The following is a 144,179-nucleotide window of genomic DNA, read 5'->3' on the forward strand; positions in this document are numbered from 1 at the left end:
AATTGAAAAAGCTCATTTTAAACTTTATATGGAGGTGCATGGGACCTAGAAGAATCAAAATGATGCTGAAAAAGAATAACAAAGATGAATAACTCAAATATCTGTGTGTAAGCTTTACAATAAAGCTACAATAATCAAAACGGTGTGGTATTGGTGTAAAACTGGACAAACTGATCAATGGGATAGATTCTAGAAAATAGACTAACATATGTATGGTAAATTTATTTTCAATGATAGTGCTAATTTAATCAGCAGGAAAAGGATAATCTATTCACCAAATAGTTGTTAGAACAATTGGATAGCCATACACAAAAAATAACCATAACCTTTACTTCACATTTCCATCATATAAAAAATTAGCTTGATTCTGCTGAGCAGTCAAGGGAGGAAGAATTAACTTGAAATGGATCATATATGCAAATATAAGAGCAAAAACTTAAAAATATCCAGAATAGAATACAAAACAAAACCATAGCGACCTTGGATTCAGCAAAGAGTTATTTTTGTTGTTGTGTTTCCTGTCTTTCTTTTTTTAGATATGGGGTCTTGCTGTGTTCTGTAGGCTGGGCTTGAACTCCTGGCCTCAAGTGATCCTCCCCACTCGGCCTCCCAAGTAGCTGCAGACTACAGGCATATGTCACCATACCCAGCTAGAATTTGTAAATATGACACAAAATGTATAAACTATAAAAAGAAAAATGAGAACAAGTGGATTTCATCAAAATTTAAAATTGTGCCCTGCAAAAGACAATGTTAAGAAAATTAAAAGGCAAGCCACATACTAGAAGAAATTATTTGAAAAAAGTGTCTTACAAAGAACTTCTATATGCAATACATAAAAAGCTTATGACTCAAAAATAAGAAGACAAACCATGTTTTTAATGGGCAAAAGATTTAAACAGATACTTAGCCAAATAAGGTATACAGATGGTAAATAAGCACATGAAAGGATGTTCAACATAGTTATTAGGGAATTACTAATTTAAACAATAAGACACCCCTACACACCCACTAGAATGGCTAAAAGTGAAAAGATTGACTACATCAAATGTTGGCAAGGATCTAGGGCAACTCTCACACACTGCTGTTAGGAATGTAAAATGTCACAACTACTTTGGAAAACAGTTCAACAGTTTCTTAAAAGGTTAAGCATACATTTGCCATATGACCCAGCCATTCCACTCTTAGATACTTATCTAATTAGGAGTAATGAAAGCTCATGTCTACACAAAAACTTGTACACAAATATTCTTAGTAGCTTTATTGATAATAACCACAAGCTGGGAACAACCCAAGTGCCCATTAACTATTAAATGGATAAACCAAATGTGGTTAATCCATGCCAAGTAATACTACTCAGTAATAAAAACAAAAAAAAAACTATTGATACAAAAGTATACGGATTAATTTTGAAATAATTGTCTGAGCTAAAGCAACCAGATACCCTCCCTGCCACCACCAAAAATGAGTATGTACCACATAATTTCATTTATATAAAATTTTAGAAAAGGCAAACTAATCCACAGTGAGAGAAAGCAGCTCAGTGATTACCTGGGATCAGGGCTGGATGGAGGGATTACAAAGGGGAATGAGGAAATTTGGGGGCATGATGGACATATTCATTATCATAATTGTGGTGAGGGTTTCACAGGTATATTGCATATGTCAACATTTATCAAATCTACACTTTAAACATCTGTAGTTTATGTATGTCAACTATACCTCAATTAACTTATAAAAAAGAACTATGAATTAGTCACTGACGTCAGGTAAAAATGAAAATAAATACGTGTGTCACACACAAAAATAAAAAATATTATATCTCATTGTCATGGATAATGAAGGAGACTAATTCTGCCTGTGAAAACTTCACGTCCTGCAGGACAGGAGCTCTGTGAGAGAGCAACTAGTGGTCTGGAAGACTGGAGGAAGCCAGAGCCCAGTGAGTGTATTAGAGAAATTCAAAAAAAAGAGGTCAGTTCAAGGAGGAGAAGGGACACCTCCTCTGAGAAGTAGGGAAGACCTTGGGGAAGAAGCAACATTTTTAATTTTTTTTTAAATTTTCATAGGGTTTTGGGGAACAGGTGGTATTTGGTTACATCAGTAAGTTCTTTAGTGGTGATTCGTGAGATTTTGGCCCACCCATCTCCTGAGCAGTATACACTGAACCCAATTTGTAGTCTTTTATCCCCAGAGTCAATTGTGTCATTCTTAGGTCTTTGCATCCTCATAACTTAGTTCTCACTTGTGAGTGAGAACATACGATGTTTGGTTTTCCATTCCTGAGTTACTTCACTCAGAATAATAGTCTCCAGTCTCATCCAGGTTGCTGTGAATGGCATAATTCATACCTTTTTATGGCTGAGTAGTATTCCATCGTATGTATATACCACAGTTTCTTTATCCACTTGTTGATTGATGGGCATTTGGGTAGGTTCCACATTTTTACAATTGCAAATTGTGCTGCTGTATACATGAGTGAGCAAGTATCTTTTTCGTATAATGACTTATTTTCCTCTGGATAGACACCCAGTAGTGGGATTGCTGGATCAAATGGTAGTTCTGCTTTTAGTTCTTTAAGGAAACTCCATACTGTTTTCCACAGTAGTTGTACCAGTTTATATTCCCACCAGCAGTGTAAACGTGTTCCCTTTTCACCGGATCCATGCCAATATCTATTATTTTTTGATTTTTTGATTACGGCTATTCTTGCAGGAGTAAGGTGGTATTGCATTGTGGTTTTCATTTGCATTTCCCTGATCATTAGTGATGTTGAGCATCTTTTCATGTTTGTTTGCCATTTGTATATCTTCTTTTGAGAATTGTCTATTCATGTCCTTAGCATGCATTTTGATGTGATTGTTTTTTTCTTGCTAATTTGTTTGAGTTCATTGTAGATTCTGGATATCAGTCCTTTGTTAGATGTATAGTTTGTGAAGATTTTCTCCCACTCTGTGGGTTGTCTGTTTACTCTGCTGACTGTTCCTTTTGCTGTGCAAAAGCTTTTTAGTTTATTAAGTCCTAGCTATTTAACTTTGTTTTTATTTCATTTGCTTTTGGGTTCTTGGTCATGAAATCCTTGCCTAAGTCAACGTCTAGAAGGGTTTTTTTGATGTTATCTTCTAGAATTTTTACAGTTTCCGGTCTTAGATTTAAGTCCTTAATCCACCTTGAGTTGATTTTTGTATAAGGTGAGAGATGAGGATCCATTTTCATTCTTCTATATGTGGTTTGCCAATTATCTCAGCACTATTTGTTGAATAGGGTGTCCTTTTCCCACTTTATGTTTTTGCTTGCTTTGTCGAAGATCAGTTGGCTGTAAGTACTTGGGTTTATTTCTGGGTTCTGTATTCTGTTCCATTGGTCTGTGTGCCTATTTTTATACCAGTACCATGATGTTTTGGTGACTATGGCCTTATGGTATAGTTTGAAATCAGGTAATGTGATGCCTCCAGATTTTTTCCTTTTGGTTAGTTTTGCTCTGGCTCTGTGGGCTCTCTTTTGGTTTCATATCAATTTTAGGATTGTTTTTCCAGTTCTGTGAAGAATGAGGGTGGAATTTTGATGGGAATTGCATTGAATTTGTAGATTGCTTTTGGCAGTATGGTCATTTTCACAATATCGATTCTACCCATCCATGAGCATGAGATGTGTTTCCATTTGTGTCATCTGTGGTTTCTTTCAGCAGTGTTTTGTAGTTTTCCTTGCAGAGGTCTTTCACCTCCTTGGTTAGGTATATTCCTAAGTATTTTAATTTTTTTGCAGCTATTGTAAAAGGAGTTGAGTTCTTGATTTGATTCTCAGCATGGTCACTGTTGGTGTATAGGAGAGCTACTGATTTGTGTACTTTAATTTTGTTTCTTGTGTGTGTGTGTGTGTATATTAATTTTGTATCCTGAAACTTTCCTAAATTCTTTTATCAGTCCTAGGAGCTTTTTGGAGGAGTCTTTAGTGTTTTCTAGGTATACAATCATATTATCAGCAAAGAGCAACAGTTTAACTTCCTCTTTATCAATTTGGATGCCCTTTATTTCTTTCTCTTGTCTGATTACTCTGACTAGTACTTCCAGTACTATGTCGAATAGAAGTGGTGAGAGTGGGCATCCTTGTCTTGTTCCGGTTCTCAGAGGGAATGCTTTCAACTTTTCCCCCTTCAGTATTATGTTGGCTATTGTTTGTCATAAATGGCTTTAATTACATTGAGGTATGTCCCTTGTATGAGAGTTTTAATCATAAAGGGATACTGGATTTTGTCAAATGCTTTTTCTGCATCTATTGACATGATAATGTGATTTTTGTTTTTAATTCTGTTTATGTGGTGTGTCACATTTATTGACTTTCATATGTTAAATCATCCCTGCATTTCTACATTTCTGCATTCCTGGTATGAAACCCACTTGATCACGGTGGATTATCTTTTTTACATGTTGCTGAATTTGGTTAGCTAGTATTTTGTTAAGGGTTTTTGCATTTATATTTATCAGGGATATTGGCCTATAGATTTCTTTTTTGGTTATGTCCTTTCCTGGTTTTGGTATTAGGGTAATATTGGGCTTTACAGAATGATTTAGAAAGGATTCCTGCTTTCTCTATCTTGTGGAATAGTGCCAATAGGATTGGTACCAATTCTTCTTTGAATGTCTGGTAGAATTCAGCTGTGAATCCATCTGGTCCTGGATTTTTTTTCTTGGTATTTTTTTTTAATTACCATTTCAATCTTGCTGCTTGTTAGTCATCTGTCCAGGGTACCTAATTTTTCTTGATTTAATATAGGAGGTTTGTATCTTTCCAGGAACTTATCCATCTCCTCTAGATTTTCTAGTTTATGTGCATAAAGGTGCTCATAGCAGCCTTGAATAATCTTTTGTATTTCTGTGGTGTCAGTTGTAATATTTCCCATTTCATTTCTAATGTAGCTTATTTGGATTTTCTTTCTTCTTTTCTTGGTTAATCTTGCTAATGGTGTATCAATTTTGTGTATCTTTTCAAATAACCAGCTTTTTGTTTCACTTATCTTGTGTATTTTTCTTCTTCCAATTTCATTTAGTTCAGCTCTGATCTTGATTATTTCCTTTCTTCTGCTGGGTTTGAGTTTTGTTTGTTCTTGTTTCTCTATTTCCTTGAGGTGTGACCTTTGATTGTCTACTTGTTCTCTTTCAGACTTTTTGATGGAGGCATTTAGGGCTATGAACTTTCCTCTTAGCACTGCCTTTGCCATATCCCAGAGGTTTTGATAGGTTGTGTCAGTATCGTCATTCAGTTCGAAGAATTTTTTAATTTCCATCTTGATTTCATTGTAGACCCAATGATCATTCAGGAGCAGATTATTTATTTATTTATTTATTCATTTACTTATTTATTATTTTTTGAGATGGAGTCTCGCTCTGTCACCCAGGCTGGAGTGCAGTGGTGTGATTTCAGCTCACTGCAACCCCTGCCTCCCAGGTTCAAGCAACTCTCCTGCCTCAGCCTCCCAAGTAGCTAGGTTTACAAGCATGGGCCACCACACCTGGCTAATTTTTGTATTTTTAGTAGAGATGGGGTTTCATCATGTTGGCCAGGCTGGTCTCAAACCCCTGACCTCAGGTGATCCAACCACCTTGGCCTCCCAAAGTGGTGGGATGACAGGCATGAACCACCATGCCCAGGCAGGAGCAGGTTATTTAATTTCCATGATTTTGCATGATTTTGAAGGTTCCTTTTGGAGTTGATTTCCAGTTTTATTGCACTGTGGTCTGAAAGAGTACTAGATATAATTTCAATTTTCTTAAATTTATTGAGACTTATTTTGTGGCCTATCATATGGTCTATCTTGGAGAAAGTTCCATGCACTGGTGAACAGAATGTATATTCTGTGGTTGTTGGGTAGAATGTTCTGTAAATATCTGTTAAGTCCATTTGTTCCAGGGTATAGTTTAAATTCACTGGTTCTTTGTTGACTTTCTGTCTTGATGACCTGTCTAGTGCTGTCAGTGGAGTATTGAAGTCCCCCATTATTATTGTGTTGCTATCTCATTTCTTAGGTCTTGTAGTAAATGTTTTATAAATTTGGGAGCTCCAGTGTTAGGTGCATATATATTTAGCATTATGATATTTTCCTGTTGGACAAGGCCTTTTATCATTATACAGTGTCTCTCTTTGTCTTTTTTAAATGTTGTTGCTTTAAAGTTTGTTTTATCTGATATAAGAATAGCTACTCCTGCTCGCTTTTGGTGACCATTTGCAAGGAATGTCTTTTTCTACCCCTTTAAGTTTATGTGAGTCCTTATGTGTTAGATGAGTCTCCTGAAGGCAGCAGATACTTGGTTGGTGAATTCTTTTCCATTCTTCAATTTTGTGTCTTTTAAGTGGAGCGTTTAGGCCACTTATATTCAAAGTTAGTATTGAGATGTGAAGTACTATTCCATTAATTGTGCTATTTGTTACCTGTATACCTTGTGGGTTTTTTATTGTATTTTTGTTTTATAGGTCCTGTGAGATTTATGCTTTAAACAGGTTCTGTTTCCAGGATTTGTTTCAAGATTTAGAGCTCCTTTTAGCAGCTCTTGTAGTGCTGGCTTGGTAGTGGTGCGTTCTCTCAGAATTTGTTTATCTGAAAAAAGACTGTATCTTTCCTTCATTTATGAAGCTTAGTTTTGCTGGATACAAAATTATTGGCTGATAATTGTTTTGTTTAAGGAGGCTGAAGATAGGGCCCCAATTCTTTCTAGCTTGTGGGGTTTCTGCTGAGAAATCTACTGTTAATCGGATAGGTTTTCTGGTACTTTTGACTCACAGCTCTTAAGATTCTTTCCTTCATCTTAACTTTAGATAACCTGATGACAATGTGCCTAGGTAATGACTTTTGCAATGAATTTCCCACGTGTTCTTTGAGCTTCTTGTATTTGGATGTCTAGGTCTCTAGCAAAGCTGGGGAAGTTTTCCTCAATTATTCCCCAAAATATGTTTTCCATTTATTCTTAGGTTTAGTCGTTTAACATTATTCCGGACTTCTTGGAGGCTTTGTTAATTTTCTCTTATTCTTTCTTCTTTGTCTTTGTTGGATTGGGTTAATTCAAAAACTTTGTCTTCAAGCTCTGAACTTCTTCCTTCTACTTGTTCAATTTTATTGCTGAGACTTTCCAGAGCATTTTGCATTTCTCTAAGTGCATCCATTATTTTCTGAAGTTTTGATTGCTTTTTATTTATGTTATCTCTTTCACTGAAGATTTCTCCCTCATTTCTTGTACCATTTTTTTGATTTCCTTAAATTGGACTTCACCTGCAAGCAAGGTACCTCCAAGCAAGGTGCCTTCTTGCTTAGCTTAATAACTGACCTTCTGAATTCTTTTTCAGGTAAATTGAAGATTTCATCTTGGTTTGGATCCATTGCTGGTGAGCTGGTGTGATTCTTTTGGGAGTGTTAAGGAACCTTGTTTTGTCATATTACCAGAATTGTTTTTCTGGTTCCTTCTCATTTGGGTAGGCTCTGTCAGAGGGAAGGTCTGGGGCTCAAGGCTGCTGTTCAGATTCTTTTGTCCCACAGGTTGTTCCCTTGATGTAATACTCTCCCCGTTTTCCTAGGGATGTGTTCCTGAGAGCTGAGCTGTAGTGATTGTTATCTCTTTTCTGGATCTAGCCACCCAGCAGGCCTACTAGGCTCTGGGCTGGTACTGGGGGTTGTCAGCACAGTCTTGTGATGTGAACCATTTGCAGATCTCTCAGCCATGGATACCAGCACAGTATTTGGGGTGTCTCCTGGGTCCTGCAGGAGCAATCTGCTTCCTTCAGAGGGTCCGTGAGTTCTCTCAGCTTTCTTGGTTTATTTCTGCAGTAGTTCTGAAGCAAAAGTTCACGATGCAAGTCTCCACTGCTCTGTCCATCTCTGTGGGAGCTGCAATCCAGATATGCACAAACACTTTCAAGAAGCAAGATTTAAAGCAATCCCTAAGAGATTTAAATAGGTTGGTAAAGAAGGGAATTTCTGGTAGACTGAGCTGGTTGAACAAATGCACAGATTTGGAAATATTTATAGGTGGTCTTGAAAAGCAGTATCCCTTCTTTCAGGTCTCTTAAGTTTTGCTCCATGGATATTCAGTTTGCAGTCATATTTCTAATATCAAGTAGAATCATGTATTTTTAAATGTGAGTCTATGTTTGAGTATCTTTATTCTTTGGAGGACACTAGTCTTTTTATAGGTACTGAAATGTTTATGCAACAAACAGTGTATGATCTTTTTATCTATCTGTAGGAACCTAGTCCCTCGGGAATTTCCTTTAAACTGAAGATGCTTTCAAGAGGGTTAAGTAGACTAGTGGTTTCTTTGGCTCTGAAGGTACACTTGTAGCTTCCCTCAGGTACTCAAAGAACTCTAATATAAAGTTTACTTTTTCAATTATATAAGAATTACATGTTCAAATAATATATTTACAATATATAGGAAGAAGAAAAAGTCTTTTAAATTCATGCCACACTAAGCAACAATCACTAATATTTGTGTGTTTACCTCTAGGATTTTAATGCACTTCTTAATATAGTGGTGATTAAAATACATAAACATTTTTGTGTTCTACTAAGATTATTTTTTATGTACATAAGGGTAATTAATTAGGTGACTAGGCTTATTTCCACTTTATATCTGGGGAATTACATATGCTCACATACACAGGATTTATCAGTGCATTATATCATTAAGAGATCATCACACACCACAATGAGCTATCATCTTTTTTATTTTTGTGTGTGATATATGTATTTATTTTAATTTTTTACCTGAGATCAGTCTCACATGGATGAGTGTCTAGATGGATAAAGGACAAAAATTAAAGCAGTGTTAGTTACAGACAGCATTTAATATTAAATTATTTAATAGTAACTACATTAATATGCTCGTCTAAAATCAGCCAATGGAGAGTTAAGCATTAGCAAGTCCTGTTTGGAGACTTAGCAAGAATTATCAGCTTCCTGATAGTCAACTTTCGGGTTGAAGAGGTTTTTCAATGGAAATGTGTGCATTTGATGAATGCTAATTACATGGTTCAAAATCTTCTGTAGCCAATCCGTCTGCAGCTGTTATCCAAGTTATTTCATAAATGTCTGAAACAGCTGTCAACATTCTGAGGGGAAGCTCTTCAATCAATGAATTGACAGAAATGCAATACTTAGATTTTTCTGAGCAGAAGGCAAGAGAACATAATATACATATCTTTAGTGATGTAGCCAGCAATGAAAGGGAACGATTGATACTGCCATTGTGTTTTAAAGTGTTGAAGAAAATGTTCATGCTCATGGGCATGGAAAAGATATTATAAGACTTGGATGGGAGACCCACAAAGTCAAATGGGGTGTTTAAGTGTCCTAAGGATACAAGCAAAGCAATCTTATTTTCCATCAATAAGAATGCTTCTAGTCGTGTATAGCAACATTGTAAATCATATTTTAATTAAAATTTTAGTACTTGTTGATGTTATTTGTTTATTGTCTCAATAAAGCATTTTTAACAGATGACATCTGGACATTTTGCTTAATTTCTCTCTCTCTCTTTTTTCTCTATAAAATTCTTTAGTAAATCTAATTGTCGAGAAAGGCACCAGACTGACAGCTCTGGAAAATGAAGCCTTTTATTCAGCTTCAGAATTAGTGTATTCAGGAAAGAACTGCCTTTATGCGGCTATTGGCCTCAATTTTGCACTAGAGAGACTACTTCTTAAAAGAGGGCTTAGGTTACTTTTATTCCTGATCTAGTATTTGCTTCTTGGTTAAGGTTGCAGCCTTAAGTGGAAAAATGAGCAACCATTAGGGCAATCCTTTCTGGATCCTCATGAATCAGAAATTACATTGAACCCACTATGTCATTCCATCTTCAAGTGATCCCAAAGTGATTCTTGAACCACCATGACCTACATAAAAGTAACCCAATATTTTCCTTGCGAGAATGGAAGAATACCTTATCTGCTCACATAAAATGTATGGCATGTGACAATATGCCTGGAATTATAATGTAAGGATAAATGTGCATGCAGAAATCATGAGCACTGTCATAAAAGAAAAATATAAAAAAATCTGAGCATCATATGTTGTGTAGCATGCTTATTGCCATCAGAGAAAAAAAGGCATAGAGCAGAGATTCCTATGCCCATTAGAATTACTTGGGAAACATTTAGAAATCCCAAAGCCCAAGTCACACCCCAGATCATTCAACTAGAATCTCTGGGCCTGGGACCACACATGTCTCTTTTCAACATGTGTCTTTTCAGCCTGTACATGTAGCCAATGTTGAGAAACTTTGGCATAGAGAACAGTCTCAATATTGATGACACTTGCAAAAAGATGTAGTTTCTTTCTTAAGATGGCTTTTGTTTATAATCTTGAAAACAAAACATTCTGCCCCTCGATACAATAACATGTTAATAGAAAAATATCTTGCTTTTGGCAAAAAAAAGTCATCCTTTTTTCCCCATTAATATATTACTTGGTGTTTATTGAAAAATTATTTAGCTGGTGCAGGGACAAGCTATTAAGAATTTTGTGGAGATTTACATAGAGAATATTTTATTGTTTTGAAATATGAAATAGGAGGTTGCGGTGAGCCAAGATCACACCACTGCACTCCAGCCTGGGTAACAGAGTGAGACTCTATCTCAAAAAAATAAATAAATAATTAAAAAATGAAAAAGAAAAAAGAAACAAAAATTTACTAGGGGCCAGGCTCAGTGGCTCATGCCGGCAATCCCAGTACTTTGGGAGGCCAAGGCGGGCATATTGCCTCAGCTCAGGAGTTCGAGACCAGCCTAGGCAACATGGTGAGACCCTGTCTCTACTAAAAATACAAAATATTAGCCAGGCATGATAGCTCATGCCTGTAGTCGCAGCTACTCAGGATGCTGAGGCAGGAGAATCACTTGAACCCAGGACGTGGAGGGTGCAGTGAGCTGGGATTGCACCACTATACTCTAGCCTGAGTGACAGAGCAAGATCCTGTCTCAAAAAAAAAAAAAACAAAAAGAATTCACTAGGGATTCAAAGGCAGATTTGAGCAAAAAGAAGAAAGAATAAGTGAACTTGAAGATGACACAATTGAAATTATTGAGTCTGAGCAACACGAAAAAAAAAGATTGAGGAAAACTGAACAGATTCTAAGGGCCCTGTGGGACATCTAGCAGACCAATATATGTATTGTGGGAGTCTAAAAGAAAAAGAGAATGCAGCAGAAAAATTATTCAAAGAAATAACGGATGAACTCTTCCTAAAGTTGACACTAATATAAATATTATATTTAGACATGAATATAAATATCCAAGAAACTTGGCAAACTCCAAATACATGAACAGAGACCCACACCAAGGCAAATTATAATCAACTATAGAAAGCCAAAGGCAAAGAGAATCTTGAAAGCAGCAAAAGAGAATCAATTTGTCACATATTAGTATCCTCAATAAGATGGTCAGCAGATTTCTCATTGGAAACTTTAGAGGTCAGAAATCAGTGGGCTGATATAGTCAAAGTGCTGAAATAAAGACTGCCAACACAATCCTATCTTTAACAAAAATGTCCTTCAAAAATGTGGGAGAAATTAAGAGATTTCCAGATAAACAAAAGTGAGGAGGTTGTAATCACTAGACCTGCCCTTCAAGAACTGCTAAAAGGACTACTGCAGGTTGAAATAAAGGACAGTAGACAGGAACTCAAAGCTGTATGAAGAAATAAAGATGTCAGTGAAGGTAAATACATGGGCAATTATAAAAGTTAGTGTTGTTGTAACACCAGTTTGTAACTCCACTTTTTGTTTTTGTACGTGATTTAAGGAACTAATACATATTTTTAAATTATTAGTATAAAAGTTAGTATAATTGTAAATTTGATTTGTAACTTCACACTTTGTTTTCTAAATAATTTAAGAGACTAATGCACAATAACACAATTATCAGTTTGTGTTTTTGAACACATAGTGTATAAAGATGTAATTTGTTACATCAATAACTATAAAAGGGTGGGGATTGAGCAGTTAAAGGAGCAGAGTTTTGTTATTGAAGTTAACCTGGTATAAATTCAAACTAGTGTATTATAGCTTTAGGATGTTAAATGTAATCTACATGGTAACCATAAGGAAAATATCTATAGAATATACAGAAAAGAAAATGAAAGGGCAATTAAAATGTTTCACCACAAAAAATCAATTAAAAACAAAAAAGACAGCAATCTGGGAAATGAGGAACAAAAGAATCTATAAGACATATAGAAAACAGGTTGGGTGCGGTGGCTCATGCCTGTAATCCCAGCACTTTGGGAAGGCTGAGGCAGGCGGATCACTTGAGGTCAGGAGTTTAAGACCAGCCTGGCCAACATGGTGAAACCCTGTCTCTACTAAAAAATACAAAAATTAACCAGATGTGGTGGCAGGCACATGTAATCCCAGCTACTCAGCAGACTGAGGCAGGAGAATCGCTTGAACCTGGGAGGCAGAGGTTTCAGTGAGCTGAGATCACACCACTGCACTCCAGCCTAAGTGACAGAGTGAGACTTTGTCTCAAAAAAAAAAGAAGAAAACAAATAAAAATGACAGAAGTCTCTCCTTATCAGTAACTACTTTGAATGTAAATGGATTAAACTCTCCAATCAAAAGATAGAGATTAGCAGAATACAGAAAAAAAAATAAAACAATCCAACTATATGCTGTTTACAAGAGACACTTTAACTCTACAGACACAAATAGATTGAAAGTGAAAGGCTGGAAAAAGATTTTTGATGCAAATAGTAACCACATAGCAGCATTATTCACCATAGCCCAAATGTGGAAGCAGCCCAAGTGTCCCTCAATAGATGAACAGATAAAAAATATGTGGCATATCCATACAATGGAATATTATTCAGCCCTAAAAAGGAAGGAAATTCTGAAACACGCTACAACATGGACGAACCTTGAGGACATCATGCTAAGCAAACTAAGCCAGTTTACTGTATGATTTCACTTGTATAAGTTTCCTTGAGTTGTCAAATTGAAAGAGACACAAAGTAGAATGATAGTCGCCAGGGACTGAGGGGAAAGGGGGAATGGTGAGTTATTGTTTAATGGGCTCAGAGTTTCAGTTTTGTAAAATAAAAAGAGTTCCAGGAGGAACGCTTGGAAGGTGATAATGGTTGCACAACAATATGAAAACACTTAATAGTACTAAATGTGCACTTCAAGATGAGTAAAGCGGTAAATTTTATGTTTTGTATATTTTACCACAATTTTTTAGAAAGATAAAATTAAAGAGACATCACTATCAAGCTGAGAGATAAATGGTTTATGTGGAGAGGATAATAAGCCAATCAGGGAAAATGGCAAGGAAATGATGGAATATCTCAGCAAATTGTTTTTCTTTCTAAATCCTCATTTACTCACTCTTGTTCTGAATTTGAAGAATAAACTTGATCCATCTGGCCAAAGGAACATTCCATGAAATGTGGATACCAATCCCTAGGGCAAATTAGTGTTTGTGGTGATGAAATTATTTCAAAAACTTTTAAAGGATTTTCTCATATTATTTAGAGTGCTTCAGATTTTCTCTGTGTGTGTGTGTGTGGGTGTGTGTGCGTGTGTGTGAAGAAATTAAGAACATCTAAGAAATTTAAGAGATTATTCTGTTTTCTCGACCCATCTAGCTTAATAACATTTTTGTTTTCTTTTGAAGTATTTAATTTTCACGATATGAATATTCTCTTTTTTGATGTTAAAATAACACCTTTCCATTGTTAACATGTGTTTTTAGTGTTTAAAACATGCAAGCCAGTGTATCCAAACTTAACAGTTTCTGGTATGTTTTAAATCTAATTAGATCATTGTGAGACTCAAGGTAAAATATGAAAAACATAAATATTGAATAATAAAAGTATGAATTTAGTTCTTAGTTACAAATCTAATTTTGACAAAAAATCTTACACAGTTGAAGTCTGTGAAATAAAACATGGAGCTGTGTATAATGTGCAAGAAATTCACTTTAATTCTTAAAGGTGCTGAACTTTGGGTACTTCAATTAAATAATCATTACAATACTTCATTTATAGAAATACACAGATGCTGGATCTGCATGCAAAATAAAATGGAGGTTTCTACACATATCTGAACAGAAAATAAAGCACCAATGAATTTTTTTTTTAGGAAAGGGAAAAAATTGGTTGTTCTTTATAAGTAAAAAATATGTAGGAAAAAAATCCTATTGTGAATATGGTCATAAGGGACCATTTGCCAAACAACTGGCACTTCTCCTTGTTTAGCCTTCACCTGGTATCTCAGAAACAAAGCTGAATCAAGGACTTGCTGCTCGAAACTGTCATTATGACCATTATAATCTGATTAAACATGTTGTGTTTGCCTTCCTTTGAGAGCTAAGGTACCATTTTCTAAGGTTAAAAGGAAGGCATCTTCTGTGGGGGTAAAAATATTCAATGATAATTTTCTGTGCAGTAAAAATAGAGATGAACCCATTAGACAACCACACACAGTCACTGTAACTTGGGGAAGCCAGTCCTTCCCCAAGTTAACTAAGCACCAAAATAAAGTTAACTTTCAGTATAGAGAAAGTGCACAAAAACACATAAATTCTCAAATTTATGTACATACACAAAAACACATACATACACAAAAACACATAAATTCTCAAATTATGTACAAATTGTATTGTACACATCCTGAAGTTAGAAAAAGGAAAGGAAATGATAAAATTATAAAAGATAATGTTTGGTTTGTGCAAAAGTTATTACGGTTTTTGCCATTGAAAGTAATGACAAAATATAATATAAATATATTTTGTCATAAATATCTATATGACACCAAAAAAATGGAAGAATATGAATGTTTACCACTGAAAGATGGTGGAGGTAGGAGAAAAAAGCAACTGATGTGTACACAGTCACTCATTCTACCAAGTGTTTATTGATTGCCTTGTATGCGCCAGGCATATTTTGGGTTGGGGATACAATATAAACAAAACAGACATGGATCCTGCCCTCAAAGCATTTGAAAAAGACTTCAAATTCCTCTCATCAAAACCATCTAGTAGACATTGAAGACCCCTCTGCAATATCCGCATTAAGTGGTTGTTTAAAAAAAACTGTGGATTAGCTTGCTCAACATCCATTCCAATTCATTCCTTCAAAAACATTTATGTTCCAGGTTCTAGGCACTGGGCACTGTTTGAAAAATTGTTAGGAATTACAGCAATGAGTAAAACAGTTTAAGAAAATAACTTTCCTACTATACAGTTAATGATGAAAAGTTAAAGACTCTCTTGCGAGCTAGAGTTCTAGACTTGATTTAATTTCTACTGATCAGAGACACTCACATGAGACTTGAATTTGGAACTGAATTAAGTAGGAATAGGTGCGCAGAGAATGAGGCATCCCTTGGCTGGTGCAGTTCATGGCAGAGGCCATGGCATTTCAGGGGCTAGAGGTGGTCCCAAAGTTCAGCTAAGGCTTGACCCAGCTTCCCTTACAATAATTTTATACGGTTAATACCTGGTATAAATTCCTTTCACTGAAACCAGTTAGAGCTCTTTCTGTTGCCTGCAACTGACCACAACGGATGTGCTGTTTCTGACCCAATGCTTGTGCCTACTGTTTAGCAGAAATCTCTCTCTGCTGCTAGGATGGTGTGCACCTAAAATACTGATGATTTTTTGTGTGATTACAACATACACAGGAAACAAAAGATGGCAAAAGCTACAATTCCATTGCTTTTTTAACATTCTCTCTTTCCAATAATGAGCCAAATGTGTATATATATGTATATTTTTAATCTAGGTGTTATGCTAATTTGTCCTATCAGTTTTAACTTCCCTGCTATAAACTGCATGAGCTTGTTGAATTTCTATATTGAACTCTAATTTTCACAACATAAACATTTTGCCCGACTGGATAAGAAGTTACAGAGAATATGAATATTGACAAGTGCATGCCCTGAGGTTAGCAATCTATATCTAAATAGTGCTGGACACATAATTTAGACGACAGGAAAACATGGATTTGCCATATAAACAAAAATATTTCTAAGCTTCAAAGGTCATTAAGAAGGTAATGCTAATAGCTTGGTTGGAAAACTGATATGCTTATTTCAGGAAGTCTGTATTTCCCAGGATAAAGTGTTCCTTTGAGTCTAAAGTCAAAATAACATCATGCAGGTGTTTACAATTTAATCACAGCAAACTCTGTTCATAAAGAGATGAGATAGTTCAATCACACACTAGGCTGTGATATGCTCATTGAAATTGGACACAATTTTAAATATCAGATATGATACTTGATTTTGGAAAACACTTGGAAAATGGGCCAAGAATGTTTCTCCAGTGGAAATAAGAAAGGTGGCATGCAAATGCTTAAGAATCTTTTAAGGTTACTGAAGAATAATTGTTAATCACATGATTTGATAAATTGAGACAGAAGATTCTACTTTGTAGGTACTATAAAATGGGATGGGTTAATTGCTTTCAGAGAGCATTTAGAAGTGGTTCTGCATAAGAGTGAAAAAATGAATTAGACAGTTTCTTTATTTTGATTTGCAACTCTATAAAACATTTAGGAAATAAAACCATCTTGAACGATTTGGCAGGAAGTAATGTTTTCCTTCTTGAACTCCCAACTTACTTGGTAAATTTTTTCATGACTATCATGGTCTTCCTACAATTATCATATTCATGTAAATATCTTTTCTTTTTTTATAAGCTAATAAGCCTCTCAAAGGCAGGTATCATCTTAACACCTAGATGATTCTTGACAACAGAGCCTTGCAAAGCACGTGCCACTAAATATTGGTTGACAAAGATAAAATCATCTTTGTGTAGATTAAATTATCACTTTAATTCCTAAAGTACCAAATTTCTACTTTCCAGCAGGGCAGGAAAGTCAGCAGGAATGCTGGGCAGGATTGTCCATGTCTCCAAATTGTGAAATATCCAGTTCCCCAGTTGGCCTTCCTGGAAGAATCCTGGGGGTCTTAGAGCCCCAGCACTCCGATCCCTCATTGAGTAGGCAAAGCCTCAACAATTCTGGGGTTCAAGTTTGCATCTGTCAAGTGTGCATGTGTTGAACTCATGATAGGCACTGTAGAAAGCAAGGCTGTCATGTGAACGTGGGAACACCATGGGTGCTGGGGACATGGTGAAGGGACATTGTGTGATCAATCATAGCATCAACGTTTAAATTTCACACACACCCCTAAAATACTGTTCAGGTCATAGAAACCATAGCTGAAGAGTTGCCAGATTTTCACTTCTAAAAAGCAACCTAGACAAATATAATCTCATGTCCTTACACAGGAGAAGACGAAGGTGATAACTGTGAGAACAGTGGGCAGAGTTAACCAGTGGGGCTTGGGTGCTGAAGTAGGATGACAAGTGAGCTGGGTGCCTGAAGAGAAGGGCTACATAGAGAAGAGGACATGGATGAAGGCGAGGATGAGGGGCTAGGACTAGGAGGTGCTTCAGCTTCCTTACGTCTAATGCAAGGGTACTAACAGTACCTTCCTCACAGGGACAGTGTTATGACTAACAGAGATAAAACCCTTAAGGTACTCAGTACAGTGCTCAATTAATGCCATTGAATTTATTTTTATTTTTATTTTTATTTTTATTTTTATTTTTATTTTTTTAGACTGAGTTTCACTCTTGTTGACCAGGCTGGAGTTCAATGTCGCAATCTCGGCTCACTACAACCTCCGCCTCCTGGGTTGAAGTGATTTTCCTGCCTCAGCCTCCTAAGTAGCTGGGATTACAGGAATGTACCACCACACCAGCTAATTTTGTATTTTTAGAAGAGAAGGTGTTTCACTTTGTTGGCCAGGCTGGTCTTCAACTCCTGACCTCAGGTGATCCACCCACCTCGGCCTCCCAAATTGCTGGGATTACAGACGTGAGCCACCATGCCTGGACACTGAATGTTATATAATGTTCTTGAAAATTTTTAATGTTATATATAATGTGTGTTGTTTATATGCACATATATGTATAATTTATGTTATTCTCTGTTGTATTTCTCAGAATTGCATCCAATGGTCTCTCTCAATCAATACTCTTTCTCTGATGGAGACACAAGAGATATGTCGCTCTTACCTTTGCTTCCTCAAAAGATCAAGAATGAGGCCAGGCGCAGTGGTTCACGCCTGTAATCCCAACACTTTGGGAGACCAAGGCAGGTGGATCACCTAAGGTCAGGAGTTTGAGACCAGCCTGGCCAACATGGCGAAATCCTATCTCTACCAAAAATAAAAAAAAAATAAAAAAAATAAAAAGATTAGATGGGCATGGTGGCGTGTGCCTGTAATCCCAGCTACTTGGGAGGCTGAAGCAGGAGAATTGCTTGAACCCTGGAGTTGGAGGTTGCAGCGAGCCAAGATCACACCACTGCACTCCAGACTGGGCGACAGAGCGAGGCTCCATCTAAAAATAAAAAAAATAAATTTAAAAAAAAGATTAAGAATGAAAATTGAATTGGCTGGGTGCGGTGGCTCACGCCTGTAATCCCAGCGCTTTGGGAGGCCGAGGTGGGCGGATCACCTGAGGTCAGGAGCTCCAGACCAGCCTGGCCAACATGGTGAAACCCAATCTCTACTACAAATACAAAAATTAGGCGGGCGAAGTGGTGGGTGCCTATAACCCCACCTACTTGGGAGGCTGAGGCAAGAGAATTGCTGAAACCCGGAAAGTGGAGGTTGCAGTGAGCCGAGATCATGCCATTGCACTCCAGCCTGGGCAACGAAAGTGAGACTCCCATCTCAAAAAAAAAAAAAAAAAAATGAAAATTACCCACTTCAGAATGTTTCTCACTTTTGGGATCTGAATCACCATCTTCTACTGAGTTATATTTTCAAGCTGCATCCACTTCTTAGGGACAATGTGATTTTTAAGTTGCCTCCCTGCTGTGTAATGTGGTACTTCCTCTCTTTTATGCTTGAAGCAGCCTCACTTGGGTTCTAGTTTTTGAAATTTTATTAAGTCTTATTTATTTTCACCATGCCCTTCATGATTTTATTGATTTTAGTTATATTCCTTATTCACGTTCATTTCTTTCATTCAGAAAGTCCTGGTATCCTGAATAAATCCAGTCTATAATCGTGGTCATTTAGTTCTCTTTTGCTAGATCTTCTTTACCTCTACTCTGTTCATCACAGGGGAGTCCCGCATTGACTCCAAATCCATGAGTGAAAGAGATGTCCATAACACCATAGAAATTGTCTACACACTATTATTTCAAATAGAGGAAGCACTCACAATCCCATCACCATTTCACAGCAACTACTTTCATTGTCTACATGCACTTTTAGGGGGCTTTTTGTTTGTTTGCTTTTTGAGATGGGATCCCACTATGTTGCCCAGGCTGCTTTCAAACCGCTGGGGTCAAGCCTTCTTAAGTAGCTGGAACTACAAATGCACACTACTGTGCCTGGCCTGCACTTTAAAAAATAATAATAATAACAAAGTCTATATAAAGTAATTACAAACATGGCCAAAGAAACACTGACCTTAAGCATATTGTCTCTGAACTTGGGTATGTTCGAAGTCATTTTCAATACACAGCCAGTGGTGTGATCAATTTACCTTTAGGTTTCATGTAAATTTGTTTTATTTTTGACAGCTAAACTTGGAGAAATGATGCTTCAAGCATCACAACAGCATGACTGACAGCTCTCTAAGTGTTGTATCTTTTATAGCAAACATAATTGACAGCTTATAGCTAAAGAGCTGCATATGTGTATGGATTTTGTCCACGCTGAGCACAGTGAAAAAAAATCAAAGAAGATACTTGCTCTATTTGTTATTTATTGAGATTCAATTAACATGGTAAAATATATGCATCTTGGGATAGATTTACTTGTAGGCTAGGACAGGTTCCATTTTGAATAGTATAGAAGCTTAATATATAGCAATTATATACTAAAATTATCTCTAATAAATACTTGTAAATTTCAGTGAAATTTACATTACTCATTTTCTTACCCCATATATATTTATTTAGCTGGGAGTGGTCTAAATCAGCGGTTCCCAACCTTTTTGGCACCAGGAACCAGTCTCATGGAAGACAATTTTTCCACCAATGGGGTTTGGGGAATGGTTTCAGGATGAAACTGTTCCACTTCAGATCATCAGGCGTTAGTTAGATTCTCATAAGGAGCACGCAACCCAGGTTCCTCGCATATGCAGTTCACAATAGGGTTCTTACTCCCATGAGAATCTAATGCCATCACTGATCTGATAGGAGGCAAAGCTCAGGCAGTAATAGTGGCTGGCTCATCTGCCACTGACCCCCTTCTGTGTGGCCCAATTTTTAATAGGCCATGGACCAGTACTAGTCCATGGCCCAGGGGTTGGGGACCCCCGGCCTAGATAATTAGAGACTTTTCAAGTTGTAGATTTAAATACCACTCAAGCTATCTTTTGTGGGTATCTTGCTGCGAGGATTGAGTTTAAAAATCTGGCCATTTTAAAAACAAGAATTCTGCAATTCCATTTCTAGGTATATACCCCAAAGAACAGAAAGCAGGGGCTTGAATAGATATTTGTATATCTATGTTCATAGCAGCACAATTTGTAATAGCCAAAAGGTGGAAACAACCCCAGTGACTATCAACAGATGAATGAGTAGACAAATGTGTATATCTATACAATGGAATATTACTCAGGCTTCAAAAGGAAGAAAATTCTGACAAATGCTACAACATGGATGAACCTTGGAAACATTGTGCTAAAAAGAACAAAGCTGGAGGCATCACATTACCTGACTTCAAACTACACTGTAAGGCTACAGTAACCAAAACAACATGGTACTGGTACAAAAACAGATACATAGACCAATGCAACAGAATAGAAAACCCGGAAATGAAACCACACACCTAAAATTATCTGATCTTCAACAAACCTGACAAAAATAAGCAATGGAGAAAGGAATCCCTATTCAAGAAATGGTTCTGGGATAACTGGCTAGCCACATGCAGAAGAACAAAATTGGACTCCTACCTTTCACCATATACAAAAATTAACTCAAGATGGATTAAAGATTTAAGTGTAAGACCTCAAACTATAAAAATCCTAGAAGAAAATCTAGGAAATACCATTTTGGACATTGGTCTTAGCTAAGAATTTATCTCTAAGTCCTCAAAAGTAATTGCACCAATGCAAAAATTGACAAGTAGGACCTAATTAAACTAAAGATCTTCTGTACAGCAAAATAAACTATCAACAGAGTAAACAGACAACTTACAGAATGGGTAAAATTTCCACAAATTGCACTTGACAAAGGACTAATATCCAAAATTTATAAGAAGCATAATTCAGCAAGCAAAAAACAAATAACCACATTAAAAAGTGGGCAAAAGCATAACAGGCACTTCCCAGAAGAAGACATACAACTGGTCAACAAATATATGAAATATATGAAAAAATGCTCAACATCACTAATCATCAGAGAAATGCAAATCAAAATGACGAGATACCATCTCATGCCAGTCAGAATGGCTATTATTAAAAACTCAAAAAATAATTGAGATGTTGGTGAGGCCGCAGAGAAAAGGGAATGCTTATAACCTGTTAATGGGAATGTAACTAACATTAGCCACTGTGGAAAGTAGTTTAGAGATTTCTCAAAGAACAAAAATAGAACCATAATCTGACCCAGCACTCCCATTACCGGGTATATGTCAAAAGGAAAAGAAATCATTCTACCAAAAAGACAGTATATTAATTGCAGTACTTTTTAGAATAGCAAAGAGGTGGAATCAATCTGGATGCCTGCCAACAGTGGAGGGATAAAGAAAATGTGGTACAAATACACCATGGAATACTATGCAGCCATAAAAGAAGAACAAAATCATGTCCTTTGCAGCACCATGGATGCAGCTGGAGGCCATTATCCTCAGTGAACTAACACAGAAACAGAATACCAAATACTTCATGTTCTCACCTATAAGTAGAAGCTAAATGTTGGGTACACATGGACATAAAGTTGGGGACAACAGACACTGGGGACTACTAGAGGGAGGAAAGTGGGAAGGGAGTAAGGACTGAAAAATTACCTATTAGTAACTATGCTCAGTGCCTGGGTGATGGGATTACTCATACCTCAGGCCTCAGCATCACATAATATATCCATATAACAAACCTGCACATGTACCCCCAGATCTAAATAAAAGTTGGAAAAAAATGGCAAAATGAAAAAAAATTATGCATAGTGAAACAAGTCAGATACAAAAGGACAAATATCATATATGATTCCACTTATATAAAGTACATAAAACAGTCAAACTCATAGAGACAGAAAGTAGAATGTTGGGTGTCAGGGGCTGGAGAAAGGAGTTTGGGGAGTTACTGTTTATTTATTATTTTATTATTGTTATTGTTTTTTTTTTTTGATATGGAGTCTTGCTCTGTTGCCCAGGCTGGAGTGTAGTGGCACGATTTCGGCTCACTGCAACCTCCACCTCCTGGGTTCAATCAATTCTCCTGCCTCAGCCTCCTGAGAAGCTGGGACTATAGGCATGTGCCACCATGCCCATCTAATTTTTGTATTTTTAGTAGAGATGGGGTTTCACCATGTTGGCCAGGCTGGTCTTGAACTCTTGACCTCAGGTTATCCACCCGCCTCGGCCTCCCAAAGTGCTGGGATTACAGGCCTGATCCACCATGCCCAGCCGGGAGTTAGTGTTTAATAGGTACAGAGTTGCAGTTTGGGAGAATGGAAAAATTCTGGAAATAGATGGTGGCAATGCTTCTAGAACAATGTGAAGGTACTTAATGCCACTGAATTGTATACTTAAAAATGGTTAAAATGGTAAATACTATGTTATATATTTTTATCACAGTAATAATAATAAAAAATCTATAGGAATCTGCCAGATGAACAAGATGGAAAAGAACATTGCCAGTGAATTAAATATAATGAAATCTGACCTATTAATAAATTAAATATTGTAGACTAAAACAAACAAACCAAAATAAGAATCCTGAATTATTCGAAGGGCTTTGTACTGGGTCTCACACCCAGAAACAATATGTTTTTACAGTGACCCAAAAATTTGCATTTCTAACAAGTTCCCAGGTATACAAGTTATCTATTGCTGCATAACAAATTGTCCCACATTTTAGAGGCTGACATGGTTCAGATCTGTGTCCCTGCCCAAATCTCATGTTGCATTGTAATCTCCAATGTTGGAAGTGGGCCTGGTAAACGGCGACTGGATCATGAGAGCAGATTTCTCACAAATGGTTTAGGACCACAAACTTGGTACTGTTCTCACAATAGTGAGTCAGTTCTCAGGAGATCTGGTGGTTTAAAAGTGTGTGGCATCTTCCTCCTCTCTGTCTTCCTGCTCTGGGTGTCTGTTCCACCTTCACCTTCTGCCATGATTCTCAGTTTTCTGAGGCCTCCCCAGAAGCCAAGCAAATGCCAGCATCATGCTTCCTGTACAACCTGAGGAACCATGAGCCAATTAAGCTTCTTTTCTTTATAAATTACTAAGTCTCAGGTATTTCTTTATAGCAATGCAAGAATAGCCTAATACAGTGGCTTAAAACAATGTTAATTATCTCACAGTTTCTGTGGTCCAAGTGCCTGAAATCAGTGGTTCTGGCTCAGGATCTCTCACAAGGTGGCAAGCAAGATGTTGACAGAGGCTGCAGTGACAGAAATCTGTGGCTTGGGGACCCACTTCCAAGATAGCTTATCGACATGGCTGTCAGCAAAAGGCTCGAATCCTCACTAGGCAGGCCTCTTGTAGGGCTGTCTTGGGCATGGCATCCGAGTTCTCCCAGAGTAGTTCCTTCAGCAGAGAAAGAGAGCAAGCAGGAAGCCACAGTACTTTTTGTGACTAGTATCCAAAGTTATACACCAAGACTTCTGCTTTCTTCTGTTTTTCAGAGACAGGTTGTTAAATTCAGCTCATGCTCAGGAAAAAAGTTTCTACCTTTTGAAGAGAGAAGTATCAAAGAAATTGGTGGACGTAAGAGTTAAAGACAGAGGAAAAGTGGCTCAACAGTCTTTTATTCTGGAGAATAAACCTGAGAGGGGCTTCTGGCCAGTTTTGGTCAGGAATACTCTCTCTCACAGACTAAATGTATTTAAGGGTTCAGGCAGAGAGCTTATCACAGGTTTGGAATGTTTCTGTGTGGAGGAGAAGTTTATTGTGGGGTTGGAATGTCTCTGGTCGGAGGGGAGGTTATCTTGGAGCTGACATCTCTCCGGCTGGAGGGGAGGTTATTTCAGGGCTGGCATGTCTCTGGTCGGGGAGGGGTTTATTTTAGGGTTGGAATGTTTCTGGTTGGAGATGTTATTTGTGGTTTATGGTCATGCTCACATTAGCTATTAGGCTGATGCCCTTTGGGTTGGATTTAGGTGGTTTTTGATCAAGTGGAACTTTAAAATGGCCGTGCTTGTCCAAGATGGCAATGATCCTGCTCTGTCAGTGGACTTTTAAAGCCCATACACTAGATGTATTCCTGAGTCTGCTGTAACAAAGTACCATACACTAAATGGTTTAAACAACAGAGATTTATTGTCTCACATTTCTAGAGGCTAGAGAGCCAAGATCAAGATGTCAACAGGATAGATTTCCCTTGAGGTCTGTAAGAGAGAATCTGTTCCAGGTCTCTTTCCCAGCTTATGGTAGCCTTGAGTGATTCTTGGCTTGAGGATGGCCATCTTTTTCCTGTATCTTCACATTGCTTTCCCTCTCTATGTGTTTGACTTTGTGCCCAAATTTCCTTTTTTGTAAGGACGTGTCCTATTGAATTAGGGCTCATTCTAATCACTCTATATAACATAATTATTTCTGTAAAGACCCTATGTCCAAGTAAAGTCACATTAGGAGGTATAGCAGGTGGGACTCTACCATCTTTTTGTTGGACACAGTTTAACCAGGTAATGCTGATGCTCCTGCTCTCGGAACCACCCTTTGAGAATCACTGGTCTAATCTAACTCCCTGATTGCACTGGTGAGAAATGTAGGGTTCCTCTAAGCTAAACGACATGCAAATGTCAGAATGATGCTGTGGCAGGGTCAGATGAGAACCCTGATTTCTTGGTCCACATTGAAGGCACTTTTCATAAACAACTCAGTGTTTGGTAATCTTTGACCCAATGTTCTCTGAAGATCTCACTTGTCTGTGGAAACCAGTAAGTCTTTGTGTTTTTTTTCTAAGCTTAGATTTTGTATTGATCCACAGAGTTCTGCAGCTCCAAGGACGCTTTTCAGGAATCCTGTAATGCAGGGCAGAGCAGAGGCACATCAATTTTTTGAGGACTACATCATTTAGCTATGCTCACTAGGTAGGAAGAGGGGAGGAGGATGGGGAAGAGGTGATAAAGGAGACAGGAATAAGGAAATGAGGTATGAGGAACACAGGAGAAATAAATTACATTTGTGCCAATTTACATTGGTGCCACAGCCTACCATACCTTTCAGTGTGAGTCAGAGAGAGATGGAAGGTGAAAAACAACTCTTCTTGTCAGAAGTATATAAAACAAGTATGTAGCATTTCAAGAATAATGGTAAGTTGCACACCTATGCATCCACCAGTCATCTAAAGATAAAAAACATTGGCACCTCCTGTACCCTTCTGGAGGCATTCTTCTCCCTTCTCCCAGAGGTATTTACTACCCTGAATTTTGTGTTTATCATTGTCTTGCTTTTCTTTACAGTTTTACTATGTAGGGATAAACCCTTAAACAATATCTTGCTTAGTTTTGCCTATTTTTTGAAAATGGAATCCTATTGTGGCTATGCAAATGTGACTTCCTATCTTTTGCTCTACCTCAACCATATTCATATGTATAGTTAAGGTTCATTCATTGCCATTGCTGTATGGTGCTCTTTTATCCATCCATCCTCCTATCAACAGACAAGTTATTTTTGTTGTTACCAAAAAAAAATGTTGCTATGAACATCCTAATACATGTCTCCTGATGCACTGTGCAAGACCTTCTGCAGGGTATATATCTAGGAATGTAATTGATGAGTTGCTGGGTGTGCTCATCTTGAGTAGGCTACTAATTACCTGGTTGATTTCATGAGAGCTGTACCAATTTACACTAGTATCAGCAGCATCTAATAGTTCCTGCTACCCAACATCTCAACAACACTTGGTGTTAGTACAACATTTTGATTTTCCTGATGTTCATTTAACAAGCTGACTTTAGAACAAAACCCTCACATTAGACATGACCCCACTATATTGGATTTTTAGGACCTAGGATTCCCGATGCCTACAATAGGTGCTCAATAAGTGAGAACAAAACGAAAAGAATCTAAGCTTTAGCCATTTGGTAAAGTACATTTTTTTTCTTTTCTTTTTTTTGTTTTGAGACAGAGTCTTGCTCTGTCGCCCAGGCTGGAGTGCAGTGGCGCAATCTCGGCTCTCTGCAACCTCCGCCTCCTGCGCTCAAGTGATTCTCCTGCCTCAGTCTCCTGAGAAGCTGGGATTACAAACACGTGCCACCACTCCTAGCTAATTTTTGTATTTGTAGTAGAGACGGGGTTTCACCATGTTGCCCAGGCTGGTCTTGAACTCCTGACCTCAGGTGATCCACCCGCCTCAGCCTCCCAAAGTGCTGGGATTATAGGCATGAGCAATCGCACCCGGCCCCCTTTTTTCATATTTTAAAGATTAATCAGCACACTTCAATCTTTCCTATGTCTCCAAATTATGAACCTAATGTGAACACATAGCAGTGCATTTGTTCCCAAATTCAAAGGTTACACAGGAAATTTAATGCAGGAGTACAAGTATTGCCCCCAGAGGTGGAAAATATACTACATTTGCTTTATTGTACGATAATGCATTCTGAGAAATGTGTCATTAGGTGATTTTGTCACTGCGCAAACATCATTGAGTATAGTCACACAAATCTCAGTGGTGTAGCCTTCTACACATCTTGGTTGTATGGTACAGCCTATTGTTCCCAGGCTGCAAGTCTGCACAGCATGTTACTGGAATACTGTAGGCAGCTGTAACTCAATGGTAAGTAAATGTGTATCTAAACATAGAAAAGGTACAGTAAAAATACTGTATAAAAGGTAAAAATGGTACATTTGCATAGGACACTTACCATGGACAGAGCTTGCAGGGCTGTAAGTTGCTCTGGGTGAGTCAGTGAGTGAGTGGTAAGTGAATGTGAAGGCCTAGAACATTACTGTTTACTACTGTAGACTTTACAAACACAATACACTTAGGCTACAATAAATTTGTTAAAAAATTACCTTTCTTCAATAAGAAATTCACCTTAGCTTATTTTAACTTTATAAACTTTTTAATATTTTTAAAGTTTTTGACTCTTTTGTAATAATACTTAGCTTAAAACATAAGCACACTGTACCAGTGTACAAAAGCATTTTCTTTCTTTATATTCTTTTTCTTATTCCTTATTCTATAAGCTTTTTTTCATTCTTTAATTTTTTTTAGCTTGTTAAACTTGTCTGTTAAAAACAAAGACACAAACACACACATTATCCTATACAGGGTCAGGATCACCAATGTCACTGTCTTCTACCTCCACAGTGTGTCCCACTGGAAGGTCTTCAGGAGAAATAAGACATATGGAGCTCCTATGACAATAATGCCTTCTGGAATATCCCCTGAAGGATCTACCTGAGTTTGTTCTACAGTTAACTTTTTCTTTTTATAAGTAGAAGCAGTAGACTCCAAATTAACAATAAAAACTATAAGGTATAGCCTGGTAAATAAATAAACCAGTAAGATAGTTCATTATCATGTATTATGTATTATACATAATTGTATGTCCTTTAATAGGACTGGCAGTGCATAGATTTGTTTACACTATCATCACCACAAATGGGTAAGCAATGCGTTGTACTATTGTAGCAGGAGGAGCCGCAGACAAGAACCCCTCAGACACCGAGCTGTAGAAGGAAAGGGCTTTATTCAGCTGGGCGCATTGGCAGACTCACGTCTCCAAAAACCGAGCTCCCCAAGTGAGCAATTCCTGTCCCTTTTAAGGGCTTACAACTCTAAGGGGATCCACATCAGACGGTCATGATCAATTGAGCAAGCAGGGGTTATGTGAGTGGGGGCTGCATGCACTGGTAATCAGAATGGAACATAACAGGACAGGGATTTTCATGATGCTTTTCCATACAATGTTTGAAATCTATAGATAACACAAGCAGTTAGGTCAGGGGTTGATTTTTAACTACCAGGCCCAGGACGCAGTGCTGGGCTATCTCCCTGTGGATTCCATTTCTGCCTTTTAGTTTGTACTTCTTCTTTCTTTGGAGGGAGAAATTGGGCATAAGACAATATAAGGGGTGGTATCCTCCCTTACTATGACGTCTTGATGGCTATTATGTCATCAGGAGATAGGAACTTTTTAGCTCTATTATAATTTTATGGGACCACTGTCTTATGTGAAGGTCATTGTTGACTGAAACTGCATAATGCAGTGCATGACTGCATGCTAGTAAAGGACTATGACATGAATTTCAAAAAAAGGAAAAATCTCCACCACTCCTAACCTTAATTTTAGTACTTAGTTCTTATATGGTCCAACATCAATAATTTTTTAATAGTATAAATCCTGCTTCCACATACTTACTGTTTTCTACTTGGTTAAATTTCCATAATTAAGATTTAAAAAAAATTTTAAATAATCTCACAATGTGTAGGAACTGCTGTTTAAAGACATCTATTTTAATGAGCTATAAAGTCTTGGTTCTCTGCTGGGAGCGGTGGCTCACGTCTGTAATCCCAGCACTTTGGGAGACCAAGGCGAGTGGATCACCTGAGGTCAGGAGTTCGAGACCAGCCTGGCCAACACGGTGAAACCTTGTCTCTACTAAAAATCCAAAAATTAGCTGGGCGTGGTCGTGGGCACCTATAATCCCAGCTACTCAGGAGGCTGAGGCAGGAGAATCGCTTGAACCCGGGAAGCAGAAGGTGTACTGAGCCGAGATCACACCACTGCACTGCAGCCTGGGCGACAAGAGGGAAATTCCATCTCAAAATAAATCAAATAAATAAATAAATAAATAAATAAATAAATAAAGTCTTGATTCCCAAATGCTAGTTTATCCATCTGTTGACAAAAAGAGTCGAACTCTGTAAAATATTTTGAAGAGATTTATTCTGAGACAAATATAAGTGATCATGGCCAGTGACACAGTCCTCAGCAGGTCCTGAGAACTTGTGCCCAAGGTGGTCGGGCCCAACTTGGTTTTATACATTTTAGGGAGGCATGAGAAATCAATCAAACACATTTAAGAATACATTAGTTTGGTACAGAAAGACCTGGGACTGATAGAAAGGGAATGTTCAGTTTAAGATAAAGATTGTGGAGACCAAAGTTCTCTGTAAGTCTTACAGTGGCTGCCCTTAGAGACAATGGATGACAAATGTTTCCTATTCAGATCTTAGTTAATCTCTTTAGGATTGGGAGGGTCTGGAAGAAAAAGATCTAGCTATGTTAATAGAGATTCTTTACAAATGCATATCCCACCCCTCCAAGGACAGCTTTGCAGGGCCATTTCAAGATATGGCAAAGAAACATGTTTTGGGGTAAAATATTTTTATTTTCTTCCTTGTCTCATAATGTTATGCCAGAGTCAGGTTGGAAAGTAAGTCACCATACATAGGGTTAAGTAAAACCCATCTAATAAGAATTTATGATTTGTAGGGCATTACTCCCCAAATCCTGTAGACAGGAATTTTGGGCAAGATAAAAAAATCAGAGTTTAGTCCTCCGACCTCTGCCAATTTCTCATAATATTTTTTGCTAGTCTAAAAGCTAATAACAAAAAGAACAAGACGAGCATTTTACACAAGTAAATGCATTCCATTTAAAAGATTTTTCTTTATTGTGTAATTCTGCCATTCTACCTTTTTAACGTTAAAAAGTTCTGTTTCGTGAAATGATGGTGATAGTAGATAGCATTTATTTGCTTGACAACTTTGTATGATCTCAGATTTTCTGTGTGTTTTACTTTTACTGACTCTTCAAAATCTAAGTGTGTGTAAACCCTTTTAAAGTGCGTACACCATTTAATATGTGTTTCGTAGAAAGCAACCTGGGAGTTAACTGCCAGGAGCACGCAAGTTTCAGAAAGCAAGACATACTCATCTCTATTCAACAATTAATCAGTTCTGATTCGGTTTCAAGTAAGGCTTAGTACCAACGCTTAGGGAGGAGCGTGCAAAAACGAGAAAGGTAGTGTTTGACCTCACCGGTTTAAGGTTTATCCTGTACATTATACAGTTAAGAAACAACGCAGGAGAGTGCCAGGGAACCGAGAGGGGTTTGACAGTTGCTGCAGGAGAGTCTTGACTTGGAACCAGAAGAACGTGGAAAGTTAGAGGAGTGGAAAACCCCTACTAGGATAAGGCAGACAGGAATCAAGGCTTGGAGTCCATCTGGGGCCCTGGCCGCCCTGCCAAGGTGGAGGAAGAGCCGGCTCGAGGTGCAGCAAGGGGGCTGGGAAGGAAGGGCTGGCTAAAGCGCCACGTGGAAGTGAGTGCCAAAGAGACTAGGAGAGCGTGGAAGTGAGTCCCAAAGAGACTGAATTCAGGATGTGAAGAGAAAGAGTCCCAGATAAACGACCCACCAGCGCTCCTTCTTGAGGTCGACACCGAGCAGGGGTGGAGTCGGATACGCCCCACGGACACCATGCATCCAATCAGCGACGAGCTTTTGCGGCTCGCGGGACACGCCCCCTGATCCAAAGGCCCGAGAAGCTCTTGCACAGGACAGCCTCTGGCACCCCGCGCCCATTAGCGCCTGCGCCGTCTCTAGGCCCCGCCCTCTCACCCCTCCGGTCCTGGAGCTCCCACAGCTAACATGGCGGCGCCCTGTGTGTCCTACGGCGGAGCAGCTTCCTACCGGCTTTTTCTCTGGGGTAGGGGTAGCCTCGCCCGGAAGCAAGGCCTCTGGAAAACCGCGGCCCCTGAGTTGCAAACAAATGTCAGATCCCAGGTAAGGCCTGGGAAGACTGGAAGCGGCTTATCTCTGCCGCGCGAGGATGTGGAGCCAGCGGGGACACCTTCCCCCAGCGTCTCGCGTGCCTTCAGGCAGGGACCCTAGGGTCTTAGGTATTTAGTGGAGGTCTGAGGTTGGGGGTGAGGAGGTGGGTATTAGCGTGCAGTAGCCGCTCTGGAGGTTGTTACTTGTTTTTTTGCGGGGTGCAGCGAGGGGAACTTACCTGCAGGTAGAAGTGGAGTGACCTCTTCCTTCATTTGGCTGCTGAGCTAAGGGTCGGTGCCTAGGTCTGTGTTGGGTCCAGTCCTACCCTGCCCTGCTGTCTAGCGGGGAGGAGGGCCGCGCCAGAAAAGAATGATGGGAATTGGATTCCTGCGGGTGCCTGGAAGACAGTGGAGAAAGTCACGTTGTGTAGAGGACAGTGACTTTTTAAAAGTGCCTTCAATCTGCGCAATTTCTGGTTTCTTAATTTTCCCGAATCTCCGTCTATGAAAAGATGCAGGCCAGAACTTGTACATTTCGTTTAATCCAGAGAGAAGTGGGGAGTCAACAGCTGGATGGCTGATGATGCCAGTTTACTGACATGCGATCTCAGAGCAGGAAAAAGATTTGAGAGGGAAGAAACGAGTTTAGTTTGCGATTATGTTTTAGACATCTGGGATTTCCAGTAGGTCTACAGATAGGCAGGTCTACAGTTCAGGAGGAAAACTGATTTCGAAATGCCATGTTACCTTGTAAATGGTAACTGAGGTCTTGTAAACAAATTAAATTACCTAGGGAGAGTGTACTGAGGAGTAGGCAGAGGGACAGGGCCCTGAAGGACAAATAAGAAATAAGAGGCCCCAAGAGATTGAGAATGAGGGACCAAAGAAGCAGGAGAGAAACCAGCCAGTGTGGTGTCATGGAAAACAGGTGAATGTTTCAAGGAGGGAGAGTGATAACCAGTACCAATTATTGCAGGGAAGTCAAATACCATACTTTAAAAACTATATTGAAAAAAAAAACTATTTTTTAATATGTTCTTTCTTGTATATTTTAACCTAGATCAACCAGTCCATTGTATCTATTCATGTAGACTTTTTTTTTTTTCTTACTGGAAAATGTGCTAGAAATTTTTATTTTTTCATGCATCTCTTTGAGTATATCTTTGCTACATACACATGATTATGAGAGGGACTATATCATACAGAGTATTTTTATTGTTGACATTTAATGTGTGTATTGGGGGATGGCTAACTTTCTGTCCCTCCTGGTATCTATTCTTCTGTGTTTTTTCCATGTTCTTATAATCATGCATAAACATACATGCACAGGTGTACTTTACAAAAAATGGTACCATATTTGATTGCGTTTTACTTTTTGCTTTTCTCTTGTACATATGCAGTATATTGTAAAGTAGAAATCCTTCAGGGTCCCCTATTATGTTTTTAAAAGCATTTTTAACTGCTGCATACTATTCCATGATAAGAATATATCAAAGTTAATGTAACAATTGATGGACATTTGCTTTGTTTCTACTTTCTTTGCACTAATAAAGTTTCAGTAAACATCTGGTCTAGTTCTTAAGTACTGATTTAGTAAAATGGATGAAGAATGATTTCTCCTTGTTACTTTAATTTTCATCTCCTTGACCGCTCTTGAAACAACCTCTTTCCCCCATATGGCAAATGTTTACTGAGCACTTTACCTGAGCCAGGCACTGTGAAGTAAACAATTTAAAGTCAAACAATTACAAGACAGTATCCACCCTTAGCACTCTTAAGGGATGGTCCTGAAATGGCTGAATCCCCAGATTCGTGAATACTACTACAGCATATATTTTACCACATGAAGTACAGCTCAGATATAACTGAAACACTTAGCTGACCCCCCTTTAGATTCTTATGATTGCATACATATACCTAAAGACATTGATAAAGCTTTTTTTTTATCCTGGTGCAGAGCTTATCTGTCTTAAACATTAACGTTTTTTCACTTCTGCCTCCAACATTAATAGATAGATTTCTCTTGGTAGCCCATGTTTTATAAAATAATAAAAATTTTAATCACTTAATGAGTGACAAAACACTATACCTGGTCTTTTGTTTGTTCAAATTTTAATTTCCTTAATTACAAAATCTCTTCAGAGGTTACAGAAAACTTGAAGGGTGTGGGAGAATAGAATAATAATAAAGTGCATTTCATGCAGAGTATTTTTGCATTTTGTTTATATATGTAAATGTATACTAGGTATACTATGTATATGTAAATGTATACATAGTAGATATTACAATGGGTCACAATTTAAAAAGTTTGAGAAACACTGTTACAGTAAGGAAAAAGAAGCGAGTTTTGTTAAGCTATTCCTGGGTTCTCAGTTGAGACCTTCACTAGCAGACTACCTCTTGCATACCAATCTTGTGGTATGCATGTTTTGTATTAATGCCTCAATACAATTGCAGATGTCTGAGTGTCCCAAATTTGGGGCAGAAGAGGCAGTCTTACTTATGAATGGCCAAACTTTTCAGATTGTATATCCATGAATATCAGGGATCTGTGGTGTACTGTGATATTTACAGAGGTAAATACGGAAGAGCACCGAAGTGATATGCCTGAGTCAGACTAGAATTGTTGACCAGGTAGAGGATTGTCATCGGCAGCTTCCCAGAGGAGGCAAAGGAAAATAGCGTCTTTAGCAGCAAATAGGAGTTATATGAAAACAGAAAGCTATTCTATTCAAGGAAGATACAATAGGTGCATAAGGATATAGAGATGTATTGAGTAATAGTGGGCTTTGTCAGGGAAGATATAATAGGTGCATAAGGGAATAGAGATGTACTGAGTAATAGTGGGCTTTGTCAGCAACAATTGGTTATAGCAACAATTGGTGAGAGAGTGGTGGGTGCAGAGACAGGTCTGGAAAGTTTGGCAGGAATCAGTATGATCTGTTTTGCTATGCCAAGGTAGCTGAATTTTTTACCTGTCACAAATGAAAATAGTGTTAGCATTATTATGAGCAGTTGACAGTTTCCTTCCATGCTGTACTACAAAGGTTACCCATGAATTCATAAATCCTCTATCAATATAGCTAATATAGGAATGCTAATTTGGCTTTCTATAATATTTGTGATTTTTATAATAAGGAAAAACAAAAGACCAATTGCTATTTTGAAAAATGTTTCTACAAAACACTAATAGGGTGTCTTCTTAATTATTCTCTACTACTGAACACTTTCCTAGTGCTTAAATATTCAGTTTTTGCCAAGCCAAGATGCCTTTGTTGATTTAGACCGTCTGCCAGAGAAGTGATGAATGACATTAAATGGCTTGGCCCTTTATACTTTGGTTTCCACTGTAAACACATTCCTGTCTCTGTCTAAAGTATCTGGTTTTTTTTGTTGTTGTTTTTTTTTATCTCCCGTGCTTCTGGAGGTTATAATATCCTGTATTTATCACAGCATTCTATTGATCTGCTTTAGTAGGATCTTAATACTTTTTTTTGACAAATGGCTAAAAAACACTTTGAAAAACAAATTGTATCATTGACTTGAATTTGTATCAGATGCTCTGTACAGCTCTGTAAATTAGTTATGCCCCTACCCCTGATAATTTTTGAATATATTTATTTTTAATCCCAGTTTATTAGCAACAGAAAAGAAAAGCCCTTTGGTAGGGTAAACTATTCCCTTTGAGATCTAATCCTGTCCTTGTAAGGACAGAATTGAGTGTGTTCCTCATTGCTGTAATTATGAAAAATACCTCTACATTAAAATTTACACTTTATTTGGCAATTTATACGTTTCTTATATAATAAGAGCTTGATAATAAATGCTACTATCATTCCCACCTTTCTTTTCCTTGTAAAACAAGATAAGTAAACTTTCTTGTACTGTGCTTCATTGTTGTAATTAGGATGATGAATGTATCAATTATTTATTGCTACATAACAAATTATCCTAAAACCTAGCAGGTTAGACAACAGACATTTGTTATCGACAGTTTCTGTGGGTCAGGGTTCTCCAGGCACACTTTGCTGGGTCCTCTTGCTCAGGGTCTCTGGTAAGGCAAGAGTCCAGGTATTGGCTGGGGCTGCAGTCATCTCAAGGCTCCACTGTGGGTGGGGAGAGTCTGCTTCTAGGCTCACTCAGTGTTATAGTTAGCAGGATTTAGATTCTTGCAGGCTGTCGGGCTGAAGGCCCCAGGTCCTTGCTGGCTGATGGCCAGAGCCCTTCCTCAGCTCCTGCCACATGGGCCTCTAGGGCAACTCAGCACATCTGGCTTCCCTCAGGCTGATGAAGAAAAGGTAAGCAAGAGAGAAGAACAGCAGGCGGCAGATTCACTGGGAGCCATCTTGGAAGCTGCCTACAACAGTGGAAAACCCACATGTACTTATTTTCTTGTTATCTAAGTGTCTCTCTCGTGTATTTAGGTCTTTCCCCTGTGGTTCTTATGTGTGGGCATATATGGGTACCTATGTGTGTGCACGTGTGGGTACATCTGAACACCTGCTATATCATTCTTTTTGTCAGATAGGATTATTAGCTTAAAGAAAACTGAATCTTTACTATGTTTTGTTTTCTTATCTCATTATGGCAACATTCTCACTTTAACATCACTCATTTCTTCTTTACAATTATTTCTGTTAACATTTAATACAGAGCCTGGTCTATAATAATTGCTCAAATTTGTTAAATGAACTTGTAGTTTATTTTTAGAATTTTATTCTGCAAAACGAAGCATATAAAAATAGAATAATATAATGAACTCCACAGATCCGTCAACCAGCTTCAACAGTTATTAATAATTTCCCAGTCTTGTTTTTATTTCTCCTCTCCCACCCCCCAGAGTCATTTAATGTAAACCCCAGACATTCTGTTATTTTACTTATAGGTACTTGAATATGCATCTCTAACATAAAGGTTTTTTTAAAAAAATAGGTTCCTTGCCACCGCCATATCTAACAGAATGAACAGTAATTTCTTATCTTCTATTACCTATTTCATGTTCAAATTTCCCTGAATGTCCCAACAGTAGCTTTTTATAGTTGGTTTATTTTAATTGGGAGTTAAACAGGGTTTATGTGTTTTATTTGATTGGTAAGTGCATTAAGTGTCTTAATTTATAACAGGTTGTAGAATTAATGTAAATGATAAATTTTGTTTAAGTAAGTGTATTTCTTATTTGTTTAACATAGTATCCGTTTCCCCTTCATAGTAGTATCCCAGTTTCCCCAGGAGGAATTAGTTTTTTCGCTGGTTATAGTTGAGAAGACCTAGCTATAGTCCCAAATAATCTGGGGCACCTGACTCAAAGTAATCCTATCAGATGTTCCTGCTCCTGAGATCCTGAGCATAGAGGCAGGACAGTTGGAATACCATTTTGTCTTAATGGACACATTCTGAATGAACCTGCATGGATAACTTTTAGCTGATAGAGATCCCTTGTACCCTGCCTGCTTTCCTTTCTTTTTTCTTTCCTTTTTTTTTTTTTTTAATTTTTATTTTTATTTTTTATTTTTTGAGACAGAGTCTCGCTCTGTCACCCAGGCTGGAGTGTGCAGTGGTGCAATCTCGGCTCACTGCAACCTCCACCTCCCGGGTTCAAGCAATTCTCCTGCCTCAGCCTCCCAAGTAGCTGGGAGTTACAGGCACCTGCCACCACACCCAGCTGATTTTTGTATTTTTAGTAGCGACAAGATTTCACTTTGTTGACCAGGCTGATCTCAAACTCCTGAGCTTGTGATCTGCCTGCCTTGGCCTCCCTAAGTGCTGGGATTACAGGCATGAGTCACCACGCCCGGCCGCAATTTTTTTTATTTTTTATTTTTCTAAGACGGAGTCTTGCTCTGTTGCCCAGTCTGGAGTGCAGCGGTGGGATTTCGGCTCACTGCAGCCTCCGCCTTCCGGGTTCAAGTGAGTCTCCTGCCTCAGCCTCCCAAGTGGCTGGGATTATAGGTGCCTGCCACCATGCCCAGCTAATTTTTGTATTTTTAGTAGAGACGGGGTTTCACCATGTTGGCCAGGCTAGTGTCGAACTCCTGACAGTTGATCCACCCATTTCGGCCTCCCAAAGTGCTGGGATTACAGGCATGAGCCACTGCGCCTGGCTGCAAATTGTTCTTAACAGTGGCAAAGCAAATTCCCTTCAAGAATTCTTGGTGTTATTAGCTAAAGATCTGTTTTTTTCACACTCTTAGCCTCACCTTATTTAATGGATTGTACCAATGAATAATGGACTCCTTTGAATGTAAATATTTTTGTGTGAATTCATTGCTGGGATAATTCTGGACATTTAATAAACATATTCAATATCCTGCTACTGATGCTGTGATTAACTTTGTAAATTTAATGTTATGAATTTCCAGAATGTCATACTCTTAAGCAATGTGTAGAAATGTCTTTGAAAAAGATCCTAAGGACTTTTTATGAAAAATAGCAAATTAGGGCCATTTTCTTAAAGCCCTTTCTAAATGGACAACAATGAAAATGTTTATAAATATGTTTAAACCTGAATTATGTTAAAAGTAGGAAAGCCGCCACCTTATGTCACAAACTCTGGAGACTATAGGCAGACACAATTTTAAATCAAGTGAAAAACCAAGTCTTCAATAATCAACTCTTTCTCTTGAGAAGATGCTAAAATGTTGTAGGAGCAAAAGGAACAGTGTGGAAGAGACAGCTGAAGAAAATACAAAGGGATATTTACCTAACAAAATGGAAGAATTATTTTACCACAGCTACTTAACACTGTCAAGGACATTTAAAAATCAGTTGAGTGAGGAGGAGCTCTATGAGATGGGATAAGACAAGAAGATATGATTAAAGGAAACTGTTGAGGCAAGAATTTTGAGGATACACCAATGATATAAAAAGCTAAAAATTCATAGTGGCTGCAGTAAGCAGAATTGACACTGCAGAAAGAGGGAAAAAACCATGGAGTAAAGATTTCAAAATCATACAGAATGCAGAAACAAGGGATAAGAAATAAGACTAAGAGAAGCTGATCTAAACTATGGAGAACAGAAGAACAGATAATTGCTGTGGCTGAAAAAGAGAACTGAATAAGTAAGAATTCATTGGATATTTATTTTTGAAGTTGATAGGAGTACATTTAAACATTTTATTCAGAGACACATGTATTGTCACTGGTAAAATGAGAGCAAGCTGTATACGGTCCAAATTGCCAGCTCAAAAGCCAAAAAAAAAGAAAACCCAATTCTTTTTTTTTTTTTTTTTTTCTTCATATAGCAAAAGAAAGAAAATAGGAAGGAAGCATTAAAAAATGTAAAGATTAAATAAGATGAATGACAAGACAGAATAGCTGTTAAACCCCATGTAACTTGGGTATTCTTATCTACTAAAATCTCAGATTGGGTTAAAAAAACAAAACCTAAAATAGTCTAAAACTTAAATGAAAAAGATGGGCAGTGATATTCCAGGGAAATGTAAATAGGAGATTGAAAGGGTTGCAATATTATGACCCAACAGAATTGAAGAAAAAAAATATTACATGGGAGTAGAAAACTTTGTAATGCTAAACGGTACAATCTACCCTAAGATATAACTCTCTGGAACTAAATAGCACATTGAATATACCAATGAAACATACAAAAGAAACCAACCATAGGGAAATAAAATTGACAAAGAAAAGATTACAGACATTGTATGGATATAGATTCCTGTCTGGAATTATTCTCCTGGCTCACTAGTAATGAGAATTATCTCTAAGTATGAATGAATACTTAAAATTTTTTGCTCTAATTTCTTTGGGAGATGGAGTCTCCCTCTGTTGCCCAGGGTGGAATGCAGTGGTGCGATCTTGGCTCAGTGCAACCTCCGGCTAGCTGGTTCAAGCGATTCTCCTGCCTCAGCCTCCTGAATAACTGGTATTACAGGTGCACACCACCATGCCCTGCTAATTTTTGTAATTTTTAGTAGAGATGGGGTCTCACAATGTTGGCCAGGCTGGTCTCAAACTCCTGACCTCAAGTGATCCACCCGCCTTGGCCTCCCAAAGTGATAGAATTACAGGTGTGAGCCACCGCACCCAGACATCTCTAATTTCTTTCTGACAGTTTTTCTGTCTATACTTTACAACCACTGCATCACAGTTCTTTGAATGTGAGGTATTCAGTCTGTTAAACCTACCGCCTTTTGCTCTCAGCAGACCATCTTCTATTTCATAGAGAAAATAGTGGGTGTAAGACATAAGTAATCTTGCCTTTCTGCCTACCTTCCCTCACCTACAATTTGTTTCATTACTAGTTGAAGACATGTTTTTTGTCCTAATGCTAATGCTTGCCATTTTTTCTCCTTCTCTTTAAGTGTCAACCTCATGTCTCAGGTGGATTATTAATAGACCTGTATCTGAAGCTCAGGTCTGTCCATGCTCACACCCACAAAGCCACCTGCCTCCTGGACATCTGTCTTCCTGGGATGTCCATCAACATCTCACACACATTTTCAAATTTGAACGCATCACTTTCCTCCCCGATCTTGCTCCTCCTCTGGAATCCCTTCAGTGAAAGGAGCCATACGCTCCAGGAGGCACATTTCCTGAGGGCTGTGGTTGGTGATTGGCAGGGAGTGTAGTTGTAGTGACCTGAAAGAAAGTCTTTGTGGGTTCACCTGTATTAGAGTTGTTTTAGCTGTGAACAAAAACATTTTGTCATGTTATTTATAGAAACCAGCAGTGTAATCATCCTTTTGGCAATGGAACATTTGGGAGAATTATCTACTATATGATTGCTACTTTTTGGTCCCCAAATCACACCTTTGCTATGATTCTTGGGGTAGAAAGATAATTTCTCTTCACTTTGAATATGTGAAGCAACATTCTCCATTGCCCAAAGAAGACGTAGACTCATAAAGAACAAATTTTAAAATCCCCTGGAAAACAGTAAAAATGTTAAGATGGGAGCCACTATGGTAGGGAGTTGGTGCTGGTGGCGCTGGGCTGTGGCAAGGGGAGCAGGGGTGTACAGACAGGCTGTGTCTATAAAAGAGCGGACCATGCATTAGCCAGTTGTGGTCATGCTTTTACTCATTGACAGCAATACTATATCTTCATAAAGCATTGTAAGAAATGATAATGATTGGTTAGTAATATATTTTAGAAGGATGTGATCTCCTAAGTAAAAATAAACTCAAGTTTCAGAGAATTTTAAATTGCCCTTTTCTTACTCATTAAAAAGTAAGAAGAAACTCTATTTTTACTATCTTAATTCGGAAGAGTTTAAAAACATATTTTTTTTTCATTAATTGGGTATTGTTATGTTTCTCCTGTATTTTTTCTTATATTTTCTGGTGTAACTTTTGTGACAAATTACTGTAGAGGCATCTGAATTTCGGACTCTCGGAAGGGAAGGGGATGGAGGTAGGAGGGATGGTGCCAGTGAATGATGTCTGTCTGAGAGAGATTTATGTTTATGAAAAAGGAAGTGAGTGGATTCCCAAGATTGTGGTTTTAAGGCCTGAATATTGCTTTAAGAGTGTTTAGAATTGTTGGGGCCAGGATGAAGGTTGAGAACTACAGGTTTGAGATCTTAAGAAAAGCCAGGACCAGAAAGATCTGTTCTAGTTACTTCCAGCTACTGGATGCAGCTGAATGTCATTTGAAAACATTTTTCTCTTTCTTTAGTATCTTTGATTGAAGGCGAAATCTTAATGCCTTGGAGGGAAATTCCTAGTGCCACAGCATAGAAGGACCAGCAGCAGCAAGTGTGATAGAATTACTGATGCCTTTAAAAGATATGCAAGCCCTTATTTCTTCAGTTAGCATGTTGAACCAAATTAATAATAATAAATCTTCTCAATGTTTAGTCAAGCAATTTTTTCTTTTTATCACTTTATTATAAGGACCATGGAATAAAGTCTTAAGCTAAGCCAAAAGATGGTTAAAGATAGGACGTATTTTTACCCACAAATAAGGTGAATCCCCACAGTGTAAGGGGCTCTTCCTCAGGCCATGCCGTTTGCTGTCATGTTTTCTGCTTGCTGGTTTCTGGTGCATGTGTATTTGCCTCCTTAAGGGAGTAGCCTTTTACTCTTTATCCCATGTGCCAAATATCAAAACTCACTGACACTGACCATTCATTATCAAAAGTGGATGTTTAAAATAGATCAGGAGGTAGCATACCACTTACAGGTATTTTTGGTTTTAATGTGTTGAAATGCTAGTAGCTTAAACTACATTGTAAGCAAGGCTTTGAGTAGGGGACACATTCTAACAACTTTCTTAGCAGGCCCTTTAAACTTTCTTTTTGGACTCCTGTCACTTGAATACCATAATAAAAAAAGACAACTACTTGCATATACTATTTTATTTAAGGACAATGGCCTAGAAGATCACAGTTTAATTTATTTTCTTTTCTTTCCATCTATATTTTCTGTTAGATATTAAGGCTAAGACATACTGTACTTCTAATACCAAAGAAAAACGTTCCTACTTCAAAACGTCAAACTTACACAGAGGATTTTATTAAAAAGCAGATTGAAGAGTTCAACCTAGGAAAGAGACATTTAGCCAACATGATGGGAGAAGATCCAGAAACTTTCACTCAAGAAGATATTGATGTAAGTACAGTTACTCTGTTGAAAAAGTAATTGCTGTAGAGTTTTAGATATTACAAGCACTTTTCTTCATGAGCCCCTTAGCTCTGTGTTTTAATCAAGCTGTCAGAATAAGGAAAAATGCTGCTATACATTGTAAGTTGGAGCCATGGTTTCAAAGACAAATGTGCAGGATTTACTTAGTATGGTGAGTTTTAGGTGTTACCTAGGAATGAGTCTGTAAATGCTCATACACTGTTGGGAAATGTTTAACCTGTTGTGTAGTCTTAGACTCAGCTTTCTTACAAAATGATAAAACAAATGGTAATGAAAATAGAGTCAAATTTATATCAAGTCCCATAAGTAAACCTTGGCCCAGTGTTTTTGTCAACTTAAATATATATCTGAGTTTTCAAAATGGGGGCATAGTCTAAGTGATTTGAAAATTAGGATCAGAATTCTATTCACTCTTGAGTTATTATATTCCTGATAAAAGCAATAATTGTCGATAATATTTTTGCTAGACATCCTAGAGTAGCTAGCAAAGGAAGTTGAATTTAACAACTTTGAATCTTGTCCTTATTTTTAAAAAGTAACATCTAATATCCCATGATGTTTTATATTTAACCAAAGAACAACATCTTTGTATAGATAATAATATTCTTACACTATTTTAATATTATTTTTAGTCATTTTATGCACTTTAGTTTAATTTCAATCTTTTTGTATACATTTCCTATTTATAAATGGTACTGTAGTATCACTTTCAGGCCCCAGACCAACATTTTTTATTCAACCAGAAGGATTTTTTTCTTTTTTTCTTTTTTTTTTTTGAGACAGAGTCTTGCTCTGTTGCCCAGGCTAGAGTGCAGTGACACGATCTTGGCTCACTGCAACCTCTGCCTCCCGGGTTCAAGCAGTTCTCCTGCCTCAGCCTCCTGAGTAGCTGGGCTTACAGGCACCCACCACCATACCCAGATAATTTTTGTATTTTTAGTACAGATGGGGTTTCACCATGTTGGTCAGGCTGGTCTTGAACTCCTGACCTCTGGTGATCCACCCACCTCAGCCTCCCAAATTGCTGGGATTACAGGCATTAGCCACCGGGCCCGGTCCAGAAGGATTTCTTATTTCTCTTCTAGGTTAGGTGATTTGTAGTTAGGGACTTTGTAGCTGCTGTCCACTTTTTGAATTTTATGGTAATCTGGACAGTATTGGGGGATATTATCTATAAAGAGATGCTATTCTTCAGTTAAGTATAAAATATCATGAGATGTTAGATATTACATTTTAAAAATTAGAACAAGATTCACAGTTGTTAAATTTAAGTTCCTTTGCTAGCTATCCTGGGGCATTTAGCAAAAAAAATTATTGACCGTTATTGCTTTTGTTAGGAATGTAATAATTGAAGAGTGCAACAGGAATAGAATTCAGGTCCTAATTTTCAAATCACCTAGAACATAGACTCTCTAGACTCTAAGTTTGCCTACCCCGGACTTTCATATAAGTAGAATCATATAGTATTTGGTCTTTAGTGACTGGCTTCTTTCACTTAGCACAATGTTTTCATGTTTATCTACATTGTGGCATGTGTCAGTACTTCCTTTTTATTACTGAATAGGTTTTGATTGTGTGGATATACCACATTTTAAGAGTTCAGTCATCAGTTGATGGGCATTTGGGTTTCCATTTTTGGTTGTGATGAGTAATGCTGCTAAGAATGTGCATGCTATAAAGTTCTTGTGCAGACATATGTTTTTATTTCTCTTATGTATATACCTTAGAAACCATTGTTAATCCAAGGTCATGAAAATTCACCTCTATATTTTCTTTTTCTAGTTTTGTAGTTTTAGCTCTTACATTTAGGTCTTTGATCCATTTTAACCTAATTTTTGTGTGTGATGTGAGGCAGGGATCTAGCTTTGTTCTTTCACATGTGGACATTCAGTTGTTCTGGCATCATTTGTTGGAAAGACTATTTTTTCTCATTGAATTATTTTATCACTTATATTGAATATCAGCGTAACTATGAGGGCTTATTTCTGGACCTTATTTTATTCCATTGATCTATACATTTATCCTTATGCCAGTACCACTTTGTCTTGATTACTATAGCTTTATAGTAAGTTTTGAAATTGGGAAGCGTAAGTACTCTTCTTTCCTTCTTGCTTTTAAAGACTATTTTGGTTGTTCTTTGCTCCTCGAATTTTCATATGAAATTTTAGGATCAGCTTGTCAGTTCCTGCAAGGAGCCACCTAAGATTTTGATAGGGATTGTGCTGAATCTCTAGATAGATTTTGAGAGTATTCCCATCTTAATGTTAATTAAGTCTTCTGATCTCTGAACATGAGGTGTCCCTCTATAGATACAGATCCTCTTTAATTTCTCTCAGTGATGTTTTGTAGCTTTCAGAGTCTAAATTTGGCACTTTTTTGTTAAATTTATTTCTAAGTATTAATGTCTTAAAAACTTCTATTGTAAATAGAATTGTTTTATTTTATAATATTTTTGGGTTTCTTATTGCAAGTGAATACAGTTGGTTTTTGTATATTTTTGATTTTGAATCTACATCCTTGCTGAACTTACTAATTCTCATAGTTCTTAGTGGATTCCTTGGGATTTTCTAAATACAGGATATAGCAAGATAGCCCATATATAGAAGGGTATGGCAGGATATCCCATATATTTACAAATCCCACAGAATCCACTAAAAACTACGAGAATTAGTAGGATATTTCACCTGCAAATGGAAATAGTTTTACTTCATTTTTCCTAATTTGGATACCTCTATTTCTTTTTCTTACCTAATTGCCTTGGCTAGAACTTCTAACAATGTTGAGTAGAAATGGCAAGAGTGGACGTCCCAATTTTGTTCCTGATCTTGGGGGAAAGCATTCAGTCATTCACCATTAAATATGATGTTAGCTGTGAGTTTTTCATGGATGCTCTATCAGATTCAGTAAGTTTTTTTCCATACCTAGTTTGTTGAACTTTTTTGTTGTTATGGTTAGTGTTTTTGTCACGAAATGGTATTGGATATTGTCAGATGCTCTTCCATTTTGATGATGATTTGGTTTTTGTCTTTTGTTCTGTTGGTATGATGTATCACACAAATTGATTTTTGTATGTTTAACCAACCTTGTGTTCATGAAATAAATCCCACTTCTTCAGTGTGTATACTCTTTTTTTATATGTTTCTGGCTTTGGTTTGCTAGCATTTTCTTGAGGATTTTTATGTTTAATTGATATTGGTCTGTAGTTTTCTTACAATGTTTGTCTGGTTTTGATATCGGTAATATGGGCCTCATCGAATGAGTTAGGAAGTGTTCTCTCCTCTTCTGTTTTTGGAAGAGTTTGTCAAGAATTTGTATTAATTCCTCTTTAAGAATTTGGTTGAATTCACCAGAGAAGCCATCTGGGCCTGGGCTTTTCTTTGTGAGTTGTTGTTGGGTTTTTTTAACTGCTTACTTTTTAAAATGGTCCTACCTCTCTCCTTGTGGTCTGTGTGTCCCTGAGTAACTGTTCTCAGCAGGAGGATTTCATTACCCAATTGAGTTTACTACTAAGATGTTTTTGAGCAACTCTTAACTACCTTTTTGGTTTGTCTGTTTGTTTGATTGATAAAGACAAGGTCTTGCTATTTTGTTGACAGGCTGGTCTGGAACTCTTGGCATCAAGCCATCCTCTGACCTTGGCCTCCCAAAGTGCTGGGAGATTAAAGGCATGAGCCACCACGCACAACCCCACTTAACTACCTTTTTGGATGTACGTTGGGCATATGTAGCTTATTGAAAAAAGCAGAATCATTCAACAATTTTGTAATTTTATCTGAAGGTATAAGTATTTTCACAGTGTAAGTATTAAACATGAATTTTGTTGTTTGGAGTAGTTTGTTCATTGCTTGGATGTTTACTCAGAATATTAGTTTGGGATGTTAATATTATTTTCATGAGGACTTAATTTATATAGAGTAGCTATGGTCTATAATTTAATTCAATTACATAGTTAAAAGTCTAGGCTCACTATAATTTTCACATAGACAAATTAGGCACCATTGTATTCAGATTAAGCTATTAGTTATTTTATATATTTTAGAAACTAGTTTTTTCATACTAGTTATCCAATTACTAAAATAATGATCGTGAAGACCATTTATGAATTGCATTTGAGCAAAACATTTAAGATTTAAAACAACCCTTTCATATATTAAAATATCTTTTAAAAATGTTGTTAAAGTATTTACAACAGATACAAACTGGTAATTCCATCTAGAGTACATTTTTAATAGTTAGAGAAATCTAAAAGGATCCTGTAGCTTAGTGAATACATTATCATTCAATCAGGTAGAAACCAATTTTAAACAATGTATTTAGTTCTGGTTCTCAAAATATAGAATTATTTTCCAGAGAAGAGATATTTAACATCACTATATAAAGATAAGTGGTGGCAGCTATTCTGTACTTTTAAAACTCTGTGTGTGTGTATATGGTAAAAGCAACTTGATGTCATCTTGTGTGATTGTGTTAACAGAATATTATAAAAATCTACCTTTAGATTTAGCCAATTAAGTAATCAAATCATGAATTAATAGGAAAAACATCCAATTGCTTCTTTAAAATATATAGACTTCTAAAATGAGGTTGAATTTATTGTGTGGAATATAAATGCAGAACATACAGAAAGCTTTATTAGATTGATTTTTTTCTTTCTTTTTATTAAAAATTCATTGTAGTTGAAATGATCTTGTAGAAAAATACAGGACCTGGGATTAAGAGATTCCTTGCGATGTCACTAACTAGTGTCGTTGAGCAAGTCAGGGCTCTCTGTCACTTGATTTTCTTATCTCTAAAATAATAATACCGACTTGCCTACCTCAGAATATATCTAAAAGGCATGAGATTAATGCAGTGTGTTATTATTCCTGTTACTATTAACAGTAATAAATACCATCTGCCATAACTGGAATCATTCCCCAGTTCTCTGCTTTGTCACACAAGTCTTCCATGTCACCTGAGAATGAGTGCTGGGGAGAATCATCTGAAACACTGTTGGGTACATTGATTTATCACTGATTGACTAAAGGGGAGGTTGCTTTATCTCCTGTAGGTTGATATTGTCTCACCTAGCTTGGTATCTAAAAAGCCCATATGGAAGTGAGTGTTAACTGTTTTCCTTGACACCAGTGACATAATTCTGCTGTGCTAGACTTTGCTGCAAGTGATTGATCGGCTTCACTGACTCTTGTGGCATTTTATTAAATATAGTGGACCCCTTTTGGTATTGCTTTTTATTAAATTTAGTGGACCCCCTCCACCTTTGTGGCACCTGAGTAGATGTAAAAGCAAAAGAGGACAGACAGTGACAACTGTTACCAAAGAATTAAAATTATATACTCATATGGTTTTCTGTTCTCATTTATGTTTTTTAAACTATTGTTTTTATAAGTGGCTTAGCAGTGTATATCAACTGAAAGAGACACTATGGCTGATGAGTCAGCATTTCCATGCTGCAACAATGGGTTATTTCTGAAAACAAAAATAATTTATCCAAAATCAAGAAAATATTTTAAGCTTCCTTTGCAATTGCTGTTACATATTTAGAAGTTATAATGCTTTTAAAATGTTTGGCTTTTAATATATTAATTAAGACTAGGTGCAGTAGCTTTTCTCTAATTATTTAGTTTGATCAGGAAGTTAGATATTCCACGAAAGTGAATTTTCCAGATAAGGGAAACCTATTTTTAAGTATTATTTGTAATGAAAACTACTACCGCATACTAAAAACCTTCTATGTTATGTGTGAAGTGCCATCTTGGAGCCTGATGTACATTGCCACATTTTGTCTTTGTAAAAACCTTATGGGATAGGTATCTTTTTTTTTTTTTTTAAACAATACTAAGGCTGTACACTGTTCTTTCTACACTTTCAGATTAATTTTTTAGGTAACATTTTCTAAAATAAATTTCAGTCTCCCCAGCCTTATCTAGTAGGGTATAGTGAGTATAACTTAACCTTACAGTGCTTTAGGATCTTCCTTTTTAGTATGTTTGTTAGCCCCTGACTGTGGCTTGTAGAGCACAACTGTCCCTGCGATGAATGGCTCAGCTATGCTGTATTACTGATTCTTGTCATCTCCTTTGCTGTCAGGATGTCTTATGTCTATGTGTCTGCCTCTAGCCACCCTCACCTGTCTTCCAACCTTCTGGCATAACTAAACTTAAGTGTGTGAATTAAAACTAAAAGCCATTGGACTCTGAATGAGGACCTACATGCCCCTCCTAGTAAGTAAAATTCATGAATTTGTGTCAGCTGTTGCAGTTCTTTATAGGTCTTTTTCATTGATTTCTAGTTTTACAACTTTACTTCAGAGGGTTAAGTTTGAATAGAAATCTGGCCTCGCTGAATACAGCATATATAATTTATGTGTGAAAATTACACCTAGCTAATGTAATATACTAGTGCTTCCTTAATAAGGTTTATTAAAGAGTACAATGTGAGTTGGTAAAAAGGAATAAGATGGATAAAATTTTTGAATAAAAATAATTCTGCTTGTCACTGGTGGTACTTATTTTAAAGTTTTGTCACTTAGTAGATTTATCATTATTAAGGCTACAGGATTCTATATATTTCGGAATTTTTTTTCCAGAATTAGCTCAAATTGGTGCTCGATCTTTTTATTAAATTTACAAGAAAAATATTATCTTATTGGTGAAAAAGTAAAGTATTATAACTAAAAAGGAATTAGTCATTGGCAGGTATAGAATTTCTTCATTTCAAAGTAGTTTAATTTTTGCCCAGTTTCTTAAATTATATTGAAACAAAATAAACTACCTATTGTTCTTACCCACTGAACCATGATGGTGCTACTGATAACCTTTAGAAGATCTAACAGGAGGAAAAACGGGTAGCCTCTAATAAAATTAGTAGTGTATATGGTGTTATGCTGAAAGTACTTTAAATGCAGGCTAAATATTTAGCAAATAGACCTTAATGCTGTTATCCTCAACTCCTGTTTCATCAGTCTTTCACAGGTTACTGCCAAATGTTGATCAGTGTGTAAAAATTTTTTTTTGGCTGTTAACAGTATACATAACTGTTAGGAGGAATCTGTCAGATGGAACCTTGAGCTGAGTGAGTCTTGTTTTTTAGTGTAAAGAAAATTTGATGTGTATGGAAACTGAAAAACTAAGCCCATGAGTGTGTAACAGAGACAGCAGAAACAGTTTTCCTTATTGACCCTAAGACTGAAGAACAGCTAGGTGAGGAATGCAGCAAGTGCCAATGGAACTTTATAGACCTTGTAACATCTCCTTGTGCTAGAGCAGACGTGGGGTAACAATGATTGCTAACCTGTTTAGTGAAGTTTCTTAATCCTGTCATGTGTACTATTAAAAATTCTTTTACTCAAAATCATACTGTAAACACCAAAAAGTTGAGGACCAATGATACTTGCATTTTCCTTTTCCAATGAAGCATGTAGTTGTCATAAAGTTTAGTTGGGAGACCTTTCTGTTATATTAAATATTATGAATACAGACTTGCACTTGCGTTTACTAATGTCTTTATTTGGGAATTAAAAGTTAAGTTCTATATTACTATAGAATTTCAGGAAAAAAGCCAGCAAATTGATATATAGCACTGCTGAAGTCTACCAATTACTTTTTAATTGGTATTATAGACCTCATTCTGAAACCAGAATGTTTTATTCTCCTAAGTGTGAATATGCTGTATGAAGTTTCTCTAATTGATTTGTTGTGCCCATTCCATTTGATGTATCATTTTTCACAATATTTCATAATTTGTGCTCACTTCTAATGAACAGAGTCGTTAGGACAGGCATGTCTAAGTACAACTGACAGCTAACATTAGGTGCCAGATGCAGTTTATAAAGCTATGTAGAACTGTAGAGAACAGTTTAAATAAATTAGCACCTGTACATTAGTCTCACTTGCTGGTAATTTATAAGCGAATCAGTAGAGATGACATTTAGGTAAGTCATTGATCAAGTTAACAGCTGCAAACCCACTGCCCAGCTGGGATGCCTAATTAATAGAGATTGCATTCCTGACCCAATGCTTCTGGGTTGAGTCTGCAATCCTTTCATACTTTGACTTAAGCCTAAGAATATACTCAAATACTTTGCCTTCATTTTAGGAAACTGTTGAATATCAGTATTCTAGTTTAAACCTAAAAATGGAAGAAACATGTTTACTAATGAGGATTACCTTACTCCATTTCTTATTTGGATTAAATTTTTAAAATTTACATTCTTACTTTTTCTTTCTTTTCTCTCAGCACTTTTTGTTTTGAATTCACATTAAGTATAGATGACATGCTGTCGTTTAGTGAGTTTTTTTTTGAGACGGAGTCTTGCTCTGTCACTCAGGCTGGAGTGCAGTGGCACGATCTTGGCTCACTGCAACCTCCGCCTCCCAGGTTCAAGCAATTCTCCTGCCTCAGCCTCCTGAGTAGCTGGGATTACAGGTGCCCGCCACCATCCTCAGCTAATTTTTGTATTTTTAATAGAGACACGGTTTCACCATGTTGGTCAGGCTGGTCTTGAACCCCTGACCTTGTGATCCACCCACCTCGGCCTCCCAAAGTGCTGGGATTACAGGCGTGAGCCACCATGCCCGACAGTTTAATGAGTTTGTAAAGAGTTCTGTACTTACTAAATAGATGTTCCATTTTTTCTTTTGGAAAAAGCATGGTTTTTTGCTTTTGTTCTGTGGGTTTTTTTTTTTTTTTTTGGTGACCAACCAACCGTTGAACCTAAACTGTATGTGTAACAATTTCTTAAAGTGTAACATTAGTTTAAAACACCTAACAACTTTGCCAAGTTAAATTTCATGCCAATTTTAGAATTGAATATGGGAAATTTTAAGCTACCACTTATTTTTGGAAAATGCCTTTTGTTTTCTATTTCTGTGGCAGATTTTCTTCTGAGTGAATTTAAAACTGAAAGATTAGGACATCAGCAACCTTAAAGAGTCAGGCGATGATTTTTGTGTGTAGTTGAGCTGTATGGACGTGGATGGTGAGGATGTTTGAATACTAGTGTGTTTACTAAAGGCACCACCAAAATCTGGTTCTTAGACTGGGAAAAAGGTATCTTGAAACACTAATGCTAAACCAAATACAAACCCAAATACCTGGCTAGCAGGATTGTTTTGAAGCTTATGGAAAAACTATTAACTGAGTCCCAATTGATACACGTTTTCATTTTTTTTTTTTTTTTTTTTTGTGGAAGGATTGGGTATTTCTTAGTTTAAATAATAATTTTTCATGAAGGTTGGTTTAGAAGTGAAAAGCTGTTTATTTCAGATAATTATGAAATTTCTGTTAATTCTGTCATGGTTGGTAAACTTGTCCAAGTGGGCCAAACCACAATTTGGATGTGAAATGCCAATTTTTCTTTAATTGTAAGATACTTGGGGGCCCAAACCACTTGCTGGCACTTTTTTTCTAGTGCCTAGTAAGTGCCACACACATTCTGGGGCCAGTGAACAGATAGGTTAACATTAACAGAGAGTGTTTTCCTCACCACCTTCCCCCAGTGATTTTCTGGTTGACCTAATTTTACCTTTCATAATATTTAAATTTTGCATTATTTTTCGTGCTAATATAGATGTTTCTGAATCACATAACAGGAAAACTGCTAAAAAAAAAAAAAAAAAAAAAAAAGACCCTGAAGTATTCTAACATTTTATTTGCCTTCATGGTTCTCATTTTCTTTTCTTATATTTCTGAGCCTTTCCCAACCACAGCTTTGCCCTAATCTAAATTTTTTTGTGAAGTAGCCCTATTACCCCAACTATTTTTGATACTTATTCATTGTAATTATCTTATTTGAAATACACTCCTTAGTGTTAATTTTATATTAAGCTTAATGCTTTATGTTGGATTGGGAAATTACAATTGTGTGTTTTTGTTTTTATTTTTTCGAGACAGAGTCTTGCTCTGTCGCCCAGGCTGGAGTTTAGTGGTGCAATCTCAGCTCACTGCAGCCTCCGCCTCCTGGGTTCCAGTGGTTCTCCTGCCTCAGCCTCCCAAGTATCTGGGATTACAGGCGGCGCCACCGCGCCCGACTAATTTTTATGTCTTTAGTAGAGACGGGGTTTTACCATGTTGGTCAGGCTGGTCTCGAACACCTGATCTCAAGTGATCTGCCCACCTTGGCCTCCCAAAGTGCTGGGATTATAGGCGTGAGTCACCGTACCTGGCTGCTATTGTTGTGTTTTGGAAAACCCCAAGGACTCAGGAGATCAGCTCATGGAAGACTTTATCTTCAATGAAGTGTTTTCTCAATATGAGGCAAAGGCCTTTGAGTTTGAGGAGTAAGAACAAAGTTGTCTACCATTTGCAAGGAGAACTTGGGAAAGTCTCTTGAAGCATTGGCATTTGAGAGAAACTGATGGAGGAAGCCAAAGAGCAAATTACTGGGGGTAAGAGTAGAGATGAAAAGTTAAATATCGTGCCGGGTGCAGTGGCTCACGCCTGTAATCCCAGCACTTCGGGAGGCCAAGGCAGGCAGATCACGAGGTCAGGAGATCGAGACCATCCTGGCTAACACCGTGAAACGCTGTCTCTACTAAAAATACAAAAAATTAGTCAGGCATGGTGGTGAGTGCCTGTAGTCCCAGCTACTCAGGACTTGAGGCAGGAGAATGGCGTGAACCTGGGAGGCAGAACTTGCAGTGAGCCAAGATCGTACCACTGCACTCCAGCCTGGGCGACAGAGCAAGACTCTGTCTCAAAAAAAAAAAAAAAGTTAAATATTGTATTGGAAGGGCTTGAGCAAATGCCTTTCTACTGAAATAAACCTCAAGTTACAATGGCCTAATAGACCAGCTTACAGGCAGTCAGAACTAAAACAGTCAGATGTGTGGCACTGAGCTGGTTTTGCGTAGCCTGGCTTTGAATTAGGTCTGCATAATCGTGGTCAAAGAAGTTGAAATCTTAACATTGGGCCTTGTGGGGTGGGAAGGCAATCTGAGAGGAAGAAAGCTGGAAAGCTGTTGTGCTCCCTGAGTGGGCCTTGCTCCTGCTACAGGGGTGGTATGGGGTGAGCTTCCTCATACCTGAGGCAGAGCCTCCAGTGACAAGAGACAGCAATAACTTCAGTAAGACAGTGCTAGTAAGATTGTGCCTGGTGCTGAAATGCAGACTGCAGCAGATGCATTTTGATGTTTTCTGACACACAGAATTTCCAGTAGTGCATCACTACCCGCAGCAGGTTTAGAGAGAAAGGTGATAGTGCCCCGTTCCTCCCCACCATCCCTGCTTTTAGAATGGTGATGGGGAAGAGTTATTGCGGAACTGGACTGAAAGTTGCACTGCCTGGGAGGAGGAACATTGGGGACAGTATTCCCTGGAGGGCACGTTGCAAGTAAGATACTGTTCATGTGGGTGCTTAGAGAGAACATTATTCCTTCAGGTGGACCCTCCTAGAAAGTAAGATGGAGGTCTGTGCTTGTCATTTTGCTTTGTTGGTTTTTCTTGCTTATGCTTTGTTCTAGGAGAAAGAAACTGCAAAAACAAGCAGAAAAGGTTTTCAGTATTTGTCACAACTTGATATTTATATATTTTTCTTTCTAGTAGCAAGTTAAGATTAACTATGATTCAAATGAACAACAAAGGATAGGGGGAAACTGGAGCTGATCCAGTAAGGACCTCTGAATGAATACAGACTACAAGAAGTCTGATTGGGAAAGTGACGGCTTTTGTAATATTACTTTCATTTTTACTCCATATACACACTTCTGTTACACACACACACACACTCTCTCTCTCGCTCTCTCTCTCTGTCTTTCTCTCTTACATTTTCCTACTGCTTCCTATATGTAAATATTTCCACCCACATACCCAACTTTGAAGTCCAGGCTGAATGAAATAGGGTATCTAAACCCAGTTCTCTTACCTTTACTCTTTAAGAGAGTAAAGTTAGGCTATCATGCTTAGTAGCAGAGAGCCTCTGTAGTGTTAAGAGATGTCAGGAAATGCAGCCTTACAGATGGTTGTCTTGATACTGAGTTACCCATCCAAGCCCTCAAGGAATCGAGTCATAGATCTAAGTACTGAAACACTGCTTCCAGCCTTTTCCCTTCACAGGAGATAAAGTTAGGAATGGCCGTTATTACCAGCTTTGTTGTAGAAATCCTCTATTCGGAGACTACTTGGTTGTTAATATTCTGTCTTGTAACAATAGATATGTGTTTGTTAATTTAGACCAATAACATTACATTACAGACTTTAACCTTGTAACCATTTAATGAAGTTTAAAAAACCTTGCTGAAATACACCTCAGTAACATTAGTACAGTGCTGAGTTGCATGATTAAAATTAATTGGCAGTAAATAAAATGGAATTGATAGTAAATAAAATGAAAATTTACTTCCTCAGTTGCACCAAGCACATTTCAGTGAGCATAGTAGCCACATAGGCTACTGGCTGTCATTTTGAACAGCACAGATTATATAGAGTATTTCCATTATCAGAGGAAGTTCTACTGGACATGTTAGGATTGCGCCTTCATTTCTTCCCAAGTAAGAGTTTATAATTTTTGCTTTGTGTTACTTACAAGAAAGAGAATACTTGGAAGTATAAGTAATATTTGTTTGCAGTTTCTATTTTGTCTTTCATTGAAACAATTAAAAACACCTGAAGAATTGGCTTCGAAAACAGTTCAAAAATACTACAAAAGAGAAAATAGAAATTTAGAAGTATAGAACATGGTTGCTTCTTTTATCTGAATAAAACAGCAATGAGCAAGGTGCCATGGCACGTGCTGTAGTCTCAGCTCCTTGGGAGTCTGAGGCAGGAGGATTTCTTGAGCCCAGGAGTCAAGGCTGTAGTGCGCCATGATCACATCTGTGAATAGCCACTGCTCTCCTGGGCAACATAGTAAGACCCAATCTCTAAAAAACAAACAAAAATTTATTGAAACAATCACAAATTATAGAAGAACAAAAGGTTTATGACTTCTATATGTATATACATATGTATTTATATATTAATATGTATGTTGCATGGATGTTGGAACCAGAATTGAGAAATATCAGAACACTCTAATCCAATAGCAACAGCAGTAAATACTAATTTGTGTACTTTTTCTTATGAAAAATTTCATTCATACAGAAAAAGGGAATGTCTGTCACCTGGATTAACTTCTTAACATTTTGCTATATTTGCTTCAACTGTATGTTTTTTGGCTGCACTATTTTATTTTAAAGTAAAATACAATTACAAACATCATGATGCTTCACTCCTAAATACATCTTCAAAAAATTAGGACATCTGCTTATGTAACCGCAATATCACTATCACATCTAAGAAAATTAATCTGAATATAGTCTATAGCAGGAGGTGGAAAATTTTATCTATGAGTTTGTATTTACATTTCCCTAGTTGTCTATAGAAGAGTTTTTATAGTTGGTTCTCTCAAGGGCCCTGCAATCCATTTGGTTGTTGATGTATTCTTTGAGTATCTGCTATGTTCTAATTCTGAAGTGAGAAATTATTGACTAAGACAAGGTCCTTTGCCTTCAAAAACACACCTGCAGACACGACCAAGGTAAAATCAAAGATTTGGCAACAGCGCATGGGAAAAAGAAGAACTGGTAGAAAGCAAAATAAGTTATTTGAGGAACAGTTTTAGATGTGCTGTTTGGATACATAAATGGAAAAATCCCTAAGGCAGTTGACAAATAGTTTAGAACTACGGAAATAGATTTGGTCTCTCTCCCTACATAAATTTGCTTGAAAGGAAGAGAACCAAAGATGGAACTCTGAGGAAACAGCACTTAAGGGATGAGCAGAGGTGTGTTTAGGAGAGATCAAGAGGAAACTTGCAAAGAGGTAGGAGGGGAATGTGGCTGCAAGGAGGAAGGGAGACAGCAGTCTCATACGGGTGAGACCTGAAAGTAGGTCACAGGATTTGGAAAAAGGCCTCAGTGACCCCTGACAAAGTAATTACAGGACCAGAATTATGGCTAGGCCAGATTGAAATCTGGGGAAGAAAGCAGTGAGTACTTCAGGGAGTGGGTGGATGCTTCTCAGGACAGGAATGTGAGTGAGAATTGAGTTGTTTATGGGCCTAGATGCCACCAGGAGCACAGTCTTGTTTGGATGGGTGCTTCACGTGATCCTTGAGGTTGCTCACAAATGTGGCATCATTGGTATGGAAAGGAGAAAGGTGAGCCTCACCCCTTTGTGAGTGCTGTGAGCGATGTGGAAGCTGAAGGCAGTGACAAGGATGGGGAGGGAATGGAATGGCCAGATGGTGTGGACCTTGAAAGAGGCTTGTTCTCTGTTTGACTGAGGTGGCACTAAGAGAAGTAATGGAGAGCCCAGTGGAATAGGGAGGACTTCCAGACAAGGCTGCATTTGATCTGCAATCTTGAAAGATCTTGAAAGACAAACAGCAATGTGTTAAGTGGAGAAGTAGAACAACAGTATTGCAGGCAGACAAAACAATTTGCAAAGGCATTTGTTTAGAAAGGAAGAAATGACTGGTAAAAAGAGACAGATGCAAAGTATCACTGAAAAGAGTAGATGACCACTCTCCTTTGTACCCTCTGTGTAACCTGTAAGTATTTCTATCATAGGTCCTGTGTATATTATTTTGTCATGCCGTTTTATGTGTACTATTACAGCAGCCCCTGTATTTGAGACTATGTATACATCTGTCTCCACTGATAGAATGAGGTCAGGAGCCATATCTTAATTTTTATCTTTCTAAACTAGCAGAGTGCCTAGAACTCAGGTGGGATAAATATTTGTTGAGTACAGTTTATTTAGGTAAATAATCTATTTCTTTCTCTTTAAGCACATTTGGCTTTTTCTCCTAATTTTACTACTAAATAGCTGGATATCCTTGATGTCAGTGAAGAAGTGAATCTGTTATCTGAGAGAAGATTGGTTCCCTGGTATGGACAAAGGAGAGTACATTATGAAATTAAATTTCAGAAGGTTCAGGTTCTGGCTTTGCCGTTTATTTCAGTGTAAGCTACTTAACTGCTGCTTCTTGATCTGTAAAATGGAGCTCATGAATGCATGCTATTTTATGTCATAAAATAATATGGGAAATAATGTGCTTTACATAAACTGAACATTTTTGTATAGTTAATTAATATTTATTGAATGACTACTAGTTGTATTTTTATAAATACCTTTTTAAATTCTCACAACAACTAGATAAAGTTGATATCCTTGCACATCAGAATCACTGGGAGTGGTAGTATTTGAAAAGTCTTATTATGGTTATAATAAGACACAGTGAGGATTATGTTATTATTTACACTTTCATCATGTTTTCATGTTCGCTGCTTCCTTTCTTTTGAACTCTGCAATGTTTAGTGAAAGTAAAGATTTTCCTGTTTTATAGCACATAATGCTCTGCCCAAAACATATCTGTAGGCTGTTCAACTCAGTACTAACACTCAAGATTCTCTTGTTATATGTATTTGTTGTTTATCTCAAAAGGATATTCATCTACTTGTGTTTTAACAAGTGTGTGGTAACTGAAAGTTAAGCAGACACAAAAAGCGACACAATTTTTTTTCATAGCCAGGTAGTCCTTTGTTTGCTTCAGAATTTGTAAAAGAAAAGAAAAAGAAAAAAATCTGCATAGAATGCCCATAGGAGATAAATGGAAGTAATAGGTTAGGTCGTGTTAGTACTATTCCATGCATGCTAAACAGATGGCAGACAGCGTGCCAGGAATGTGCGTTTTCTGTTTTGTATGTTTTGTTATTTGGTTTTGAAACAACTGGCTTATTTTATTTCCTATTCCATCTTTTGTTCGTTTTTCTTTCATCTTTTGTTTTTCATTGTTTTCACTGAATTTGCAATATTGCTTTTTATCTGACATGGTATCTTTTGCTCTGTGGACCTTTTCCACAGTATTTGGTACAATACCTAATATAGTGAGGGATTATAAATTAATAAGTGTGTATTAATTTACTTTTAGCTGAGAAAACTTTTTAAAGGCAAAGACACATTTTCTGATACTTTCAGAAGACTTCTAGCAAATTCTTTGTTGGCTTATTTTTGTCTTTTTAAAAGAGAGATTGCCTGTAAGCCCCAGACATCCTTTGCAATCAATGCTTTCTTTTCAGTTTCCACCAGTTAGCTTCCTCATGACTTTTCTGTCTTAGTCTTCATGACAGATCCAACTGTAGGTTGGAATTCTTCAATTTTCATTTCCGTCTAGGATTCTATTCATTGGTCACCTAAATTAACAGTAATTTTCATATTTGGAAATGATGCCGATGACAGCTTGAAACTCGGTTGAATTGTCTCCTTTGTGGTTGCAGTGTGTTCACTCTAAGTTGAAGAATTGTGCTTAGTCTTCCATGTCATCTAGTATTCTGATCCAGGCCCTGGCTTCAGTGGTCCCTTTGCTAAGATGCCAACCAGCCTTGGGCTGCCCTGTATGACTGAGAACGAGGCCTGAGGTCTAGATGGCCCACAAGTGCTGTAGGCTAGTGTTGGCTTTGCTGAGACAGGTTGCGTTTGGGAAAATCTTATTTATTTTTAAATTTTTAACATTTCTCCCACCTTTTTATTTTGAAACTTTTCAAATTTCCAGAAAAATTGAATATTCATTGAATAAATATAAACACATACCCCCATCACCTAGATTTGCCAGATTTTAACATTTTGCCACATTTTTATCTCTTTGTATATGTAAAACATTTTTTATTGATCCATTGAAAATTGCACATTATAAACTTAGCCCCCAAATACATCAGTATGTATGTACTTAACCCCTAAATGCATGCATTCTTCATACCATTATCTCCCACAATATCATTATCACATCTGATACAATTAAAATAATTCTATATGCCGTATATATAATCTTCGTGAAAATTTCCTCAGTTTTCCCTAGAATGTCTTTGTAGATGACTAGTTGTTTTGTAGAATCCAGGCCACTTGTCTTGTACAATTGTGTCACATTCTGGCTTTCTGCTTGCTTTCTCATGATCAGACCTAGAATGTATAAAGGATACTGCTTAGGTGATATTGTATACTTTTCGTTACATCCACGAAGTCTAAGAGGTACATAGTCAGTTTGTCCTGCTGTTGATGATGATATGACTGATCCCTTGATTACAGTGGTGACCACTAGACCTCTTTATTGTAAAAGTAGCCTTTTCCCTTTGTAACCAATCTATATAGGGTAATATTTTCAGTTCGTGCGAATTTTCCATTCTTTAGTAACCTTTCAGCCAGTGGCTTTAGCATTTGTTGGTGATCCTTGCCTGAAATTGATGGTTAATTTGGAAGTTGTAAAATGGTGATTTTCTACTTCTGTCACTCCTTTTACTTTTATAACATATTGTTCTGTAAAGTAGCTTTCTTTTTCTTCTTGCCCCTCCTCCCGAGTGTGTGTGTGTGTGTGTACGTGTATGTGTACGTGTGTGTGTACGTGTATGTGTACATGTGTGCGTGTGCGTGCACATGAACGTGCATTTCACATATTGAGTGTGTTGTGAAGCATTATCATTATTCTTTTATTTTCAGAGATAGGGTCTTGCTCCATCAACCAGGCTATAGTGTAGTGACGCTGTCACAGCTCACTGCAGACTTGAACTCCTGGGCTCAAGCAGTCCTCTCACTTCAGCTTCCTGAGTAGCTGGGACTACAGTCATGTGCCACCACACTTCTTAAAAATTTTTTTTGTAGAGATGGGATCTCAGTATCTCTAAAAAGAGACAGTGAGAATGTCTCAGACTCATTTTGTGCTTTGTCTGTCTTATGCCTAGAGTCAGCCATTTCTCCAAGGTACTTGGTTCCTTATACTGGGATGTATGTAGAAACCAGTTGACCCTCCCATTGCTCCTAAAGTTCCATTGCTTTATGCTTTTTCAGGGAACAGAACTAGGAAATAATATTTTTTGAATATTACAGGAAATAGTTTTTAAGATAAGAGTTTATATTACTTAACATTATAGGGTTTTCCCTTTTACATTTGTATCTCTTCTATAATAAAATATCAGTCTTCATAAAATTAATATATTTACTTATTTGCTTTATGCTGCAGTATACACAAAGTATTTCAGAATTATAGTATCAGTGTTATGACTGACTACAAGCCTACCAAGTAAAGATGAAGATTTCTTTGCAGTTATTTTGTTGTTGTTATTTGTTTCTGGTTATATTTTTAGAGTTTCTTTGTAAATATTATTCTTTAATACATAAAACATTTACATGCTTCAGGGCTTAACCATACAAGGGAGGCCCAGAGGAGTTTGCTCTCATCCCTATGCCCCTCCCTCTACTCTCACCCAACCCTTGATAAATGATTTTTATTGGTTTCTACTTAACTTTTTTGTGTTTATGTTTGCAAAAAGAAGCTTATGTGTATTTTCCCCCTGTACTTATAAGCCTTTTCTTTTTCTGTTTCTTACACCAAAGCAGCATTCTAGGTACTTTTCTTTTGTATCTTGGCTTTTCTCTCTGTTTTACAGCTCTATAGTACTTGATTGCACAGATGTGCCCTCATTTATTCAGCCAACCTCTTATGTATGGGGATTTGGTTGTTTTCAGTATTTTGTTCTCATAAATCAGTGAATAACACGTGCTTATGTTCTTTTGTATTCACAGGGGTGTATCTTCTGGGTAAATTCATCGAGTCAGATTGCTAGGGAAATATATATGTAATGTTGTTAGAAAGCTCCCACCTTCCCGCTGAAGAGGTTATAGCACTTGGCATTCCCACCAGCAAGGTGGCAGGGTGTTTTTTTATAGCCTCGCCAACAGTGTGCTGTCAGACTTTTGAACTTTTGCTAGTCCTATTAGATAAAATGTGTTCTCTCAGTAGTTTTAATTGCACTTATCTTATTATGAGCCATATACTTCTTTTACAAATATAGTTTAATTGGTCAATCTTTTTTTTTTTTTTTTTTTTTTTTTGAGACAGAGTCTCGCCCTGTCGCCCAGGCTGGCGTGCAATGGTGCGATCTCAGCTCACTGCAACCTCCGCCTTCCAGGTTCAAACGATTCTCCTGCCTCAGCCTCCCAAGTAGCTGGGATTACAGGCACCCGCCACCATGCCCAGCTAATTTTTGTATTTTTAGTAGATACGGGGTTTCACCACGTTGGCCAGTCTGGTCTCGAACTCCTGACCTCGTGATCCACCCACCTCAGCCTCTCAAAGTGCTGGGATTACAGGCGCGAGCCACCAGGCCCAGCCTGTCAATCTTTTTAAAAAAATTACTTATAAATTTTGAGTCATAGTTATGAAAGACTTTTCCATTGCTTAGTTATAAAGGAATTCACTCATGTCGTATGTGAGTATTTGTTTGTTTTTATTTTGTATGTTTAGCCCTCTCACTCATTTGGAGTTTACTCTGCTGTATATGATGTGAGGTTTGGATTTCGGTTGTATCTTTTTCCAAATGGCAATCAGTTGCAGTATCACTTATTAAGGCTTATGTGTGTAATCCCAATACTGGTAGGCCAAGGCAAGAAGATCATTTGAGGTCAGGAGTTCAAGACCAGCCTGAACAACATAGTGAGACCCTCGTCTCTAGGAAAAAAAAAAAAAAAAATTAGCTGGATGTGATGGTGCAAGCCTATAGTCCCAGCTACTCCTGAGGCTGAGATGGGAGGATTGCTTGAGCCTGGGAGGTCAAGGCTGCAGTGAGCATGATTGTGTCACTGCACTCCAGCCTCAGCGACAGACTGAGGTTCTGATCTAATAAAAGAAAAAGTCTACCTTTTTTCCCTGCAGCAAAGGAAAGGGGTGGGTGGGGAGGAACCTGGTTAAAACGAAAAAGAGTTTGCTAAAGGGGCATACTGATGTTTGATCTAAGTTTTTTATTTGTTTGTTTATTTTGCAGTCCAGCCTGCGTGACAAAGCATGTTGCCCAGGCTGGTTTATAACACCTGGCCTCATCCTCCCACATCAGCCTCCCACAGTACTGGGATTACCAGCATGAGCCACTGTGCCTGACCTAGGTTTTTTGTTTTGTTTTAAGCATAATTTTGTTCTGAAAAAAGTTGAATAAGAGAATGAAGCTTGACCCAGAGATACAATTAGGCTCCCTAATATGACTGAATTTATACCCCCAAATTATAGACCTCTCCTTTTGGTGGCAGAGTCTGATCCAACACATTTACTATGTGGGTGGGCAGAGAAGGCCCACTCAGAACAGGCTCTCTAAATGAGCAGAAGTGTATTTAAATGCACTACCGGATCCCGGGCCATAGACTCTTCATTTGGCACTGTTCAACAAGAAGGAGAGTGTACATTTTGTTGTTGTGAGGTGGGGCATTGGAGAAGACACTATAAAGGCTTAAGCTACTGTTCTCAGCTGGGAGGCAGTGCTGCTCCCTAGGACGTAGGGGCATTTGGAAAGGTGTGGGGGTGAGATTTGTCACGAGCACTGGGTATTACTGGTGCCGACTGGAAAAAAGCCAGGAATATTAAATGACCTGCAGTATGGGGAAACGGTGCCTATGATGGAGCTGTCACACCCACAATGCCAGTAGCATCCCTACTGAAAAACAGATATGGAAGAAGAACTTGTTTGGAAAGAGTGTAGTTTAAAAGCTCTGGAAAAAGTTGAAAGAACATCTAAAAACATCAGGGGTGTCATGATGGGTGAGACTTAGAGCCTGCTCTTTGCAGCCTGCTCTTTGATATGTGCACGACCAGCTGGCTGGGAGCTGGAACAATTGCTCTTAAGCACATTTCCACAGAAGCCAGACAGGAGCATCTCTAAGTGATCCCTTAAAAGAGATTATTTGTGCTCTCATATTCAAGGAATGACATGTTTAAAGCTGACACTTGAGAATTGTCAATAACCAGTTTAATAGTTAAATTTTTTTCTTTTTGGAGGTGTGTGTAGTAATTTTATCATCCCGTTGAAACATTTATGAAATAAGATAATGCTTTGAAACTCTAGTTCAATGTCCAGCATATAGAAAGCACTCTATAACTATTAGTTCTAACCTTGTTTATATAACAGTTGTTAACTAACCTTTGTGTATATTTTCAGAGAGCTATTGCTTACCTTTTCCCAAGTGGTTTGTTTGAGAAACGAGCCAGGCCAATAATGAAGGTAGTTATCTTAATTACTATTTTAAAAATTTCACTTTTATATGTTATGATAATTATTTAATACATTATTAATTTATTTTACAGCATCCTGAACAGATTTTTCCAAGACAAAGAGGTAAGTTTCTTCAAGAATGAGATAAACAGTTTTTTCTTTACCATATTCCGGTGTTAGGTTATGTATCAGCGGTTGCTCACATAATGTAGGGTGGCCTTCCTGTGTCACAGTAGTTGTGAAGTAGGTCAAAAAATTTTGTAACAATGAATGAGTGAAGTTTGCAAACCATATCTTTTAAATTAAATACTAAAATTAGATGTGTTTAGAGCTTAGGACTATACCAATGTCATACTAATTATTTGCATTCCAGTATGTCCTTTTGAGGGAGAGTTTGGTACAGATCTGCTGGCAACTAATTCAACTTCTGTTTATATGAAAATTTAAAACTTTTCTTGATTTTGGAAGCACATTTTCACTGACTATAGATTTTCTTTTCTGTTCTTTCAATACTTTAATGATGTAGTTCCATTGTCTTGTCTTACATAGTTTCTAATGAGCAGTTAGCCATCATTCTAATTGTGTCTCCTGTTTTCTCTGGCTTCTATTAAGATGTTCTCTTTATCTTTTAAATGTGTAAAAAAAAAATTGAAGAAAATACACAGCAAGCTTTAAGGTTGTCAAGAAATTGAATAATATATTTACTATACATTAGAAGCCTCTTATCCAGTGAGGACCAGTAGTTCTCTGTTAACTTAAAAAGTATTAAAGCTAGAAATCATTTCTTTAAAAAACACTCAAAATGTAACCTGTACTTACCCATCAAGCTTTTGCTGTGACCCTAGAGGTTTGGTGTTTTTGAGTGTGTCTGCTGCTCCCTGTTGCTTTTATATAACCACGCTGCTGATGCATCATCGCAGTCTTTCAGTTTTGATTTTCTTGCAGTGGAACAGTGAACTTACACTTCCTAAGAAATCTGAGTGGAGAATATTTTTGTATTTCTACAAATTCTTCCCATCAACCTTACTGAAGTTGACACAACTTTTTTTTTTTTTTTTTTTTAGCAACTTGCCTTGCTAGAGCATTCAACCTAGTTTTCTTAGAAGTAGCAACTTTTATGTTTGCACTCATATTTAATTTATTTATGTAATACTTAATTCATGTATTTATAGAAATAAGTACAACTGTAATAAAATAGGCTTGGGAGTAAACACAACTATTAGTAAGCATGAAACTCAGCAGCAAAAATGTGTGGATCTACTTGAGAATAGCTTGGTGGCCACAGGTTCTCAATACGCAGGCCGCTTTATCAGTGTGTTTAGAATTAAATAGAAATTGGTAAGACAGCAGATATTTCTATAGAAGACTTATTTATTTTGCAGCGGTATTTCTACTAAGTCATATTTTTATTCAAAGCTAGGCATTTATTCTCTTACTCCAGTTCACTCTTTCTCTTACTCCAGTTCACTCTTGGAAATGATAACTTTTAGTTTGAATCTTATTATAAATGTTTTGAATCCTTTTGTAAATATGCTCTATCATTTGTATTCCCTCAATTCTTAATCATGGTTGATTATAAATTATACAATCGATTTAATAATAGCTTTTGGGGAAATAATAAATGAAGACTATGTTAAAAGTGCACATCACTTTTGCAGATACAACTCAGTGTTACAGAAGTTACTATGCACAGGGCACAGTAACTTACATTAAACACCTAGTAGCTTTTCGGTAAATGTTTGTAATGACAGTGATTTTTTTCTTCTTCTTCTTTAGTAACTCTTCTATTTTTTTTTAACCTCTCAGGCTCCTCACCTATTTCTCTCTCTCTCTCTCTTTGTTCTTTATATCTCTACTAGTTGCATCTCTTCTTATACATCTGCCCCTTTAAGACTGGTTTGTTCTTTCAAATCATACCAGCTTCTCAGTATTAGAAGTTTATTGTTACTAGCAGCCAGGTTGTAACAACTGAAACTTCTATATATCCCTGCAAAATGCCCATGTGTTATTTTGAAAATAGGTCACTCCTGGTAGGATTATCTTAAGTTGTAGTTTACTATATGTAACTGTATGTAAACAGTACTCCTCTAGAATTAGTAAAATATTTTTTGTTGCTTACCTACCTACTTCCCAATTTTGTTGTATTTCATAAATATAGGATAAACTGATTTTTTTGTATGCTAAAAAAGTAATAGTGAATTTTAGATTTGGGTAGGTTATGACACTTATAGTGTACTAACACTTTCCTTATTAAAAGATGGAAGTTTCTAGATTGAGTTAACATAAAAGTCTTGCTCTGTATGTTTTAAAGCAAGTGATAAAAATATTAAGTGAAACAAAGATAACTACTGGGTCAACAGGAGCAAAGAGTAGCACTCATATTAGACAAAATGGAATTCAAGGAGTGTGAGGAATACTTCAATGAAACAAGAATGTTAATTTATGTTGATAAAACCTAATCTCCATTGAGTAGATTTGATGACCACAAACCTTTTTGCACCAACATTTAGCATCAAAATGTTTAAAGCAAAAGCTGTTAACTAAGGCTATAACGAATTTGAATAACACAGCATGATTTTATAGTTACAGATACAAAGAATACGTTTTCTATGCAGAGGCCTATGGACTATTAATAGAATTATGATGTAATTGGACATAAAGAAAACCTAACGAATTCCAAGTAGTAAAAATCATATCATTAGATTTTTCTGAGTTAAGATCAATAGAACCATATGACTATTGAGTTAAAGAGAAAATCAAAATTAAGGTTACAGACATGACAATGACAGCAGTTCCTATTAAATCCTATGGAATACGGACATTGTATTATACAGAGACAAGCATATATTTGTTAGAAATTAAGAAAGACAATATAAATGAACTAAATTTTCGGTTCAGGAAGCCAGAAAAAGAAAAATAGAATAGAGGAACATAGCGAAGAAATTTAAAAGAAGGGGTATGATAAACAAAACCATGTCATTCTTTGAAAAAGCTAGTGAAATCAATCAACTTCTAGCAAATCTGGCCAGGGAAAAAAGAGAAAACATAAGAGGACAATATTAAGAATTGTAAATAATAATATTCAGAGGGTAATTTTAAAGTATGCAATTGTTATGGGTAACTTTATTCTAACTTGAAAAATCTCTCAAGTAAGAATTGTTAGCATTTATTGAAACAGAGTAGGCCAGGCATAGTTCTAAGTGCTTCCTATGTGTTAACCTACACTCTTCACAACAGGTTTATTAAGTAGATACTGTAATTTTCCCCACTGCACAAATGTAGGAATTAAAAGCACATGGAGTTTAACTTACCAAGGACGTAACAGCCAGGAAATGTTGAGTCAGAATGTAGGGAGGCCCAGGCAGTTGTGGCACACATACATATGTATGACCACCAGACTCAACTGACTCTCAGACATGTAGTTGAAAGAATAATATAATTGCCACAGTTGTCTTAATCAGGAGAATACTGGTTAAACCAGTGGTCCCCAGCCTTTTTGGCACCAGGGACCAGTTTTGTGAAGGACGATTTCACGGACCAGGGGTTGGGGGATGGTTTCAGGATGATTCAAGCTCATTACATTTATTGTGAGCTTTATTTCTATTATTACATTGTAAGATATAATGAAATAATTATACAACTCACCATAATGTAGAATCAGTGTGAGGCCTGGGCTTGTTTTTGTGCAACTACATGGTCCCATGTGGTGTTGATGGGAGACAGTGACAGATCATCAGGCCTTAGATTCTCATAAGGAGCATGCAACCTAGATCCCTCGCATGTGCTGTTCACAATAGGGTTCACGCTCATATGAGAATCTAATGGCACTGTTGATCTGACAGGATGTGGCACTCAGGCAGTAATGTGAGCAATGGGGAAAGTCTATAAATACAGATGAAGCTATGCTGGTCTGTGGTCTAGGGGCTGGGGAGCCTTACTGTAGACCCAAGTGCTCTTACTGCGAAACACCCACTCTGGTCCCAGTTGACCAGTCATGACAGCAAATACAAATCAATAGAACCTGGTACCTGTCTGTGGCCCAGGGGTTGGGTACCCCGTGTTAATCTAAAAGCTGCAGAAGTTATCAAGGGGCACCAAAGGTCTAATGAGAAAGGCCCAGGCCTAGAAGGTTTTGTCGGGAAGCTCTGACATACCTTGAAGGAGGATGTAACTATTGTTATCATTTAAACTGTTGTAGAGCAGAAGAAAAGAATGAAAGCTTCCAAATTCCCTTCAGAGGGTCACATAATTATCAAATCTGGCCATAAATTTCATGAAAAAGAAAGCTATAGTCTGTTGTCACTAAATAAAACACTAGCAAACCAAGTAAAGCTTTACATTAAGAGAATATACCAGAGGGCCTTTTTTTCTCTCCAGGAAAATAAGGATGATTTATGTAATTCTCTGTGTTAATTGAGTCAAGGTTAAAACATTTCAATAAAAAAGTTAATTAACAAAATTGAGCATTAATTTTTTTGGTAAAAACACAAACTAGAAATAAAAAGAAACTCTCTTAGTTTGAGAAAGCCTATCATGACAAACAGAAACACATCAAATTTAAAAATATATCAATAGATCCCATTAAGTTCAGGAATAAGACAGGTATGTGCATACTCACCTGTGTTATTTGGCATTGTTTTGGAAGTTTTAACTAGCATGGTTAAAAAAAAGTGTGGCTAAACAGGAAAAACTTATGAATTAGAAAACTGAAAGAAATTAGGAAAATTGATTATTATTCACAGATGTTATGACTGCCTACTTAGAAAATGGAAAACATACACTAAAAACTATATTAGAATTTCAGTAGACTACCATTATTTGGGTACCTGAATTCAAAACATTTAAACTATGAATTGTTCTGAAAATTTTAAAAATGATACCCTCTTATAAAAGCATGCCACAGTATAGTTACAGGGTGAAATGCTGATCCTGCAGAGATCATATGAGCATCCTGTCAGTTGATGACTCTGTGGCGGCCACATCTACACACAAGGAAATCAGTGTGGAATGGCATGTAATGATGAACTAAATAACAGATGGTCTTATTGGTAGCAAATGAATTGCAATCTATCACTTCCTTTATGTATTTTGGCAGACAAGAACTGTTTTAAAAACGCTGAATTCCAACTATACAAATACATACCTACATATTCATACAGACACATACATACTTATATACATACATATACCTCCTTTTTCTCAATTCATTTAATGGAATGCTGAAAAATAGACTGTATGCAGAAGATAACAGAGTTTGGTCAAGACTTTAAAAATTATTGTGTGTTTTTGGAGTTAAGAAATTCAAACTCTAGAACAGAAATAAGGTGGCTAGTTGAAGAATATATATACAGCTTTCAGTGCTTTTAAAGTAATAGATATTATGTCCTTAAATCACAAAAACTAAAGGACAAAGATGACAAATTACTTATATTGAAGTTAAAAATTTCTCTTTGACAAAGACACTAGGAAATTTGAAACATGCCAGAGGCCTGATACCTAGAATATATTACTCACAAATTAACAAAAGCAGCTTACTAGAGAAATGAGCAAAGGAAAATAAGCAATTCATAAATGGAAAAAATTAAAGTACCAGTAAGCATTTGAAAATATCAGAGATCAGAAATAACATCTTATGGACGGTCATGGTGGCTCACCCCTATAATCCCAGCACTTTGGGAGACCAAGGCAGGTGGATCACAAGGTCAGGAGTTCAAGACCAGCCTGGCCAACGTGGGGAAACCCCGTCTCTACTAAAAATACAAAATAGCCAGGCGTGGTGGTGCACGCCTGTAGTCCCAGCTACTCGGGAGGCTGAGGCAGGAGAATTGCTTGAACCCAGGAGGTGGAGGTTGCAGTGAGCCGAGATTGTGCCACTGCACTCCAGCCTGGGCAATAGAGGGAGACTCCATCTCAAAAAAAAAAAAAGAAGAAAAGAAATAACATCTTGTAAAACAATAATGAGAGACAATTATCACAATCATCAGGTTGGAAATTGTAAATATTTTATCAGCAACAAATTGGAAAAAGTCTAAATGTTCATCATAGGGTGGCTAAATAAACTCATGCTGTGGAATAATATACAGGCCGTAAAAAGAGTGAGATAGAGCTAGTTGTGCTAGTAGAGGTGTAATATTGAGTGGAAAAAGCAAGTAAAAATGGTGTATGTAGTGTAAATACAGTTTAATACCACTTATATCTTTAAAAGAACCACACAAACAACCCTATTTCATGCAGGCATACATATGTAAATGCACAGAGAGTCCAGAACAATAAACTCCCGCCTTGCTCTGGCAAAGGAATTTTAACATGTGATCTGGGAAGTATGTGTTACTTGTGTAAAATTATGTTTATATTATAGATAACTGAATAGGGGAGGGCAGTATCAAGAGAAATGGAAACTAAAATACACAAATAAGACTTGCAAAATAGATGAGATTTATATGGAAAATTATGATAACTCAGTTAAAGATCAGAAGTGAAAATCTGAATAGTTGGAAAAACTCCATGGTTCTCTAAGGGAAGACAATATTCCAAAGTTGCTGCTTTCTAAGTTATTGATAAATTGAATATAATTTTACTTAAAGTTTTGGTACAACTTTTGGGAGAAACTTGTCAAGTCTAGTTGTGCAAGAAGCAGTGGGAAAAAAATTGTTTTAAGTAATGAAGGGAGCTCATCATACCTGGTATCAAAACCCAGCTAAAAGCTCTGCTAATTAAAATGGCGGTTACTGACGCAGAGTAGACAGACCAATGAGCAAAGTCCTGGCAGCACATGTTTGTGCCTTATTTAGTTAATTCTAAGACTTTTTTTTTTTTTTTCAAATTTTAATGTCTGACAACAGGGAACACTTTACAATTTTTGTGAACTATGATACATATCATGGTTTGACAGTATTTTTTCTCTTTCTTTGTGATATATAAAATACATGATGAGGCATCTTAAAATCTGTGATACCCCAGGTTCAGTAAAGTCAAGTGAGTGTGTCTGCGTGTGTATATATACACATTCACATATGTAATGAAATCAATCCCATGATATGAGACTCAACTCAAGCATCTCTCCAAGCTTACCAGTAGAATCTTATCTGCAGCCATGATGTTTGTCATTTTTTATCACTTTCTGACGGACTAACCATACAGTGAAAATCAATTGCATAAGAAAAGAAAAATATTAGAAAATATGCTGGATTTGATTCATGAAGTCTATGACAATGATTTTGGAAAAGTGCTGAAATCAACCATAAGCCATTAGCAAATAAGAATTTGGTTTTTCAAGCTAAATACCCAAGCAAGACTTTCTTTTCAGCATTTATGAAAATGTGGTCTTTGTTTCAGAAGAAAGACATCCTACATATAATACAGGTGGTATTTCAATAGAAAAGCATGTACTATTCAAAGAACTGTAGAGAGATAATGACTCTTTACTGAACAAAATAGTTCTTGGATTTCTGCCTCACAAACATAAATTCCAGATAGATTAAATATTTGAACATGAAAATAAATAAAAATTCCAGAAGAAATACAGGAAAATAGTTTTAGAGAGCCCAAAGCCTTAAAGCATGTTTCCTCAGTGGGGACAAAGATTGGTTCACGGGGGTGGGGAAACCTAACTGTTACAATGGTTTGTGGCCCTCCGGTGGGCCACAGTATACTTCAGCAGATGTGTAGTGTATCTGTGGTATTAACATTTCATGAGGGGGCGGCAATTAGGGAGAAAATGCCTATAAAGGATTCCTTCATGGGATGAATCATGAGAAAACAAGTCACGCTGCCATAGAGGAAAAGCGACAGATTTGACTATTTACATATTTTAAACTTCTCGATTATGAAAGGTAACATAAGTAAAAGTAAAAGGCAAGCGACAGCCTGGGGGAAAATAGTTTACAACTTCTATAATGGACCAGGAAATATAATCTGCTTCAGAGAAACAACAGAGATAGTGTTTCTTAGACTAACACCACTTCTCAGTTTGCTTGGTGGTGGTTAGATATGAATGCCCATCTGTATTTCAGAAGGAATTACACCCAACACCTTTTTGAGGCTTTTCTGTTGTTGATGTTTTAAACTCTCAGAGGTTGATGACCACCGGGTTGAAAAAATGATGTAGCATAGAAAAATACATTCTTTAGTTTTCATCTTTGTTTACCTGTTTTAGATTCTCTGAATGTACTGCATTTTTTTACTTTATCAGTTTTCCCTTTTAAAAATATGGGAGGGCATTATGTTTATAGCCAAACCTAAATTTTTTTATTCTAACAAGATGATTTGGGCTATTTTATAAGCTTTTATTTGAAACAATACAGAAATTCTCCTAGTGAAATATTTAGTAATTTTTAAATTAAATGTAAACATTGTTTTATGTTAATGGTATGAAATATTTAATATCCTAAATATTTCCATATAAATATGCTAAACTAAATATTAAAATTCTAAATGTTGATTTCTTGTATTTTTTATTACTCAATTATAAATGTGTCTCATAACTGTGGTTAAATGCAGCTATTTGGTCTGTCTGTGTGTATATTTTTATTTGCTTTCATCTGGCTTTTTTTATCAGCCTTCCAGTGGGGAGAAGATGGCCGTCCATTTCACTATCTCTTCTATACTGGCAAACAGTCATACTATTCATTAATGCATGTAAGTATATTGCATTTATGATAAATAATACGAGCTGTAAGCTACAAAACTAATTGTACTGGATACTGTTCTCAGCTTCAGAATTTACCTAGTATCTTATAATTGACAAAAATAAGACTTTTAGAGGTAAGACAGTGTGTTGATGAAATGATTTATATTAATTCCTTTTGCTAAAGGTAAATTTTATAGAATTTATATCAGAATGGTTTGTCTTTAAAATGCTTTTACTTAGAAGTTGAAATCATGTTCCAAGATAGATGTTCAACTCAATTATAGTGTGTGCATGTGCTTCCAGGGTAAAGAAGGAGGAGGCCAAGTGTATGATGCTGTCAGGGGCTGTGAGGCATTTGCCTTGAAAAAGAATCAAATGGTTATTTCTCTTTTTTTTTTTGTATAATTTATGTATAATTTATGTATAATTTTTGCCTTTCATAGGTTAATGCAGTGTATGAGCCTAGAATTTGGGCCCCAAAACAACCTAAGAAATGATTTTATTACAGTTTGACTTCCAACTACATTTAGTATGCTGTGAACAATTTTTGTTTTGTTTTCAGAGCTATAAGTGTCTGATAGTGTGCAAATTTGGAAGAGCTCCCCAGAATTGCTATGGAAAAAAAGGCTGGATGCCAATATTCTGTTTTTATTTTTAGAACATGATATCAAGTTCTATTTTACTCATTATATGATTTTTTAAAGTTTCAAAAATATTTATTGGGCTTCCCCCATCTACAGTCAGATTGCAGTGGCTTGAATCAGTGCACACATTTACTCTGCTTTTTAGAATTATCTGCTGTTTATTTGTGCTCCACAAACCCAAAGGACAAAATTCCCACTTGTCAGGTACATTTATTTCTTGGGAAAAAAAAAGAAAACCTTCTTTTCGCTTTTTGTTGACCTTGGGCAAATGAGCTTCTTGCCCTGGCAGAAATGAAATGAATGATAAATGTAGAGTGCGTCTTTGCTGAGTAATGGAGCTGCGGCTCCGGCTCTGTAGAGGTTCTCTCCCGCACAGCCTGAGGCTGCCCGGGGACCCCTGCTGTTCATTTAAATAGGTATGTCAAATCTGCCTCCAAACGCCGCCGGTTTGATCTGTGGTAATATTTGTGAAGGTTCCATATGGACTTGAGCCCCCTGCAGTGCTAAGAAATAATGTACAACGCTTCATGGTGCAGACGCAAATTTTCTCTGAAAAGGGATGCAGTGCTGCGTTTTAGCTGTCGGAGGGGATGATGGAGCTGACGCGCTAGGCCTGTCAACTTGTTACACGGATGGGTTGCACGCAGCGAAGCTGTGGAAAATCTGTGCCTTTTAACTTTTCTACTTAATCACGGTTGTAGCATTGCCTTTAGACTGTATGCTACATTAATTCTCTTCCTGCCTTCTGCCTTTCATCCCAAGTTTCACGGAAAAAAGTAAAGCATGCAGGTCTTGTAGAGGAGCCTTATCAAACAGCTGTCATCTGACATGCCATTTGCATTTGTTTTGGCTGAAACTGAGCAACCCAAGGGCAAGATATTTTGTTACATTCCATCATAATGAGGAAATTACACATCCTATAAGAGACCTAACTTTTTTTTTAAGTTTGTTTTTATGTTTCAAAAGGTATTGTTCAAGAAACTGATCAGTTTCTAAGTGGATGAAATGTTACCATACTCTCTGACTAAAATGTCAAATGATATCTGATTAACAAACATTCTTTGTTTTTGAGTCATTTAAGTTTTGTTATGTATCGATTTTGAGTAATTTAAGTTTTGTTATGTATCGATAGAAGAGTCCTTTGGGCTTTTATATTTTAGTTCAATGCAGTAATTTCTAAATGTACGCCTTATGCATACATTTCAGCATTATGTATAGCAGGTGTCATTAATTACAGCCGCAGTCACACCAGCCTAGTTTCCCAGATAACGCATATCATGATCATATGCAGGAGATACTGAGACTTTGAAATAGTGACTAAATGTTCATCATTCACCCTACAGAAGTGTTTTTGTAGTGGCCAGGCATTGCCTAGAAAGTCCACCTATAACACTTGGAGCCATCTCGCCTGTTTGCACTCTCTTTGTTCTGCCTGGTCTTGGTGGTGGGGGGAGCCGTCCCCTTCCCACTGTGAGTGATCACAGGATGGCTGTCCCCACTGCGGCACTGGAGGTCGCCCCTGAAGACTGTGGCAAGCTTTAAAGAGTTGGAAATGAATCCTTGTTGCTACCATTTATTTTTGTTGATATAATTTTTTCCCCATGTGGCAGGGTAACAGACACTAAGTCAAACTGTTTTTCCCACGTCGTTGCCCAACTGTAATTGTATGAGGCCCGGATGCCATTGCCCAGGAGTTGTGACAGGAAAACACATCTAGCGCCTGTGTGCAGTTGTGTGAGGAGACCCTTCTGATGCCGATTAACCTTCTTATCCTCTGTAAAGATGACAGATCTTTTTAGTATTTGGTGACTGTTTGCATAGGAAGCATATATATTACGTTATAGCAATTAATAAAAGATGGCCCTGATGCACCTTGCAGTTAAGATCTGTGTATGATGCTTTAGTGAATCCTGTTACCAGTTGACCTATATTTAGTCCATCCACTTTCTGTGGAGAAATGGGGAGGTTTTTGAGGAAAAATGGCCATGAAATATAAGGTACAGTTTATTGTTCCTGCCCAGAAATGAACCGTGATAGGAAAGTATAAAGTGAAGGGGGATTTGCTGATCCGTGATGTTCTCACATTTTGGAAATGTGCCGCACTCCACAGGTTCACTTGCAGAGCACTTGGGGCTCCCATTTTCCTATGGATATAATGATCCACATGTCTTCAGGTTCCTGGGAAAGTCGATTAAAAACTCATTTATTTTACACTAATAAAATGTATGTATATAATGAAAAAAGTATAAAACCATAGTAACAAATAATTTCTTAATAAAAAGTAATTTAAGTAAGAAAAAATAAGAAACTTCTTGAGTTTCTCAAAGCATCATTGAGTACCATGAAGGGATCCCCTGCATGGTGGCACTGGCTTGGCTGGCTTTTTCACCAAAAATGGATGGCTTCTCATTTCCTTAATAGCCATTTAACCAGTAGAACTTGTTTGCTTTTCAGACATGATTTAGGGCTTTAGGTTTCAAGAAAGAGAGAAAGAATAAAGTTTCCTGAAACAATTGAGCAAAGGTGTGAAGGAGAGGGAAGAATGTTAAAGAGGATATAAATGTCTGTGTAAAAAATAAAATGCTATACAGCAAGATAACCGAGTTGTGACTAGCCTAGGTATAGACTGCGGGAAGTGGAGAAAGGACTAGGCCAGAGAGTGGGCTGCCCTTTGGGTCCAAGGCTGTAAACCCCACCAGGGTTACCCCCTTTCCCGCAGCAGCTTGGGCCTGTCCAGGACAACCAAGCTGGTGGCAAAGGGAACGGTGGGCTGCAGCCTTGGTGTTCATGGTTCAGTTTGTGAAGGTCCTTTAATTTTAAGAAAAAAACATTTACCAATACATATGTTTCTGAAAAAAAATCAAAATTCACTAACTAAAAGTAAGTTGAAAATCCTTTAAAACTCATAATGGGAGGGGATTATTTGACGTTGAAGTGGTAACCCTTTTGTAAAACATGGCTCATTAAGTCAAGGCATGTCTGTAACACAGCTCTTCCCAAAGTGCTTTCTGCAGAATACAGACTGTGAAACCTTCTTCAAGAAAGAGGCTCTGCAGTGGTATTAGTTTAGGAATGTTACATAGTGTGTACTGGGGAACTCTAATAAGGAGACACTTAGTAGGATCAAAGCTCTGTGAAGTCCTTAAGAAACATGTTGCTTTAACACTCCGCTGCTCAAACCGAGTGGGCTGTAGAACACTTCCTACTCCAAACCCCTTTTAATGTCCCATGAAACCAGTGCTTGGGGAGGACCATAGTACAGAATATTGAAAACTCTATACATTGTCATTGTAGGCATTACTCACCTTAGATAAATACATTTTCTCAAAAGAGAGGTTAATAAAGTCCCAGTTTTAAGACTGATACCAGCCCCAATACCTTAAGCATTTATTGAAGTTTTACAAAAGCTCCCCTCATCCCAGTCTTTAAGAAAAGGAAGGTATGCAACTCTAAACACTGCACTAGGAATTTAGCATTGTGTAGAAACTTCATTTATGTTTTAGAACCAGTTTTACAGTAAACAATTGAGTATTTTCAAAGTATTTCTTTAAACTGAAGGAGTTACATGGCCACAGATGAAATTTATACCAAAAAAAAAAAAATGTAAAATGAAGGGATAAGTAGTAAAGTTTAAAATGTGAGAGAAAACCAGGTAATTCTAATCCTTATAACGTATGTGTAAACAGGGTTCATTTGCCTTGTGAAGGAAGCTCCTGGTGTATTTGGAGAATCTCCAGTTCATTTGAAAGGACTTCAGTAACCTACTCAGTTCTTAAAGCCTGGAACAGCAGCCCCAGAAGTGTGCTGCTTCATTATGTGAAGATTCCAGACTCTTAGCAGAAGTCCTGGGGACTGAGTATCACAGAATTCTTACTTAGTTCAGATGTGTCTAGATCCTCTTTGTGACCTTGCAGAGAATATTTAAAACTCTTGGATGTAGTGCTGTCTTTTAAAAATTAAGATAGTGACCCTTCTCGCAGTGAGGTATCGTGAAATAACTACAACTATGTAAAGTGCTTATTTTAAAAAAGCTACAAACTGGTGCTAAAATATATTTGCATGCTGTTTTAAGACTTTCCTTGACAGCAGGAGTTAATTCAGTAATTAATTCAGCAGTCGAAATTGCTGTTCTAGAGGTATCTTTAATGTATATTTTCCTCCCATATGAATAATTACCATTGTATATCTGGTATGCTCCAAGTGTACCAATTAAGAAAATTAATTTTTTAGAAAAGGATTCAACATGTTATTGTCTCTATGTTGTCTTTAATTAGATTACCTCTTTGTAATGGTATAATTACTATAATATATAATGGGGCTTTAATTTGCATAGTAAAAATATGTGCTGTCTGAGTTACAAGACCTTTCAGGTCATCACTCCTGGGTGCGGACTTCCCCAGAGTCCTTTTTCATGTGTTCCATCTTGAGATGATTTTCTTTGTATGTTGAATGGCATTTACATGATGTACAATCTATATAGTATGTCGTATTGTATTCACAAAGTAATAGCAAGAGTCTATAACATAAGTTTATCACTTGGAACTTGAGATATATAGCGTAAACCTCTTAGTTAATGATAAGTGGATTATATTTATATTTGTTTGATTTGATTTTGTATATGCCAGTGGCCAAAAAATTGAGGAGATAATTTAAGAAGTTGATTTTCTGTGATTTCTTTAACAAACACAAATTTTAAGTCAGTTACTTTACTGTTACCCTACTAATATCTAAGATAATTACTATCAGTTACTATTTATGTTGTGTACCAAAATACAATAGACTTTTTCTATATCACCTCCCCATGAAATGTTACTTGTTTACACTTCCTAAAATTGGAATTTCCACATGATTAATAGAACCAAAACAGATTTCAGAAGGATACTAAAAATCATAGTGCTCATACTCTCAGAAGGGTCTAGTTTAAGCATTTCTTTTCTGCAACCTGAGCATCTGGTATTTTCAAATTAGGCACCTTCTAAATTTGACTCATACATTATGGAAATCTGATGACACGAGGGGTGGATAGGCTTGCTTTGATTTTATGAAATATTAATCATAGCTGTGATTAATGATTCAGCATTTCACATCTGGTTTATTCCTGTCATATTTGAAAATTACACTGTTAGATACAGTATATAAACTTAGTGTAGGTGGGTCATACTAATTCTCTAGTGTCCCTTAAAAATTAAGTGGAAACTTAACAATATACCAGAAGCTACCAGTGGTAATCTGTGATGTTGACAGTTCTTGGCATATTTTATACCCTTAAGGATTTTTTTGATGTAAATTAGCACACATCTCTTCAGAGAGTTGAAGCTATAGAATCTACTTTCCAGAGAACTGTTGTCTCTAACCAAGATAGAATCTTAGAGTGGTTTTATTATGCAAAAGAGAAGAATAAATGGAAATGATGCACCAGTAAAATTGTTTATTTGACTCTTGAAAGCCATACCTCACCCCCGCTATCATTCTTGACCATTACTATAGGTCAGGCACTGTGCTAAGTACGTACTTTACATATATTTTCCTATTTAAAGAAGTGTATGGAGTGGCTTAATGGGCATTATGTGATTTGATGGGTTACAATCATCAAATTGTAAGCATTTGCCACAAATGAATCGAATTCATCGTGTTTGAAATCTGACGTGTCCTTTTCATGGGTTGTTTTCTCCTCTTCCACATTTTTTTCTGATTGTTTTACTTGTACCGTTTATAAATTATCATGGATCTCAGTACAACAGGAGGAAATGGCATCATGGAAGAATAAGAAAAATAAGGACTGAGAGTAAAAATTGCTCAAAAGTCATTGGGAAATGACAGCCTATACTTTGACTTAAAACTTACATACAAGATAGGTTGATTGTTGTTATTTTAGTTGCCTTAATAATTTCAGAAAATTAAGTAAACCCTTGTAAGTGGAGAAGGATAGTAAATTATTCAGCAATTTACTACTATTGCTGGCATTCTTGTAAGTTCATATATTCTTCGCTAGTTTGAGAGATAGACTTGCACTCTCCGAATCTCAGGACTCTGGACCCGGCAGCTGAGAGCTGTTTTTTAATTGTCAGATACATTCCTCTGCTGCTGCAGGTGATGGATATGTACTTGGAATGTAGTTTCCTTACCAGAGCACCCCTATGGAGCCACAGTCTGCCTGTGGTCCAGCCTGCTGACAGGCTGTGCTGGGTGCACAGTGGCATGCTGTTTGCCTGTGTCTGTCCATTTCATATAAGTGGGGAGCATTCATTTTTTTTGGTGAGGGGAGTTATTTGTTCAGATCATTTGAGAATTGCTTCTAGAAACAGAGGTGCATTGAAATTTTTCTTATATGCTATCCATTTGAAGTCCCAACTCAGTATTTTAGCCTTTAAAAGTGAGTTAAAAGTACCCTAACCACAGTCAACAAGGCTTACCAATTCTTGGGAGATAAATTGTAAACTTTTACTTTCAGTTGAGTAACAGGGATATCTATATGTGGATATATACCCCTGTTTTTCTATATGTGGATGGTTTGTGGTTTTGCTTTAGGGTGGACAGTTGGCTTTTGTTTGTTTTTTGATTGTCAGATACATTCCTCTGCTGCTGCAGGTGATGGATATGTACTTGGGATGTAGTTGTAGGGACAGTTCCACTTAATATGAATACTAGGATTAAATTAACTTCATTTGTCCCTTTGCTATTGTGTTGAACTAGATTCTCTGTAGTTCTTAGAGTACATTTCTAGCCAGTCTAGGCTTGGATGCTGCTGCTGCTGATGATGATCTAGGGACTGCACTTTTAGAATTGCTGAGCTGGAGTGATGGATTTACGTTCAGTTTGAGATATTTGTGTCTACTGGTAATGTCTAGCTCACCACCAGTTTTGTAGCTTCTAGTGCTGTTTCTTCTTTTTCTCTCTGCTTCTTTTTTCTTTTCTCTTCTAAACTATCAATTCTACTACCCTTAATGAAAAACAAAGCAAAAAACACTTACATGAATCTCCCCAGCCAAAAGGAATGAACTTTTACATCCTTATTCACTGAGGAGTCCTACCCGTTGAGTATTATATCGGCTTTTCTCATCTATGTTACAAAAATTCAAAGGCTCAGTCTGTACTTCATCCCTCCCTTCCTCCCTGCCTTTTTTCCTTCCTTCCTTCCTTCCTTTGATTCCTGAAAACAGGTTGCAGAGTGAAGACCATGCTAAAATGCAAGCACTGGCAAATGTGATGACAGTGGCAAAGGGACGTTTCTCCTACACTTAGATAAAACTTTATCAGCAACATTATGAGGTAATATGGCAGTCTAATCAGAGCCCACAAGAAGTTGCCCCTGAAAACTTGAAATTATTAAGACTGTTTGAGATATGGATTGACACATCTCTGTCAGTAACAAGGTGTATCTTCTGAGATTTGCTGATACTAGGAAGTATCATGATTAGCAAAAAAAAAAAAAAGTAAATTTATGTCATCTCTAGCTCATTCTTTTGAAATGCCTGTCTGCTCATTGGGTATTAGTATGGTAGGTTATGTGTAAATTATAAATGAATAAATACAAATGTATTGAGTGTTAGTCTCAAAAAGTTAAGTTTGCTCAGGCAAAAGCTGTACTATTTTGCTTGTTGTAAACTCATTGCCTAGAAAATATATTTCATTGGTGATCCTTATTGCTGGATTGTTGCTTATTGCAAGTTTTAACAAAATGGCAAACTTCTACTTCCATTGTAATTTAACAAGTGACATGCATTCACAGATTTTGTTAGGAAGTAAATTAATAGGAAGAAATCAAATAAAAAATATAATAGCTCTTTTTAAGATAAAAACTATATGATAAGGACTTCAATATTATTTAAATATTAAATAAGTAGTAAGTTGTATTAAATAATACATAAGTATCTATAAATACCATATATTTTACTGGATAATTCTCTAAGTTTAAAGTGCACATTGCCATATAAATTACGATTTTTTCTGAAAGAAAAGGAAAATAGTTTAAGGTTTTTGGTTTTTTTAAACCAACCTCACTGAAGTAGAGTTGTAAAATTTTTATAGAGTTATTTTAAAATCAGCTAAAGTTAAGTGTGCTGTGATGTATGACACTAAATTCTCATTGAAATTACTCTATCATCCTTTAGTTTAAATGAGAAATAGTGTTATTAAAAGCATTTTCAGTTTTATTTACTCTGCAGCTTGATTCTCTGAGGAGGAGGACACCTTAGGAAATACTTACAGGAGAAAACTATAAAATATATCAGAAGTTATAATGTACCATTGCTCTTATTTTTAGCATGTACTGTATATTTTGTTTGCCATAGGATGTATATGGAATGTTACTCAATTTAGAAAAACATCAAAGTCACTTGCAAGCCAAAAGTCTGCTTCCAAAAAAAACTGTAATCAGGTAAGCTCTTTTCTTGCATTAAAATATAAGTAAAATTTGAACTAAAAACATGCCACTCATTGGTATTTTTTTAGACACACCTGAAGCCTAAAATTTGTTCAGTATTTCAGCATTAAGCATTAAGGTTAGGGTTCAAAATAATAGGTAGTTTTTGTTTAGGAGGAAGCATGAATTGAAGTTATTTTTATGTTATTTTATCCCAGATTTATATATGATAGGATATTTAACTACTATACCTGGATATGATGTCCTCAGAATTTTTATGTATATAGCTGCACATTTATTTAGCATTTGCATGCTTTAATTTTTTACATTTTATTTTTATATTTTGGTATTTCAAGGTTTCTGCTTCCATTTGGCAGACAGCGATAGATCAGATCCATCAAACTGATCAGCCAGTGTTAAATTTTGGCCTATCTATTCAAGATTTCTTCCATAAAGGAAGAACACCTTGTTTAAGTTAAGTTAAATGCACTCCTGTCCCTTTAGTTGGACTTGCTACCACATTAGTCTATTGACAGGTTAACGTTGTATCTATAACATCTTCTTTGAAGTAAGTTATACAGGCACAATTTTAATCTTTAAGAAATCTGGTGGGCTTTTAATACCAAATGAGTTCCATAGTAGCATATTTAACTCTTAAAACATTTGCTAGAGTAGATACCTTTTCTAAAGTAGATTGAGGAAATGGAATGTAGGTCAAAAATAGCTTAGTTGGGTAAAATTACTGCTATATAATATAAAAACTGATTTTCAAATCATAAAATTGCTACTATATGTGGGATCTTTTGTGATATAACTAATTGCATGGCTAATTAAAAATAGAATATATCTGATATTTTAACAGAGACATGATTGGCAGCAGATGGCTGATTAAGGAGGAACTAGAAGAAATGTTAGTGGAAAAACTGTCAGATCAAGATGTGAGTAATTAATCTTTTTAATTTAAGGGGACCTGTGCAATAAGAATGCAAACAATTGCTGTATTTAGGATCCTAATAGTAATGTTCCTCAGAGGCAGGTGTTCCTATGATGACCTTTCTTTCTTTAAAAACAAAACAAAAAAACAAAACACATTCATCATTGATTTCTGCCTTGGGAGGACCTTATCTGTGGTCAGGGAGGTGACTTGTCAAGTCTCCAGGTCCTCCTCTTGTAAGTGCCCTCATGTCCTGTGCCAGTTGTTTTAGGGAAGCACGGCAGATGTTGTTTCATCTCCTTACGTAAGGCCAGTAGCTAATTTTACAAGCTGTTGATAAGTGTAAGGAGTCATTATAGGTTAAGTAGAAAAGGGATGCAGCACATGGTTACCTTCATGCAATTTACTGCTTACCTTGTGTGCCATATCTGTAAGGTCAGTGGTTTTTATCTTGGGATCTGCAAACCACCTCTGTCGGAATCCCTTGAAATGCTGGTTACAAACTACAGTGTCCTAAGCCTCACCCTAGATCTAGCTCAGAATCTCTAGGGAGTTACCCAGGAATCTTTTTAACAAACTTTCCAGGTGAATCTTAAACCCTATAAAGTTTGTGACCCCCTGCTTTAGGTCTTAATTGCATTCTTATTTTGTTAAATGTTCTAATATGTCAACATTTTCACAGGACAGTTGATGTCTTAAACATTTTGATGTTCCAAATTTATTATTTTCTGGAAGATTGGGGTGTAGATAAATTTCACAAACTTTTCCAAGATGGAGTTTTTCTTTGATGGCGGTGGCTAACATTGTTAGTACTTTGCCACCATATATAGATTTTAAGTCATGTACTTGAATTGTTCTTTTTCTCATTTAATGTATTATAGAAATTAATGATTTGGAAAAGTTGCAGTTTGCTTAAACAAAGTGTCAGACAATTGGTTAGTGGTAGATCCAGAGTTAATTTCTAATATCCTAACTGCCAAGTACTGCTCTACTTGAATCTAACTGAAAAATCTCTCTGCTTCTTCACTGAACAAGTAATTTCATTATTTCCTCTGTTTCTGGCTGCTTTGATTTTTTTTTTAATAACTCAGGTATTTTTTCTGCTTTGTAATATCCCACGGACTTTAATACAGGTGTACAACTATGAAAACAAAAGAAACAAGTTACATATGATACTTTATACTTTGGGGTACTGGATATCAGAAGAAATCCTAATGTTTATGGCTGGTATCAAGATGAGGGATGTGGAGGTGGTCAGTGACTTCTTAACCTAGTTCAGAAGCAAGGCTGAGTGCACCCATAGTGCCCCTTTGTAGGTGCAGAAGTAGTCATTGAGAGTCTGTGAGATGGAATCAAGAGAGTAGCTGAGCACAGAACGCCCAGGCCAGTGACTGGAGAGGAGCGTGGAGCTCTGTCCACCCAATATCCTAGGTAGCTGAGTGTTTCACCCTTACTAGAAGAGTGCCTTCTCTTTTATTACATCATAGGAAGCTGTAGTCAAAGTAGTTCTTTTAATATTAATCTTACTGGTGAGATTTTTAAAAATTTCAAACTATTAATGGCAGATTTTTACAATAAAGGCAATAGTGACAAAGATGAGTATGATGTTTAAGGCCGACAAAAAACATAAATAAGGTTATAAAAAACTGAGTTTCACAATCCATATTAACTAAGAATCTCAAGCATTAGTTGTTTCCTTCTCCATAAACACTTTAGAGTGATTATTCTGGCTTCTAATTTTAAGGGGTTAATTCCAAGTTGTTTACTTTCTAATCACATGTTCAAGAACTATTAAAAAAAATGCACAGAGGAGCAAGGATAATTTATTTCAAGAGGTTGCCCTTTAAGTCAAGTATCTCTTGAATTTTTAAATAGCTTGATTGTTAGGTTTTAAAGGAAATCATAAACATTAAAGTAACACAGCTTGAACAGCGAAAGATATATTTGCCAAATGTATTATGAAATATAATTTAAGAGGTACATTTTCTCAAAATCAAACTCTTTCCATATTACTATACATAACTTACTTGAAATTATTTATAAAGCTCCTCTTGATACAGTTCTAATAAAAGAGTGGAAATTACACTTGAAGATCATCTAAATACTTTTTGAAAGTGAATTTAAATCTCAATTTCATAATCATAATACAGAGAAATTGATTTTTCTTTGAATGATAAATCTCTTTGTTTCTTGAAAGAAAAGATTTGGCACTAAAGATACGCAGGAAAAGTGATGCATCTGCATGCTGTTTTAAAAGCAGCGTGAAGATGCAGAAGTGTCATCCTGTCAAAATTCATCAGGAAAAGCAACATTGGAAAGATCAAGTATGCAAAAATAGAAAAAATTTAGCAAATGCAATTACACTTGCACCTTCTAATGAATTTTTATTGTCTGCAGTATATGAAGTTCATTCGGCTGCTAGAAAAGTTATTGACATTGCAGTGTGGTGCTGCTGAGGAAGAATTTGTGCAGAGGTTTCGAAGAAGTGTAACTCTTGAATCAAAAAAACAGCTGATTGAACCTGTACAGTATGATGAGCAAGGAATGGCCTTCAGCAAAAGCGAAGGTAATGACATTCTGTGGAGAGAAAATAAATTCAGTAAAGGTTGAAAAACTACAATTATTTTTATTTGCTATTGCTCTCTGGTATCCATTAGATTTTTTTATTTGTTTATTTTTGCTACTGTTACTTTGGATTTCCTAATTTTTAAGATTCTGTTGAAGTTTTTCAAAACTGAACTGTATAATACCCTAAGAAAAAAATGTGGATGCATACCTATACAGTCATATTAACACTTTTTCTTTTCACACATTTATATTGTTAAATCTTTTAATTTTCACATTTTAAGCTGCTAGAATCGGTAAAATATTTATAATCAAGTTTTCTTTGCAAAAAATGAAAATGCTAAGTGAATCTGCGTATCAAATGCCAAAACTATGTAATGTGAAAACTTCACATCCTTAACTCACATTTTTCTTGTTCAGAGCCATTAGACGTAGTCCAACTTTTACGACTTGAACTATTAAAATATTTACAACTCTTAAAAGATTTCACATCATTGTCATTTTTAACTACTGTGGTGTTTTCAAAGAAATGTGACCTTTCCTGAGTATTTTTTTATTTCTACTGGTTATATTTCATCATACTATTTATATATTTTTAAAACTGATGTTGTTAGATATTTTCTTACTGTTTATAAAAGAAGAATGCTATGTAAATTGGTTGTGGATTCTCGTAAGGGAAATGAATATAAATTACTTTGTTGGTTGTTCAAACTAATTTAAAATCATTGTAGTGTTTCTAAAAAGGAATTGAAGAACAAAATTACCCCACAGTGTGCTTTATTGCATCTGTTGTGGTGTAGTTTACCTGCTTTATTTTTGTTTGACTTGAAATAATAGTTATAGGACCTGCTTATGTACAGTGTTGTATATTATTTTGGGGAAACAAATTTTAATGTAGTTTTACCTGTCTCAAAGCGCAGGTCTTCAAGATATTTACTAATAGGAATTTTATATTTTTGAAGGTAAAAGAAAGACTGCAAAAGCAGAAGCAATTGTTTATAAACATGGAAGCGGAAGAATAAAAGTCAATGGAATTGATTACCAGCTTTACTTCCCGATCATACAGGACAGGTTCGTTTTGGGTTCTGATTTTTTGTTTTTAAAGGAAACATACTTTATAATACATCATGATCATTTAAGAAGGCTTGTGATCTTCTAATTCTGTTTATCTGAATGATTATTTCTCTTTACCAATGTAACATATCAAACTAGCTTATTGAAGCTATTTTTTAAAGCAGCTTCCAGATTTTTTAAAAAGCATCTCTAGAATTCCTCATTAATTGACTCTTCTTCCCCTTTTCATCAGATCCTACTGCAGTTTGAGTAGTCTTAGATGTAGCTTGTGTTCTGAAGTGCAGACTGTGCCCAAATGTAAGAAATTTTGATTTAGATTTCCACCTTCTAGTTTGGGGATGGGTGTGCACAAAACAAAACCACCACCACAACAACCAGCCTTGGCACTTAAAACTGACCTAACCCACTAGGCAAAGAAAAGTGCAAGTAATTTCTTGTGGCTTGTGTATGTTTTTCTGATCATAAGTATTAGAAAAATTCTGCTTTATCATTTTGGATTTTTTCCTATTCAGAGGAATGTGATTATATATATTGAGCAAGCAAAGAAACCTAGCATTTATGGGTTAAAATAAGAACTCATCAGGCTTTGCTTAGTTCTGGGTGCTAAATATGGCAGTTTTAATTTTTAAACTTTGTATCCTATGGAGAAATAGACATTAATCATAAATAGATACTACAGCTCTTCTAATCTAAATATACTCATCTCAGAACTCTCTCTGACTTGCTATATAAAGGCCTCTTCTTGATATGGTTATTATTTTCCCAGTAGTTACTGTCATTATCCACGAGTAACAGAAGTTTGGTGTGATTAGTTCCTCCTTTCCTAATCCTTCTCCTGTTTCCTGCATGTGTTACAGTATTTAAGGTCAAAAGGGCTAAAGCTCTTTTGATACCAATGCTGATATAGGCAAAAGAGGACCCTCCTAATACAGTGTAAGCTTCTGAACACAATAATTACTTTAGGAAATGTATGTTTATTTTATTTGTGTGTGCCTGTGCCAACAAGCAGTGCATTCTTAACTCCATTTAAGATGAATTAGTTCTGCTATTATCCTCACAGGGCAGAGAATGGAAGAAGCTTTTATTTCCCTTAGGAAAAGCCAGAGAGAAACCCATACCCCAGGGTCTGATAACTTCAACACTGGGAACTATAGGAGGAGTGTCCTTTAACCAATAACCTGTCTGTGGATTTGTATTCAGACATAACTCCTGATGATTTAACAGCAAGTCTCAATTCTGGCTTGATCTCATAATGAAATTACATCCTTAGATCTTATTCTTTGATTTGAATTCAGTAGCTATTTACTAAGGATCATCTATGTCTCCAGTCTTGTTCTGGGCATTGTGAAGATATCAGAGATACTTAAGATATGATTCCTATTGGCGAGAAACTTCCTACATGGTTGAGAAGCCTAAGGCTAGTCTTGGTGGGAATGGGCACCTACAACTATTTTAAAGTAGTTGTAAGGATTTGGGGCAGCCACTTCAGGAACTTACAAATCAGCAGTGAGGTGACCATTGACTAATAGGAAGACTAACCAACCTAGAATCAGGGATCTTGATCGGAATTCTGTCATCACCTAACACACAGTTAAGTGGGTTAGCCACGTAAGTGAAGTTACAAAGGAGGCTTCTGGACAGCCATTTGTTTGGGAGCTTAAACACTTCCCTGGCTTAATTTTTAAAATTTTATGATTCTTTAACAAATGCTTATATAAATAAAGATAAATAAAGAGACTTCAATTAAAATCTAGAAAAATAGATTTCATAATGTAATTACTAGATATATAACTGAGTCATGGAGCCAGATGGTCGAGGTAAATGCAATAGTGGAATTAGATTTTCAGTCTGTACATTTCTTTTCTTTTTTTTTTTTTTCGCTCTTGTTGCCCAGGCTGGAGTGCAGTGGTGCCATCTTGGCTCACCACAACCTCCGCCTCCTGAGTTCAAGCAATTCTCCTGCCTCAGCCTCCTGAGTAGCTGGGATTACAGGTATGCACCACCATGCCTGGCTAGTTTTGTATTTTTAGTAGAGACGGCGTTTCTCCATGTTGGTCAGACTGGTCTCAAACTCCCGACCTCAGGTGATCTGCCCGCCTCGGCCTCCCAAAATGCTGGGATTACAGGCATGAGCCACTGTGCCCAGCCTAAATTTTCTTTTATATTTACTATTTTTTTTTTTTAAGAGACAAGGTCTCTTTATGTCACCCAGGCTGGACTCAAACTCCTGGACCCAGACTGGACTCAAGCTGCTGGGCTCAAGCACTCCTCCCACCTCAGCCTCCTGAGTAGCTTGTACTGCAGGTGCTCAGCTTAAATTTTCTTTAGTTATCATAGTATATTAATAGCTACTGCTTATAATACTGTTTTTATAACATGGCTACTTTTTATTTGGTTTCTTGGAAGCATTTGTTCAAAAAGACAGTATAGATTTATGAATTTTTTGTTGTTGTAGAAGTTATGTCATCCCTATGTCGTATTGTTATAAATTCCAATTTGCTATGGCTTTTGAAAGTCATCTTTTGCCCATCTGCTTGTGATTATTTTACTAGTGTGGTATGAAGAATAGCACTTGAATGTCCTGTCCATACCTGTCTCTCAGCTTAACTGTGTTATATAAACTTTATTTTGGGTCTAGACACTATAGCATCAAAGAAAGCAAATGCAATATAAGTGAGCTTTTCTGCATAAAAGTGTAGCAAGATATTAAGGCAAAATAGCAAAATCAAAGTGCTTGACAAAGGTAATGGTGAACATCTTACCTGGCGTGAAAATGATATTCAACAAATACTTATTCAGTTGAGCAGGAGAAAGTCCAGGGCCGTGTTTTGTCTGTGGTGCCTGCCCCAGGATCTTGTGGTCCCTGACTGACCCTGAAAGAGCAGGCCTGACAGGGGTTGTGTAGAATGTCACCTGGCCCCAGGAAGGTAGCAGGACCCTACGATTTAGAGAACTGTAAGAATAAGGGAAGTGCAAGGTCGAAAATAGTTTTAGAAACTTTAAAAACTAACCATATCAAGATGAGCATTATACATTATACAGATACATGTATAGTAGACTTTATTTAGTGAATCCAAATGACATGTGGTAATTGTTTGGGAAGGCCTATTGATTTTATATCTGATCATTCAATCCAGAGACATTAAATTCAGTTGATTAATGGAGTTCCCCAACTGTAAGACTTCTTTACGAGGTTATTTTCAAGCTTTGAAAAGATCTTCTGAGATAAAGGGGATCAGCAAACAGTAAGAGTGTATTGCTATACCCAAGAAAAAGAAATAAATCTTAATCTCTCAGCAAATCATTCGAAATGTCAGAAATGTTAGTGTTTCTATAGCTTAGTAAAATGGATTGATTGAGAAGTATGAAAAGTATAACAGTGGCATGCAGAATATTGTTTTTATGAATATTCAGAATTTCAGTTGTTTACATTATTATGTATCTTTATAGTAAATGTAACCACATTTACTTGTGCTGTGCTTTAGAGAACAGCTGATGTTCCCTTTCCACTTTGTTGACCGGCTGGGAAAGCACGATGTGACCTGCACAGTCTCAGGGGGCGGGAGGTCGGCGCAGGCTGGAGCAATACGATTGGCAATGGCAAAAGCCTTGTGCAGCTTTGTCACCGAGGACGAGGTCGAGTGGATGAGACAAGGTATGAGTCTAGGTGGGACGGGCATGGTGGCCCAATACTGGCTATACATGTTCATCTGCTTCTTGTCCTAGTGCCTGAAGTTCGTGAGAAAATACATAGTTACGTGTGTACTATTTCACTTCGCTATCTTCTTTCTTGCTACAGAACCATAACAGTATTTCTCAGGTTTGATTTCTACAAGGTGAGCTTGAATTAGAAAAAGGGGAGCACTCCCCACACTGATTATTTGAGCCCTGCTAAAATGTTCAGTTCCAAGGTCAGGGAAAAGTTAATTTTGGCCTTAATGTATAACCTTTTGTCCAGCTTAACAAAGTGCTTAGCTTAGTTATATTTAAGAGACAAATTGCTTGTTTTTGTTTTATCATAGAAATGTGTGGGGTTTTTGTTTTTGTTTTTTAAACAGTCTCTCTCTGTCAGCCAGGCTGGAGTGCAGTGGTATTATCATAGCTAACTGCAGCCTTAAACTTCTGGGCTCGAGCAATCCTCCTGCCTCGGCCTCCCAGGTAGTTAGGACTACGATGTATACTCCCAAACCCGGATAATTTTTGTATATTTTGTAGAGACTGCATTTTGCTATGTTGCCCAGGCTGTTCTCGAACTCCTGGCCTCAAACAATCCTGCCTTGGCCTCCCAAAGCACTGACATTAGGTAGCATGAGCTACCACACCTGGCCTGTCATAGAAATTTGTAGTAATTGTTTGGTTAATGATAAAGTTCTTTGGGTATTTTGTTTTTGTAAGTTATTGGAGGTTTCCATTTTTTCCCATTGTGGTGTTTGAATTTTCTTTTACCCTACTCTGTGTAACCCTATTACCTGGGCATGAATACAAGAGTCCCTGTGTAATGTGAAAAAGGGTGGGCAGTTGATTCTTTCCTTAGGGTACTGCTTTAGCAGTTAAAATAAATCGGGGAAGTTTGAGCTGAAGACTATCTTTGCACTGTTGATGAGAAGAGGAGAGCACCATGTGTGCTATCGGCCAGCTGCATGGTCCTGGGCAAGTCACTTAGCACCTAAGTCTATAAGCTCCTCCTCTGGGCAAGTAGGTTGGTCTCTGTGCACCAGACCTTCTAGTACAAGCCACTGGGGTTCAATTAAAAACACTACCTATGGCTTAGGCTACTTAATTGTTTAAGGCTCTTAAAAATCCATTTGCTTATAAGCAATTTGTCATCATATGGGATTCATATCTAGTCATTGAAGTAATTTGCTAGAACCTTAACAATTTGATTAGTTTGAGCTACTGTGCATATCTGAAAGTAATAAAGCATTCTTACTTACAGTTGAAGCTAGAACTTAGGTCTTTGCTGTATTTTGTCAAATACTGCTGTTTTATTCCATGCATGTCCTTTAAGTACAAGCAAGTGTAAATGTTATGGGTATATAATAAACAAAGTTTTCCTTTGCTATGTGTACATTAAATGGTCCTTAATAAAATACCCAAGGCTTGTATACAGTAAGAGGAGTGCTAACGTTGGAAGAGTGAAAAAGACAAGGAAAAAGTATGGTCCATTTACATATTTATAAAAGCAATGTAAGAGCTTTCCCATCAGTGGTATTCTTGGAATCTATGGTCTTTACTAACTTACTATAGCGCCAGCCACTGCTGGGGCTCTTCCTTATGGGCCATAGCTAAGAGTAACCCCAGCAGTTGCCTAGAAACATAATCACTCCTGATGATTGGGAGAATGAAAGTTTCCCATTTAAACTGACTTTATTCTTCTAGAAGAAACTGCCTGTGCTGAGAATACAACTCTAAAACTTATTTTTTAGATTCTAAAACAAAAAAACAGGGAATATTATTATGGCATAAATGAAAATAATGAAAGTTTCCTTTTTAAATGTTTGACAAGTCATATTTGTATGTATATGCATATTCATGTAAACTGTTAATAGATGGTATCTAAGTGCTTTCTCATACTTCACCTTTACAGTAAGTTTTTCTTCTCTGCCTCTTTTCTCCATTAAAACTCTGGCCTCTGCAATAGTAAGTGTGCAGGTTCAGTTCCCTTACAGTGAATAGTGACCGCCCACACAAGAGCAGCTTTATCTCACTTAGGTTGAGCAAGCTGAAAAACCAAAAGGGAGCCATGATTCTTATAATTTAAGGAAAGCAGGTTTAAATAATGTAACTTGTGTTTGTCTCAGAGGTTGGAAAAACATCCTGAAAGAGTGGAAGCAAACTGCCATCATGAGGTTGATACTGGGCTGGTAAATTATTACTGGTCTGGTTGCCTTCCTCTAGTTTTTTTTTCTCAGACAACAGTACCTATAAATTTATGAACCTGCTTTTCTTCTTGGCAGCATGCATATTAATGGTTCCTAAAGGCTTCTCTTTTTATGCTGCAGCTGGACTACTTACTACTGATCCACGTGTGAGGGAACGGAAGAAGCCAGGCCAAGAGGGAGCCCGCAGAAAGTTTACGTGGAAGAAGCGCTAAGGGTTTGCTCCCAGGAAAGAAGAGGAAGAGCTATATATATGTGCCGGCATGTGGCAGACACACAGTAAATAATGGCTGACCAGCATGAGGGCAGTACTGTCAGAAATTTCTTTGAGCTGTGAGATGGAAGCTACTTTGTAAAGGTGACCTTTAAAAAATAAAAGGAAAATAAAGAATGTTAGTTTCATTTTGCCACTTTATTTTTTTAACTTTTTCAGAATATAGTTTTAAGAAGCATAATTCATAGAATCTGGCATATTAGACCTGAAGGAATATTCAGCAAAATATAGTCAAGTTACCTCATTTTGCAGACAAGAAGGCTTAGCCCCCCAAATTAAGCAACCAGCCAGAGCCATACTGTTTGTACTTTTAATGCTAGAGCAAGACTCATTTCCCCTGATTCTGTTGCTTCACCACTTGGCAATTGTCACCACATATTTTTCAAAATGAGAAGTGAGAGTGCTTGCTCAGAAGAATGAAGTAACTTCAGTTGGTCAGGAGCTCAGCAGAGCCAGGGAGCTGAGCTGCCAGGTGTGGGAGGTGCTGGTATACACAACAGCCAAGTGAAAGGCACAGTCGAGCCTGTCTGTGCTCACTTGCTGCAGGAATACGAGCAAGGCTGCAGCAAAGAAGGCACCCCTGCCCCCTATTTTGGATCAGTTTTGTTTTGGGGGTATTTAAAAATCTTTTTATTGTGTATATTTAAGGTATGCATCAGGATGTTTTGATATACATTTACAGAGTGAAGTGATTACTGCAGTCAAGCAAATTAGCATAGCTCTCAGATAGTTTCCCATGTGTGGGTGTGTGGAAAGAGCATCTAAGGTCTCCTCTCATTTCCAGCATACAATACAGTATGATTCACTGTCGTCCTCATGTTGCACATTAGGTCTCTAGACTTACTCATCCTATGTAACTGCAGCTTCGTACGTTTTGACCTGCATCTCACCTTCCTCTACCCCCTACCCCCGGTGATTACATTCTACTCTGTGCTTCTATACATTTGACTTTTTAAGACCCCACAGCTAAGTGAGATCTTGCACTACTCATCTTTCTGTTCCTGGCTTACTTCATAGTATCCTCTAGGTTCATCCATGTTGTAGCAAATGGCAGGATCTCCTTTTTCAAGGTTGAATAGTATTCCATTGTGTTTATATATGCCACAGTTTCTTTATTGAAACAATTATGGATTCCATTTTGGATCAGCACAGATACAGAGAAAAGTGGCTTCAAGCTTGCCTTCCCCAGGAAGTCTCAGCTGAGGTGCCTGAGAGAGGATTTCCATGAAGGGAACAGATCCTTCTGAATGAAGGCACCCAGCCAGGAGTGCACATAGCTCTGGAAGAGCATGGGCTGCGGGGAGGTGGGCTGAGTCCTTGACTGCAGCCCCCAGAACCTGTCACACACTGGCTGTGCACAAGTCAGGTGTGGGGAGTGTAGCTTGCCCCCGTGAGGCTCACCAGGCAGTCTTTATGATTGGCCATGGTTTGGCATGAAAGATCACACCATAGGTATTTGGCCAGGAGCTAGACTCCTCAGTCATAGCTAAGTGTTCAATTGAGTTTTGCTCTAGGATTTCTAAAGTACCTTAAAATGAAGAAGCTTTGGCAGTTTAACTCTAATGCAACTGTGCAGTAGGTTTTTGAGGGAGGAAAGGGGCAGTTGGTGACAGGGGTACTTTAAAATCCATTTTAGGCCAGGTGTGGTGGCTCACGCCTGTAATCCCAGCACTTTGGGAGGCTGAGGCAGGTGGATCACTTGAGGCCAGGAGTTTGAGACCAGCCTGGCCAACATGGTGAAACCCCATCTCTACCAAAAAAATACCAAAATTAGCCGGGTGTGGTGGCATGCGCCAGTAGTCCCAGCTACTCGGGAGGCTGAGGTGGGAGAATCGCTGGAACCCGGGAGGCAGAGGCTGCAGTAAGCTGAGATTGTGCCACTGCACTCCAGCCTGGGTAACAGAGTCAGACCCTGTCTCAAAAAAAAAAAAAAAAAATTCCATTTCAATGCAGTTATTTTAAGTAAAAATATTGCTTCAAGAATTAGACCCTCAATGCTCAATTACCCTTTATATAAAGAGTTGTGTACCACTGATTTCTTCGTGTCTATTTTTAAATAATCTTGAATAAGTTCTGAGACATGTATATACACATCAAATCCTTTATGTGGTAAAATAAAATAACATGGTGATGGACAAGTGAGAGCGAGTACCCAGTACCCTGCGGTACCCAGTGCCCTTTTATTCCAGATGAAACTAGAAAATACTTTCTGGGGTTCTTTCTGTGTGGCAGTCATTCTCTAGTGAAATTGTCTGTGGCAGGTTTTGGTCGGTGGTGTTGGTTTAGCCTGTATCTGTTGGAGTATACTTTTTACCACTTTGACAAGAGAGAAGTGACAAGTGGTTCCCCCACGTGGCATGGGTGTGCTGAGATGGGATGGCGGGTGGCCCTGTCGGCACCGATCGCCCGCTTGCTGAGCTCTTGCCATACCTGGTGTCCTGGGGCAGTGCAGAGCTGCCTGAAGTATATGCCATCTGGCCCTGCATTAGCTACTGTTGGTATCGTGCAGGAGACAAAGTCCTCAAGTCTGACGGGAGACCTGGAGTGCGGCTCCTACAGTGCCAGGAGGAGAGCTGAGGAAGGGGGCCCTGAGGACAGTAGCACTCTGAGGAGGAGGTGGTGGGGAAAAAAGAGGCCGTGGAAGGAGAGGGTGGGAGTACAGATGGAGGAAATGGCGAGAAAGCAGGAAGGAAAGTTCAGGAAGTGTGCAGGGAGTGAAGCCAGGCGGGTCAGGGTATTGCTGGGGAGGGAGGAGGTCCCTGTGGAAACCAGCTGGGAAGGAGGCTGAGGTGGGTTTGTGGAGGGCCTGAAATTCACGGTGATGTTCCTGCACTGCCAAAGAGGAATCAGCCTTTTTTTTCTCCTTTGAGAGAACAGATGAGGGTTGAAATTAGAACTATGTTTTTAAACTATATTTTAAACCTTTAAAAAATATATATATTAAGTAGCGTATTCATAGTGCATAATATAACAACAAAATCGGAGCCGCCTTCTGGGCCTCAGGAGCCCCGAGCTCCTGGGAAAAGTCTTGAGGATCTCCCCATCAGGAAGGTAACGGAGGGACTGCAGGAGCAGGGAGTTGCTAGAAGGAGGAGACCTGCCAGGCAGCTATTGTACATGGAGGGGATGGGACCCAGTGCAGGGAACAGAAAGGAAGTAAGTGTGAGAAACGTTGCCACTCTCGCCCGGACCAAGTGCGATAGCTGATTGGCTGCAGGAGAGCTAGGGGCGGGTATTCGGTATGAGATCCACAGGCTGCTGGGAATGCAAAGAGAGGAGGAGACACCAGAGGGGTCGGCTCGGGTTTCCTTGAGTTTCAGGTGTTTGGGGCCACCTCATATGAGATGCTTGAAACAGTTGGAAACTAGGGCTGTGACTCAGGCGACGGGTCAGCCTGCTGACAGATTTGGGAGGCTGCTGCATGGAAGGGGAATTTGAAACGTGGGCTGGATCAGCACGGAGGACTGGGCAGGGAGAAGGCCCAGGCTCAACTGGAGAAACAGCCATCAAGTTTAAAGTAGGAAGGAAGGAAGAGCCAGCAAAGGGGGTGGTGGGCGGTGATAGGAAGACAGCAAGCCAGGCACAGCGGTCAGGGACATCAGTGACGACAAAGAAGCGGCCTCCAGGAGAGGCGGATGTTACAGGTGCCTTTCTCCGCGACGTCTGGAGAAAATACTGGCTTGTAACCTCGCAGGCCACTGTACCCCTTGAGTCTCAATTTCTTTGAGTCAAATTGGGGTCATTTTCTGCCCTACCAGCCCCATCTGCCCTTGTGTGACGATCAAGTAAGATAAGTGTAAAACCACCAGCCATCTGCTCCATTCCAGCTGTAACAGGAAGCAGACTGTGGACAGTGTTGATGTGAGGCCTCCAGGGAAGAGGATTAAAGTATATCGGAGCTCTTGTTCCTTTGTTCAGGCTTGACATAGTCTCCTTTGTCACCAGGTTTGTTACCACAGGAGCACTTAGCTTCTCAGACATCCCATACCTTTGTGGGAAATACCTGTTGGGAAGTATTTTTGACACACACTGTGTGCATACATTGGGAAGGGCTCTCTAGGGGCTATTTTTTTTAAATAGGCATTTGACAAGATTATTGCCTTAAGGTGACAGTGAGAGCTAATGCTTCTATAGCTCCTATTCTGTTCCAGATACTGTTCTAAATACAAGTAACACATTGGATCCTCTCAGCCAACGCTATAAGGTAGATATTGAGAAAATTAGTGCTCAAAGAGGTTCAATAACTTGCCCAAAGTCCTACAGCTAGTGAGTGCCCAAGCCAGGCTGGAACCTAGAATCCCGGCTCCAGAGCCAGTGCTCTGAACCACTGTGGAAGAATACCAGGCCGGCTATGATGGCATGCAAGCCAGGCACACAGCCTGTGCTAAAACCGTCTGCGAAAGGAGAGAAGACTGCATTGGTACAGTCAGAAGACTTGTTGGGAGAGGTGGATGTCAGCCAGATACTAATGGATGGGTGTTGATTGGTAAGCATTATAGTATGATCTCCAACCAAGCTGGAACCCTCATCTTATTCAGGAAGGCGATGTCATAACCACTCTGTCAAGCTGGGATCATTATGAGGACAGTCCGTGGGCCGTATGATTGGAGGAGAGCATTCCGGGCAACGTGATGGGAAGAGCTACGAGAGTCCAGGGATGAAGTCAAGGTGACCGTGCCACTTGTTTGCCCAGGATGCCCCCACCATCCTGCTATCCCAGTGTGACTACTAGATAGTTCCCCCTTTTACTCCCAAGTGTCCCGGTTTGAATGATAAATCATGAGTTTGAGGAAGTCTGCCAAACATTGAAATCATTTCCAGAGTGTCATAGATGTGTGTGTTGTTTCTGGGCATAGGTCCCTTGTTCAGAACAGGCCCTAAGGGGGCCATCCCCATGGCGTAAGGACTTTGGTTTTTGTTTTTTGTTTTTTCAAGGAAAATGAGCCTAGCCTTTGTGTGCAGCACAGAGTCCAGTGGGGGAAGTGCAGCAGGTCTTGGTAGGAGGCTCCGGAGATAAGGCCTGTACCAGGTGGGAGTGGAAGGCGGGCCCCCAAGACTGCAGAGGTATTGGTGGTGATGTTTATCTGAAGCTGGGAGGTGGTTACCTTAGTGTCCACTTTATTATACCTTCCAAATACGACTTACATGCTTATTATGCACTACTGTATCATAAAAGTAGATGAAAAACCACCTGAAGAAGTATGTACGTGGTTCAGAACACGGGCTCTAGAGTTCCTGTGTGACTTTGGACGAGTTGATCACCTTAAACCTCTACTGTTCATTTGTGAAGAAGAGAGAATAGCAACACCTGTCCGAGGATTTCGAGGATTCGCAACAATCCACGTGAGCCGCTTAGTCTATAGGAAGAGCTCTATAAACATTGGTTATGATTCTCTTCCCCCCTCAGAAAATCCCTTCTTAACCTCTGTCATAGGGTTCAACAAGGGTGCACAGAGACCCAAGAGTGTGGAAGAGGAAGCCATAGAGTGATGGAATAAATAAGTGATTTCCTTGAAAATGAATGACAAAGTCATTTGGTACATTTTCCCTCCTTTTTTTAGCACTAAGTTCATTGACCTGACTACTCAGAAAAAATTAAAACATGATGATATCAATGTTGGAGTGATTTGATGTTGTAGACCAGATGTTTTTATGCCAGTTAAAATACCTCAGCTAGTCTCCATTCAGGAAACCCCACAGGCATTGAGTGTGTTCAGCCTCTCACAGAACCATCAGAACCATATTAGGTAGCTCCTGCTAAGAACGTATAAATATTTATAAGAAAGGATCAGTACATTGTTTTTATAAATATTGAAGTTTAATAGAAAGGCTATAATGCATTCTCCAAAATTAAGAGGCAAGGAGTAATAATAATAATCAGGCAAACAATTATTGCCACCTTTGCTCAATAACTTTGTAGGCTACAGAAGTGTAGCTTAAGCCTTTCTTCCTATTCTAAGTCTTTGGTTAAAACACTTTAAATGTAATAAACCCATTACTAAAAATTGAAAGTAATCTTTGAACACTAAGCTATAAAAACTACTGAAACTCGACTCAAAATCAAAATGAATACAAAAGCAAAATCTTACAACGAATTTTTCTGTCATTTCACAGAAAATACAGATTAATACTGAGGTACGAAATATTAAAATATATTTTAAAAATAATTCAAGTCATGTTACTGCATTACTTTTCCTTCAATACAGGCCATTAGCCTTTTAAACTAAATAATCAATAAAATTAATGTCATAGCCAAGAAAACAATAGAATTAAGAATTATATTAGAATATGTAACAAACCTGCACATTGTGCACATGTACCCTAAAACTTAAAGTATAATAATAATAATAATAAAGAATTATATTAGAATTAGAAGAGAATTAAAGATCATGATTTTTATGGAGCGAAGGCCTGTATTTAACCGTGTTTTTCTGATGCTTTGACAAAATTTTGGGGTCTTCCTGACTCTGGAGGGACTGCCCCTCCCAGGGCTGGCCAATGTCTAAAAATAGTAAATTTTCTAGAGATAGTGAAGGACTAGCCTGCAAGTACACCTTTCCTATGCAAACCAGCCAATCCAGAGCCACACCCAGCCACCTCCTTTATGGGCTGTCACACCCTAGGCAGAAACTCCCCAGCCCTGATCACCCCAGGGCATTGGAGAATTAAGGACAACCCCCACATGCCAGAGCCTGCTGAAATTAATGCACGCGGTCAATCCTAAAACCACTGAAATTACTCAAAGTAGCCAATCCTAAACCCACTGAATTTAATGCAAAGTAGCCAATTCTAAACCCACTGAAATTATGCAAAATAGTTAATCCTAAACCTGCTGAAATGATACATAGTAGCCAATCCTAAACCCACTGAAATTACCCAAAGTAGCCAATCCTAAACCCACTGAATTTAATGCAAAGTAGCCAATTCTAAACCCACTGAAATTATGCAAAATAGTTAATCCTAAACCTGCTGAAATGATGCATAGTAGCCAATCCTAAACGCACAGAAATTATTCAAAGTAGCCAATCCTAAACCCACTGAAATTACTCAAAGTAGCTAATCCTAAACCCACTGAAATGATTCAAAGTAGCCAATCCTAAACCCGCTGGAGTTACTCAAAGTAGCCAATCCTAAACCCACTGAAATCATGCAAAGTAGCTAATCCTAAACCCACTGAAATGATTCAAAGTAGCCAATCCGAAACCTACTGAAATTATTCAAAGTAGCTAATCCAGTAATTCCACTGGAATTACTCAAAGTAGCTAATCATAAACCAAATGAAATGATTCAAAGTAGCCAATCCTAAATCCACTCAGCTGCCTACCCTGCCTCTTCTTCCAGGAAAAGCCACAGTCAAGGCTCTTGCCCATGAGTACCCTCGCTCCTTCTGCCTCCCCATGTGGTCCTGCACAGCGTGGCTGCCCCCTCCTGGGGTCTATGAATAATAAACTGTCTTTTCTATGGCAGTCGTCTCCTGATCTATTGACCTCCCCATACGAATAATAATAAAACCCATCTTTTTAAACAAGGCCTCTGTGTCGGGCACTGTTACTACAGGAGTAAAACAGATCAGAGTGTAACTTTCCTGTGTATGTGTCTTTTTGTATTTGATTTTCATTCACTCATCAAATATTTATCTACTAAGGTGATAAACATCAGCCAGCCAAAGCTCCTTCTAGAACATTTTTTGAAAAGGAAGAAGGAAGACCCCTTTATTAGAGTGGTGAGTTCATGTCACTTTTCATTAAATTACTACTGCTATGGAAGCGTTAACAAAAGTTACAGCCACTGTTGGATCTTCTATGAAGACTGTTCAGGAGAACTTCAAATTTATTCCTTTTTCATTTTCCCAGGACTTGATTGTACTTTCTAAGAAAGATTGAAACCTCTCCAGGGGAGCCAGGCTCACAGTAAGAGTTCTTTCCCTCCATGTCAGGAATGAAAGATTCATCCAGAACTCTCCATAATTGTATCTAACCTCATGGCAAACCTTCTCCACCAAGGATGCCATGATTACTTTTGCGGAGTAAACTGTTCCCTCACAGTGTCCCCCTCTATTAAGTTGAATCTCTTTTTTGTAATTTCAGAATATTGCTTCTTTGAAGTGAGGGGAGGAAGTGGTGGAGGGAAGGTGTTTTTTCATAGTGGTGTTTAATAGATAAAATAAAGGACGCTGAGGACTGTATTTCAGTCAGGGGTTGTATTCGGTGACATTAGGACAGTCATGGTTGCAGGCTGCACAAGTCCAACTTGTTCTATCTTTTAATTGAAAGGAGGAAGCTCTTTCAGTTTATTGAGATGCTCTTGGGATGTCCAGTGTTCTTGAGAGAACAGTTGAACAGCTGACCTGCAGGCAGGGCAGTAGCATCTGGGTCTCACAGCTGAAATGCCCCCAAAGTGCTCGTCGCCACCGTGTCTGCATTCTTCCCTTCTAGGCAGAACTGCTTCTTCCAAAAGATGTCAGGAAATCACCCACTGGCTTATCTTGAGTTGGCTCTAGGGAGCTGGGATCATGTTGGAATGATGGCAGCTCCAGTTGAAGTTTGTGGTTGGAGCAGGAGTAATTCCTAGAAGACAGCAGATCCTCTTCCCAGAAGGTAGTGAGTCGCACAGACAAAAGAGCCATCTTAAAGTAGAAGTTGTCATTTCAGTTTGTAGAATGCAGTCTGAAGCCTCTCTCTGCCACAGGTTATTGGGGGCCCCTCACAAAATGTCTTTCTGCCTCATCTTTTCATTCAGGTTTGTTTCCTCCTCCCCACAGTACCCTCCCACCCGCCATCCCAGATGGCTGAGCCCACACGGGCCCCAGCACCTCCTTGCGCCTCTGCCCATGAGGGAGGCCTGGCCCCTTCCCACCTTCACCCTGCGTCTCCTCATGCCCCGCAGCACCTGCCTGGGGCACTGATGAGGGTTCTTATGGGGGCCAGTCGTGCGTGTGTTCTCCTCCCCCCAGACACACAGGGATCCTGTTCCACCCATCCTTGGTCCCAAGGGCCTGGCACACAGAAAGCACAGAAATCAGTATTTGCTTAGTAGCTGGAGGACCTCACGACCAATGCCTCATAACGGTGTTCAGGTAATTGGGAAGGTGGCCATCTGCCCACCCATCTGCCTTGTGCAGTCTGGATTCTTCTGTCAGTCAATCCATATTTACTAATAACGCCTTTGGGTCCAGCAGTCAGGGTTACAAAATACAGTCAAGTCAGAGTTTTTGTCCTGAGAGCTTCGAGTCTAATTACAGAAAAACAACAAATAGAGAATACAATTAGAAGGCAATTAAGTCCTGGCTGTGAGGTGCCGACTGTGAGTGTCAGGGTAATGACTCAATGCTGAGGGCTTGTCCCCACATGGTGGGGGCATGACCTCACCTGTTGGGTCAGGCTGGTAGCAGGTAACAGCCTTGTGGGGTCTTGGGCTCTCGCTGGAAGAGGCCTGGCATGGTGCCCGGCACATCTTAGGTGCTCAGGTGCCACGCCTCTCTTTGCGTCTCTGTGAGCCTCCGTTTTCCTGCCTGAAAATTGTTGACAAAACCGTACCCTTCAGGGCTCTGGGCCACTCGAGGACTTAGATGCAACACCAGCAGAGTTTCTGACACAGGATAGACCCTAGGTAAACAGGCGTTATTGCATCAACAGCAAAAGCAAGGCTGTCCCAAGGGGAAAGTGAAGGCTGACTCACAGGTAGCGTTTAGAGAGGCAGGCCTCTTCTCCCTGAGAAAAGAATTAATTGGAAAACGATACTCACTTGCTATTGTACTGGGTCTGGGAGTCCCAGGCCATGGTTATTTCTCCATCTATGAGTTGGTTTGGCTTGCATTGGCTGGTTTGGAGTTCGTGGTGATGTTCTTTCTTCTGGGGGCCCTTGTTGGTCCTCACCTGTCTCCCTGCACCTTGCCTGCTCCAGCACTGTAGTCACAGGGTGAGCAGCTGCAGCCTGACTCAAAGGTTAGGAGGCCTTTCTCGATAGACATCTTTGCAAACAAAGAACATCAAAGCTAGAGGCCATTGTGCACACAGTCAGCACTTTGGCCTTCTTTCAGAATAAGGTGAATTTAAACGACCTCAGAATTCCATTAAGCCATGTTGGGGTAATGGAGTCAGATGAAAGCAAAGGACTCTCACCCTGGCCAGCAGCATGGACAAGCAATGCTGTACGGCAGCGAGGGACTCACAGTGCCCCTGACACACACCGTGGGCTGGGGTCCACATACCACCAGCTTCAGAATTCATGTTCAGTTCATTACTATGATGGGACACATTCAAAATTTTTATTTATTTTGAGATGTGGTGTCACTCTGTTGCCCAGGCTGGAGTGCAATGATGCAATCCTAGCTCACTGCAGCATAAAACTCCTAGGCTCAAGTGATGCCCCCACCTCAGCCTCCCGAGTAGCTGAGACTGTAGGTGTGCGCCACAATGCCCAGCTAATTTTTTTAAATGTTTTATAGCGATGGGGTCTGTCTATGTTGCCCAGGCTGGTCTCAGACTCCTGGCCTCAAGTGATCCTCCTACCTTAGCCTCTCAATTGTAATTGGGATTACAGACGTGAGCCACTGTGCCCAGCCTTCAAAATTTTGTAGTCAAATTTTATCACCATTTATTTAGTTTCCGATTTTCTTGCTCCTGCCTTTAAAATACTTGTTTAAAAAGCATCATGGATTAATTTTGATTAATTTTGTATATAATTTCCCTAAACATAAGCCCCAGGTATCGTGTGGTATGTGATGGGTGTTTCTAGCTGCCTGTGGGGCTTCCCCATGTGGGGACTCTCCTTGCCCAGACTGACTCTCGTTCCCTCCCTCCCCTCTGCTGCCAGCCCTCCTGCCTCCAAATGTGGGATCTGCAAGGAAGCGGGGGCTGTGCTGGGCGAGGGGCAGCGCATCACCACAGAGCCGCCTGGGTCTCCACTCGCTGCTGCTGAGGCTGCCGTGCTTATTGGTAGAAACCTCTATGGGTTTCTTGGGTCGACGAAGCAGCAGGAGAATTTGGTGACCTCTAATAAGCCACCCCAAACTCCAATCAGATCTTGAACTTGCAAACTCAGCTCTCCTGATAGAATGGAACCACTCCTGGGTAACTTAGAAGGAGAGCCACAATGTCCTGTTGTCCAGGGAGCGTGCCTCGATGCTTGTGAGGCTGGAAGGATAACAAGACAAAAGTGGCCCTGGAAGTGTTGGATATTTCTCATTTCTTTTCTTTCTTTTTTTTTTTTTTTTTTTTTTTTTTTTGAGACGGTGTCTCACTCACTCTGTTGCACAGACTGGAGTGCAATGGCACAATCTTGGCTCACGGAAACCCCCGCCTCCTGGGTTCAAGTGATTCTCCTGCCTCAGCCTCCTGAGTAACTAGGATTGCAGGTGTACGCCACCATGCCTGGCTAATTTTTGTATTTTTAGTTGAGACTGGGTTTCACCATATTGGCCAGGCTGGTCTCAAACTCCTGACCTCAAGTGATCTGCCCGCCTCGGCCTCCCAAAGTGCTGGGATTACAGGCATGAGCCATTGTGCCCAGCCTGGTATTTCTCATTTCTAACACACCCAGTATGTGGCTGTGACCCATTTTTTTATATTAATAGCTCTAAAGTCTTTTAGAATAATCTTAAGCTATTTGATTAACTTCTGAGCTCAATAAGCACACAGTAACTGTTAGATCTGAGTCTCCTTCATATTCTTTATTTTTAATCTAACCTCAAAATAGATTCCTAGCCTCCCTGTGAAGGTGTTGGGAGCCTCCAGAAGGGAGCATAGCCTGCCCACGCCTGCTGTTAGCCCAGCGAGGCTGCACCTGAGGTGTCATCAGATCAGATATCGTGCTGGTTTCAGCCACTAAGCCTGTGGTAATCCATCACAGCAGCCATAGAAGCTGCTACAGGTGTTTATAGAGTACGAGTTGTTACTTTTATACCAGCAAGAATGGAGACTGGTGGTTTTATGTTTCAGAACAGATAAAAAGAATGATGAGATCAGGCTGGTGCGACAACTCAAGGTGCCTGAGAGATGTTCCAGATACAAACCAAATAATATATGTTTCTTTTCCTCTACGTATGGCGAAGCCTCTCACTGGCCAAGTCGTGGGCCTTGCCCATGGATGGGTTAACTGGGTGTGGCAGCCTGGAGCCCTTTGCTGGGAGGACTCAGAATCTGAATTTCACTGGACAACAAAGAGCCCTGCGGGACTCGAGGTAACCTCGGCGGGGCAAGGGCTGTGAGAGCATCTCCCAGGGCCCTCCTGGGCAGTCCAAGCATGCACAGGTGGTGAAGCATGATGCAAGCTGGCCAAAGTGTGGGAGTGGGGTTGCCCTCAGTCCTCAGTCATGGGCCCCCCACGTCAGGGTGCACATGCCCCTAATAAGCATCTGTTTCTTTCATTCATCTAGCAAATGCTTGTTGATCACTGCCCCACGCAGCCCTCTGCTAGGCGCTGAGGATGTCCCTGGAGCAGATCAAAAGCCCAGCCCTCATGGAGCTTACGTTCCAGCTGGGGAAACAAACCTTAAACTGAGCCAAGTACCTGATGTTCTTCCTTGTAGGAAGCACCAGGAAGGAGGGAAGGAGGAACGTGGAGGGGTGCTAGTCCAGGGACCCCACTTTGAGAACCACTTCTCTAGTTTATTAAGAGTTCTCAAGATAGAAGAGGTTGCAACTTGAATAGAGTGATCAGGGTGGCCTCGACACCGCAGTGGTGTTTGAGCAGAGGTGTGAAGGCAGCGAGAGGGCAAGCAATGCGCACATATGGGACCCAAGGGCTCTCGGCGGGGAGCTCGGCTAATGCAAAGACCCTGTGGGGGGATGAGGAAGAGGCAAATGCATCTCAAGCAGAGAGAACAGGGGAGTAGTAGGAGATGAGGTCAGAGAGGCCAAAGGGCAGCCTATAAGGCTCTGGTGTTATTGAAGGCAGCAGTGTTTCCTGGGGTGAGAGGGAAGCTATGGGAGCCTTCTGAGCAGAGCTGACTGCGGTGGGCGGGAATGGAAGCAGGGAGCCCAGGGTGGTGGCTGCTGCGAGTCAGGTGACAGATGGCAGTGGCTTGGCCCTCGGTGCTAGCAGTGGAGCTGGAGGAAAGGAGCCCGACTCTGGATTTATTGTATTGTGATCAGTTGAATTGCAGTAGCCTAATCTGTGTAGAGATAAGATTGTGAAAATTAGTAATTAGTAGTGACAGGGTGAAAGATACATGAATAAGAAAGGGGTGATCTCATTGATGTTCTGCATCAGTGGTTCTGGAAGTTATGTGTGCATCACAATCACCTGGAGGGCCCAAGACATGTGGCTGGTCCCACCCCAAGGTCATTCAGGACACCCGAGAGGAGTCCTCAGAATCTGCATTTCTCACTACTTCACAGTTGATGCTGATCCTGCTGGTCCAGGGACCCCACTTTGAGAACCACTTCTCTAGTTTATTAAATGTTCTCAGGACAGGAGCAGCATCAACTCAATGTCTCAAGCAGCAGGGAATTTAGGGATCATTTAATCCCACTGTTGCAAGCCACATGCTTCCCCAGGCAGGCAACAAATGCAGGGAGCATTGTAAGACCCTGGGCACCTTGGAAGCCAGAAGGTCTGCGGGGGAGATTTGGGGTCCACTGGTGTACAATCTCTGACACCCGCCCCTCATCGGCTTTAACAGATCAGGAGGCCCAGGCCCAAGGAGACTGTGGTTACCCTAACTGCTATGAAAATATGTAGAGTGAGGACTAAAAATAAAACCCTAAGCCCCCAGCAAGCTGAATGGACTCCCTCTTGGCCAAGGGGACCCCAGAGAAGCCTTAAAGAAAATTCTGGGCCATAACAGGACGGGAGGTCAGTCTCATTATATAACACCTTCTCCCTTTTGCAGTTTAGACACAACTGACCGGCATTAATGTTATAATAGAGACCATAAGACTGACAGAACAAACTCATTATGGCAATAAGGTACCAAATTATAAACAAGACCTAAGGCCATGGCAGGGAAGGGTTAAGTCATGCACCCAACATTTAAAGAATAAACTAGGTTCTAACTGCCAGAGGTTGTTCTCTCTAGCAGCTAAACCAGCATTGGCCTTGACATAAGCAGTGTTGAACTAGTTGCAGCTCATCCACCACCAGACACTGACTAACTCACCCCCTTTCCACCAGCCATAACTACAGCTTTGATTGGACAAGAGACTGACTTCTGTAACTTTCTCCTGATAAGAGATCACAGGCCATAGACTGGTTCTGGCTGGTTTACAGAGGCCACCCACTTGGGTGTGTTGACGCCCTGCTTCACCTTTTGACATATAGGGCCTAATTATAATACATTTAAATGTTACGTCTCCACCCCAAGGAGAGCCTGGGATGTATATAACATGCATGTTTGCTTATCACACATGTGCAAGACCCCCTTTCATGAATATTCATGGCTCTTCCCACATCCTGTTGAATATGTATACCAGTTCAGCTGAAATTCCTGTCTTCTCCTTCTCTCCCTCCAAGTGTCTGCCTTTATGGCTTTGGCTGGAGGCTACACCTCCCAGCATATAGGAATGCCCACCTTACAGTCTGTAATCCTTTATAAGAAATAAAGCTCTCCTGTCCAAAGTTATAGATTTCCTGATTTTTCTGTTTACAATAGCAACTAAAAAGTTCAACCTGTTAATTTTATCAAATACTGACCAGCCCTCATTCCTGAATTGTGTCAACGTAGTGATTCATTCGAAGTGAAAAAAGACAAATTGTAACTAGTTCTCGTATAAAGCAGTATGCATATTATGTGCCTGTATTTGCCTAAAAATATATGTCTGTGTGGATGTCTAGATAACAAGATTATGGATAATGTTTAGTTTCTTCATTTATATATGCTTGGAATTTTTTAAAGCTTGTTCATAATTCTTAAATGGCTTGGATTTCTTAAAGCCTATGCATAAGTTTTAAGAGGGGAAAATACAGTGATTTTTGGTGTGAAAATAAGAGCACCTCGATCTCTATTAGTACCCTAGTTTAGCCACAAGATGGAGTAGTTTACAACCGAATAAGCAACTAGGCGCACAGAGACCAGAAGGAAGAGGATGCAATTCCTGCCCCACTCCTGGATTTAATCTAGTGATTCATGCGCATTTTAATGCCTCTTGAAAACATCAGGCGTATTAATTATCCTTTCTAATCCATCTTTTGCAGATGAATCTCTAAATTCTGATTTTTTCTTATGCTCACATTGAGCCTGTAATTATCTCACCTATTACATTGATTCCTTTCAATGAAAGAGGTAAATTATTAGAGAAGACTAGAAGCCAGAGCTAAGGTACTAGAAAAACGCAGCAGCAGCTTTTTTCTTTCTTTCTCTCTTTTTTTGAGATGGGGTCTCATTCTGTCACCCAGACTGGAGTTCAGTGCTGCCATCACAGCTCACTGTAACCTTGGCTGCTGCTCCCAAGCTTCTTCTAATGAAGGGAAATTCTTGCAGATGGGAGGCTGGGATCCACTTCTTCCACCCCATGTTGCTCTGTCCCTAGCATAGAATGGCTACCATTTGACTTTGAGTTGCCATTTCAAAATGCCTATTTGTATCAATGTTTTGAAGCATTCATAAACTCTCTAAATGTTAGTGTACCCAAAAAAGATAAAAACAGAGATAATTTAACTCAAAATAGAAGAAAAATATTAAGAGGCTGAGGCTTAGGACTGCAGTCTATCCTAAGACTTGGGCGCGAGGAAGGTAGGGGTTCTATGACAAGCTGCTAGTGGGCTCCTCCAGGGACATGCCCCAGTAGAATGAAAGCTATGTACCCGCGTGCTGGATACACGACTGGCAAGGATGGCTGTCTCTGCCCCTGCCTGCCATTCGCAACCCATCCCAGCATGGCGCCTGGTCTGGGAATGTTGTTGAAGGTTTAGCGAGCATCTTTTCTATTAGAAGCATCCAAGTACACTTTGGACTGTGGGAAGGAGACACCCATTACCATCAACACTCAATCTCAACATCAGAGGTGAGGAGCTTTGAATGGAATGGCCGCACCACATAAAATCCATCCTATTAGGCCTCAATACTGTCAGGTAGAGAGGAAAAAATCCAGTGATGTTCTGTTTTAAATAGGGTAATAGCTAATAAGATATAAGGCTACTTTTTGTTGTTGTTGTTGTTGTTTTAATGAGAACTGTAGCATTAGGATTCAAAACAAGCTTTCCAAATGGAAAAAGAAAAAAAAATGTCAGCCATAATCTTACCATTATCTCCAGCCAACAGCTAGTATCAGTTTAGGGATTCTCTTGTAATGTACTTTCATGGGAAAGCATACTTCACATAGTTGCAATTAGAGTATACATACAATTTTAGGATGAATTTTCCATTTACTATCATAACCATGTTTCTGTGTAGCTATAAGCTTTGTAATTATAACTTTAATGACCTCATAATATTCCATCCATTGAGCATATGTTCCATAATTTACTCAACTTGTTTCCATACCATTAGCCACATGTGCTTTTTAAAAATAATATTGTAAATAATGTGCCGGGAGCATATTTGTACGGATGCTTTTTCTTTCATTTACCCTTTGGGTAAATTTCCAAAACTAACTTTATATCCATTGCCAAATGACTTCCCAAAAGGACTTTGCCATTTCCTATGTGTGTGTCCCAGCCTTGCTGTGTCAAGATCAGCTTTGAGAGATTGCATTTTCCAAAGGCTCTGGCTTTCCCACGGCCCCTGTGCGGTGCCTGCCCAGCCGCTCTCTTCTCCAGTCTCAGGCAGCCCTCCTCTACTGAAGGGGAATGCTCGCAAACATGAGCTCCTCCTCTTGTCCTCTGACCTACCAGGCCTGGTCCCCCTGACCACCTTTCTGCACTGGTTTTTGTCCCTCTATCTGTGAATAAGCTCAAGATCTTGCACTGGCCTCCCGCAGGCCAGGCCTTAGGAGCTACTGCCTGTTCCCCTAGTCCCCAGATGCACACTTCTGTGTGGATGTATACTCCATGTACACCCACACTCTCCTTTATGCCTCAGTCCGGGGCAAGATGGCCCCTGCTCCTACCCTTTCCACAGAATGTCCCTTTGTAAGGTCACCAGCAATGTTACCTGCAGAAGTTAGTGGGCACTGTTTTGGTCCCATTTAATTTGATCTTTTTAAGGCATTTGATACCATCCTTCCAGAAATATTTCCCCCATCTTGTCTTCCATATCTTCCTACCCTTCTGATGCTTCCCACCAAATGCCTGCTATCCCCTCTTTATTGACCTGGCCCCTAACCATTGGTTTTCCCCCAGAAGGGAGCACGGTGCAGGTTAATGCACATGTGGCAATGCAGTGGGGCCTCACCCACTCTCTGCTGTCATGACAGTTCTGAAATTTATAAGCCCTAGTGTGTTCCCACTGCTCCAGCTTTTCAACTCCCCATTCCTGGGTTTCAATTTCCACCTCTTCTTTTCAGTTCCACACACATGATCCATGGACAAGCTCATCTACTTCCAAGATTCCAACTCTCCCCTATGCTAATGACTTCCCAATCTTTGTCTCCAACAAGATCTTTCTGTTGAGTTTGACTCATATCATATGAGTTGGGCACCTGTATCCAAATGTCCTGTGGAATCTCAGATTCAGCAGGTACTGAATAGAATCATTCTTTTCCCCTCCCACTACACCTGCCAATTTACCCATGTTCTCTTAGTCAATGGCACCACTCTCCACCTAGGTGATCAAGTTCAAAAGCTGTCTGTCATCCTAGACCCCTCCCCTTCCTCACACCCACAGTCACTCCGGGGAGCTTGTCCATCTCACTCCCTAAGCATCTCAAGTCTCTGGCCACATGCCTATTCTTTACTGCTTCCTGAGCTCAGTTCACAGCTCTTGTCAGCTCCCGCCTGTATTATTCCCATGACCCAGCAACAGCCTCCATGCATTAGCTCACCCCTCCCAGTCTGCCAGCAGAGGCCATGTGGTGCAGTGTGAGTGCTGAAGCTCTGCAAGCTGACTGTCCAGATGCAGTTCCTGGCTCTGTCTTCTGCTGTCTGCAAACTTGGGTAGGTTCCACTGGCTCCTAAGATGGAGATAATAACAACATCAACCTCAAAAAAGTAGGTGTGAGGATGAGGCGGTTGTGAGGATTAAATGAGTTGATGTATGTCAAGTACTTCACGCAGCACCTAGCACACATTCAGTATTAGTTGTGTTATCATCATCATCATCATCTTCTGCACCAGCAGGGAGCTCTTTCTAAAGGGTTTTTCTAACCACTATCATGCTCAAAACCCATCCATTTGAACAGATATTTGTACCCGTGTTCTTAGCAGCATTATTCACAACAGCCAAAAGTGAAAACAACCCGATGAGCATCGAGGGATGAGTGGATAAGCAAGACGTGGCTTATCACACAATAGAATGTCATCCAGCCTTTAAAGGGAAGGAGATCTGACACATGCTGCAGCGTGGACGGACCTGGAGGACGCTGTGCTGCGGGAGACAGGCCAGTCACAGAAAGACAAATACTGTGTGATCCTACTCACAGAAAATACCTAGAGTGGACAGTCCATAGAGACAGAAAGTAGAATTGTGATTGCCAGAAGCTGGGGAGAGGGGAGTAGGGAGTTATTGTAGAATGGTTACGTTTAGTTGAATTACAATGGTTGAATTTAGTTGAGGAAGATGGAAAACTTCTGGAGATGGATGGTGGCGATGGTAGTGTGACAATGTGAATGTACTTAATGCCACTGAACTTGTGCTTAAAATGGTTAAAAGGATAAATTTTATGTTATATATTTGTGTTATATATTTATACATATTTATAAATTTATACATATATACATTTGTGTTATATATATTTATATATGTTTATGTTTTTATAACAGAAAAATATACATTTTATATATTTTTAATAAATATAAAATATACAAATTATATATAATTTAAATTATATATAAAATATTGTATATTTTATAGTAAATATTTTGTATATAAAATATTTGCATAACAAAATAAAATATGTTATATATAAAACAAAATGTATATATAATGTATGGTTTTATCTATTAAATATGCATACATATATAGTTTATGTGCATATGCACATATTTTTAAAACCACAATAAGAAAAATTCAATTGAAAAAAAAACCCTTCAGTGTCTCCTCTCTGCCTACAGACGCAGCTGAGAGGCCAGGGCATGTGCGGAGCCATGGGGGATCTGTCTCAGTTCACCTTTCAGGCCTTGTCGCCTGCTCTTCCTGGCTGCAGCGACACAATGCTATTGTGGTCTCTGGGGCCGTGACCTTGGCCAACACCCTGCCTCTGCCCGGCTCTCCCCTGGTCCCCGGCCTGGCCCTCCGCGTCCGTGGGACTGGATCCACAGCGCCGCCTTCAGGAAGTGAGGCCTCCATGCAGCCCCAGGAGGGCCCTGAGCACGCGCACTCACTGCACATGCCCACCCCAATGCGTGGGCGTCCACTGCGCCAGTCTCCCTTACGTGACTCAGTTGTCGTCTCTGCCTCAGCCAGGTTGTCGTCTCTGCCTCAGCCCAGTCTGTGATGGAGAGTAAAACATCAACTCACATTTGCCAAAAGAGGAAATGAAGAATCTTTTCTCAAGACAAGGGCTGTAGCAAGGCAGTCATATTGCTTGGTTTCATTATGTCCCTTGGCTGTGGAATAAATGGCAGTTTTTAATTTCTCTAAATGCTAATCATAGTAATTATCCTCTAGTCCATCTACCTAAACTTCCTTCTCACCCTAACAACTGCTGACAGTGTTTCACTGTGGAAATGTTTTTGACAAGGGTGTGCTTGCAGGACCATCCTGGCTGCCTCCTCGTCAGGAAGACTGGTTTAGATGAAGCTGACTCGAGAGAAAATTGGGGAAAAGTTGCAAGTGCAAGATAATCTGACGCCCCCTCCCCAGTACATTGTCTCTCCAGCACTAGTGTATATTTGAAACAATTATAGCCATTACCCTAAATTCAGCAGTAAGCAGAGAAACTGAAGAGCTGTTCACCAGGGAATGCCCCATGTCACTTGTGAAGTGGGCAGCATGCCCTGTGCTGTGCCCGGGCTCTCAGACAACCTCGACACAGCTCAGTTCCCACTAATGGGAAGAACCAGGGGCTCGGGACGAATGCAGAGAATTTACACGTGTTCATGCCCTGTTAACTGAAAAAAAGAGCTAATTTCTCTCTCTTTCCAACTTGAATCACCCATAGAGATAAGAAGCAAAATTATATATCAGAAATGGCAAAGTCAAACTGGATGGACTTCAGGGAAAAGCCGCTTGTGTTTGAAGATCTATGGAGATGTTTGCAGCAGAATTACTGGAGTCCTGTCCCCAATCTCTGAAACTCACACACATGATGAATACTTCTGCGAGAACACTTGGTTTCATAGAATGAATGGAGCTATCTGACTGTAAATTCCCCTTTCGTAAAATGAATTAGGTTTTCTCTGGGGCATTATTCAACTTTTGAAGGTGTATTTTCACATTCCCTATAATTCCTGCTTTGCACAGAGCTTTCCTTCAGCTCTGAACACAGGACTATCTAACTAAGCATTCACTTCTATCCTTCCCTTATTAAACTCAACAGTCAACACAAGTTGACTCCCAAGTTGTGAGGTGAATATACATGTCTACAGTACGTAGACCTGTAACCTGCCCATATAAAACCTGTTTGTGGAGACCACTTAGAGACCTCAGGCCCCATGCTTTCCTACATGGGGATGAGGATGGTCTCCAAAATCAGTCTCAAAATCAGAGCTGGACTTTTCTAGCCTTGCCAATAGACTTTCACTTGCACAAGCCAGCATATGGCATTGTGGAATGTTAGAAATGATTCTTGTTGAACTCTCATTTAGGGAAGGGGAAATAGGTCATTGAGTCCCCTGAGAACAGACAGCAAGTTGGTTGGTGCTGCCAAAACAAGAAGGCAGGTTTCCCGCCTCCCGACTCTGAAGTCCTGATACTACATTTCAGCAACCATAACATTCATGGAAAAGCAAGTCCTGGCCAGGAACAAGGTCAGAGGTCCCAGACAGGCCCCACGCACCGTGGAGCTCCTGGACTGGTGGGATCCTCCCCACACCTTAGGGCCACATGGGACAAACTTGTTTATTTGTTGACTCAATCATTCGCACATTCACACAGTCTCCAGCCATTTACTCTTTCATTCAACCGGGAGGTAGCACAGCCTGAGTCCAGATCTGAACCACTTGGCCTGAATCCGGGCTCTGCCACCTACTTGTGTGATCTTGGGCATGTTATTTGCCTCCCCTTGCATCACTTTTCTTAACTGTAAAATGAGAATTACAGTATTATTTACTTCATGAAGTGGTTATAAGAAATAAATTAATTAGCATATATAAAATGCTTAGAACGGTGCCCGGCACATAGCAAGTTGTAGAGAAGTCTCTAATCCAGCACTAAGTTGTAGGAGAAATACCTCCAGTTCTGGAAGGAATGCATAGGCTGGTCTGTTTGAGGCCGCTCTCTCAGCATCTTTGGCACTGCCAGCAGCAGTGATGATGAAAGCACCTACCTGTCAGTCAGAGAGGCCTAGGTTTCACAGAGCAGATGAATTTAGGGGTCACAGAGGGTTTTGGCTTATCTCAGTGCTCACATATCTCTGAGCTTGAAATGAACCAGGATAAATGAATATAAGATTTCAAACAATATTTTGATATTATGCACATAAGGTAGAAAGGTTTTGTTTAAAAACATTAGCATAAGTAGAATGTAAGGTTTATGGGTTTTTCTAATGAGAGAGGCAAGAAATGAAGCCGAGTGCTGATTTCTGCCGATTCATCGAAATGATAAGAGGTGTTAAAATGTTGTTAGAAGGAAGTGTGCTGCTCTTCGCCGGGGTCTGGCAGAGTCTCTGCATTTAAACAGAGAAATTTCTCTCTACTTCTGTTCTCAAAAGGCATTTCAGCTGTGAGAGAATCTTCTTGAAATATTAATAAATTAAATAGAAAACTGCTTATCATAACAAGAACTTTTCCTGATTATCCACTGATTCGCATTATCTACAAAGCAGGAAATAATTTCATAAAAGGCTTTTATTTTTAATTTTGTTAAGTGGGGGGGGTGGTTATTTTTGCAAGTACTGATGAATACGGCTTTTTTAAAATTTTTTCTTTAACTTAAAATATTTTTTATTTCAATTTGGGAATGACTAAAGCTGCTATGAGCATCCATGTACCTGTCTGGGAGTGAGCATAGGTCTTCATTTCTCTGGAATAAATGCCCAAGAGCACAATTGTGTGGTAATTGCATGTTTAGTTTTGTAAGAAACTACCAAACTGTTCCCCAGTTGGCTGTGCCATTTTATGTTCCCACCAGCGATGTATGAGTGGCCCAGTTTCACAGCATCCTCACTAGCCTTTGGTGTCATCACTATTTTTTATTTTAGTCATTCTTCCAGGTCTGTATTGATATCTAATTGTGGCTTAATTTGCATTTCCTAGTGGTCAGTGATGTTGAGCATCTTTCCACTTGCCTGTTGGCCATCTGTATCCTCTTCAGTGGAGATGTGTTATATCTCTGTCCGTATCTTTTGCCCATTTTCTAATTGGATTGTTTTTGTTTTTGTTTTGTTGTTGAGTGTTGAGAATTCTATATTCCAGATACTAGTCTTTTATCAGAAGTGGGATTTGCAAATATTTCCTCCCACTCTTGTAGCTCGTCTTTTCATCCTCTTGCCAGGATCTCTTGCAGAGCAAAAGTTGTTAAATTTGATTGGGTCCATTTTTTCTTTTATGAATTGTGTTTTTGGAATCAAGTCTGAGTTCCAGCTCCTAGTCCTAAGTCCATAAAATTTTCCTCCATATTTTTCTAAAAGTTTTATAGTTTGACATTTTGCATTTTTAAAAGCCTGTGATTCGTTTTCAGTTGATTTTAGTTGTATAAGTTGTGATGTTTAAGTCAAAATTCATTTTTCTGCCTGTGGGTACCAGTAAAAATGAGCACACCGAGCCACCAATCCCGATTTCTAAAGATTCATGTTTATTTCAAAGAAATCCTGACTCCTTGGAGAAATGGCAGGAGTGTCTAGGTCAGTGACTGTGCAAAGCGAGCATGGTTGTCTTGTGCTAATGTCTTGTAAAGTTAACCACACACTTGCCATATGACCCAGCAATCCCACACCTGTGAAAACTATAGTATATCCACACAAACACTGCAAATTTCATAGCAGCTTCATTCTCACAAACTCCAAACTGGAAACAGCCCAAATGTCTATCAACAGGTAAATGAATAAACAAATTTGGTATATGTTACAGTGCAGGGCTACTGAGAAAAAACAAGGAACCAACCACAAAGACGCACAAAACTGTAGATAAATCTCAAAAACATTATGCCGATGAAAAAATAACAGACACAAAAGAACACGTACTGTATGATTTAATTGATACTAAAACTGAGAAAGACAAAATGAATCAGTGGTGATGAAAGCATATTGTGGGGCCAAAACTCACCTAAAAGGGGCACAAGAAAACTGGTAGCATGTTGGAAATTCTGTGTCTTGATAGTGGTGGGATCATACAGGTGTTTACCTTTGTCAAAAACTTCTGAACTCCACAGAAGTTAGAATGATTGCATTTTATTTTCTACAAGTAATATTGCACTTAAATTGACACTTAAAGAAAAGATTAAACTGGGAAGTCAAAAGGACACAGAAGCCACCTTGAAGGGCTTCCTCTGGTCAAATCAGGACAATCTGAACATTCAAAAAAAATCGTCACTTTAAAATAAGGAAGGGGGACTGGGTGTGGTGGCTCAACACTTTGGGAGGCCAAGGTGTTCACCTGGGATCATTTGACACAGGAGTTCAAGACCAGCCTGGGCAGCACAGAGAGGCCCAGTCTCTACACACACACACACACAAATACATGTAATTAGCCAGGTGTGGTGACATGTGCCTGTAGTCCCTGCTACTTGGAGGCTGAGGCAGGAGGACTGCTTGAGCCTAGGAGTTTGAGGCTGCAGTCCCCTGTGATCGGGCCACTGAACTCCAGCCTGGGCAACAGAGCAAGACCTTGTCTCTAAAAATGAAAAATAAAAACAAAACAAGGAATAAACAAAAATCTAGGGGACCATAATGAGTGAATGAAGAGAGAAGTGCAAGGAGAGAGAAGCTTGTCTTTAGAGATCTATATCTAGGAAGTAAACATGTAAGAAGAAGGAAGGAGATGGTCGCCAGCAAAGTCAGGGTTGTGGGTGAGGGACCGAGCACAGGGTGTGATTTTGGGGTGCTGGCAATGCTCTAGCTCTTGATCTAGGTAGTGGATATAGCTAGTGTTCTCTTCAGAATTATTAAACTCTGCATGTCTATATGCACATTATGTTCCACAGTAAAAAGTGCATTCTCTGCATTCAGAGAAGGAAAAATCTAAGTAGCCCCTTTAAAAATATGATTTCAAGCCGTGGATTCCATTTCTCTAATCCAAGCACCTATTAAATTTGACAAGGGGAGATCTGTGTGTAATTAAAAATAGAACTAATTCTTGCGTAAATATTATCAAGAAAGCCTTTTTTACAACTACAGATAGGCCTTCTTGGAGAACTCAAGATGAGAAATATCAAGTTGTCAGAAGAGAAATAGCTTTATAGTAAATTATCTCTCTTCAATGTAGAAGCGTTTGAAAATTCCTCAAGCTATAAAATGTCTACTCTTTTCTAAAAATAGAAAGAGGAAACAGAATGGAGAATCTCCTTAATTTGAATGAACATCCAGCCTACTGAGGGTCTTGGTGGGCTGTTTTCTCAAGCTCCCTCTGAAAATATTAATTAAGTTTATCAAACGAAATTTGATTTTCATAAAAAAAAGAATTTGATTAGGACCTTGAGGAGAACTGATTGGAATCTAATGTGTTCAGAGGTTTGTATCGGGGGCTCCAGCAGCGCCTGCTTGGGGCTAATTGACGAGCACTGCGTGTTCATTTTGGCTTCCTTTTTTCCCCTCCACAATGGCTCCACTCCCCTATCATTGCCTTGATAATAAAAAGCTGGATGATAAAAATTGAAAATAACAGGCAGATTCCATCTCTCTGAGCTCAATCTTGGGTGAAAACCTTTTCATCTCCAGAGGTTTCATCTTCTTCTTCTTCTTCATTTTAACACACTTGCTCTGCTTTGCCCAGAAAATTATTTTGGTTTGAGACTACTCTTATTTATTCTTTCTTGTGGATGAAAGCAGAGGTCTGGATAATGCAAAATGATACAAATCCAGGAATCTTTTCTATTTGACTTTCAAATGTGGGCTTGTACTTATGTTTCATTATGCGTATGTTTAATATTCTGGGGGCATTCAATTCAGACAAAATAACATAGTTGCAGGATAAGCATCTACTTGGGAAAATTCTAAGAGGCCACCCCGGGTTCTGAAACCTACTCCTTCACCAGCATCTAGGCTCAGAGGACAGGCAGCCTTACCCCTCAACAGAGGGCAGATTAAAGCCCATCCCCACCCCCAAGCCTACCAACTTTTCACCCTCTTCCCTGAAGCAAGGAAATTCTTCCCAGTGCATCCGGATGCTCTGTGCACCTAGGCACTGCTCATCATCGTAGATGCAAACATGGCATGTGCTGCTAATATCTGGGGAGGGAGCTTTGCCTTCAAGGAGATGGCTTCTTGAAAGTCCAAATATCGCCTTTTCTAGTCTTTCCTTCCAGGCCAATCTTGAGGTTAGTTGTTAACTGGGTCCCCCTACACTCAAGGGGAGGAGAATAACATGAGGAGGAGGCAGGATCTCGGGAGCCCCCTACAGTCCTTCCAACTCAACTGCTGCATTCATAGCCATCTGTCCACCAGAACAGGCTAATCAGGTGATACAAGCATACAAGCAAGCAAGTGCTCAAGCCATTTGTAGCAGCCTGCTCAAAGCTAGCATCTCTGGGTCTTCCCTCCTGACCATGTTATACCCCTGCCTCAGGACTGGTTAATTTAGAAGGAGGAAGGAGGAAGAGAGGAAGGCAGGAAGAAAGGGAGGGAGGGAAGGAGAGATGGAGGGAGGAAAGAAGGGAGGAAGGGAAGAAGGTAGGAAGGGAGGAAAGAAGGGAGGAAGGGAAGAAGGTAGGAAGGGAGGAAGGAAGGAAGGAAGAAGGAAAGGAGGAAGGAAGGGAGGGTATTCTGTAGTTGATGGCCTCTGCCCAAAGGATAGAGATGAAACCCTCCCTGTCCTGAGGTTTCCCCCAAAGCTGTCTAGAAGTTTCAGGTGGGCGTGGACATGGGTGTGGGCGTGGGCAGGTGCGTCCTCCCCTCCACATCCTGGTCCGCCCTCTCTCCTGTAGTTCCTCCTCCCAACTCCAGAGGGGGAATCTCCTTGTACTGCTACTCCATGTCCTCAGCAAACTGTGCTCAGGACTCTCCACTTGACTCCTGATGTGCAAAGGAATGCTTTTGAAACATAGAAGGAAATAAAAACAAATGAACCTTTTTCTCACTCCAGCCAGGTTTACAAGAGTACACTCCTGCCATGGATTGAAAATACCTGATCTGTCATCAAACCTGAGCAGGGATCCCTTTTTCTAGGCATTTGCAGTCTTCCTCCCAAGCTCTGACTGCACGGATCCCATGCAAGGGGAGCCTGCATCATCTACAAGAAAGGAAAACACAGCAGTTTAATAGCACAAAAACATTATGCCCGCAGAGTTCTTCAGAAAGATCACTCAGGCTGCAGTACAGGACATGAATTAAACATGCACAAGACAGGAGAGAGTGAGGCCATTGAGGATGCTATTGCAAAAACCCAGGCAAGGCATGGTGGTGAATTTAACTAAGGCGGGGCGGTGGAATCCCAAAGAGACAAATTAAACAAATATTAATATTTAGGCTGCTCTGCCAATGGAGGAGCCATTAGTTGTTCCTTTACTTACTTAATAAACTTACTTCCAAAAAATAAAATAAGATAAAGAAATACTTCGTATTGATATTAAGATGTTAAGGCTTCTTCCTCAGTTGTTTGCTCCAGGAGGAGACAGCATTTACACTGACTGAAGGAGCAGTGCAGGAGTGTAGATGGGTGCATGATAAGGGTTGTGGACCAGAAGGGAGGACATACAAGAATAGATCAGGCTAGGCCTGTTATCATCAGGAATCAGTACTTTGCCCATTGGTTTTGAGTCCCTGGCTGGGTTTTCTAGAAACAGATGCTGAGACGGAGCTTAGATGCAAGATGTTCATTGGAGATTTAAATGGACAGAATTATGTCTTCCCATTATTCACATGTTGAAGCCCTAACCCCTTGTACCTCAGAATGTGACTGTATTTGCAGATAGATCTTTAAAGAAATGATTAAGTTAAAATGAGGCCCTTAGGGTGGCCCTTACCCAATAGGACTAGTGTCCTTCCAAGAGGAAAAGGAGATTAGGACACAGACACACTCAGAAGAGAGACCACGTAAGGACATGGCAGGGAGGTGGCCATCTGCAAGCCAGGGAGAGAGGCCTCAGAAGAAACCAACCCTGCTGACACCTTGACGTTGGACTTTCAGCCTCCAGAATTGTTAGAAAATAAATTTCCGTTGTTTAAGGCCACAGGCCTGTGGTACTTTGCTGTGCAGTCCAAGATGACTAACACAGAGATCAGAACCTGTGAAGGGAAAGGGCAGAGGAAAGAGTGGGCAGCGAGGGAAACTGTACTGTGACATGCACCCCCACAAAGCTGTAGCCAATCTGGCAGGAGGCTTTAGAGCAAGAATGGCTCCCCAGAATCACAAGACACCTGTGCCTTCCTCTTTTCCCTCACTTAGTCTGCGGATGTGAGTGGCCCTTATGTGAGTGTGACTTCAGGCAAGGCAGCTCTCTGCAGCTCAAAGGACCAGAAGGAGCTGATGAGTGGAGGTGCCTGTGCCTGTGGCCTGTGCTTCCTGCGCTGGGCAGGGCGGTGCTGCCTCACAGAAAGTGGCACATCTCCGTGTCTATCCCAGCCCACTCCTCGCCCTGTTCATGTAACTGCATCTTCTCCTGGATCCCAGTAGACCTCCATCTCTGAGAGAAAACGTGTCTGTAATACAACCAGTGCGTCCACAGTCAGGAACTCGCTGCACACCTCCTTTGCTGTCATTGTAAATTGGTCCTGTAGTCTGAGGCTGTGTGGGGCCCGTTATTTACAATGCAGATTTTGTTACTATGTAGGTATGGTGAGACCAGCAGATCAGGAGATGATTGCCCTTGAAAAGATAGTCTGTTCCTCACAGTTCCCAGGACTAGGGGTGCAGCCACACCATGCAGAGACACATGAGGAAACACCAGGGTCAGTCAGAAGGCAGAGGGATGGATGCTGGCTAGCATGGGCAAGAACATTCATTGTGGCTTCCACAGGAAGTAATGAGTGAGGCATGGTTTGCAGATTTAGGATTGGTTCATTTGAATAATTTTGGCAGGCTGTGGGGTGCAGGGGCTTCCTAGTTATTTGGTACCTGGCCCTGGGGTATGAAGGGCGGGGAAATACTAGCCCAGAGTGTGAGACCTTCATAGAGGAAGTGGTCGGTATGTGGGCTCTGGATTGGTGCATATGAAAAGTACACTCATAGGTAAGTCATCTACTGTCCCCAGGAATTGGCAAGCCCTAAAAAGGGCAGCTTTGCCAGATGCGGTGGCTCACGCCTGTAATCCCAACACTTTGGGAGGCTGAGGCGGGCGGATCACCTGAGGTCAGGAGTTCAAGACCAGCCTGACCAACATGGAGAAACCCTGTCTCTACTAAAAATACAAAAAATTAGATGAGCGTGGTGGCGGATGCCTGTAATCCCAGCTACTCAGGAGGCTGAGGCAGGAGAATCACTTGAACTCGGGAAGCAGAGGTTGCAGTGAGCCAAGATTGCGCCATTGCACTCCAGCCTAGGCAACAAGAGTGAAACTCTGTCTCAAAAAAAAAAAAAAAAAAGAAGGGCAGCTTCCCTATGGTCAACAAGGCCCCACATGACAAAGCATCAGAATAAAAAGATATGCACAATACAGGCTCACATGCCAGTGACTCAAACACCCTGTAAGACTATGATGGTGGGGCTAAGGCCGCATGAATGGGAAAGGCAAACCTCGATCCAGAATGTGTATCTTTCCTGTGAAAATGAACCATTGACCCTTCCAGAAGGAAAGACGTCCAGTGTAATCATCTTGCCAACTGACCAACTGGACTCTGAGGAATGGTGCCATATTAGGGCCTATTGTCCATATCTGTTGCCGGCAGGTCAGATACCTGGCAGAGACTGTGGCAAGAACAGCCTTGGTAAGTAGGAATCTATGCTATTGTACCCATGTGTACCCTCCATTTCTGCTGCCATGGCCATTTAATTCATGTGCTCACCATGCCAGCAGTGGAGTGGTTAGTGATAGAGACTGGCTGGCCATCAAATATTTGACTTATTTTGTCTATTTGGTTGTTTAGTGCAACGATTCTCAACTGAGACGATTTTGCCCACCCCTCTTTTGAAGGCATTTAGTAATGCCTAAGACATTTTTGGTTGTCACAAGTGGGAGGGTGCTAGTGGTGTCTAGTTGATACAGACCAAAGATGCTGCTAAACATCCTACAATGCACAGGACAGTCCCCACAACAAAGAATTATATGGCCCAAAATATCAGTAATGTTGACAAGTTAGTGTCTCTTCCAAGGTGGATGCACTCTTATGGAAGACAACATGTTTTACAATTATCGTCATTCTTCACGATGCCTCCCACACATCCATCCACATGACTTTACCCTAGACTTCTTTATACATGATATTCCAATCTTATTCCTTTTGGGCTCCTAACCAGTCAACCAGGCCATTCACCATTGCCCAGGAGTCAATATATATTCTAACTCATGCTACTTCCCTTCTCATACAATGTCAATGATCAAGTATACTGCTCAAAGCTCTGGCCTTTGCAAATATTTTCCCTTGCCATTGTCTTTCAAGGTCACCCTTGAAAGTACTAGTTGTTGCAGCATAGGCTGTAATGTACTTGATGTCCATTTGCAGCTTCCACCCACATACCAAGCCAACCCATTTGCAGCCCCAGCTCAGGCTTTCTCTTCCTCCTTCTTCTGGTTGTAAAGGACCCGCACAAACACACATGGCCATAGATGTGAATTGAGATTATGGGAACTGGTACAACAGAGGTAGATGTCATCGAGATTTGGAACACTTGCACATGCATTCCCTTGAGTCTGGAATGCCTGAATGCATCAGTTTCATCTAACATCTTATAGAGGATTGCTTGTGAGTCAACCCAACCTTATGACTTGGGGAGTCTGCCAGGAACCAGCTTGTGATAGGTAATTCTTCCTGCCTGGTCACTGGTCACTTGCTGTTTTGTGGTCAGGAGACGTGACTCTACCAGGATGTAGCGGCATGGCAGAAGTTGCTTGTCAAAAGATAGCATGGCCTCGTTACAGAACCTCAGGCTCTTATGACAAGATTCTTCCATTGGACCCTGTCACAAACTCCACACATCATCTTTTCCTACATTGATATTTCCAATACCATAAGTTCCAAGTGGCATAAATGCTTGCCCTGAAGCCTAGACCCACTGCAGAGCCATTTCTCATGCTGGGTCCCACTCAAAGCTGGGAGACATTTATGTTACTAGTACATGGGCAGAAGCAGTCTAGAAGATGCTGTGACACAGGCCCCCTCCAAAAACTAGAGAGGTCCACCATGCATTGTACTTCCTTCTTCACCATTAGAGGTACAAGATGGAATAATTTGCCTTTCCTTTTGAAGGGATGTTCCAGCATGTTTCTGTCCATAGAACCCCTAAAAATGTTACCAATATGGCCAGTCCTCAAATCTCTGTAGGGGTTCAACTCCCACCTTCTGGAGCACATGTGCCTTACCAAGGCCTCCAATGTCCTAGCCACCTCCTGCTTATCTAGCCCCGTCAACATGATGTCAGCTATGTAATGGATCAATGCAGGTGGTTCAGATAGTGCAGATATCTTCAGACAACATTACAACAGAGAGTGAGTTAACATAACCTCGGGGGAAACTGTATATGTATATTGTTGTCTGTTCCATGTGAAAGTGAACTATTTCTGACCCTCTTTTTCTAATTGTGATAGAAAATAACACATTTGCTGGATCAATGGCTGCATAGCATGTGCCTCCGGTTGAATCACTGCTGTATTCTGAATATTTATGTCTACCCAAAATTCGTATGTTGAAATCCTAACACCCAAAGCGATGGTATTAAGAGGTACAGCCATTGGGAGAGGATTAAGTCATGAAGGCAGAGCCCTCATGAATGAGATTAGTTAGTGCCCTAATAAAAGAAGCTTGAGAGAGACTCCTTGCCTCTTCCACAATGTGCAGACACAGTGAGAAGCGCCATCTACGAACCAGAAAGTGAATCGACACCAAATCTGCCAATGCTTTGATCTCGGACTACTCAGCCTCCAGAACTGTGAGAAATAAATTTCTGTTCTTGCAAGCCACCCAGTTTAAAGTATTTTGTTAAAGCACCTCAAAGAGACTAAGGCAATCACCCTGCTTTAGCAAAGCCACCTCACCTAGTGCAGCAGCTGCAATCAGGGCATGACTTGGTTGAGCCTGTGGTATATCTATAGTCTTCCTCCAGGATCCAACCAGTTTAACTGGTGATCAAAAGGAGATATGATAGGGATTACCATCTCTGCATCCTTTACACTCTTAAAAGTGTCCCTAATGTCTGCATTGCCACCACCCCATGCAACATTATTTATGACCAACTATCTTGTCTGGGTGGAAACATGGACAGTTTCAGAGGTTTCCACTTGGCCACTCTCACAGTACCTCTTACCCCACAGGCCAAGGACCCAATGTGAGGGCTGCATCAACTGCTAAATACGCTGAGCTAATTATATATTTTGGAAATAAAAGGCATCCAAATTGCAAAGGAAGAAGTAAAACTGTCTCTATTTTCAGATAACAGAATCCTACATATAGAAAATTCCAAAGAATCTACATGGAAGCTACTAGAGCTAATAAATACATTCAGCAAAGCTTCAGGGTACAAGAGCAACACATAAAAATCAGTTTTGTTTCTAAACACCTGCAATGAACAATCCCAAAAGAAAATTAAGAAGATGGTTTCACTTATAATGACCTAAAAGGAATAATATACCAGAGAATAAATTTAACCAAGGAAGTGAAAGACTTGTACACTGAAAACTAAAAAACATGTTGAAAGAAGGGAGATCTAAATAGATGAAAAGACATCCCGTGTTCTAGATAGAAAGACTTAATATTGTTAAGATAATAACACTACCCAAAGCAATCTACAGATTTAACACCATCCTTGTTCAAATTCCAGCAGTGTTCTTTGCAGAAATGGGAAAGCCAACCCTCAAATTTATATGTAACTGCAAGGGACCCCAAATAGCCACACAATCTTGGAAAAAATGAACAAAGCTGGAAGACCCACATCTCCTGATTTCAAAACTTACTATAAAGCTAAAGTAATCAAAGCAATATGGTACTGGCATAAAGATAGACACATTGACCAATGGAATAGAATTGAGAGTCCAGAAATTAATCATACATGTGTGGCCAATTGATTTTTGATAACGGTGCCAAGTCTGTCAATGGGGAAAGAACAGTCTCTCCAACAAATGGTGCTGAGACAACTGGATTTCCAAAAGAATGAAATTAGACCCCCTACCTCACATATAAATAAAACTTAGCTCAAAATGGATCAATGACCTAAATATAAGAAAGAAAATTACAAAAATCTTAGAAGAGGCCAGGCGAGGTGGCTCACACCTGTAATCCCAGCACTTTGGGAGGCCGAGGCGGGTGAATCATGAGGTCAGGAGATCGAGACCATCCTGGCTAACACGGTGAAACCCCGTCTCTTCTAAAAATACAAAAAAATTAGCCAGGCATGGTAGTGGGCACCTGTAGTCCCAGCTACTTGGGAGGCTGAGGCAGGAGAATGGCATGAACCTGGGAGGCAGAGCTTGCAGTGAGCCGAGATCATGCCACTGCACTGCAGCCTTGGCGACAGTGAGACTCCGTCTCAAAAAAAAAAAAAAAAACAAACTTAGAAGAAAACAATAGGGCTGAGTCTTCATAACCTTGGATTGGGCACTGGGCTTTTAGGGGAGAATCTGTTTCTTGTATTCTTCAGCTTCTAGAGGCATCTGCTTTCCTCTGCTCATGACCCTTTCCCAGGAGTGGTATCACTCCACCCTCCACTTCTGTCATCACAACTCCTTCTCTGACTGACCAAAAGCATGAGTTACAAATGAAAAAGTAAATTGAACTTCATCAAACTGTACAACTTTTTCCATCTAAAGATGATTGTTAAGAGGGTAAAAAAACAGCCTATGGAATAGAAGAAAATATTTGGAAATTATTTATCTGATGAGGATTAATATCCTGAATATATAAAGGACTCTTAACACTCAACAACAAAAAGACAAACAACACAATTAAAAAACAGCAAAGGACTTGAATAGACATTTCTCCAAAGAAATACACATATGGCCAATAAGCACATGAAAAGATACCCAATATCTTAAGTCATTAGGGAAACACAAATCAAAGCCACAATAAGATACCACTTCATGCCTACAAGGATGACTATAATAACAATAATCAGAATGTAACAAGTGTTGGCAAGGATGTGGAGATAGTAGAACTCTTGTACATTGTGAGTGGTATGGAAAATAGTTTGGCACTTCTTTAAAATGCCGAACATATAATCACCATATGACTCAGCAATTTCACTCCTAGGTTTATACCCAAAATAATTCAGAACAAGACTCAAACAGATACTGGTACAGCGATATTCACAGCAGCATTATTTACAATAGTCAAAAGGTGGAAGCAATTCAAGTGTTCATCAATGGATGAATGGATACACAAAATGTGGCATATACATATAGTGGAATGTTATCTGGCCAGGATAAAGAAAGAAGTTCTCACACATGCTACAATGTGGCTGAACTTTGAAGACATTGTGTTGAATGAAACAAGCCAGACACAAAAGGACAAATATTGTATAATTCCACTTATATGATCTATCTGGATTAGGCAAGCAGAATGTACATTAGAGGTTACCAGCAGCTGCAGGGAGGGGAAGATGGGGAGTTATTGCTTAATGGTTCCAGAATTTTGGTTTAGGATCATGAAAAAGTTTTGGGAATAGGTAGTGATGATGTTTGCAAAACATTGTGAATGGAATTAATGCCACTGCATTTTCTACTTATAAATGGTTAACATACCAAATTTTATGTTTGATTATTTTACCAGAGGCAGATGACACTGCAGTCACAGTCAGGGACATTGGTGAAGGGAAATCTTCCCAAAACTTCAGGTCATACATCAGGATGTCCACTTGTGTGGACGAAGAGGTCTGGATCTACACTGATTCACAAGCGGTGACTTACGGGATGAAAGAACAAAATTAGAGAGCTGGTGGCAAGGAGCTCTTGGAGAAAGGAATGTGAATAAAAAAGCTCTTGGAATGTGAAGTAATTCACAATCCAAGGGAATCCTCCTAAGAGAACAGAATCAAGGCCGTCCTACAATAATCAGGTTCACAAGATGGCATGTCCTGTAGCTGTCAGTCAGCCCCTTTCCCTACCACACTGTACAATTACAAAGTGGCCCTGGGGGCAGGATGAGAGTTGTGCAGGACTGAGCAACAGGGCCTTCTCCCTACTAATATGGATCTGGGCACTTCCAATAGTACCCAGTTGAGCCCCTGATATGGCATCACTCTCTTGGGGAGATGGAACATACGGTGGGCAACGTGCTACCTCTTAAGGGGTTTATTACGCTGACCTCTGTCGTCATAGAGGAGACAGCAATCTGTCTTCAAAAGGATAAACTCATAATCTAGGTATGAATTTGCCTCTCCTGTCCTCAGGGTTCTGCCAGACCCCCAGAGTGTGGGCTTCAAGAATTCCTGATTCATAGCCAAATAGCCAGGAGACACCATGTATGATGATGAAAGTTCATGAAATGCTCTGGTCTTACCCCAAGCCCCACCTTCACCTGGAAGCAGCATTCACAGAATGGGAGGATGGTCTGCTGGAGGCTCAGTTATGGTAGCAGATGGGAGGTGGCACCCTCAGAGTTGCTGGAGGCTGTCTAACAACAATCAGCAAATACCTCAAACCAATGGCCAATATTTGGTTGATCTCCCCAGGAGCCAGATACATGGGTCTAAGAATCAAATGGGTGAGGTGGCTGTGTTTCTGAGCCTGTAATACCTAAAAACTCATTGGAGGAATTTTTGCTTCTCGTTCTGTTGTCTTGGAATGGATGATTTTGGAAGTCCCAGAAGGAACACAACCATGGCACTGTGTTAATTTAGAAGCTGAGATGACCCCTGGCCATTTGGGGTTCCTCAGCTGCTGAACCAAAAGGCCTGGAAAGGGTCACTGAACTGAGAGGGTGACAGATCTTAGTTACAAGGGGAAAAAAAAGCTGCATTATTGCTACCCCATGGGGACAGGGAGGATTGCATAGGTAGCCCAGGGATTCTCAGGAGCTGCAGCCTTCTAGTACTTTCTTGCCCAGCACTCCTCACCCACAGAAAACTGCAGTGAACTGAGGACTCAAACCTGTTTGGATTGGAGGTTTGGGTCAACACCCTACAACAGAGACCCTCGCCCAGCTAAGGGCTGCAGAGAGTAGGAGGAACATGTTATAAAATCAGCTGCAGTTCCCGGGTGGGCCTCAGAACCAGCTACAGAAGAGGAGATGGCAGCAGATAGGTTTGTGTTCATTGTTTTCATTCTTCCTTTTTTCTCATCACCCCTGCTACATTGCATGAAGAGCACTGTTAGGGCTAAAATGTCAGGTTTCACAGGGGCCTATGGCTGAACTGACATCACGTGCAATGATGCGATATCTAGCGAGATTTTGCATGTCCCTCTTTAGAGACCATGAGTATTTTTTAGCTGAACAGAAGACAAAAGGAGAGAGACTCTACAGGATATTTTGCATCAGCCCATCCAGATCCACTTTCCATCCTTCTCCGGCTTCGTGGCTGGGAGGCAGGTTCTCTGGGTGGCATCCACTAGGTCCCTTGCACTCTGGTTTCTGGCTGGGACCAGCCAATGGTGGCACCATTAGGAACCTGAGGTCACCACCCCCACAGTGGGTTTCTCTACTGACAGCTCCTGTCTGCCTGGAGCTGCTCCTCTAGGTTCTGGTAGCCATCCTCTCCCTTGGCCTCTGCAGGGCCATGAGGGGTCACCGCCTCCCACCATTGCTAGTCACAGGATTCTGCACTAGTCTTTGTTTCCTTCCCTAACCCCTGGCCACAGCTTGTCAATATCTCTTCTTTAAACTCTTCTCAATTCCAGTTGGACAGTCTGATTTACTTCCTGCTGGATCTCAGACTTGTCTGAAAACAACAAAATAAAATAAAAGATAAAAAATCCATTGAAACTCTTTTTAAAATTGTGAAATATAATTGACACAAAGAAAAACGTATATAACATGGATCTAATGTTGAACAGGTCATTATAAATGGAACACCCATGCTACCACCACCCAAAAATGAAAACTGGACTGTGGTCAGCATTTCCGAAGCCCACTGACTCTGTGTATTCCTTTCTCCATTCAGAGACGTGTCCTGTGGCTGCTGTCACAATTTACCACAAACTTAGTGGCTTAAAACAACACAAACTTATTATCTTACAGTTCTGGTGATCAAAAGTCTACAAATGAGTTTTGCACGCTAAAATCCAGGTGTCAGCAGGGCTGTGTTCCTTCCAGGGGCTCTGGGGGAGAATCAGGCTCTTGTCTATTCTGGCTTCTAGAGGTACCTGCATTCTTCTGTTCCTGGCCTTTCCCAGCAATGGCACCTCCTCTGACCCTCCTGCTTCCCTTTTAGAAGGATGCTTATGATTACTCTGTGCTCACCCAGAACCTGTGAATATGTTACCTTACAAGGCAAAAAGGGCTTTGACCCTTTCCACCTCAGGATCCTTAACTTACTCACATCTGTAAGGCCCTTTTAACATATAATGTAACATATTCACAAGTTCCAGGGATTAGGATGTGGACATCTTTGGGGCCATTATTCTGACTGCCATACTGACTGTCTGGATTTTTATGGTAATCATTTCTTTGAATAAAGTTATTTTTAAAGATGAATTGATTGGGCCCATTTATCACTGCTGACTTTCTATGTAGGCCACAGCCTGGTCACAGGTCAGCCTGTAGTGGGCTGCTTTTCACTCAGCCATCAGCCCTGGCCTCTTCCATTTTAGTCCGGAAGACAGAATGCCATGGTACAAGGCAGGCATTCCTCATATGAACAAGGAATGGCTTCTGGCCACGTTTTGTTCATGAGCTTTTCTCTAGTATTATGACCTCGAGAGGTATGATATTATCCCCACTTTACAAATAAGGAGACTGAGGCTTACGGAGCTAAAGTAACTGGCTTCCAGTTGCTCAGCTAATAAATGGCAGAGCTGCAATTCAATGCCAAATTTGGTGTGACTTCAAAACCACTCTCTACCCCATCACACTGCTACCCTTGAAGAGAAAGAAATTCTCTTCATCTGAGGCCACAGCATTAAGGTGGCCTTAATTAATGTGACACCCCCATGCAAATACACTCTTGATACAGCAGCCTGAGAACAGAAAAAAGTGTTTTGAACTATGAGCCCTGAAAAATCAGGAGCAGCTGTAATTTACATTTCTATAAAATTTCCACTTTATGTAGCAAAAAAACCCAAACAAACAAACCAACAAAAAACCTGTCCACGAGTCACCTTAGCAGATACGTGGCTTCTTTCATATGAGCAGAATGGTGTGTTGCTTAATGGCTCTCATAACAAAATATGTCCTAGGGTCATTATTTATAATAGGCAGCAACAACAAGCAGTAACAAAGCTGGCATGCAGCAATAGGCAGTGTAAAATTTTAATGGGAGGCATTTTCTGGATTTTGATTTTAAATGCCTTGTTGTTACAAAATGAAAACAGCTTTCAAGAAGGATAGGCATCATGTCGGAGGTGAGGAGGTAGAACTCCTCAAATATGTTTGCTTAAGACACCAGAGGAAAGAAGCCTGGCCAACTCGCTTCTCCCTGACACTTAAATTACATCATCATCAATAATAACATCAAATTACACACCATCTGAGAACAGCTAACTACTTAGCACACACATAACATGAACAGAAAAATATAGGTTAGTATTCCCATGCCAAGATCAACTCAGAAGAACCTGTCTGACACCTACTATGTACTGAGCATGGTGCTAGGGACTGTGGAAACAGTAGGAATGCATCTGATATAGCAACCATGACATCAAACAGCTTGACATCCAGCATTACTGCGTGGGAGAGACCCACAACTCTGCCAGAACTCAGAATTGTCAGTTGTGCTGGGGAGGCAACAGACTGGCAGTCATGAAGGGGCAGGACTTATAGAAAGTGGAGAAGATTTGGGCAAACAAGGGCAAAAGCAACACAAAGTTTAGGGCAAGGAATCTGTGTTCATCAGGGTTCTACAGGGAAACAGGACCCATAGACTCTAGAGAGATTGATACAAAGAGACTGCATATATGGTATTGGCTTACATGATTATGGAGGCTGAGAAGTCCCGTGATCTGCCATCTTCGAGCTAGAGGCCCAGGAAAGCTGGTGGCTTGGTTCTAGCCCAAGCCCGAAGGCCTCAGAGTGAGGGTAGCCAATGGTGTAATTCCCAGTCTTAGTCTCAAGGCCCAAGAACCTGGAGCTCTTTTGTCCAGGGCCAGGAGAAGATGGATGTCCCAGTTCAAGAAGAGACAGCGAAACTGCCCTTCTCTCTGCTCTTTGTTCTATTTGGGCCCTCATGGGATGGGATGATGCCCACCCATGCTGGTGAGCACGATCTTCTGACTCAGTCCACTGATTAAAATGCTCATCTCTTCCTCACAGACACACAGAGAAACAATGTTTTGCCAGTTATCTGGGCATCTCCTAGCCCAGTCAAGTTGACACATGAGATGGACCATCACACAAACCATATAAAAATTATTATTTATTGCATGGCTTTCAAATTGCAGGTTTTGACTCGTTCATGTATTGTGAAATTGATTTAGTGGATTTTGAAAAGTGCAATGGGACAAGATAGAAAATAGAGTATGTTGCACATAGTAAGGTCAAGTATTATAAAAATTTTAATATGGTTTTACATAGGCAGATACGTGTGTGCACGGGTCACAATGTGAAATGTATTTCTTACTGCAGGTGACAGTCCAGAAAAGATGATAAAACCCTGATTGAAGAGAAGCTGTTGTGAACTCATTATAAAACCCTGGGGCCTGTTAATCAAACCCATTATATGAATCTACTTTTCTTGAAACACAAATCACCCAGTGATATGGTCAGGATTCAGGAACAGTTTCTCCTGCGTGTGCCACAGAATAAGTGTGCCTGGAGTATAATAGTATTAACAATGGGCTGGCACTTATGGAGTGCCACCATGTCCTAAGTGCTTCACGCGTATTCTTTCTTCACAAGCCTCCATGCAGGAGGTACTATTATTATGCTTATTTTACAGATGGGGACACTGGGCACAAGAACCAACACCTTCCCAGGGCTGCGCAGCCAGGAAGGGCAGAAAACAGCCTGAAATTCAGCATGATCCCTTCATGTTTAGCTTATTTCACACTGATTCCTGCTAAGACTGTAAGCTTTTTGAAGGCAAAATCTGTCTCATTCCACCTGACATATGTTTGTTTATTGTTTGGTATTCGTGTTATCTCTTGCTGCATAACAACTACCCATACTTAATGGCATTAAACAACCATATTTCATTATGCTCATGGATTCCCTTGGTCAGGAATTTGGATGGGATACGGAGGGGATGACTAATTTCTTCTCTACAATGCTGGGGTCACAGCTAGAAAGATTCAAACAGCTGGAGGTAACTTGAAGGCCAGACATTGGAATCACCACATTTATTCATACATCTGGTGCCTGGGCTGAGATGCCTCAAAGGCTGAGACTGTTGACCTGAGCACCTCTCTATGACCTCTCTCTGTGGCTTGGACCTCTCCCAGGCTGAGTTCCGAGTGGGTGTCTCCCAGGAGGGAATATTGGAAGGTAAGCATTCCAAGTGAGCCAGAGGGTGCATGCGTGTTATGATCTAGTCCCAGGAGACCACATATCAGCTCTTCCAGCATTCCCCATTGGCAAGCCCATCCAGGGGTCCACAGGGAGGGGACATGGACCCCACCTCTTGATGTTTTAGAACCACCCTATATGACATTCTCAACTTTTTTTTTAGTTTCCAACTAGGATATGAAATTTCCTTGTCAGGACAACTGGATTTCCTCTGATGTGGGAGAGTGAGTGGCTCAAATTCCTTGTGATGCATAGAGCACTTTGTGGTTAATAATCTGCTGTTCATTAGAATGATCTGTCATCTCTATAATAGTAAATGGGCTGGAACCACACATATATTTACTGCCTTAATTTAGTTGCTAGCACTAGGCTTATTTTAAAGTATTTTCTCTCCATTTGGACTAAATGTCTTTTATCTAAGCTTATCTTCAATGTCAATAAGCTTAGCATTCCTCAACAGCTGGAAGCCCAGATATTATACAGGTCCCCTTCTATTAATCTTCTGTAAGTTGATCTTTATAACCATCTAATCCATTCCTCACCGCAAGCTGTCCTTTCCACACTTGTATGGTCTTCCATTTAGCTAAACCAAACTCTATTTCTTTATCAAGACTGAAGTTCTTTGTCATTTTCATAGTTTATAGAGTTCTCTCTTAGAGCTGGTTTGAAGTGTCAGATTGTCCACAAAGAACAAATGGGTCCTCATAAAGTTCTTCATTGTGTTTCATCTGAACACATTACTAGACATTTTTTGGTAAAAATGATTTCCCGAAAGAATCAGAAGGTCTGAGTATCCCCAAAATATTTCATTCTTCAAGAAGACCTACAATCTGACAGTTCTCCCATGAGTAGAACCAGACCCTACATTTCATTTGTTCATCTCATTCCACAAAAGCCTTAGACTCAATTTTACATTATGGCTACATTATGTCTAATTGATACAAAGTACACCAAAAGGTTTCTTTAAAAATCACTATAATCCATATTACAAGAGAGGGAAGGAAAAGAGAGTTGCAAGTGAGGGAATGAAGGTGGTAGAAAGGTACAAGGAAAAGAGAAAGTTTATTCTCTTCGGAACAAGGTCACTGAAATCCAGGACCATGCCAGGGCAAGTAACTGCACTTCCCCTTTTGGGGATGAGAATATACAGCAACCAAGAAGTGAAGGTACAAAATCAGAGACTCATTATTGGGGCACTCGAATGTCCCTCACAGAGGCAGGTCTCTTCCTCTCCAGGCCCTGCCCACCCCAGGGAAGTGCTGGCAGGTGAGCAGGTTTGAGTCACCTGGGCTAGTTGCTGGGCTGGCTACAGGACATGGAAATCCTGGCCTGGGCCGAACCCCTTGGGAGGACAGTCTATTATCTGTGTGTATGTTATATGAAGTATTGTTTGTACCAGTACCAGGTCGGGCAATGGACAGAATGTTATGGGGAACACTGAGACTTGATAACAGTTCCAACTCTCAGCGCGTGCACAGTCTAGAGAGGCTGATACAACGCACACAGCAACCAACAGCTCTCATCACAACCAACAGCTCTAATCACGAATGCAGCGCAGGCCCAGGGTCTCAGACTGAAGAGACCTTCCTCAGCCTGAGGTTGTCAGGGACAGATTCACAAGAGGAGGTAAGGCGTGGGGAGGCAGGAGAGGGAACATCGTGTTCCATTAACTGAGATCAGTTCGACTGGGGTGAGGGGACAGAGAATGAACCCTTCCCTTCAGCATCCCAAGGATCATTTCCTGGATCCGTGGTAGTAGGGAAACCCACAGTGTCTAGGAATCCCACTGAGGCTGGCAGTAGGCATCCACACCCACTCTCTGGCCTTTGGCGAGGAGAGAAGAGCCATTTTCTCTTCTGCACATTCTGCTTCTACTGCAGCAGAAAGCAGGCATGGGCCCTGTTTGTCTGCTTAAAGTAAAGCTGTGACTCCTTTGGGGCAGTCATCCCTCTGGGCTTCAGTCACTGTGGTCTCCCATGTAGGGGGTAGCAGCAGCGTGAATGCTCCAAGCACCTTGCCAGCCATTTTGTGCCAGACACTGTACACCTATAAATGCCCCTGGCAGCCCCAATACACAGGTTCGATCCACAACCCCAAGTTTTCCTGATGAGGTAACTGAGGCACAGAGATGCCAAGTAATTCAGCCAAGGTCACACGGCTAGCAAGAGGTGTGGGATTGAAAGCCAAGTGGTCTGAGTCCAGAGCGTGCCTCTTGGCCACTCTGGCCTGCCACCTCTTAACACTGCCCTTCAAGCCACTTACTGACAGCCAGCCTCGGCTCTGCCACTAGGGGAGTTCAGGGAAGCTGACTGTCCAGGTGCCCTTGCCACAGCCTGAGCCGAGCCTCTTCATCCTCTTCAGGTGGTCTTCTAAGGTACAGCCGAGCATCCATTTCCATCCCACACCTGCACAGGTCTTAAATATAGAATAAAGCTGGCACACGAACTTCCCTCCCTTGCTGTGCTCCAGCCTCAGGACACCAGGGAAACCAGTGGCAAACACAGCTCTCCTGCTGGGGGCCAGACCCTGCAGAGCCTTCAGGAGCCCACTCATGGGACTCCAAGGGACTGCAGGGGACACTTCAGCCTACCTCTGTAGTTTGTAACCTGCACTAGGGTTCAGACAGTTTGTGTGAATTGAATGGAAACTTTTATCATTCAAATCAAAGTTCTGTGCATGCATTTTTCTAGAAGGATAGGCTTCAATCAAAATTTTCAAGAAGGCAGGGACAGGGTAATGAGTGTTTGGCCCTTGATGGATCATGTTCTGTAGTTCATGGTCCCTCAGTGACTGCAGGCCAGCAACAGATTTGCAGGACTCTTGTCCACCAGCAGCTTTGGACAAAATTCGGGCCCAAACAAAGCTGAGCAGCACAGTCAAAGCGCTAAACACAGACCTGGAAAATAACTGTTCAATGAATAACTATCAGCTGTTCGGTGATAGTAGGAGGGCACTGGGAATTCTTCTTAATTTTGTAAAGTGGCATAATAATATTGTAATTATGTTTTTTAAAAGTCCTTAGCCTCGTTGATGGGGAAGGGAAGGAGTAGATAAGAGAATGGAAAATCTTGACAATCTTTGAAGCTGAGTACTTGTGGGTTCATTATACTATTCTACTTTAAATTTTTTAGATTTCACAATAAAAAGTTTTTTAAATAAAAATAAATCAAAGCTACTCTTTATAACAAGATGCAAACGTCTGAGTCAAGCAAATGACTGAGAATCTTACTTCTCCCAGAAAGGAAGCCTAGGAGTCTCCTCGCAGGCCCAGGCAGGATGGCACGTACTTGTCCCACTCCCAGCCTGGACCCATCCCTACGGGTGCTGGGCATCGGGCCCAGGACAGAACAGGTAGCATCTGGGTCCTCCTCTTAAAGGGCTCAGATCCGGCATTCTCCTCTGAGCCTGCCACTCAGTATCCCTGCGTCCTCGGGCATTTCAACTCCCAGGTCTCAGTTTTGCTGCTCATAAAATGGTTGGACCATCCGAAGGCAAGGTGTGTGGGCGGGTGGAAGGAGGAAGGTGAGGGTGCTTCCTAGAGGTGACCAGGTGAGGCCGGGAGTCGAGCATTTTCGTAAGATTGCTCTCGGACGCGGGGGTGGGTGGAGAGCATCACGATTAAGAAGGAATACACGCACGCACACACACACCTCCTTCCTCCTTCCCTTCCTCTTCCTCTCACCCCGCCCCCCGGGGGGCGGTACCCTAGTCTCCCGGGGGAGGTTTTGGGGCGGAGGACCGCGGAGGACTGCGCCCAGGAGGGTGGCCGGCCGCGGGAGGAGGACTTGGGTTCGGGCTGCTGCAGCTGGGTGGCCGGCACCGCGGCGGCCCCTCCCCCGCTCTCCCTGGCCGCCGCCCCCTCCTCCTCGCGTCCTCCTCCTCCTCTCCCTCCTCCCGGTCCCCCATCCTCCTCCCGGCCCCCGGCAGCTGCGGCTCGGGGAGCAGCCGGCGGCGCCGCGGCCGCGCAGCCTTTGTCTCGGGCCGCCGGGCGCGCGGGGCCCAGCGCAGGCGTAAGTGACCGGTGGCCGGGCCGCTGGGGGCTCGGCGGGGAGTGGGCTGGGGGTCGCGGGCGCTCCCTGCAGTTGGGGGGCCGGGCCGGCCAGATCCTCCCGCCACGCGTGTCCCGGGATGCTCGGGCGGTGCCGGCGCGCGGGGGCGCGAGGAGAGCCAAGCGGGGCCACCGCCGGGGAGGGCGCGGGACGCAGAGAGGGGCGCGGGGCCCGCCGGGCCGCGGGGCCGGAGGAGGGGGTGAGGGCTCGCGGGGCGCCGCAGCTTGGCGCCCACAGACGTGCGGCTTGGGTGCAAATCCTGTTTCTCTGGGCAGAGGCCACGCGGGGACGGAGGAGGCAGAGAGGACGGGCTGTGATGGAGAAACGGGAGAGGAGCCGGCCAAGCGCCACCGTCACCACCATCACCAACCACCACCACCATCACCATCACTGACTGTCGCCCATCCCAGCTCCCCTGCCTCACCTCCCATCTCATATCCCTGTGCAGTGCCAACTTTATCAGATCATCTCCTTTTCACTGGGTACTACTTTGGAAAAGTGACAGAGTGCGCCAAGTCAGGAATAAGTACATCCGCTGTGGGACATTTATCTTCCCCTTTCTATTTAGCTACCTCAATTTTCTCATCAGGAAAGGGGGCACAATGGCATTTCATTCCTCTAAATCACACTGAGATGGCTGGGTTGCTTCCAGTTTTTCCAGTCCTGGCACTGGACGGTTATATATGCTTGGTAATGATGATGATAAAGTAATGTCTTCATTAAATTGGACAGTTGGGAGTTTTCAGACTTACTCTTCTTTGACTTCTGAGTGTCAGTATACCAGTAGCAAATAGAAACATAAGGAAAGTGAAACTTTGACTAACATAATACCAAGAATAGATGCAAAACAGGCACTTTTGTAGGGACATCACCCAAGAGAGCTGCAGGCAATGGTTTTCATCTGCAATGTAGAAAGCACCCCATCAGTGCCAAGTGGCTGCGGGGAGCTCCTCAGTCTGGATGCACAGTTTCCGTGGGGTTTTCACCCTACCTAAAATTGGCTTTCACCAAGCCCCAGGGATGGCTGACCAGTCAGAATAAACACAGGGACAGAGCCCCAGGGCTGTTGGGAAGCCCAACACCAGACAGCATGAACCTTCTTAAGGGAAGTAAAACTTACAAAAAACAAGCTCTTAAACCCTCCGCCTTTTCCCCTGTTGGTTAGAAAGTGAATCTTGAACTGCGTCTTATGTTCTAGTCTAATAAAAGACAGCTAGACAAGCCTATGTTTCTTGACATGCTTGGAAAATCTTCTTCCCGAAAAGCCATGTAGCAGGGCTTTTTATTTATTTATTTATTTATTGCTTTTTTTTTTTTTTTTTTTTGACTGAGTCTCACTCTGCCTCTCAGGCTGGAGTACAGTGGCATGATCTCAGCTCAGTGCAACCTCCTTCTCCCGGGTTCAAGTGATTCTCCTGCCTCAGCCTCTCGAGTAGCTGGGATTACAGGCGTGTGCCGCCATGTTTGGCTAATTTTTGTATTTTTAGTAGAGACAGGGTTTTACCATGTTGGCCAGGCTGGTCTCGAACTCCTGACCTCAGGTGATCCGCCCGCCTCGGCCTCCCGAAGAGTTGGGATTACAGGCGTGAGCCACCACGCCCAGCCAGGGCTCCTTTTTAATAGGGCTATGGAGTCCCCCACCTGGTGGTTTTTTTGCCCTGTGTCCTGTTTTTACAATTCAAGAAGGAAAGTGATCATATTAAAAATAATGTGAACCCAGCTGAGCTGCGTTTGTCGTTACCATAGTTTAAGATTTCTCAAATGTTGAAGTATAATTATATGTCATTAACTCAAACCTCTCTAATTTGTGAAGTAGAGTTTTAAATAGGGTATGTAATTCTGTGGAGAATGACTCTGAAATCATTCTGAGGACCTGAAGTTGAAGTAAGGCATAGTCAGTCTAAAACAATGACATTTTCAGAACAAAGACTTAAAGAATTATTTAGCTATGTTTTTAATTCTGGATCTTTAGGAAATAATTAGCATCTCAAGGAAGCTTCATGCCAATGATAGTGTCTTAGTCTTTTGGGTCTGCTATCACAAAATGCCTTAGACTGCGTGATTCTGAACAAGAGAAAGGTATTGCTCACAATTCTTGAGTCTGGCAAGTCGTGGATCCAGGTGCTGTGGATTCAGTGTCTGGTGAGGGCTAGCTCTCTGCTTCATAGATGGCACCTTCTGTGTGTCCTCACGTGGTACCTGGGGCACATAGGCTCCCTTGGGCCTCTTTTATAAGGGCACTAATCCCATTCATGACATCGGGCATTCAGAAGCTAATCTCCTAAAGTCCCACCTCTTGATACTGTTGCCTTGGGGATTAGGTTTCAACATATGAATCTGTGGGAACACCAACATTCAGACTGTGATAGGTTGGCATTGAGTACCAAGTTATATCCAACACACATTGTTTTAGCCCATACAAATTGTTATAGCCTATACTAATTCTATGTTAATTTAAGAACAATTCATTTGCTTTTGTTGAGATACGATTTACATACATAAAATGCACAACTCTTCAGTGGACAGCTTGATGAATTTTTGCCTATGTGTCCCCTGCAATAAGATACAGACTATTTCCACAGGCCTAGGGGATCCCCTGATGCCCTTTCTAGTCGGTACCCCCCAACAGAGCCACTATCCCTTCAGTGGAGCCACTATTGGACTTCTATCAACATAGAAAAATAATTTCTTTTAAAATAATTTCTAAGTAATTTATTTTGCATGTCACTCCATTAAATGCAATTAGCCTATTCCTTGAATGCATTTGGCCTATTCCATTTATGACCAAATCCGGGGGCCCTGAGCCCAGTGCTGTGTAGACATGAGACTGTATAGACCTGAGACGTGGTGTTATTAACACATAAGGCAAAAACTTCAACAAGCAGAAGCAATACCGTGTATGCAGATATGGAGGGTTAGGGGAACCCACGAGAGTCTGGGTCTAACCCAGTTTTGTTTTGTTTGTGGGGGGAAAGGGAAGGCTTTTTGGAGGATGTGAATTTTAAGTGGAGGATGTGAATTTTAATTTGAAAACGTAAAGTTGAGTAGAAGTGATCCAGCTAAAACGTGGTAGGGGGAAAATGAAAACCTATTCTAGGTGGAAGGAACATCTTGAATTCCAGCCTCAGAAATAAGAGATCATGGAGTGTTTGAAGAGCAAAGCTAAGTTGAAGATGCTTGGAGTATAGGGCTGCGGGAGAAAAGTGGGAAATAATGCTGGAAAGGCCATAGAGACCCTTTCAGATTGACACAAAGGCCCTGCTGAGGGGTGGGGCTTGGCTGTAAGAGCTAGGAGAGCTCTAGGACAGGCTTGCGTGGTGGGCATGGCAGGAAGAGACTTGAGGACTCAGCAGGCGGCCTTGGGGTTGGGAGATTGCAGGAGGTGCAGGTGGGTGGCCAAGTGGTCATTTAGGTAAGAGACAGTGGTGACCCGGACTATGCAGTGGCAACAGGAATGGGGAGAAATGAATGAAATGGAAAGAGAATTACAGGGTAAAATGAACACAGGTTGATGTTTGCCAGGTGAGAATTCAAGGATAGCCCTTAGGTTTCTTGGATCTTACAAAATGGATGGATAATGGTACTCTTGGAAAGATGGGAGAAGAATCTTGTATATATTATATCCTCCTTTGGTATGTTTCTTTCTGTGTGGACTTAGTTTCAGTTGCAAGTTAGTGTGATGCATTCAGGTAGAAATATCTACTGGGGAATTGTAACTCATCCTGACTGAGCACACTCCATATGCCAGGCCTGCTCTGTCACTTAGGATGCAGTCATGAACAAGACGATGAAAACCCTGCCTTTGTGAAGCGCAGGTGGGAGCTGCAGCCTGGGGACCCACAAGGTTTAAGTGGTGACAGAAGGCTTCAGAGTGAATGAGATGGCTCAGTCAGATTTCAGTGAAAGAGCAGCAGCCCAGGATAAAATCTCAAGAACGCTAAGAGACTAAGAAGGAACAGAGGAGAGATGGCAAGGAAAGCAAGAGAAGTTGGGCTTCACAGGCCTAGGGAGTGATTCCTAGTGTCATACACAACTGTGAAGTTAAGGGAGATGAGGACTAGAGATGATCTATTGCAGTGCTTCTCAAAGTGGGGTCCCCAGACCAGCAGCAGCAGCACTAGGAGCTTGTTGCAATTGCAGATTCTTGAGATCTACTCCAGACCTCGTGACTCTGGGAGCTCTGAGGGAAGGGCCTAGCAATCTATGTTTTAACAAGGTTTCCCAGTGATCCTGATGCATGCTAATGTTTGAGCACCACAGCTCTATTGTGTTAATTGATAAGTCACTGGTGATGCAGGAACTTGGTGAAAGTAACTTCATAAAATTTACACCCTGTTTGGGCAAATTTTAAAAATGTTTCGTGGGACTGTTAAAGTTTTATTCTATTTGTTTAGAAATTTCAAATGTTTTGTTTTCTTTTGCAATAAAAATGTTTTTATTTTCTTTTGCACAGTTTGGGTTTTTTTCCCCTCTTTGATTATTCATTGATAGTTGATCCACATTTTTTTCCCATCTGTTCAGATTTTTGAAGTTTCGTTCCTATCTCCTTTGAAACACATCACTTTACAGGGTCTCAACATGTTAAGGCACCTGCATCATTGATATTGGTTCATTGCCCAAAACAGAGTGCAATCATAAAGATAAGTGAGTCTCAACTCTGAATGGCAGCCTGAGAAAACACCTAGATGGTTAATTTAGCTCTTCCAAAAAGTTCCAAGACCCTATTAGGGATATATTTCTAATTATTTGAGCTTGTTACTCATGAGAAGTAATTGGAAGTGTGCCCTTTTCATCTCAAGTGATCCAACAACGTAACCATAATTATTGTACTTCTAATGCACTTATAAAGGAAAGAACTCTTACTAACTAGGTCTTTTCCTGGTGCTTTTGTTGCCAGCCTCCCAGGTACTTTATTGCATTTCATGGGAAGAATTAGAACACAATATTTTGTCTTGCTATCATCAGGGAAAACCTATGGTAAATGAGAAGAAACTGATGCAGATATATATATAACTACTCTTATAGTTATCCCTGTTTACTGAAAACTTTGCCTTTTATAAGAACAAAAACTGGTAAGTAGTTCCTGTAATCTGTATAGTAACAAGCACAAAGAAGGACCGCAAATGTTGAGTGAATGGATGGACGGATGGATGGATGGATGGGTGGGTGGATAGATGAATGAATCAGTGGGTGGGTAGGAAGATAAATGGATAGATATAGATACACATGTAGAGGGCAGACAAAAGAATGGATATGTGGATGGATGGGTGGGTGGATCAATAAATGGATGGATGGATGGATGGATGGATGCATGGATGGATGCATGGATGAACAGATGAGTAGATGGATGAATCAGTGGATAGATGGATGGGGTAGATGGATGGGTAAATAAATGGGGAGGTGAAAGAGTGAATGGATAAAAGATGGTGTGAGAGACTTCTACCTAAAGAGGCAAAAACAGTCTTTTAAAAAATATTATTCCACCTGAGGAAGGTACAGTACAATGAGCTGAACTGGGCTGAAGACTTAGATGGCTTAGTGACATTGTCCCTTATTTCTAATGTGATCTTGTTCAAATTCTCTAACATCTCTGAGCTCCTGATGTGAAAGGATAGTATCACCCACCCCACTTGCTGCCATGTTTGTGGTCAGAACCAAATTGTATAATGGCCGTGAATGTGTTGTTAAAATTGTAAAGCGCTATAGGAATGTAAATAATCCATGCTCTATGTGATTAGATAATGGATTGTCATTTGGGGTTGCTTTTAAATGTTAGGACTGCACTTTTACTCTGTTTTGGGGATGTCTCATTCATTTGTGCACACACATTTGTCATTGGTAAGCTTAATGTATCCAAGCATGGGGTGCATACCTGCCTGACCAACATGGAGAACTAAACTAACATCTCAACTAAAAATACAAAATTAGCCAGGTGTGATGGCATATGCCTGTAATCCCAGCTACTCGGGAGGCTGAGGCAGGAGAATCACTTGAACCCTGGAGGCAGAGGTTGTGGTGAGCCGAGATCATGCCATTGCACTCCAGCTTGGGCAACAAGAGCGAAACTCTGTCTAAAAAAAAAAAATCTGAAGTTACTTGCTATTGAGAATATATCATGAGTGATTTATTTTCCAAGTCAACGGCAAGCCAGTGGCACACAATGAGCTCCTCCTCCTGCCCCTCTGCTGGTGCTAATGATCCTTAGAAATAGGCCAGCTTATCTCTCCATCATTTGCAAGGTGCTCTCACAAACATTTTCAGTGCACACAGATCCTGTTAAGTAGGTGTTGCCACTTTACAGATGAGGAAGAAGGAGAAACATTCCCCAGTGAGACCACTGAGCCAAGACTCCAACTCAAGTACTCTGGCGAGTCCAGTTCTCTTTTCACCTGAGAACTTCTTAGTCATGAAACTCCCAGCAAAACATGTGTCGTACTTCAGAGGTGTCAGCCTATTGATCTCATTTGAGTGTTGATTCTTTTGAAGACTCATCAAGTGGGTGGAAATGGGATCAGAATTGGCAAGTCGCCAGTAAAGGGCACATAATGTGCACACTACCCAAAGGAAGGTGACTGCCTGCATGTGCTTTTGATCCTGACATAAGCACGGGGGCTTCCTACTCAAGCTCAAGCTCAAGTTGATTGTCTGCAAAGCAGAAGTGAGCTCTGATGGAGCTAGCATACCCCCGAGCCTCTGGGCTGCATCAGGGGGTATATCCTTGCATCGGGTACATAAAAAATATAAAGGCAGTGGGACTTATAGGAAAGCATTACTGGATGTTCTTAAGGATGCAGGTTATAGTCAGTCCCCATAAAACTGGTCTTTGAACCAATTCACATGAAGAAAATAGACGCATTCTTTCACCATCAGTTTATTCATACATCTTACAAGCATTTATGGAATGCTTACTGTATACAAGAAACCATGGAAATAAGGAATTTTTTTTCCAATTATCTTTTTTCCATCCCTTAACCTTTTACGAAAAAAGGACTGAGATGGAAATTAGGCAATAAAGAAAAAGGAGTTGTGAAATTGTAAGAATATTGATGAGAACATCCTTTTGACTTTCATATTATTACTGGCCTCAAACACTCAACCTGTTTTAAAATTGCTTCACAGCTCTAGGGTCTTTTGTGAGAGCTTCTTTCTTTATGTCATAGAAGTCTTCATAAAACCTGGTGCTTGAAATTTTATTTGGAAGATGACAAATCATTGTGTATTTTTGGAGACAAAAGGCTTTGTGATTGCTCTTCAAACCAGGTCACAACATGGTATGTAGAAGACTGTCTCTAGTCAGGAGGAATGGGTCAAGGAAAGTGCATGGAAATTGTAAACAGACCAGAAGCTCCCAGAAAAATCATGTTTTTGAGTGCAAACAGTGCCGATCTGCATTGAAGGCCTGAGGAGGCCTCTTAACATGCTGGTTGACTCCTAGTTCGCCATTTTCCTCTCTGTGCCTCAGTGTCCGATCCTTAAAATGGAGCTTATAATAGGCACTTGTAGGGATATTGTAGGGATCAGCTAACACTTACATTGAAGGCCTCCTGTGCACCATGTGACAGATTTCTCCTGCATTATATTATTTAATCCTTATAACATCCTATGAGAGAGGTACCATTATTAGTCCCATTTTACAGATGGGGAAACTAAGTAGCTACAACACTATTGAATATCTGGAGCATAGTAGATCGTCAGAAAATTTAGCATCTTCAAGTGCTAAATTCAGTTTCCTCCAGTCAATGAAGACAATAGTACTTGCCCTACCACTGAGTAGTAGGCTTGTGGGGAACATTCAAATAAAACTTTGACTATGAAAGTACTGTGATGGGAATGTGCTCTAGAGACACATACACTCCCAGATGTCAGGTCGGTGGGGCCACTGACTGAACCCATTACTACACTGGACTGGGCACCAAGGGGGGCCCCACTGATAGCCCCAACAGGAAGGCAGAGGCACCCAGGAAAAGGGGTCTTCCATGCTCATGTCCCTGTCCTCAGCTCTGCTTCCCATGCCTGCGTCCCTCGCCACCTCAACATCCTCCTACTCCCATCTTGAAATCTGACTTGGCGTGGCTCTGTGAAGTCTGACTTTGACCCCTGACTGCCTTTCAGGGGAGGAGGAAGGTCAAAGTCCAGGAAAGAAAGACTGTTATCTTTGAGGAGCAATTTGCTTCTTAGTGGTGTCTTTATTTCTTTTGGATGTAACGGCGTACACCTTGCTTCTTTAGAGAAGACTTCCAACTGCATTGCTACTTCCTGCAAGTACCCACCTGGTCTGGTGCCTGGCCTTATGACCCCCATTGCTCTTTCCAAAGTGGTGCATGTTCTCACCATAGGCAGAATAGGATTTACACATCCACCTCCTTCAGGTTAGCCTCAGCTCGTAGTGGTGTCAGGGGCATTTTATTGGACAGTTATTGGACAAAGTAAGAAGGAGGAAGAACCTTGACCCCCTCCCCTAGGTCTGGCTTTCTGGGATCGAGAAGCAGATGACAGTCAGCAGGGATTAGTGGAAGACATGAGCTCACCCTTTCTCCAGTGACATCAGCCTCTCCCTTTCTACAGGAAGGAGAAGAGAAGAGAGGGGGTGTGTAGATGACTTTGACTGTGACTGTGTTTACGTCCAACACACTGTGAAAAATATGGGTAAAACATCTACAAGCTGGAATCTGGTTCCGAGTTGTACCATGAGGACTTTTGGCTTATTTTTTTTTAGGAAGTCCATGTGCCTTCATTACAAAAAGTGTTGACTCTGCCTAAGTTTCTTCCATGTAGTACAGGACTATGAAATGTATGACAGGCACAGTAGCTTAAGCCTGTAATCCCAGTACTTTGGGAGGCAGAGGTGCTTGGATCACTTGAGGTCAGGAGTTCGAGACCAGCCTGGCCAACATGGTGAACTCTAATCTCTACTAAAAATACAAAAATTAGCCAGGTATGATGGCATGCGCCTGTAATCCCAGCTACTCCAGAGGCTGAGGCAGGAGAATCGTTTGAAACTGGGAGGCAGAGGCTGCAGTGAGCCAAGATTGTGCCACTGCACTCCAGCCTGGGTGACAGAGTGAGACTCTGTCTCAAGGAAAAAAAAAGAAAGGGCTATGAAATGTAAATATTCATATGAGAAGTTTTATTATTTATTTGATGCTCTTATTGTAGTAATATAAATAAAATCTAACAACATTAAAATTAATTAAAATTAAAATAATTTATCTCATCAGCAGTTAAACATAATCTTAATTTGCGCATTTGCTAATCTCTCTTCTCTTCTACATCAAATGAACA

The 144,179-nt window shown here is 39.8% G+C and overlaps 1 protein-coding gene across 1 annotated transcript; it reads left to right on the forward strand.

Moving 5' to 3' along the window:
- Positions 1–29,514: 29,514 nt before the first annotated feature.
- On the forward strand, positions 29,515–90,997 carry MRPS9 (mitochondrial ribosomal protein S9). The gene is made up of 11 exons (XM_002811722.4): positions 29,515–30,922; positions 41,299–41,478; positions 62,466–62,528; positions 62,612–62,642; positions 71,077–71,156; positions 80,084–80,169; positions 81,017–81,092; positions 83,486–83,654; positions 84,616–84,724; positions 88,213–88,382; positions 90,730–90,997. The coding sequence occupies exons 1-11, from the start codon at positions 30,788–30,790 to the stop codon at positions 90,819–90,821; spliced, it is 1,191 nt and encodes a 396-aa protein (XP_002811768.1). The 5' UTR covers positions 29,515–30,787; the 3' UTR covers positions 90,822–90,997.
- Positions 90,998–144,179: the final 53,182 nt, after the last annotated feature.

Source organism: Pongo abelii, chromosome 12 (genome assembly GCF_028885655.2).
Source record: "Pongo abelii isolate AG06213 chromosome 12, NHGRI_mPonAbe1-v2.0_pri, whole genome shotgun sequence".
Taxonomy (NCBI): domain Eukaryota; kingdom Metazoa; phylum Chordata; class Mammalia; order Primates; family Hominidae; genus Pongo; species Pongo abelii.

What these genes read in the sequence shown, in the direction of transcription:
- MRPS9 (XM_002811722.4), top strand. Translation starts at nt 30,788, where the DNA reads ATGGCGGCGCCCTGTGTGTCCTACGGCGGAGCAGCTTCCTACCGGCTT. An exon ending in GGCCTTCAGCAAAAGCGAAG is followed by an intron (nt 83,655 to 84,615) that starts GTAATGACATTC and finishes ATATTTTTGAAG; the next exon opens with GTAAAAGAAAGACTGCAAAA. An exon ending in GGTCGAGTGGATGAGACAAG is followed by an intron (nt 88,383 to 90,729) that starts GTATGAGTCTAG and finishes TTTATGCTGCAG; the next exon opens with CTGGACTACTTACTACTGAT.